Source organism: Cinclus cinclus, chromosome 6 (assembly GCF_963662255.1).
Source record: "Cinclus cinclus chromosome 6, bCinCin1.1, whole genome shotgun sequence".
Taxonomy (NCBI): domain Eukaryota; kingdom Metazoa; phylum Chordata; class Aves; order Passeriformes; family Cinclidae; genus Cinclus; species Cinclus cinclus.
Window position 1 is genome coordinate 891,459 of NC_085051.1, and position 144,179 is coordinate 1,035,637.

Here is a 144,179-nt window from a genome sequence, read left to right on the forward strand (position 1 = left end):
GCCTATTAGCAATGTCAGCCACTGTATGATATCATTACTGCTTAGAAGAGATTTGAACCCCTCAAAAGCTGGTGGAGCAGACCCAAAAAACTGTGTAAGGGGTTGGGACAAAATTTTCCCTGGTGTCATATCCTCACAGTATGTACCATTATTAAAGTAGCCCCAAAAACATACAGTTAGAGTGTGATAGCTCTGAATCCATGTGCCCACCTTCCAGAGGAAGTTAAAAATCCATGAATTTCTCACGTTATCAGCCCACAAAAGGAACTGGATAATAGTTACAGCAGCCTGAGTTATAGGACCCATGTTCAAGTAAGGGATTGCAAATGGGAGAGATAGAGCTGTGGCCACATGGAGCCCAAACCACGGTAAGCTGGACAACATGATGCCACCTAACACAAAACTGAGGTAACTCAAGAACTGTTATTCCTTTTTCACCCTTTTCTCTCAATGCCCTCGGGCCCCACGTTGGGTGGCCAAAATCTGTCTTGGTTTGAAGGACAGGTGTTTGCCAAGGAAAGCAGAAGCTTCCCTTTGGACTGAAAGAAAATGTGATTCTTCCGATTATTATAATTTTGGAATTAAGAGAACTCTCAGGCAAAGATATGGGGGTAGGAATAACAGTTCTTTACTAGTATATCTAACAAGACAAACAAGAACAACAACAGCTATGAAATTACCCACAACCAGAACAGTAACTCAGTCCCAGTGTTTTTTGGCTGCAGGCACCTTTTCCCTGAGCTGCAGTTCCCGGTGCTGGGGGCGGGCGGGTCCTGCAGAGCCGCAGGAGGGCTGGGGGTGATGGCAGAGCTGTCCCAGGGAGAGAGAGAGATGGAGAGAGAGCTCTCCGCTCACGGTGTGGGTCCCGGTGATCAGCAGAGTGCTGGATGGTGGTAGTTCACAGCGAGAAGACAGCCGGGCAGGGTCCGATGGTGGTTTCCCGACGCTGGGATGGAGGAGAGGCGGCGATCGTCCTTCTCGTCCGAACTCCGCGGGGGAAATGGGCCAAGGCCCAGCCTTTCGCTTCCTCTTCTGGCTGTTTGAATCTCGCGGGGCTTGCTTCTTCCCTCCCGTCCCCCCCCCTTGTCACCAGGGCCCAGTCAACAGGTATCTTAGCATGACAATGGGGAAAATTCCACAGAGGGAAAAGGGAAAGAAACCAACCCCCAAGAGCCACATGCTTTCACAATTAATCCCTGGCCCTATTACAACCCCTGGTGTCACAAGGGATCATTAGATTGTTAGCCTCCATTGGGTCACAATGGTTCCTTGCTTCTCTTAACCTCTGTGGTGTCACAATGCATCCCATGTCCATTTAGTCCACTTCATGTCACAATGAATTATTTGATTCTTGGCCTCCATGGTGGTATAATAGTTCATTGATTCTATTGGGCCCCATGGTGTCACAATTCATTCCTGGCCATTTTAGGCCCATTGGTGAAACAATGGACCATCAGATTATTAGCCTCCATTGGTTCACAATGTATCCTTGCTTCCCTTAGCCCCTGTGGTGTCACAATGCATCCATGCCCTTTTAGGCCACTTGGTGTTACAATGAATCATTTGATTCTAGGCCTCCTTGGTGTCATAATGTTTCCATGATTTATTGTGCCCCATGCTTTCACAATTCATCCCTGGCCCTTTTACAACCCCTGGTGTCACAAGGGATCATTAGATTGTTAGCCTGCATTGGGTCACAATGGTTCCTTGCTTCTCTTGGCCCCTGTGGCGTAACAACGTATCCCATGTGCTTTTAGGCCACTTCATGTCACAATGAATCATTTGATTCTTGGCCTCCATGGTGGCATAATAGATCCTTGCTTCTATTGGGCCCCATGCTTTCACAATTCATCCCTGGCCCGTTTACGATCCCTGGTGTCACAAGGTATCCTTAGATTATCAGCCTGCATTGGGTCACAATGGTTCCTTGCTTCTCTTAGCCCCTGTGGTGTCACAATGCATCCCATGCCCTTTTAGGCCACTTGGTGTCATAATGAATCATTTGATTGTTGGACTCCATGGTGTCATAATAGTTCTTTGCTTCTATGGAGTCCCATGCTTTCACAATTCATCCCTGGCCCTTTTGGGTCCCCTGGTGTCACAAGGGAACATTAGATTGTTAGCCTGCATTGGGTCACAGTGCTTTCTTGTTTCTCTTAACCTCTGTAGTGTCACAATGCATCCCATGCCCATTTAGGCCACTTGATGTCATAATAAATCATTTGATTCTTGGCCTCCATGGTGTCATAATATTTCCTTGTTTCTATTGGGCCCCATGGTGTCACAATTCATCCCGGGCCCTTTTAGGCCCATTGGTTTCACAATGGATCATTAGATTGATAGCCTCCACTGGGTCACAATGGTTCCTTGCTTCTCTTAACCTCTGTGGTGTTCACAATGCATCCCATGCCCTTTTAGGCCACTTGATGTCACCATGAATCATTTGTCCAGAGCCCACATTGCAGATGTCATTTTGGATGGCACATTTGTCACTAGGTTGGCATCCAGGTTTGGAGGAAGTGACAGCCTTGGTCTGGGAGATATCTTCAACCATCTGGAATTTTTGTAGCTAAAATCTCTGGAAGGGCCACAAGCTAGTTGGCTCTGAAAGGTGGCACTTTTGCACAGGAAAGCAAAGTCAAGTGCCCACTTTCCAGATGTCATTTTGGAGGGCTCGTTTGGCACTCAAATGGCAGTCAGGTTTGGAGGAAGGGGAAGCCTTGGTCTGGGAGAAATCCTCAACCATCTGGAATTTTTGTATGTAAAATCCCCGGACAGCCCACAGGCAAGATGGCTTTGAAAGATGGCACTTTTGCACAGGAAGGCAAAGTCCAGAGCCAATATGGCAGATGTCATTTTGGAGGGCATGTTTGGCACTCGGATGGCAGCCACATTTGAAGGAAGGGGCAGCTTTGGTCTGGGAGAATTCCTTGACCATCTGGATTTTATGTAGATAAAACCAATGGACAGAGCACAGGCAAGTTGGGTCTCATAGGTGGCATTTTCACCCAGGAAGGCAAAGTCAAGTGCCCACTTTGCAAATGTCATTTTGGAGGGCACTTTTGGCACTTGGATGGCAGCCAGGTTTGGAGGAAGGGGCAGCTTTGGTCTGGGAGGAATCCTCAACCATCTGGAATATTTGTAGGCAAAATCCGAGGAAGGGCCGCAGGAAGTTAGGTAAGTTGGCTTTGAAAGATGGCACTTTTGCACAGGAAGGCAAAGTCCAGAGCCAACATGGCAGATGTCATTTTGGAGGGCACGTTTGGCACTTGGATGGCAGCCAGTTTTGGAGGAAGGGGCAGCTTTGGTCTGGGAGGAATCCTTGACCATCTGGAACTTTTGTAGGCAAAATCCAAGGTAGGGCCGCAGGCAAGTTAGGTAAATTGCCTCTGATACGTGGCCCTGCTGCATAGTAAGGCAAAGTCAAGTGCCCACTTGGCAGATGTCATTTTGAAGGGCACATTTGGCACTTGGATGGTAGCCAAGTATGTAGGAAAGGGCAGCTTTGGTCTGGGAGAAATCCTCGACCATCTGGAATACTTTTCTGTAAAATCCCCGGACAGGTCGTAGACAAGTTGGCTCAAATATGTAGCACGTTTGCCCAGGAACCCAAAGTCCAGAGCCCCCTTTGCAGATGTCATTTTGGAGGGCATGTTTGGCACTCAGATTGCAGCCAGGTTTGGAGGAAGGGGCAGCTTTGGTCTGGGAGAAATCCTCGACCATCTGGAATTTCTGTGTGTAAAATCCCCGGTCAGGACACAGGCAAGTTGGCTTCGAAAGGTGACACTTTGGCCAGGAAGGCAAAGTCAAGTGCCCACTTTCCAGATGTCATTTTGTAGGGCACGTTTGGCACTCGGATGGCAGCCAGGTTTGGAGGAAGGGGCAACCTTGGTATGGGAGAAATACTCGACCATCTGGAATACTTTTAGGATAAATCCCTAGACACGGCACACACAAGTTGGCTCAAATATGTAGCACGTTTGCCCAGGAAGCCAAAGTGCAGAGCCTACTTTGCACGTGTCATTTTGGAGGGCATGTTTGGCACTCAGTTGGCAGCCAGGTTTCGAGGGGGGGGCAGCCTTGGTCTGGGAGAAATCCTTCACCATCTGGAATTTTTGTATGTAAAATCCCTGGACAGGCACAGACAAGTTGGCTCTGAAATGTGGCAATTTTGCCCAGGAAGCCAAAGTCAAGTGCCCACTTTCCAGATGTCATTTTGGAGGGCATTTTTGGCACTCGGATGGCAGCCAGGTTTGGAGGAAGGGGAAGCCTTGGTCTGGGAGAAATCCTCGACCATCTGGAATACTTTTCTGTAAAATCCCCGGACAGGTCGTAGACAAGTTGGCTCAAATATGTAGCACGTTTGCCCAGGAACCCAAAGTCCAGAGCCCCCTTTGCAGATGTCATTTTGGAGGGCATGTTTGGCACTCAGATTGCAGCCAGGTTTGGAGGAAGGGGCAGCTTTGGTCTGGGAGAAATCCTCGACCATCTGGAATTTCTGTGTGTAAAATCCCCGGTCAGGACACAGGCAAGTTGGCTTCGAAAGGTGACACTTTGGCCAGGAAGGCAAAGTCAAGTGCCCACTTTCCAGATGTCATTTTGTAGGGCACGTTTGGCACTCGGATGGCAGCCAGGTTTGGAGGAAGGGGAAGCCTTTGTCTGGGAGAAATCCTCAACCATCTGGAATTTTTGTAGGCAAAAGTCCAGGACCGGCCGCAGGGAAGTTAGGTAAGTTTGCTTTGAAAGATGGCACTTTTGCACAGGAAGGCAAAGTCCAGAGCCAACATGGCAGATGTCATTTTGGAGGGCACATTTGGCACTTGGATGGCAGCCATTTTTGCAGGAAAGGGCAGCTTTGGTCTGGGAGAAATCCTCAACCATCTGGAATTTTTGTGTGTATAATCCCCAGACAGGACACAGGCAAGTTGGGTCTCATAGGTGGCACTTTTGCCTAGTAAGCCAAAGTCAAGTGCCCAGTTTGCAGATGTCTTTTTGGAGGGCACTTTTGGCCCTCCGATGGCAGCCAGGTTTGGAGGAAGGGGCAGCCTTGTTCTGGGAGAAATCCTCAACCATCTGGAATTTTTGTAGGTGAAAGTCCAGGACCGGCCGCAGGGAAGTTAGGTAAGTTGGCTTTGAAAGGTGACACTTTGGCACAGCAAGACCAAGTCAAGTGCCCACTTTTCAGATGTCATTTTGGAGGGCACGTTTGTCACTCGGATGGCAGCCAGGTTTGGAGAAAGGGGCAGCTTTGGTCTGGGAGAAATCCTCGACCATCTGGAATTTTTGTGTGTAAAATCCCTGGCCGGGCCACAGGCAGGTTGGCTCTGTAAGGTTGCACCTTTGGTACAGGAAGCCAAAGTCAAGTGCCCACTTTGCAGATGTCATTTTGGAGGGCAGGTTTATGCCTGTGAAAATGAATGGCCTTTTCAGAAGAGCAGGTGTGAAGTGATTCACGACTGCAATACACGTAAGCAGAAGAACCAGATGAGGTGGTACTTGTTGGTCCTGCATGCACCTCATGCCTCTGCCTGCTGCCAACACTTGGTGCTGCTGCTCCACAGAGCCCATTTCAGTGTTTGTTGGGTTTGATTTTTGCGGTCAGTTCCCATAAACAACTCCCCTGCTTTACCGGACCCATCCCTGGGGTGTGGTCCCGGACTCACCCTTAGCCTGGAGGAATTCTCTGCTCCCCTGGAGAGGGGCTGAAGGCAGGGCTTATGAGAGCAGAGGGAAAACAACCAAACCGTGGGCACTGTGTCCTGGATGCATGCAGCACCACGTGTTTTCCACGTTCCCAGCCCTGATGAATGTAGACAAGAAAATGCCTGTTCCTTGACTTGTGCAGCTCTCCCCTGCACCTCCCCTGCTTCCCCTGCCCTTATCCCTGGCGTGCCAAGGTCCTGCATCTCCCTGGCTCTGCAGCTGCAGCCCACCCTGTCCTGCCTGTGGCTGAGAAAATATGGGCTGAGATTTTTTTTGGCAGCAATCCATTCATTTAATGAACACAAAGAGCATACAGTGCAGAGAGTCTTTAGGAAAGACATCCAAAGTAGGGACTGTGCTTTTCCTGTCGTTCTCCTTCCTGTTTTCACCTGGGCTGGAAGGATGGGCATGGCATGTATTTACCATATGAAAGTGATGTTGCTAAATTTGTCCAGAAGTTCTGATGATGATGATTATTCTTGTTCCTCATTTTCTGACAGAAAACATTCTCATTTTGCCTTTCCCACGTTGTTTCCAGGTGCTGCCCAGGAGGGACATCTGTGGACATCCTTAGACAGTGATTGCCTGGGAGGAAGGGGAGCCTTTGCACAGCTCACCTGCAGAGCTCAGGTGGATGGGACCGGATTGGTGTGGCCTGAGAAGGCCTGAACAGCTGTGTCTGTGTTCTGGAGTGCCTTGAAACCTTTCTCTGTCAGGTTTTGGAGGGGTTTCCCTTTGGGATTTCTTGTGTGAAAAAAGGGACACCCCGGGTGTCCCTTTATGCAAAGTCCAGGGGTAAAGGAGGATTGAGTAACTGACAAGTGGGGTCTGGCATGAAAATGGTTCTGTTAAAATGGAGCAAAGAATGCAATAAGAAAATCGAGCATCCCTTTACTGTCTGAAAGGGTTAGGAACAAAAATGCTGGAGAAGGGCACTTTTATATTTGAATTGGTGTCACCTGTCTTGGATCAAGCCCCACAGTGAGCAATCCAGAGCAGAAGTGTGAAAGCTGGGATCCTTTGACTTCTGCAGGGGACTTCATTTTCTTTTCTTCTTCTTCTCTTCCAAGACCAGAGAAATGGTTCTACTCCTCCCATCTTTGCCAAAAGCTGTGGTGTTTGAGGAGCCAGAGCCAAGAGGTTTCAGCACCAGGGGTCTGCACTGGAGGGCTCCTGGTCCTGCCTGCGCAGGGTTCACCTTTTCATCCCTGCTGGGATGAAGTGCCATGGGAATATGGGATCTGGGTGAAACTGCAGCTCTGCTGGTATCCAGGGACGCGAGGTCGGGGGAGTGCGTTTTCCTGTGGCTTTCCAGGTCAGCAGGAGCCAGAGGAAATGGGGTGCCAGAGCCATGTCCCATCAGGCCGTGTTTGCCTCTGAGGATTACTTCTCTGAGCTTATTTCCTCACAGTCAACCCAGACCTGTTTGATTATGAAAGGGAGCTGGCTCTCAGCTGGTAATTCAGTAACAGCACTGAGATTCTCAGATGGCATTTTAAGCCACAATCTCCCTTGCTTAAGAAGCATCTGGAGCACCTCCCTCCATATGTATAGCTGAGGTATTTTATTTCCAGTACAGACTTCTCAGTCATACAGTGCAATAGCATTTTTTTTCAGATTTATAGTCCCAGGAGTGAGACATTCATCATTTATTCCTTACACAAAGTACTCTTTCCCATCATATCAACTCTGATAGGCTCATGGTCAAGTCTAGAAAAGGTGCTTTTTTTCCTATTTATCATTAAAAAAAAAAAAGATTCTCTACAGCTGTCAAGTTTTATAAAGCACCTCTGAAAATAACCAGTACCTCCCTTTTGCTCTCCCACCTGTGTCACAGTACCTGTCCCCTTATAGACCAGCAGTCCATTCGGCCCTCTGAAATCAATGGTATCTCCAATCTTCATGTTATCTAGATACTGGGACATCTTCCCACCCTCTGGAAACTTGGGGTTCACATTTTTGTGGTAGACCTGTAAGAACAATCATTTACACATTATGAACCACTAACTTTCCTGCAGACAGTATCACAAACTGTGGAACACAGTCCTGAAGGCCTGACATTCAGCACCGAATCGAGGCAATTCTTTGTTCTCAATTATCTCTTGAGTCTTGCAACAGGAAGCAGACAAAATCAATAAAATGTGCTGTTGGACACATGTTCCTGTGCTCCCTGCAAACAGCCAGGAAAACAGGGATGGGTGGAAGGCAGATTATGTGCTGCTGCCCTTACTTCACTATCGCTTTATGTATGTCATCCCATTTCTGTAGCCGCTCCTTCTAAAAAAGGAAGCATTGCTGCATGTTTTCCTTCTAAAACTTTCCCACTCAGCCACACAACAGCTTTTTCAGCTTTCAAGGTACGTAAGAAGGATTAAGCAGTTCATTACCATTCACCACCCTTGCAACACGAACAGAGCATGCAAAAAAAAAAATAATAATAAAAAAGTCTAGACTTATGCCTAAGGACAAACTCTATCACAGAAAAGGATTAGGAGATCCAGAAGTCCTAGGATCCCCTAGCTTAAAGGATTTCCCTTGTTTGACTTGTTTTCTGCTTAGAGGTCTTGGCAGGAAGCATTAGCAGCACCATAGGCATCTAGAGGGAGAGAGATCAGTATTCATGCACTGCCAAATAAAAGATACTAGGGAAATTCCTGAAATATGGCCAGGGAGGTGGTTCTCTCCTCCCTCTACTCCTCCTCTGCCATCCCTCAGTGCCACACAGCAGATGCACAGGATACAACTTACTATTCAAGGGCAATGTGGAATGAGTTGTTTGCCATGTAGTCACCCTGTTTGAAAAAGATGAGATCCGAAGAAAATGAAATTTAATGACATTTGAATGAAAGACGATGAAATTTGATGACTAGATCAAAGCAAACCATCTCATTAAAATTAAATAGTTGCCCTCCTTCCAGTTAGCAACCTATCTATATTAAAGGAAGACAAAATTTACCTTTATAATTAAATCAACATATCCTTTTGTCTCATCACTGGAAATGGGGGTATAGGCTCGAATCACCAGACTCCCATCAATTTTTGCAGAAAGGTAAACATGCTGGCCTGGGGAGAAAGAATTATGTTTTTCTGATTTCAATCTGATTATGTTTTTCATCCCTGGAGGACAAGAGGGAAAGGCAGGTATTGTAACCTGCTACACATGCAATGACAGAGAAAATCCTTGCCATATAAATGTTCTATGAAACATTCAGTTTCTTCTCTTTTTTCAGCACACAGCAGGAATTTCCCAGGAGGTAATATAGTTTAAGGATCTTGTTCCTAAATTCTTAAGAATGAATATGGATAAACACAAGCATTGCAGAGCACATCTCAGTTGGTTTACCATTTGTCTAGCTAATTCCACTGCTCTTCCCCACACAAGCCAGAAAAGAGTTTGGAGAGAGACAAGCAGAGTGCAAGGACATGCCCACAGCATGGAATGGGGTGTCCCTGACATCTGGCATACAGCACAGGGAGCTGCCAAACAGTGAAGAACAAACAGAGCCACATCTGCAGATCAGACACAGAGGCTTTCCCCTGCACAGATTATCACTGATTCAAGGTCCAAGGTTCAGTGCTATCAGCATTCCAGAGTACAGGAAATAAGGCCAATCCTGGGCTGAAATTCATGCTACAGAACTCCAGAAAAAGTTGCATGGAAATGCGTGTAACTCAAAGGTAAGTGCATGCACAGAAAAGGGTCTGAATATTTCAGCATCTTCCCAGGCAGCAGAGTTGTCTCCTTTATCCACTACAAGTGTGACTGAACTTGCCAAAATCAGGAGGGCAACTGCCAATAGACTGAGTGGACCAGATGGAAGTAGAATGCAAGTAAGAAATATGAAAAAGCTTTGACAGACACCACTCTTGCTTATATCCCAACTGGAGACAAATTCCATCAGGCTCAGTCCAGTTTCACTGCTCCTTTCCTAACCTACACCATGCAACCGTGCAAAGCACGCACAAAAGATCAGAAATACAGCCCTCTGGGAAACCTGATAGTTCTCTCCAAGACAGCAGCATTCAGATGCAGCTTTTAATTCCTTGCTTTTCTGAGCCTTCAATTCACAGTCAGAAGTCCAAGAACTATGAGAAACCAGAAATATAAGTAATTAAGTGTTTACAGCACTTACCTACAGGTAATCCTAATACATGATTTGTTGAGGGTAGCCCGAATCTAAATTTCTTTGTATCGTGACTGATTTCCTAAAAAAAACAAAGTTAGAACAAGGTCAGCATCACCACTACTTTGAATTTCAAACTTTATTCAACACAATATGCTTTAGCAAGCCTGCTCTTTGTTAGCATGCAAGACAAATTCTGGGAAAGGACACAGAAAAGGCTTTGAAAAATTAAGTTGAAACAACCAGGAGTTTCAGAAAGCAGTTTTCTCCTCTTTACTTTCACAAGGAGTGTCCTGTGCTTGCCTGCACAACCCCTGCAGCATCTTTAAAAGATAAAATCAGGAAATTGTGTGCGCAGGGCCAGAAGAGCACATTGTTGTGGCCAAAGATCAGGGAACACAAGGCGTGCAGAAGCCCAGCGCTTGCTTCTCACCCAGGGTGCACCCAGGGCAGGAACCGTGGGAGAAACACGGCCAGCAGCACTTCAGCACGCGAAACATCAGGAAACGACAGTTCGCACAAACGCTTTCACACACCCTGCTCTACCCCGGGAGCATCACGGGGTGGCTGCGGGGTGACAGCCATCCTTGGAGGCCTCTGGGGTTTCGATCCCACTGCCAAGAGCCCCGCAGGCCAGCGGCCTCCCCGAAGCCCTAAGTCCCCAGAGCCCCGGGCACCTCCTTGTCCAGCAGCCGCAGCGGGTACTTGGCCAGCGGGTCCTGCAGGGTGACGAGGCCGCTCGGCCTCCGGGCCGGCCCTCGCAGCAGCAGCAGCAGCAGGGCGGACGCCGCGACCACGGCCACGGCGATGGCCATAGGCGCTCCCTGTGAAGAGAAGGAGAAGGGCACGGCGGCCCGTGAGGGCACGGCGACCCGTGAAGGCACGGCCCAGTCCCTTACCACAGCCCCAGTCCCTCACCGCAAACGCCTCCATGACGATCTTGCCGCCCGCAGCGCCCGCGCCCGCCTCACGCTTCCTCCTCAGGATCCTCCTCCTGACTCCTCCTCGGGATCCACCTCTGGGATCCTCCTCCCGGTCCCTCCTCCCGGCTCCTCCTCGGGATCCAGGGCTGGGATCATCTTCCCGGTTTCTCCTGGGCCGGGGCGCTTCGGGTGATCCTCGCTCCCACCTCAGCCCGGGCGGGTCAGGCTGCCCTGGGAGCCAAATTGTTGATTTGACAGAATCGATGGGGTTGGGAAATACCTCTGAGGTCACCGAGGCCAGCCTGTGACAGGACAGCGCACCTAGTCACCAGCCCGTGGCACTGAATTCCATGTCCAGCCTTTGCTTTCCTCCAGGGACAGGGTCCCCACCGCCTCCCTGGGCCCTGTGATTGTGGTAACTGCACCACTTAACTAGTGCCTTGTCTTTATTTTCTTCTGTCTTTGCTCAGAGTCAGGATTAAAAACACGAAGGAGACAAATTTTCTCATGTTCAGGTTTGGTTGCTTATTAAATCTTTAACTTAAAGTAAGATTTAAGTAAGAGAGTTCTGCAACGCTTTTAGCTACCAACTAAAAGTGAGCAAAATTGAGGCCCTGAATCTAGCTAGTTACAGGGGTTTTCAAAGCTGAACAGCCCAATACAGAACTAACACCTATATTATTTACACTTTCGACCCAATAACCAAACTCTTGTGACCTGCAGTGCAGCACTATCCAACCAGAAAATACTACCTGAAATTATGAAGAAGGAAGAAGACAAAGAGACAACACCTAAAATTCTTCATCTTGTCTCATACCTATATTATAAACCCTTCAAATTTAAAACCCTTCACCATGTGAAATTACACACTTCTGTTTAACTACATACCCATGAATTTTTAACTCCATCACTCAAATTTGGAAGCCTTCCCCAAGGCCTCAGGTCAAAACCAGTGTTCTCCAGGGACTCAGTGCCAGAAAGCACAGAAAGCTCAAAAATTCCACACTTCTGGGATCCAACACTGCCATGCTTAGCAATTCTTGCTGCAAAGAAAAAGAAGGGGAGCAAAGTCGAATTGGTCACTTCAGATGAAGAAGACAGTGTTTCTGTGCATGCAAGGCACGGCAAGGAACGGATTCCTAAATGAGGAGTAAATCTGCCCTTGTGCCACTTCTCGAAAAGTGCAAGGGAAACAAAGTGAGGGCAAAAGAAAACAGAGAGGATCTAATGAGAATGGGGTTGCCATGTCCTTTTGGGCAGACCTGCTAGTGGGAGGAGAGTCAGGAAAGACATGAAATGTGTTATCTCCACAGACAGAGGAGAAGAGAGAGAGCAGGACACCCTCAGGACACCATTCCAGAGCTAACCAGTGAGTGTCATAAGTGTTTGTCACACACACTGACTCAGAGCCAATTGTCCATCAAGCAGTGGAATTTATTAAGCAAGCGGTAACAAGCAAAAGCAGCGCTGGGCGGCCGGGAGTTAGCGCTCCACCAATGGCGCGCGCTTTCCTCTCTCAGTCCTTTGGGCTTTATACCCCTTGTTTCTGGTGTACGTGTCCCTTTTGCAATCGTGTCTGCGCTGGCACTGCCTGTTGCTAGGTGGTCGTACTTTGCCCTCCGGTGGTCGTTGGAATGAAGAAGACTCCTCTTCCTGGCAGACGTATCTTGACCTATGAACCTCTGCCTTATCAGTAGATCCTTTTTACACATTGAACAATGGATACTTAAGTATGGTTAACTAGCTCAGCTAAAACTAATCGAATCAAGACATTCTTGTGGGCTACAGGTGCATGACTTGTGCCCTCTCAAATCCGGTTCTATTTTCTGTTATTTTATTGAACTCCTGGTAGTCCTTTTATTTTAATGAACAATTCTTTTATTGTTTTTATTATACCAGGACAACCTACAGACACAGCTCCTCAACTAAAAATTAAATCAGAATACCGTTACGTGAATCCTGTTGAAAGTAAATTTTTAAATTATTTTTTTAGGTTTTTTTAAAATCAATATTTAATTTGCATCAGAAATTCCAGGCAAGCTGGGCTTGCTGTAGTGGCCGGAGAGAGAAGCAGTGGCAGCTGCTTGCCATGTGTGGCTTTTCCACCTTCGCTTCAGTCCCCTGGCACTCTAGGTAATCCCACACCACCCTTGCTTTTCCAAGTGCTTTGTTGAAGGGTTTCTGAATGCAGCAGGGAGATTTTCTGTACTTCCCATTTGTGCGGAGGGTCTGTTTAGGGAAATGTGTCTCACTGGATGGATTGAGAACTCTCCGTGCCAGGTGAATTGCAGTGAAGAAAGGGAAAAGAAACCAACAGCCTGGACTGAGATGCCACGCCACTGCCAAGCACAGGGGTTTTTGCTTGGTGTTGATTCTCCAGTCCTGTCTGCTCAGCTCTTGTTCTGAACTGCTCAGCCATAAATGTCAGCGCAGGAGGAGCAGAAAGTCCCACGGTTCCCGTGGATCATTTGTCTGCACTGACTTTGTGCTGCAGCCTGAGCCGTGCCCTAAATGTTGGGTTTGAATTACTGCTCGGGCTGGGGGGGGGGGGGCAGGGCTCGGCTCTGGGTCTTGTCGGTGTCCGCCGGGGGTTCCGAGCGGTGCCTCCTCTCCCTGGGCTGGCCGGGTGCGGATCACAGGACCGGCATCGGCATCGGGATCGCCGCGGGCAGCAGGAGCCGCCCTGGGACGGGCGCCAGGGCCGAGCCCGGCGCTGCCGTTCCTGCTCCGGCCGCAGCGGCCGTGGGACTCGGGCCGTGATCCCGCTGCGGCCGCAGGGAGCCGGGGCTCTGCCGGTAACCGTGCCCGGGAGAACGGCGGCGGAATCTCTTGATGCAGACGCCGGAGCGCGGCTGGAACCGGCCGGGGCACGGGGAACACCGTGCCACCCCGGCAACCCCAAGTCCCGCCGCTCCCAGTGTCCTCATGCCACAGGTGTGCGAAGCCCCCGGAGCCCCCAGAGGAGAGCAGCTCCTGGATCCCCCTTCCCCGTGTCCGCCCAGCCGTGGGGCTCCCACCGGCCGCACCCCTGTGGAACGAGAGGGGCTGGATCACCGTGGGTGGGAGGAGCTGCTCGGCGGGGGCCCGGCCCGGTTCCACTCGGGCTGCTTCTCCAACACCTGCTAGGTGAGATGCTCCCCCTCCCCCTTGCTTTGCAACTCAAAAAAAAAAAAAAAAGCTCCGTAATGATAAATCTTCCTTTATTAAAATTCAGCTGAGAATTTTCCTCTTTACTTCCAGATCGTGGGATATATTGAGGATATACTGGATTTGAGAGGCATCCTAAAATCTGACTCTCAAGTAAATAGGACAGTTCCTCCAGGTGAGTATTGCCAGGCCAAAACGATAGCAGCTGCTGAAGCTGGGGCTGCTTTTCTGGCCCAGAGCTGTACAGAGGCCTCGGTGTCTCCTGCTTGCTGCCAGCAACGTTCCTTGGTGTTTCTGTGTGTCCCAGCTGTCAGGGAACTCGGGGCAGGAGGAGGCCAGGAGGGACCTGAAAGGGAACCGGCACCTCTCGTCCTTGGGCTGTGCCTGCAGTGTCCTGCCTGTGCCAAGCACACACCCTGGGGAAGGGCACCGGGGCGCCCGGCCAGCGCCGGCACAGACGCGGCTCGAGGGCTGCCTGCGGATCCTGGGCCGGGGGCTGCTCTGAACAGGTACCTGGAGATGCTTCAGCCCAGACAGAGACCACTGACAGCCCAAAAGCACCACGAGGAACAGCTGACATTTCCTGGTGATGGCAGCACGGGCTGCTTGCAGAGGGGCTGGGACAGCAATTCCCAGTTCCGACCTCCCAGAGCTCCCACGCAGCTGCCGGGTGTGTCCTGGCCACGCCGAATCCCTTCCAGCCTGAGGCCATCATCCATGCAGCAGCATTAAAGCCAAGGCAATCTGCCCTCACAGATATCAGATCCCAAGCACTACCCTGCAGAGATGCCTTAAAATCCAAGATTTGGCTGGGGTGAAGTTTGTGGTGTTTTTTTTTTTTTTTTTTTTTTTTTTTTTTTTTTTTTTTTTTGGATGAAGGTGGGAGTTGTTGGGAGCTAGCTGGAAGTGCAGAAGGGATGGAAAGCTTTCTCACAGGTGGCTCCCACTGGAGGTGTGCTGAAGGCAGGGACGTGCGGCCTTTCCTGAGGGAAATGAACTTGTAGAGACCACTGCTGAGGCTCTGAAAGGAACTGAGATTCTGCAGGGAGAGATGTTCTCCCGTGGGCACAGGGGCTGCCTCGGCATGGGCTGGGAATGCTTCCGGCTTCTGCCTTCTCCTGCTTGAAAATCTCACCTGGAGCCTGAGCTCAAAGGGGGTCAAATCAGCCGAATTCCAGGCAACCCTGTCAAGTGCCCCCAAGGGACATGGGTGGGGTTGGGATGAGGGTTTTAAACAGGAAGTTCTTTGGCATACACACCTGTCCCTGTCCCGATGCTGCTGAGCTTCCTTGGAAGCTCTGCTGGTTTCCTGGCACAGCTGGTGTTCAAGCGGCAGCTCTGCCTGGGCATAGCCACACTCCATGAGGCACTGGGAGGTTATGGCAGTGGGAATTGAGCAGGGAATTTGGGGCTATGGGATCACTGTCAGCTTTGCTAGCTCCCATCAGTTAGCCCCAAATCTGGGCACTGCACAAAGAACAATGTTCATGCTCCCCCGTCAGCTCAAGCCCCTGGGCTGGGAAGTTTTGGGAGTCAAATGTATGGAATTATACAAGTCACAGCAACTGCCATCACCCACGGGGAGAATCCAAGTCCCAAACAATTCCTCTACAATCCACTCTGGGGGATAACAGCCTGTGCCTGCCAGGAGCTCTGACTCTGCTTTTCCTACCAGCTCCTGAGCAGTACCAGGGCCACCATGAGGGCTTCAAAATCCAGATAAACCCCAAATCTCACACAATGACTAATCCAAATAAAGAACTGCATTACTCAAAACTGTTATGAATTCTATGACAACACTGTAATGGACTGCCAGGAACCTCATTAATGCTCTTGTTTTCATCTTTTTTATATTTACAGAAGTTGCAAAATGAAAGAATAAAACTTATAAACAAGTCAGAGGACAAGCAGGGCTGCCTTTGGATTGCCCCTCACTTCTGCTCTCACTTTGTGCAAACACAACTTGCGCCAAGGACAGCGAACTCATTACTGCCTCATCTTCTCCCTCCAAAAGATCCCCTCCCTCTTTCCCTGCAGATGAACTCCGATCCACTCCTCACCTGCACTGGCTCATCCAAGTGTCCATTCTGTGACCCCAGCGAGGTCCCTTTGCCTTTCTCCTGCCCCTCTCCAGCCCCAGGCTGCTCCTCTGCTCGCTCTCTCCCGTGGGCCTCATTCTACACGGAGCCTCTCCTCCCTTCCTCGCCGGCTGCTGCCAGGGAAGGAGGACACGCAGAGTCCCGAGGGCTGAGCCCTCCCTGCTAGCCCTGGAGAGCCCTGGCTGCGCTCCCCAGGGCCCTCGGAGAAATTTCCCAGAGAAATTCTCTGCTGGGCTCCCTTCACCTCCCTCAGCAATCCCCTCAGAAATGCCTCCTCGCTCCCCTAGACATCCCCTCGGCATTTTCCTACACAAACACCTCTCGTGTCCCCTCTCAATGACCCTGGGCTTTGCGGCTAAATCCACGGCACGACCCGTGCCCGCTGCTCGTGCTTCACCCCACCACAAGCAAGAGCAAATGTTGGCTGGGCTTTCAGAACTGGAAATGACTTGCAAGCAAAAGGAATCACCTTCTTTCCTTCCTTCTCATGCTGGACTTGCCTCTGGGGATGCGTGCTGAGCTCTCACTGCAGGGGACTGTCAGGCCTGAATGGCTGGGAGTTCGTCCTCTTCTCCCTGGGCAAGCAGACATTGGCATTCATTACACCACAGAAATGCTTTCTGAAACTTTTCCCCTCTCCTGCCCTTGGCTGCTACATCTTCTCTCTCTGCCTTGGAATTGACAGCTGTTCCCTGATGTCATTTCCCCTGCCTGACTTCTGTGCAGCTCCAAGCTGGGACAAACTGGGATAACTTAAAGGGGGACAGAGGTGAGACTCTGAGCTGGATTTTTCTCAAATTTCTAATTACACCAAAACCTCCTCCAATTCCCCAGTGAGAAGAGCACAAACTCAAGCCATTCCGGGCTGGCAGTCGCTGAGGGAAATGTGACACAGTATCAATAAATAAGTAACCTTTCCTGGGAGCAGCCATCACCCCAGTCCTCCAGCCTCAGCAAGTTTCTGCAGTCAATGGACCCAATTTCTAAGGCTTAACCTAAATTTCCGTCAGCTCTTGTTAGAAAGATCCCGGACAATAAATCATACTACAGAATTTAAAAATTGCACAAAGAATAACAGACCCAGGCCAAACCCAACCACCCCCACCGCTGCTCCACCCCTCTCTTGGCAGAAACAGTCGTATCACTTAGAAATCCTCTCCTTTCCCTGCTACTCAGTCCTTCGCTGCCCATCCCCAGAGAGGATTTACTCCACCTTGTGTTCCCCACAGCACCTCTCTCCACAGCACAAATCCCACTTGGCACAGACACAGATGGAGCAGACCTAAGGCAACAGATCCAGCAGCAGCTGCGATTCCGAGCTCCCCGTTCCCTGGATCGCTCATCCAAGCACTCCTGGCAATCTCACCTCAGCCCGGACTCTCTTTCCTCAGAGGCAAACACAGCTTAGGTCTGCACCTCATTCCTCTAGCACCATAATTCTTACTGTCCACTGGTTATGAAAAATACCATAGTCACCCAAGAAACCTTTGCAAAGAAAAACTCCATGTTAAATTCTGAGAAAATACTGCAGTTACTGCTTTCAGGATGACAAAACAACTCTAAGGCTTACATTTCTTTCAAAATGCAATTACCTTTAAGTTCACCAGATATTCACAGGCAGCACAACAAATGCCAAAACCTTCTTGGGCACTGGTACCTCTGCCAAGCTCTTCCATAATGATGAGTGGCTTATCATTAGCATTTTGTATAATGTACGTTATCTAGAAAAATATTCAAAGGGTTATAACTCCTATAAATGTGTATTTTTAAAGAGGAATTTTTCATGTTATTCAGATGGAACATAATGCTGATTTTTTTTTTAAATAATCTCTTGAGATACAGCAATTTTACCTCTTCAGAGCTTTCAAACAGCTGTCAATTCTAAACAAGCCAAGACCCACACTACAGCACTCATCCACTGAACGTATCACTTACCCTCAGGATGGTATCAGCTCGTGAGAGGAAACTGAGAGAGCTTAGGCTCCCACAAATGATAATGTAAAGTCTAAGCAAACCCAAACATGTTGAAAGTACTGTCCAGCAAAGCACTGATTTTTACTCACGCTGGAACATATTTCTATCGAAGAGACGCCTGGTTTCCTGTGGTTTTGGATTTTTTTTCAAAGTACAGTCTTTCGGTGGAAATACACCAGTACAATTTCTATTAGTTTAACAGTAACAATGGGCCTTGGACCTGGATAACTGTATTGCATCCCTCTTTCATTTCCTTCATGAATCTTGATGCATTTGTTTCCATACCATCATCCATACCTATTCTGGCAAAAATCTGCTCTGCAATTCGAAAAGAACAAGACTCTGCTGGGACATAAGGACCTACAAAGCAAGTAAAATACAAGTTTGTCTCACCACTATGACATCTGCCTGAATACTGGGAACAAAAATTACTTTTCCTCTTGGCTTTTATGCACAGCAGAGAATGCATTTTACTTGATAAAGTCTTTATGTTCTACCATTAATTTATAGTAGGATAATTGAAGAAGCTTATCACTGGAACTTGTAAGACATCATATGCCTGAAGCTGTTTGTGCATCTGAAGGCACGCAGAAAAAACAATCAGCTCTAGGATTGTTTCACATTTCTGTGGCCACTGATTTACTAATCCCAAAAAACATTAAGTTTCCCAAAACCAAGATTATGTTGCCTTTATCAGACTTCAAAGCATGGTGATTTTACCCAACAGGAAAGAACAGGAACCTTTTGCCAAAAAGTTCACACCCTGCTTTATTCGCATTAAACTCACGTCTTTGGGAGTCATTCCTCAACAACTTACAGTTATCGGGGACTGAACCCACAGATGCACGATGGATACATTTTATTCTCCACTGCTAAGTAGCTTCCTTGTACAGAGCTGGGTCTTTGACTTGTGCTACCAGACTTCAAAGAAAAAAGTAATGAGGAATTCCTGAATATAGGAATGGGTCTGTTGGACTTTACAACTACTTGGTTTGCTTTTCTAACTTTAGTACTAGAACCTTGAAGTATTTGTTGCTACTTTTATTTGAAGTGGTTGATCATTTCTCTATTCATCGCACCTGTCTGGAAGCATGTTTCTCTATGTAATTTAGGGATGCTCAAGGTCACGTGTTCCTTTGGCATGACTCACACACGTGTCCATCTGACCAGCACGCTTACACGGGTGAGGACACTCACTACCAATGCAGCCTAAGGTGCTACACTGGGTTATGGTGCTCCAAAGAACTAGGGCATGCAACTCTGCTTCTCTGAAGGTAGGCTGGGAAGGCTTCAGGAGACACAAATGGGGCCCCAGAAGTTTCCAGGGGCAGATCAAAAACCTTACAGTTGCCTCTGTCAGCAACACAAGAGCTGGCAAATTACCTGTTAGCATTTTAGTTAGACATAATGTTACTCTGGAAGCTAAATCATTCAACTTGATAAATATATTTAACCAGAAAAAAAAAAAAACGTGCTGCAGAAGAGGATTAATCTCGTCCACTCTAACTCACCAGCCTGTGCCATCATTTGGCCGAGAGCAATCTGTTTCAGGCAGGTCGATTTTCCACTCACGTTCGGTCCTGTAGTAATGACAAAACTGTTGCCCTCTGTCAGGTACGTGTTGTCAGACACAGGTTTTTCCAGAGCTATCTTTTCAAGAATGGGATGCCATCCCTGCTTGATTGCTAAAGCATCGCTAAGTTCTGGAACGACTAAATGAGAAATAACGATGTAAAACACTGAGGAGTTAGTGTAGGAACCTTTACATTAATAAACGAGTATGTCTTGAAATAAAGTTGATTCTTCTGGAGCAGAACTCTTGGGAAGAATTACCAGTTGCTTTCAGGTACAGATTCTGATTGCCATGCAAGCCATCATGATTTATACTACAAAATATATGATTTGTGATACATATGATTTACACTACAAAAAAAAAAAAAAAACCAAAAACTAAAACTCTTTTTAGAAATTAATGTTCCATGGTTTTGTTCCCTAGTAAGTAGGGCTGGACTCCAGTAATAAAAATGCAAAGAGCTGAAGCATTTTTATAAAGGACAAGGGCCGTGGACCTCTGTTACTTCTACATTTGTACCCTGTATTTGCATGGTGAACAAGAAAGTAGCATTCCTTCTATTTTTGCTGTATCTTACCATCTTGATTATTTGGCAATGTACCATGCCTACAAAGATCCACCGGATGCTGTAACTATCTCTATGGATTTCTGTCAGAATACAGTCCAAACACACAATCCTGGACAAGTGGCAGTAATTCAAACCCAACATTTAGGGCACGGCTCAGGCTGCAGCACAAAGTCAGTGCAGACAAATGATCCACGGGAACCGTGGGACTTTCTGCTCCTCCTGCGCTGACATTTATGGCTGAGCAGTTCAGAACAAGAGCTGAGCAGACAGGACTGGAGAATCAACACCAAGCAAAAACCCCTGTGCTTGGCAGTGGCGTGGCATCTCAGTCCAGGCTGTTGGTTTCTTTTCCCTTTCTTCACTGCAATTCACCTGGCACGGAGAGTTCTCAATCCATCCAGTGAGACACATTTCCCTAAACAGACCCTCCGCACAAATGGGAAGTACAGAAAATCTCCCTGCTGCATTCAGAAACCCTTCAACAAAGCACTTGGAAAAGCAAGGGTGGTGTGGGATTACCTAGAGTGCCAGGGGACTGAAGCGAAGGTGGAAAAGCCACACATGGCAAGCAGCTGCCACTGCTTCTCTCTCCGGCCACTACAGCAAGCCCAGCTTGCCTGGAATTTCTGATGCAAATTAAATATTGATTTTAAAAAAACCTAAAAAAATAATTTAAAAATTTACTTTCAACAGGATTCACGTAACGGTATTCTGATTTAATTTTTAGTTGAGGAGCTGTGTCTGTAGGTTGTCCTGGTATAATAAAAACAATAAAAGAATTGTTCATTAAAATAAAAGGACTACCAGGAGTTCAATAAAATAACAGAAAATAGAACCGGATTTGAGAGGGCACAAGTCATGCACCTGTAGCCCACAAGAATGTCTTGATTCGATTAGTTTTAGCTGAGCTAGTTAACCATACTTAAGTATCCATTGTTCAATGTGTAAAAAGGATCTACTGATAAGGCAGAGGTTCATAGGTCAAGATACGTCTGCCAGGAAGAGGAGTCTCCTTCATTCCAACGACCACCGGAGGGCAAAGTACGACCACCTAGCAACAGGCAGTGCCAGCGCAGACACGATTGCAAAAGGGACACGTACACCAGAAACAAGGGGTATAAAGCCCAAAGGACTGAGAGAGGAAAGCGCGCGCCGTTGGTGGAGCGCTAACTCCCGGCCGCCCAGCGCTGCTTTTGCTTGTTACCGCTTGCTTAATAAATTCCACTGCTTGATGGACAATTGGCTCTGAGTCAGTGTGTGTGACAAACACTTATAACAAATTGGTGCCGTGACTCGGATAAGGGCAACCCGGTGGGAGACCTCCACCAGGGAGGCGCCCCCGTTTTTAGCGGCCTTGGTGCTGCGTCCACCCTCCTGGACCCTTACCGACGAACCCTAAATTGGTAACAAGCAAAGGAAAACCGGTAACCCCATAATCTTTGTGCACGAAGCCCCGGGCGAAGACGCAGGAAGCGTAAGTATATTTGGGAATCCGCTCGGTTGGGGTTGGGTATCCCAGGACATAGCAAATGAGACGCCCGGTGTGGGTGAAGCAAGTGCAGACCTCTGAGTAGTGCGGTTCCCAAATCCCGCGAGGGACTGGGCCACAAAAAGAGGGAAACCTGTGTGTGAGTGTTTGTTGGTGTTCTGGAAGATGGGACAGGGGAAAAGCAAGCCCTCTGATCCCATGGGTAAGGAGACCCCAGTAAAGCTCCCCCAGATAACCCCTGACAGTCCGTTAGGGATGATGATTAAATATTAGAATGATTATCCTTCTAGGAAAGGGAAGGATAAGGTCAAAATTATCCATTATTGTATGGAGGTGTGGGGAGGGAAACAGATCCGTGGAGATAATCTGTTTTGGCCAGTATTCGGAAGTTCCGAAGACTGGATTTGCCAGGCGATAAATATTTATGTAAACTCTAAAGAACCTTTTTGCCTGGAAAAAAAGCGAATATGCTGCCCTTTGGATAGTGGGAGAAACTAGGACTAGATTGTTTGCCCTAAACACTTGGGGAGGGAAAAAGAAATCTAAATGATCCGAGGAGGTCCCGACTGCTTCCCCCCCATCATACATATCTCCTCCTCTCCCAGTTCCCCCACCTCCCCAGGCACAAGTCCTAGGGTCAGATCATGAGGAAGAATCGGGGAACGAAAATTGGGGAACCACGAGTTAGGATCCGAAGATAACCGAAGGATCACTTGTAGCTAGTCTAGAAGGGATAGAAAAGTCCAACCCTGTATCCATTAAGAGAAGTGGGCCTGGGGATAATCCCTAATCCAAACGCTGGACAACAGGGACAGCCTGCCCAAATACCGGGCATAGACTATGTAAAAGTGCCCCTTAATTCTGGAGATGTTAGAGAATTCAAGAAGGAGATGGGACATTTGCTAGAAAATCCCCTTGGAGTGGTGGAAAGGGTTGATAAATTTCTGAGTCCCAATATATATACATGAGATAAAATGCAGTCTTATCATAGGAATTTTGTTCTCTTCTGAAGAAAGGAGAATGATCAGAACAGCAGAAATGAAGGTGTGGGACAGGGACCACCAGGGAGGTCCCCAAGCTGATGTGAAGTGGCCATTGCAACGCCCCAACTGGGATAAGCAAAATCCACAGCACTGAGCCCATATGGCAGATTTAAGAACTATCCTAGTCCAAGGAATCCAGGAATCTGTCCGTCAGGGACAAAATGTAAATAAAGCCTTCTGTAAAAGCCAAAAGAAGGATGAGGACCCTACTGAATGGATAGAGAGGCTCCGGAGGTCATTTCAACTATGTTCCGGGGTGAACCCCAATACTCCAGAAGATCAAGTGTTGTTAAAAACCTAATTTGTAGCAAAATCTTGGCCTGGCATCAGGAAAAACTTAAAAAAAAATAAAAATTGAAGATTGGCATGATCGTGGTTTAGACGAATTGTTGTGGGAAGCACAGAATGTGTATGTCTGGAGAGAGGAAGAAGGATATAAGAAGCAGGCTAGAGTAATGATGGCAGTAGCACGTGAGGGGCAACGGGTAACAACTAATCGATTCTCCTCGAAGGGGGGCCCTCCCAGAACCAGAAATGTGCCTAGAGAAAAGGCGGGTACCCAGGTGACTTGTTATTATTGTAGAAAGAGAGGGCATTTTTGGAGAGATTGTTGGAAAAGGATTGCGGATGAGAAAGAATTTAAGGAAGATTAGGGGGGTCAGGGGCTCTATTTGCTGGGGACCCAAGAAAGATCAGAGCCCCTGGTAAAACTGAAAGTAGGTCCCCAACAACAGGAAATTGAGTTTTTAATTGACACTGGAGCAGAAAGGTGAACAGTACAAAACCTCCCTTTAGGATGTAAAATATTAAAAAAAAAAATAAAAGAAAATTCCAAGTTGTGGGGGCGAAGGGAAAACCTTTTAGTGTACCTGTGATTAAAGATGTAGTTTGTGAAAGCAGTTTAAAATCAGGTTTAGGAACCTTCCTGTTGATACCTGAAGCAAATTACAGTCTTTTGGGAAGAGAAAGGTTTAATTAATTCCCAGGGAAAAGGATTAATTCATGAAAATTTAGTAAGGAAAATTTTACAAGCTCTAAAGTGGCCCACTGAAATAGCTGTGGTCCATGTAAAAGGGCACCAGACTGGAGTAAACAATCAAGTAAGGGGAAATAACCTAGTGAATCACGAGGCAAAGACCACAGCCCTCAGAGTATTAAAAGAAAAGGCCACAGGGGCTAAGAAAAATTGCCCCTTTTTAAAAAAAAAAAAAAATAAACTAGTTATCTTACATGCTTTGCTGGGAAAAATTCCAAAATAAATTTTAAAAAATGTGTCTGTTTAAACCCCAGTAAGACGCGTTGTTATTATCATGGGCCAATTCAAATACTCATATTCACTGAGAGGGAACAACAAAAATTGGATGAAATGGGGGTAGTGAAGAAGGGAAATAAACGAGAATTGCCAGACGGTCGCAAGGCTCTTCTAAAACCAGTAGCCCGAAGAATTTTAAAAGCCATTCACTCCAAAACTCACTGGGGTACACAAGCCTTGATAGATCAATTTGCTATTAAATATGTCTGTATTGGGATGTGTAACTTAGCCAAACAGGTCACACAACGATGTTTAACCTCTCAAAAGGTGAATAAGAAGCCATGGAGACAACGGGAAGCTGGGGGAAGGGAAGGGATTTAGCGTACAGACCTTTTTCACACATTCAAATTGACTTTACTGATTTGCCTAAGGTAGGGAGATACAAACATTTGTTAGTAATAATTGGTCATTTAACCCATTTTGTAAAAGCTTTTCCTATCTCTAGAGCAACTACACAAACAGTGGCGAAAATGTTGCTAGAAGATATCATCCCTCGATATGGGTTAATAGAGGTGATAGATTCGGACAGGGGGCCACATTTTACAACTAAAATTGCTAAGGAGATTCTTTCAGCCCTGGGGACAAAATGGAAGTATCACACTCCTTGGCACCCACAGAGTTCGGGGAAGGTAGAAAGAATAAATGGAGAAATAAAGAAACAACTAACCAAGCTGATGTATGAAACACAATTATCTTGGGTAAAATGTTTACCTTTAGCTTTGCTAAATATATGCACTCAACTCTGGACTGATATAGGGATTTCCCCCTTTGAAATACTTTACGGAATGCCGTATAATATGGATGCCCCAGCAGATCATCCCGAGATAAGTAATCAACAAATTAATCATTACACAATACAGCTGACACAAGCTCGTGATAAACTTAGAAAGGCTGGATTATTGGTACAAAGACCTCCTGTTGATTTAGCAATTCACAATATAAAAGTGGGTGATAAGGTTTTGGTTAAAACATGAAAAGAAAATACGTTAACTCCAACTTGGGAAGGTCCCTATGTTGTGTTACTCACTACAGAAACTGCCATCAGAACCGCAGAAAAAGGCTGGACTCATGCAAGCAGGATAAAAGGACCTCAACACCCCTCCTCCGAGGAACCCTGGAAAGTAACCAGCGCTCCAGGAGATCTTAGAGTCACCCTAAAACGGACTTAAATGAACACTGTAAAAGTAGTTCAGGTAAAATGAGACAGCGAAATTAAGTATAACTACTTGATAACTGGATATTTCAAGATACATTGCTCGAACAAGGATTGTGGTTGTTATCCATTTGTATGTTTTGTTTGTAAAATTTGCCAAGAACGGTGGTGGGTCCATTGTTGGAGAGGAAGTCCACCTAGCGGTGTTTGTAAGAATTGCTATCAACTAGAAAGGGAGCTTACTGAAAGGATTTTACGTGAAGGGGAAGAGAGTGGAATATTGCCCCAAGGATCTCGAATTTTGTGGAAGGTATTCACAAGGGGGGCTAGGCCAGAAAATTGTTGCTTCCATCCTAATGAACCAGTTCCTTTTATAGCTAAAATCATTAAGGGAAATTGTAGAAAAGCAGTACCTGGGGTCTGGTGTTCTTCACCGCAAGTGAAGGATAAGAACTGGGAATCCTATAAAAAGAGGCACCAAAAACGACATGGCCCTCCTGAAGAATATCCTTGCTGCCGAGAAGATGGTTCCCCTCGCGGCTCGAAGCAACCGAGTCGGCGAGCCAGGCAGAGGGATAAGAAAAGGTAGAGGAGAGAACTCACAGACTGGAACAATTCAGAAATGTTCTGAGAACTGCCTCAAGGATTTTAAATCCCAGAAATCACTCATAGACCCAGGTGAGGGGTGCAAAAATAAAAATTTCACATTAGGACACAAAGAAATTGGGAATAAAAATCCACCAGGACCATACCCTTCTTGGCAGGTTATGAAAATTTTAGCTGTAATATATATACAAATCAGCCAAGTAGACGCTTATGTGAACAAGCATCAACCTTTCAAATGGTCCCTAATTCAATAGAATGATCAACAGGTGTTACAATCAAAGATTATAACTGGACCCCAAGTTTTACCAGTCAGCTATGTGACCTAGTACTCATAAGCCCTTGTCTAAATAAGTTAGGATTCTATTTTTGTCCTAGTTCAAATCCCGGAAAATCGTATTGTAATTATCCTTCAGAATATTTTTTGTGCCTATTAGGGATGTAAAACAGTCGCTTATGGTTGGACACTGGGTGGCGGCCAAGATAAATTTATCAGTGTAGGATGGGGCCCTCGGGGATGTACTCCTCCAAATATGGATTGGAGCAGAGGAATTGTCTCAGCAGGGAACTGCAATCATCTTTTTTTATCAACAGAACGCAACCAGAGGATGCAGGATGGTTAACAGGTAAAGCCTGGGGAGTGAGGTATAGGGAGCCAGGGTGAGACCGAGGAGGATTAATACTAATAAAGAAAGAAATAGCCCCAAATGACCTGGTAGGTGTAGGTCCTAACCCAGTGGTAAAGGAGCCCCCGAAACTGAAGCCTGACATTGAATCAACAGATAATACCACTAACAATTCAGAGGATAACACTTTTTCCACTGGCCTCCCCACTGATACCCCACTTCCTAGTAGCCCTTTGTGGAATTTGCTTTCTGCAACTTTTAGTGTGCTCAACGTAACCCAGCCTAACCTAACTGAGCATTGTTGGCTATGCTTTAGCATTAAACCACCGTTTTACGAAGCTATTGGCGTAATTTAAAAAGCTAAAAGAATAAACGCAAGTAACCCCAATCAATGTAACTGGAAAGAACCTAGCAGGCCAGGGGTTACTCTGGCCTCGGTAACAGGAAAAGGCCGATGTGGATGCAGCAACTTTGTGGGGTGATGACTAGTGCCAAGAAAAGAGAAGACCCTGCCAAATGGTTAATACCTACAGAAAATGCAAAATGGATCTGCAGTGTAGGAGGACTAACACCATGTATCTCTCTGGACATCTGTAATGAAACATCAGACTATTGTGTACAAGTTGTGGTGTCCCCAAAATTATAATATCACCCAGAGGAATATGTATATCAAGCCCAAAACACCCCAGAATATTTGCAAAAAAAAAAAAAAAAAAAAAAAAAGAGCCCTTTACAGCCCTTACTGTGGCGACACTTATGTTGGTGGGTACTGCGAGAGCTGGTACAGGAATAGCTTCCCTAGTGAGACAAACAACAGAGTTTAATACATTAAGGATAGTTGTAGATGAAGATTTAGCTAGAATAGAACAATCAATCATGGCCTTAGAAAAATCTGTTCCATCTTTATCTGAGGTAGCATTACAAAACCGAAGGGGGCTAGATTTAATCTTCCTTCAGCAAGGAGGATTGTGCGCGGCACTTAAAGAAGAATGTTGCATTTATGCAGATCATACCGGGCTTGTTAGAGATACAATGGCTAAACTGAGAGAAGGGCTAGAGCAAAGAAGGCGAGAAAGAGAAGCTCAACAGTTCTGGTATGAAACTTAGTTCAACAGTTCTCCTTGGCTTACTACTCTGTTATCTACAGTTGCAGGTCCTTTGTTATTTCTGGTGTTTGGATTAACTTTCGGACCCTGTATCTTTAATAAGCTCATAGAAATTGTCAAAGGGCGATTAGAGGCTGCTCACCTGATGTTAATTAAAGCTAAATACGAACACATCTTAAATGATGAGGAGGTGGAAGAAGAACTTGCACTGAGCTATCAGGAATTAAAAAGATTTAATGAACAAATTATGAAAGAAGAAAAGGAGGGATTGTAATAAAAACAACATAAGAATTGTTCATTAAAATAAAAGGACTACCAGGAGTTCAATAAAATAACAGAAAATAGAACCGGATTTGAGAGGGCACAAGTCATGCACCCGTAGCCCACAAGAATGTCTCGATATGTTAGTTTTAGCTGAGCTAGTTAACCATACTTAAGTATCCATTGTTTAATGTGTAAAAAGGATCTACTGATAAGGCAGAGGTTCATAGGTCAAGATACGTCTGCCAGGAAGAGGAGTCTCCTTCATTCCAACGACCACCGGAGGGCAAAGTACGACCACCTAGCAACAGGCAGTGCCAGCGCAGACACGATTGCAAAAGGGACACGTACACCAGAAACAAGGGGTATAAAACCCAAAGGACTGAGAGAGGAAAGTGCGCGCCGTTGGTGGAGCGCTAACTCCCGGCCGCCCAGCGCTGCTTTTGCTTGTTACCGCTTGCTTAATAAATTCCACTGCTTGATGGACAATTGGCTCTGAGTCAGTGTGTGTGACAAACACTTATAACAAATTGGTGCTGTGACTCGGATAAGGGCAACCCGGTGGGAGACCTCCACCAGGGAGGCGCCCCCGTTTTTAGCGGCCTTGGTGCTGCGTCCACCCTCCTGGACCCTTACCGACGAACCCTAAATTGGTAACAAGCAAAGGAAAACCGGTAACCCCATAATCTTTGTGCACGAAGCCCCGGGCGAAGACGCAGGAAGCGTAAGTATATTTGGGAATCCGCTCGGTTGGGGTTGGGTATCCCAGGACATAGCAAATGAGACGCCCGGTGTGGGTGAAGCAAGTGCAGACCTCTGAGTAGTGCGGTTCCCAAATCCCGCGAGGGACTGGGCCACAAAAAGAGGGAAACCTGTGTGTGAGTGTTTGTTGGTGTTCTGGAAGATGGGACAGGGGAAAAGCAAGCCCTCTGATCCCATGGGTAAGGGGACCCCAGTAAAGCTCCCCCAGATAACCCCTGACAGTCCGTTAGGGATGATGATTAAATATTAGAATGATTATCCTTCTAGGAAAGGGAAGGATAAGGTCAAAATTATCCATTATTGTATGGAGGTGTGGGGAGGGAAACAGATCCGTGGAGATAATCTGTTTTGGCCAGTATTCGGAAGTTCCGAAGACTGGATTTGCCAGGCGATAAATATTTATGTAAACTCTAAAGAACCTTTTTGCCTGGAAAAAAAGCGAATATGCTGCCCTTTGGATAGTGGGAGAAACTAGGACTAGATTGTTTGCCCTAAACACTTGGGGAGGGAAAAAGAAATCTAAATGATCCGAGGAGGTCCCGACTGCTTCCCCCCCATCATACATATCTCCTCCTCTCCCAGTTCCCCCACCTCCCCAGGCACAAGTCCTAGGGTCAGATCATGAGGAAGAATCGGGGAACGAAAATTGGGGAACCACGAGTTAGGATCCGAAGATAACCGAAGGATCACTTGTAGCTAGTCTAGAAGGGATAGAAAAGTCCAACCCTGTATCCATTAAGAGAAGTGGGCCTGGGGATAATCCCTAATCCAAACGCTGGACAACAGGGACAGCCTGCCCAAATACCGGGCATAGACTATGTAAAAGTGCCCCTTAATTCTGGAGATGTTAGAGAATTCAAGAAGGAGATGGGACATTTGCTAGAAAATCCCCTTGGAGTGGTGGAAAGGGTTGATAAATTTCTGAGTCCCAATATATATACATGAGATAAAATGCAGTCTTATCATAGGAATTTTGTTCTCTTCTGAAGAAAGGAGAATGATCAGAACAGCAGAAATGAAGGTGTGGGACAGGGACCACCAGGGAGGTCCCCAAGCTGATGTGAAGTGGCCATTGCAACGCCCCAACTGGGATAAGCAAAATCCACAGCACTGAGCCCATATGGCAGATTTAAGAACTATCCTAGTCCAAGGAATCCAGGAATCTGTCCGTCAGGGACAAAATGTAAATAAAGCCTTCTGTAAAAGCCAAAAGAAGGATGAGGACCCTACTGAATGGATAGAGAGGCTCCGGAGGTCATTTCAACTATGTTCCGGGGTGAACCCCAATACTCCAGAAGATCAAGTGTTGTTAAAAACCTAATTTGTAGCAAAATCTTGGCCTGGCATCAGGAAAAACTTAAAAAAAAATAAAAATTGAAGATTGGCATGATCGTGGTTTAGACGAATTGTTGTGGGAAGCACAGAATGTGTATGTCTGGAGAGAGGAAGAAGGATATAAGAAGCAGGCTAGAGTAATGATGGCAGTAGCACGTGAGGGGCAACGGGTAACAACTAATCGATTCTCCTCGAAGGGGGGCCCTCCCAGAACCAGAAATGTGCCTAGAGAAAAGGCGGGTACCCAGGTGACTTGTTATTATTGTAGAAAGAGAGGGCATTTTTGGAGAGATTGTTGGAAAAGGATTGCGGATGAGAAAGAATTTAAGGAAGATTAGGGGGGTCAGGGGCTCTATTTGCTGGGGACCCAAGAAAGATCAGAGCCCCTGGTAAAACTGAAAGTAGGTCCCCAACAACAGGAAATTGAGTTTTTAATTGACACTGGAGCAGAAAGGTGAACAGTACAAAACCTCCCTTTAGGATGTAAAATATTAAAAAAAAAAATAAAAGAAAATTCCAAGTTGTGGGGGCGAAGGGAAAACCTTTTAGTGTACCTGTGATTAAAGATGTAGTTTGTGAAAGCAGTTTAAAATCAGGTTTAGGAACCTTCCTGTTGATACCTGAAGCAAATTACAGTCTTTTGGGAAGAGAAAGGTTTAATTAATTCCCAGGGAAAAGGATTAATTCATGAAAATTTAGTAAGGAAAATTTTACAAGCTCTAAAGTGGCCCACTGAAATAGCTGTGGTCCATGTAAAAGGGCACCAGACTGGAGTAAACAATCAAGTAAGGGGAAATAACCTAGTGAATCATGAGGCAAAGACCACAGCCCTCAGAGTATTAAAAGAAAAGGCCACAGGGGCTAAGAAAAATTGCCCCTTTTTAAAAAAAAAAAAAAAATAAACTAGTTATCTTACATGCTTTGCTGGGAAAAATTCCAAAATAAATTTTAAAAAATGTGTCTGTTTAAACCCCAGTAAGACGCGTTGTTATTATCATGGGCCAATTCAAATACTCATATTCACTGAGAGGGAACAACAAAAATTGGATGAAATGGGGGTAGTGAAGAAGGGAAATAAACGAGAATTGCCAGACGGTCGCAAGGCTCTTCTAAAACCAGTAGCCCGAAGAATTTTAAAAGCCATTCACTCCAAAACTCACTGGGGTACACAAGCCTTGATAGATCAATTTGCTATTAAATATGTCTGTATTGGGATGTGTAACTTAGCCAAACAGGTCACACAACGATGTTTAACCTCTCAAAAGGTGAATAAGAAGCCATGGAGACAACGGGAAGCTGGGGGAAGGGAAGGGATTTAGCGTACAGACCTTTTTCACACATTCAAATTGACTTTACTGATTTGCCTAAGGTAGGGAGATACAAACATTTGTTAGTAATAATTGGTCATTTAACCCATTTTGTAAAAGCTTTTCCTACCTCTAGAGCAACTACACAAACAGTGGCGAAAATGTTGCTAGAAGATATCATCCCTCGATATGGGTTAATAGAGGTGATAGATTCGGACAGGGGGCCACATTTTACAACTAAAATTGCTAAGGAGATTCTTTCAGCCCTGGGGACAAAATGGAAGTATCACACTCCTTGGCACCCACAGAGTTCGGGGAAGGTAGAAAGAATAAATGGAGAAATAAAGAAACAACTAACCAAGCTGATGTATGAAACACAATTATCTTGGGTAAAATGTTTACCTTTAGCTTTGCTAAATATATGCACTCAACTCTGGACTGATATAGGGATTTCCCCCTTTGAAATACTTTACGGAATGCCGTATAATATGGATGCCCCAGCAGATCATCCAGAGATAAGTAATCAACAAATTAATCATTACACAATACAGCTGACACAAGCTCGTGATAAACTTAGAAAGGCTGGATTATTGGTACAAAGACCTCCTGTTGATTTAGCAATTCACAATATAAAAGTGGGTGATAAGGTTTTGGTTAAAACATGAAAAGAAAATACGTTAACTCCAACTTGGGAAGGTCCCTATGTTGTGTTACTCACTACAGAAACTGCCATCAGAACCGCAGAAAAAGGCTGGACTCATGCAAGCAGGATAAAAGGACCTCAACACCCCTCCTCCGAGGAACCCTGGAAAGTAACCAGCGCTCCAGGAGATCTTAGAGTCACCCTAAAACGGACTTAAATGAACACTGTAAAAGTAGTTCAGGTAAAATGAGACAGCGAAATTAAGTATAACTACTTGATAACTGGATATTTCAAGATACATTGCTCGAACAAGGATTGTGGTTGTTATCCATTTGTATGTTTTGTTTGTAAAATTTGCCAAGAACGGTAGTGGGTCCATTGTTGGAGAGGAAGTCCACCTAGCGGTGTTTGTAAGAATTGCTATCAACTAGAAAGGGAGCTTACTGAAAGGATTTTACGTGAAGGGGAAGAGAGTGGAATATTGCCCCAAGGATCTCGAATTTTGTGGAAGGTATTCACAAGGGGGGCTAGGCCAGAAAATTGTTGCTTCCATCCTAATGAACCAGTTCCTTTTATAGCTAAAATCATTAAGGGAAATTGTAGAAAAGCAGTACCTGGGGTCTGGTGTTCTTCACCGCAAGTGAAGGATAAGAACTGGGAATCCTATAAAAAGAGGCACCAAAAACGACATGGCCCTCCTGAAGAATATCCTTGCTGCCGAGAAGATGGTTCCCCTCGCGGCTCGAAGCAACCGAGTCGGCGAGCCAGGCAGAGGGATAAGAAAAGGTAGAGGAGAGAACTCACAGACTGGAACAATTCAGAAATGTTCTGAGAACTGCCTCAAGGATTTTAAATCCCAGAAATCACTCATAGACCCAGGTGAGGGGTGCAAAAATAAAAATTTCACATTAGGACACAAAGAAATTGGGAATAAAAATCCACCAGGACCATACCCTTCTTGGCAGGTTATGAAAATTTTAGCTGTAATATATATACAAATCAGCCAAGTAGACGCTTATGTGAACAAGCATCAACCTTTCAAATGGTCCCTAATTCAATAGAATGATCAACAGGTGTTACAATCAAAGATTATAACTGGACCCCAAGTTTTACCAGTCAGCTATGTGACCTAGTACTCATAAGCCCTTGTCTAAATAAGTTAGGATTCTATTTTTGTCCTAGTTCAAATCCCGGAAAATCGTATTGTAATTATCCTTCAGAATATTTTTTGTGCCTATTAGGGATGTAAAACAGTCGCTTATGGTTGGACACTGGGTGGCGGCCAAGATAAATTTATCAGTGTAGGATGGGGCCCTCGGGGATGTACTCCTCCAAATATGGATTGGAGCAGAGGAATTGTCTCAGCAGGGAACTGCAATCATCTTTTTTTATCAACAGAACGCAACCAGAGGATGCAGGATGGTTAACAGGTAAAGCCTGGGGAGTGAGGTATAGGGAGCCAGGGTGAGACCGAGGAGGATTAATACTAATAAAGAAAGAAATAGCCCCAAATGACCTGGTAGGTGTAGGTCCTAACCCAGTGGTAAAGGAGCCCCCGAAACTGAAGCCTGACATTGAATCAACAGATAATACCACTAACAATTCAGAGGATAACACTTTTTCCACTGGCCTCCCCACTGATACCCCACTTCCTAGTAGCCCTTTGTGGAATTTGCTTTCTGCAACTTTTAGTGTGCTCAACGTAACCCAGCCTAACCTAACTGAGCATTGTTGGCTATGCTTTAGCATTAAACCACCGTTTTACGAAGCTATTGGCGTAATTTAAAAAGCTAAAAGAATAAACGCAAGTAACCCCAATCAATGTAACTGGAAAGAACCTAGCAGGCCAGGGGTTACTCTGGCCTCGGTAACAGGAAAAGGCCGATGTGGATGCAGCAACTTTGTGGGGTGATGACTAGTGCCAAGAAAAGAGAAGACCCTGCCAAATGGTTAATACCTACAGAAAATGCAAAATGGATCTGCAGTGTAGGAGGACTAACACCATGTATCTCTCTGGACATCTGTAATGAAACATCAGACTATTGTGTACAAGTTGTGGTGTCCCCAAAATTATAATATCACCCAGAGGAATATGTATATCAAGCCCAAAACACCCCAGAATATTTGCAAAAAAAAAAAAAAAAAAAAAAAAGAGCCCTTTACAGCCCTTACTGTGGCGACACTTATGTTGGTGGGTACTGCGAGAGCTGGTACAGGAATAGCTTCCCTAGTGAGACAAACAACAGAGTTTAATACATTAAGGATAGTTGTAGATGAAGATTTAGCTAGAATAGAACAATCAATCATGGCCTTAGAAAAATCTGTTCCATCTTTATCTGAGGTAGCATTACAAAACCGAAGGGGGCTAGATTTAATCTTCCTTCAGCAAGGAGGATTGTGCGCAGCACTTAAAGAAGAATGTTGCATTTATGCAGATCATACCGGGCTTGTTAGAGATACAATGGCTAAACTGAGAGAAGGGCTAGAGCAAAGAAGGCGAGAAAGAGAAGCTCAACAGTTCTGGTATGAAACTTAGTTCAACAGTTCTCCTTGGCTTACTACTCTGTTATCTACAGTTGCAGGTCCTTTGTTATTTCTGGTGTTTGGATTAACTTTCGGACCCTGTATCTTTAATAAGCTCATAGAAATTGTCAAAGGGCGATTAGAGGCTGCTCACCTGATGTTAATTAAAGCTAAATACGAACACATCTTAAATGATGAGGAGGTGGAAGAAGAACTTGCACTGAGCTATCAGGAATTAAAAAGATTTAATGAACAAATTATGAAAGAAGAAAAGGAGGGATTGTAATAAAAACAACATAAGAATTGTTCATTAAAATAAAAGGACTACCAGGAGTTCAATAAAATAACAGAAAATAGAACCGGATTTGAGAGGGCACAAGTCATGCACCCGTAGCCCACAAGAATGTCTCGATATGTTAGTTTTAGCTGAGCTAGTTAACCATACTTAAGTATCCATTGTTTAATGTGTAAAAAGGATCTACTGATAAGGCAGAGGTTCATAGGTCAAGATACGTCTGCCAGGAAGAGGAGTCTTCTTCATTCCAACGACCACCGGAGGGCAAAGTACGACCACCTAGCAACAGGCAGTGCCAGCGCAGACACGATTGCAAAAGGGACACGTACACCAGAAACAAGGGGTATAAAGCCCAAAGGACTGAGAGAGGAAAGCGCGCGCCGTTGGTGGAGCGCTAACTCCCGGCCGCCCAGCGCTGCTTTTGCTTGTTACCGCTTGCTTAATAAATTCCACTGCTTGATGGACAATTGGCTCGGAGTCAGTGTGTGTGACAAACACTTATGACACTCACTGGTTAGCTCTGGAATGGTGTCCTGAGGGTGTCCTGCTCTCTCTCTTCTCCTCTGTCTGTGGAGATAACACATTTCATGTCTTTCCTGACTCTCCTCCCACTAGCAGGTCTGCCCAAAAGGACATGGCAACCCCATTCTCATTGGATCCTCTCTGTTTTCTTTTGCCCTCACTTTGTTTCCCTTGCACTTTTCGAGAAGTGGCACAAGGGCAGATTTACTCCTCATTTAGGAATCCGTTCCTTGCCGTGCCTTGCATGCACAGAAACACTGTCTTCTTCATCTGAAGTGACCAATTCGACTTTGCTCCCCTTCTTTTTCTTTGCAGCAAGAATTGCTAAGCATGGCAGTGTTGGATCCCAGAAGTGTGGAATTTTTGAGCTTTCTGTGCTTTCTGGCACTGAGTCCCTGGAGAACACTGGTTTTGACCTGAGGCCTTGGGGAAGGCTTCCAAATTTGAGTGATGGAGTTAAAAATTCATGGGTATGTAGTTAAACAGAAGTGTGTAATTTCACATGGTGAAGGGTTTTAAATTTGAAGGGTTTATAATATAGGTATGAGACAAGATGAAGAATTTTAGGTGTTGTCTCTTTGTCTTCTTCCTTCTTCATAATTTCAGGTAGTATTTTCTGGTTGGATAGTGCTGCACTGCAGGTCACAAGAGTTTGGTTATTGGGTCGAAAGTGTAAATAATATAGGTGTTAGTTCTGTATTGGGCTGTTCAGCTTTGAAAACCCCTGTAACTAGCTAGATTCAGGGCCTCAATTTTGCTCACTTTTAGTTGGTAGCTAAAAGCGTTGCAGAACTCTCTTACTTAAATCTTACTTTAAGTTAAAGATTTAATAAGCAACCAAACCTGAACATGAGAAAATTTGTCTCCTTCGTGTTTTTAATCCTGACTCTGAGCAAAGACAGAAGAAAATAAAGACAAGGCACTAGTTAAGTGGTGCAGTTACCACAATCACAGGACCCAGGGAGGCGGTGGGGACCCTGTCCCTGGAGGAAAGCAAAGGCTGGACATGGAATTCAGTGCCACGGGCTGGTGACTAGGTGCGCTGTCCTGTCACAGGCTGGCCTCGGTGACCTCAGAGGTATTTCCCAACCCCATCGATTCTGTCAAATCAACAATTTGGCTCCCAGGGCAGCCTGACCCGCCCGGGCTGAGGTGGGAGCGAGGATCACCCGAAGCGCTCCGGCCCAGGAGAAACCGGGAAGATGATCCCAGCCCTGGATCCCGAGGAGGAGCCGGGAGGAGGGACCGGGAGGAGGATCCCAGAGGTGGATCCCGAGGAGGAGTCAGGAGGAGGATCCTGAGGAGGAAGCGTGAGGCGGGCGCGGGCGCTGCGGGCGGCAAGATCGTCATGGAGGCGTTTGCGGTGAGGGACTGGGGCTGTGGTAAGGGACTGGGCCGTGCCCTCACGGGCCGCCGTGCCCTTCTCCTTCTCTTCACAGGGAGCGCCTATGGCCATCGCCGTGGCCGTGGTCGCGGCGTCCGCCCTGCTGCTGCTGCTGCTGCGAGGGCCGGCCCGGAGGCCGAGCGGCCTCGTCACCCTGCAGGACCCGCTGGCCAAGTACCCGCTGCGGCTGCTGGACAAGGAGGTGCCCGGGGCTCTGGGGACTTAGGGCTTCGGGGAGGCCGCTGGCCTGCGGGGCTCTTGGCAGTGGGATCGAAACCCCAGAGGCCTCCAAGGATGGCTGTCACCCCGCAGCCACCCCGTGATGCTCCCGGGGTAGAGCAGGGTGTGTGAAAGCGTTTGTGCGAACTGTCGTTTCCTGATGTTTCGCGTGCTGAAGTGCTGCTGGCCGTGTTTCTCCCACGGTTCCTGCCCTGGGTGCACCCTGGGTGAGAAGCAAGCGCTGGGCTTCTGCACGCCTTGTGTTCCCTGATCTTTGGCCACAACAATGTGCTCTTCTGGCCCTGCGCACACAATTTCCTGATTTTATCTTTTAAAGATGCTGCAGGGGTTGTGCAGGCAAGCACAGGACACTCCTTGTGAAAGTAAAGAGGAGAAAACTGCTTTCTGAAACTCCTGGTTGTTTCAACTTAATTTTTCAAAGCCTTTTCTGTGTCCTTTCCCAGAATTTGTCTTGCATGCTAACAAAGAGCAGGCTTGCTAAAGCATATTGTGTTGAATAAAGTTTGAAATTCAAAGTAGTGGTGATGCTGACCTTGTTCTAACTTTGTTTTTTTTAGGAAATCAGTCACGATACAAAGAAATTTAGATTCGGGCTACCCTCAACAAATCATGTATTAGGATTACCTGTAGGTAAGTGCTGTAAACACTTAATTACTTATATTTCTGGTTTCTCATAGTTCTTGGACTTCTGACTGTGAATTGAAGGCTCAGAAAAGCAAGGAATTAAAAGCTGCATCTGAATGCTGCTGTCTTGGAGAGAACTATCAGGTTTCCCAGAGGGCTGTATTTCTGATCTTTTGTGCGTGCTTTGCACGGTTGCATGGTGTAGGTTAGGAAAGGAGCAGTGAAACTGGACTGAGCCTGATGGAATTTGTCTCCAGTTGGGATATAAGCAAGAGTGGTGTCTGTCAAAGCTTTTTCATATTTCTTACTTGCATTCTACTTCCATCTGGTCCACTCAGTCTATTGGCAGTTGCCCTCCTGATTTTGGCAAGTTCAGTCACACTTGTAGTGGATAAAGGAGACAACTCTGCTGCCTGGGAAGATGCTGAAATATTCAGACCCTTTTCTGTGCATGCACTTACCTTTGAGTTACACGCATTTCCATGCAACTTTTTCTGGAGTTCTGTAGCATGAATTTCAGCCCAGGATTGGCCTTATTTCCTGTACTCTGGAATGCTGATAGCACTGAACCTTGGACCTTGAATCAGTGATAATCTGTGCAGGGGAAAGCCTCTGTGTCTGATCTGCAGATGTGGCTCTGTTTGTTCTTCACTGTTTGGCAGCTCCCTGTGCTGTATGCCAGATGTCAGGGACACCCCATTCCATGCTGTGGGCATGTCCTTGCACTCTGCTTGTCTCTCTCCAAACTCTTTTCTGGCTTGTGTGGGGAAGAGCAGTGGAATTAGCTAGACAAATGGTAAACCAACTGAGATGTGCTCTGCAATGCTTGTGTTTATCCATATTCATTCTTAAGAATTTAGGAACAAGATCCTTAAACTATATTACCTCCTGGGAAATTCCTGCTGTGTGCTGAAAAAAGAGAAGAAACTGAATGTTTCATAGAACATTTATATGGCAAGGATTTTCTCTGTCATTGCATGTGTAGCAGGTTACAATACCTGCCTTTCCCTCTTGTCCTCCAGGGATGAAAAACATAATCAGATTGAAATCAGAAAAACATAATTCTTTCTCCCCAGGCCAGCATGTTTACCTTTCTGCAAAAATTGATGGGAGTCTGGTGATTCGAGCCTATACCCCCATTTCCAGTGATGAGACAAAAGGATATGTTGATTTAATTATAAAGGTAAATTTTGTCTTCCTTTAATATAGATAGGTTGCTAACTGGAAGGAGGGCAACTATTTAATTTTAATGAGATGGTTTGCTTTGATCTAGTCATCAAATTTCATCGTCTTTCATTCAAATGTCATTAAATTTCATTTTCTTCGGATCTCATCTTTTTCAAACAGGGTGACTACATGGCAAACAACTCATTCCACATTGCCCTTGAATAGTAAGTTGTATCCTGTGCATCTGCTGTGTGGCACTGAGGGATGGCAGAGGAGGAGTAGAGGGAGGAGAGAACCACCTCCCTGGCCATATTTCAGGAATTTCCCTAGTATCTTTTATTTGGCAGTGCATGAATACTGATCTCTCTCCCTCTAGATGCCTATGGTGCTGCTAATGCTTCCTGCCAAGACCTCTAAGCAGAAAACAAGTCAAACAAGGGAAATCCTTTAAGCTAGGGGATCCTAGGACTTCTGGATCTCCTAATCCTTTTCTGTGATAGAGTTTGTCCTTAGGCATAAGTCTAGACTTTTTTATTATTATTTTTTTTTTTGCATGCTCTGTTCGTGTTGCAAGGGTGGTGAATGGTAATGAACTGCTTAATCCTTCTTACGTACCTTGAAAGCTGAAAAAGCTGTTGTGTGGCTGAGTGGGAAAGTTTTAGAAGGAAAACATGCAGCAATGCTTCCTTTTTTAGAAGGAGCGGCTACAGAAATGGGATGACATACATAAAGCGATAGTGAAGTAAGGGCAGCAGCACATAATCTGCCTTCCACCCATCCCTGTTTTCCTGGCTGTTTGCAGGGAGCACAGGAACATGTGTCCAACAGCACATTTTATTGATTTTGTCTGCTTCCTGTTGCAAGACTCAAGAGATAATTGAGAACAAAGAATTGCCTCGATTCGGTGCTGAATGTCAGGCCTTCAGGACTGTGTTCCACAGTTTGTGATACTGTCTGCAGGAAAGTTAGTGGTTCATAATGTGTAAATGATTGTTCTTACAGGTCTACCACAAAAATGTGAACCCCAAGTTTCCAGAGGGTGGGAAGATGTCCCAGTATCTAGATAACATGAAGATTGGAGATACCATTGATTTCAGAGGGCCGAATGGACTGCTGGTCTATAAGGGGACAGGTACTGTGACACAGGTGGGAGAGCAAAAGGGAGGTACTGGTTATTTTCAGAGGTGCTTTATAAAACTTGACAGCTGTAGAGAATCTTTTTTTTTTTTAATGATAAATAGGAAAAAAAGCACCTTTTCTAGACTTGACCATGAGCCTATCAGAGTTGATATGATGGGAAAGAGTACTTTGTGTAAGGAATAAATGATGAATGTCTCACTCCTGGGACTATAAATCTGAAAAAAAATGCTAATGCACTGTATGACTGAGAAGTCTGTACTGGAAATAAAATACCTCAGCTATACATATGGAGGGAGGTGCTCCAGATGCTTCTTAAGCAAGGGAGATTGTGGCTTAAAATGCCATCTGAGAATCTCAGTGCTGTTACTGAATTACCAGCTGAGAGCCAGCTCCCTTTCATAATCAAACAGGTCTGGGTTGACTGTGAGGAAATAAGCTCAGAGAAGTAATCCTCTTGTGGGATACAAGTGAAAGATTTTGCACTGATCTCGACTGAGACGAGTTGTGCCCTGTAGTCTCACCTCAGAGTGGTCAATGCTTCTCTGGATGCTGACCTCCTGTGATCAGTAATCTCCAGAAGAATCTATCTCAGCAGGAGGGAGGAATTTTCAGAAGATTCATCTTTATTAATTGATCATCTGTAGTGTAATTCATTCCCATGGAATTTGTATCTGTGTTTGTTTGGAAGCCAATGTACCTAGAGATTTGGAATATTTCTTCTAGGTACTTTTCTTATCAAGCCTAATAAGAAGTCTGAAGCAGAGAAGAAGTTTGCAAAGCACCTTGGGATGATAGCTGGAGGAACAGGTAAAACTAATCCCACCATGTGGAGTGTCCAGAGAGTGAAAATGTCTTTATGGATATATGTGAGGACTGTCACTGTACTTTAGTAGAAGAGTACTTACACTTGCATTTCTTTTCCTTAATTTTTTTTTTCATGGTGGCAACACTGAGGCATTCCAGTGGTTTGAGCTCAGTCCTGGGGAGTAGCAGCCTGAGGGTTGAATACTAATTTACCCTGTGACCTCAGAGAAATGACTTCATTGGTGACAAAAAGTATTTTAAGAAAATGTCTTGAGGGTAAAATTATGTGATAGACAGTCCTGAAGAGAAAAGCCCTGCGTACAAGAATTGGTTTGATTTGGAACTGTTTTTCATAATAGAAGCCCCCAGTCTCTGCTGTCCATGTGGATTAGAAATTCAGAGGTGTGTAGCCCTGTGCAAACTGAGAAGACTGAAGGGAGGCAGCATTAATACTGAAACTGTAGCCATAGAAAGAAATACCCCCTTTATAACCATTTTGGTTTTTCACAGGAATAACTCCTATGTTGCAGCTGATCCGTCAGATCACAAATGATCCTAAGGACTCCACAAAATGTTACCTCCTTTTTGCTAATCAGGTGAGTATTCTGACCCTTCTGCTTGCTCTTCATAGCCCACTTGTTTTTGCTGGCCTCTGAACTTTTTAAACTGATGGCACACGTTTCATACTCTTTCACACTTAGGTGTCTCGTCATAGTTTCACTGAATTCCTACATTAGGGAATAAATACTGCCACCCAGATCCTGATCCCTCTGCTCATCTTTGTCCTTCACTGATTTCAAGGAAACAGGATTTGTTTCCACTAATCTGTTTGTGCAGTTAACCTTCACCATGCTGCTCCAGGGACATTTGTCAGGGCCAGGGGCAAATCCAGTTTATTGGGATTTTAGCCTGTATTAAAAAGTTGTTCTAATTGCCATCTTTAGGACTGTGTTTAGGTGGCTGCTAAGTCTCACAGTTTGTTGTTCATCATCTCAGTTTACAGATGCCTGTAATGCTAATAGCTATCATGGAAGGGGCTAAATACCAAATTACTTTCTTGATTTGCATAATTTTTATCATTGCATTTGTTGTGAATGGCAGATGAGCTCTTGTCAGAGGGCTCCTGGGATGGTTTAGAGCTGAGCAGCACTCTCATTTTGCAGACAGAAAATGATATGTTGCTGAGACATGAGCTAGAAGACATTGCCAAGAGGCATCCTGAGCAGTTTGTGCTGTGGTACACACTGGATAGACCTCCAAAAGGTAGGGACGCATGGAAATTCCTTTCCTCATCCCTGTGTAACAGTCAGAGCTTCACTCTTGCTCTAGGGGACATCAGAGTCAAGTGTTCTTGTCTTACACTTTGAAACTCCTCAGAAACAAACCTTACCACACACCCTGTTTTAAAAAGGGATCTAAGCTAGGTGGGCCTGAAAAAGTGGGAGGTTGTAATTAACTTCACTTGGGTCAGATGTTTTACTCAGTGCATCTTTTAATGTATTTCAGTTTTTGGGAATTTTCATCCAAAGTTCATCTCTGTTTTGGGCTAGCTCCCAAATCAGGTTATGTAAGCATGTTGTTGGCATTAAATTGTCTAATACCTGTAAATATTTGTTTGCAGGTATTTATATAAGTGTTATGTGCACATCTTTGTTTTGCAGCTGCTCCAGATTAGATTCTGGTGAAACAGAGCTGCCATGTGTATGAATTAAGGCATCATTTTCCTACTTGGCTCACTTCAAATGGCAGATGGCATTCAGTAATACTGCTGCTTGAAATGGTTTAGCATTTCTTTCCTGTTTTAATTTGTTTTCTCTTATCACTAAACTGCATGGCAGAGCTTTTGTTTTCACTGAACTTAGTCAACTCACCACACCATCTCAAGAATGAAAAAAAGTACCTCTCCCTGCCACTGGGTGACCCCTCTTCACTGAAAAAGATGATTTACTCTTCCTTTTTATTCCTACCTGCTCATTTCTTTTAAATGTTATAATTTGTTGTAAGACCTCCATGTTTCATTACCCAGCTCCTTGTTATCTACATGCCTGTTGCCCCTATGGAAGGGATTCACTAGGTTTGAGCTGAGTGAGAAATTTAACCCTCTCCTGGTTTGCAGTGGTGGTGCCATAACTTGATTCTTTGGCTACTTCATGAGGCTTGAAAAGGCTTCAGCCTTTTTAAAGAGATTCAAAGTAATAGAATTAATTTCTTTGTTGCAGACTGGAAGTACAGCTCTGGGTTTGTCACTGCAGACATGCTGAAAGCCCACCTGCCTCCCCCTGGTAGTGAGACCCTCATTCTCATGTGTGGGCCACCACCAATGATTCAGTTTGCCTGTCAGCCCAATCTGGACAAGCTTGGCTATCTCAAGAGCAGTACATTTGCTTATTGATGTCACCTGATACCTTTTCTGGAAGTACTGGATATTTTTCTACAGGAGCAGTTGATGTGCAACTGTGCAGCGTTTCTGTGTGTTTTTTAACCTCTTGATGTTAATTTCTGTGGTCTGTAACTTCATAATCACCTTGTGTGTTTTAACACAAAGAATTGAGAAATCATCTTGAATTGTGTGTGAGTTACTTAGTGTGACCTCTGAAATTAGTATAAAACATTATTTCTGAGGGGAAAAAATGAAGGTGAGAGGTCATCCACATGAATTTGTGTTAAATCATTCCGTAGTCAGCGAGAGAGAGGGGAACATTCAGAATTTATTCATAACAGTCAAAAAATAAGCATTTATACCAGTGTTATGCTAATTAGTATTTCTTACTACAAATATTTTAAAGAAGAATCAATTGTTTTGTGGATTGACTATTCACAGCCAGCTTAGCACAGCAACACACTGAGTTGTAAATACAGCATTGAAAGAAATGTGAAATACTGTGTTTGGAATATCCCAGGGCTGCTGGAGCAGCCAGTCCCATTTGCAGTGCTGTAACAAGTCTGTTGGCTAATTAAGTATTTGAAATGCAGGTGGTACCTGAGCTGGTCACTAGCACTGACTGCATTGCCAGCCTGGTACACTTAATACCTTTTACTAAACATTAAACAGCAGTAGTTTGCTGATGACTTACTTCTCTTTCTTCTGAATTCCCCTTTTTCACAGTTTGCAGTGATTGAAAATAATTTGCCTTGATTTTACCACTGTGGCCAATGAAATCATGTCTTTGTCTTCTTACACCTCACCATACAGTGCAGGGTGTGTCATGAGAGACTGGTGAAGTGAGATAGATCATCTGTAAAAAGCACCCCAGGTAGTTCTTAAAGAGCCATTGCTGCATCTGTGGCCAGTCCTGGAGCTTTCCTCTTGATTTGGGAGGGTTGTGGCTGGCAGTGACCTGCCCTCTGGCTATATTAGAACCTAAAGCAACACCTGCAGCCAGCAAGGAGCACACCAGCCCTGCACAGAGTATACTTTTCATTACAGTTAAGGAGATTTTTTTCTGACATTTCTCTGTTTACTAAGAGATCTTGTTAATTGCTCATTAACACAGGAGATGTAGGTGTAAACAGTTGCCACAAGTAATTGCTGCTGTAAAGGTGACAGCTTCACACTCAGCCCCTCAGAAAGTGTATCTCCCTCTGATGCAGTCCTGTCTAGCCCAGTACAGCAGCAACAGATTTATTTTGTCAGGTGCTTTAAAGAAATAAATTTTTGTTTTATTCTGGTATTTTCCTGGTAGTCTCAGAGTTACAATTTCCTGCTGCAGTTGTTTTTGCCCTAGGTAAAGATTTGTGAACATGGCAGCTTATCATCCTAATAAAAGCAAGGACTTGATGGACAGTTCCATTTTTCCCATCCTACAGTGCACTGACTTGGATAAAAAGAGGGCAGAACAGGTGCCAGTGAATGGAAGGAGAGATTGAAATCCTTCCTAGGGGCCAGTCTGGCAAGAGCACAGGAGTGGTGGGTGAGCCATTACTGCTGCTCTCACCAGCACCCAGCTGAATTCCAGATAGCTCTGGTTAGCCTCCATGGTATGGTTACATATTAATGATTCCTGCACTGCAAGTTAATTATAATTATAAAAAATTACAAAAGGTCTTCCATGTAACAGTATATCAACATAGCATGTAACAGGACACTGAATAAAAGGACATAACACTGCCAGTGTTGGCTTTCCAGACTGGGCATGAGTCCCACTCCTCTCCCAACACCTGTTTCCTACTGCTTGACGTGGGAAAATAGCACAAAGGTGGATACACTGACAACAGGAAGTGCTACGTGGGACATGGCGGAGGCAGAGAAGAAGTAAAACTTTCTTGCTCCAGGGCCCCCAGCTGCTCCTGGCTGCTCCTGCAGGCACGAGGTATGAGTGGTCTTGGTCATGCTGGAGCATCATCTCAAGTCTTCAAAGGTCGGTGTTAAAAACCTGCTGTTGTTCAGCATTTCATCCTGGCTCAGCAGTGTCTGAAAGAATAAGATTGGAAGAAATGAGGGTGTTTGGTGAGAGAGGGTGTTTGGTGAGAGCTCTGTGTTCCCAGAGACCCAACTGTAATGAGCTCAGGCTCACAAGGTGAGAGCCACACACCCACACACAATCCAAGGGAATTTCTTCAATTCCGCCTTAAATAGACTTTTGCTTGAAGAAATTCTTTTTTGTGTCTGGCATGCAACTCAACTGTATTTCATAATTCATTATGTCTTCCAGTCACTTATTTTTGATTTTAATAAACTAGCTTCTGTGGAATGAGGAAGCTAAAGTGAGGTGTTTTGTTTTGCACAGAGTTTTAGCTCCTGTAAATTTTCAAAAGTCTACCTCATTCCTGGCCACTGTGACTAAGGTGGTGGTTACCTGCAAAATCTTTGAAGAAGTGTTTTCATTTAAGGGGATGAACATCTGTCATTTTGTCAAAGAGACAGCAGCGTTCATGAAAACCTAGAGGCCTAAATAAAGTTTAGCAATTTAAAAGCAGGGGGTTTTGTTGACTGAATGTCCCCCAGGCTGTAAAGAGATTTAGTAAGAACAGAGGCCCTTTTTGAACTTGCTCTTCTTTACCAGCAGCAATGACCAACTTTCAGTGAGTTTTAGCAGACCACATTTGTGACTTTAGAACAAGAGAGGAATCAGTACGTACCGTGAGGTGGGTTATGCCTTGGGAAAGAGCCCCTATTTGCATTACTGTGCCTTCTGAGTGCTCCATCTGTAAAAGCAGTCACCAACTAGTTCAAATCAGACAGCATGTGCAATTTTATTCAATCTACATGCAGCTCTGGGAGTAATCTGGTGTGCCTGGACAAAAGAAGTTGGGGTAAGTTTAAAAGCTCCTTAACAAAAATGCCTACATGCTGCAAGGTATGTGAAAATGCATTTGATGATAAGAAGAGTGCATCCTGATTGAGAGACTGAGTCCATGAAATTGGCCTCTAATTCACAGAAAAAAAAACAAAAAAAGAAAAAGCTTAACTGATACAATCAACAAAAAGTAGTATTTTCCAAATCGTCTAACACGTATTTCTGGTAGGCTTCGTTCACGGGCAAGATGTTCTTGACACAGTCCCACCTCTTTTTACACAGAAATGTCCCCAGTTCTAGGGCATTGTGATTTCCTGTGTGGGCCACATGCTCAGAAGTCATGCTTAGTAGACAGACCATTCTCCTAGAGAAAAATCCAGTCTTTCTGTCATGCTTGAACAACTGCACAGCGCAAGTTCTTGGCTCAACGTGAATGCAATCCCTTACAACTCTTACTCAAGATGAGCAAGTGGACATCTACACTCACAGTCAGGGTTTGGTATTCTCCCTGCTTAGCAGCAGTACACTGGAAAGGACCACAGTGAGCCAATGAGCGCAAATGAGATGTTAGATGCACTAAACCATGCAAATGAAAAAATTACCTCCACAGTTAGTCTTTTCAGTGCTGTGACCATTCTCTTACCAGGCTTAAACTGTTTTTATGTCGGCCAGTTTACTCCAGCTGCCTCTGTGTGGCTCTTGTGTGTTGCCAAGGTTCACACAAGGCTCCAGGAGCACTCCGTTTTTCAGGGTTTACATCCCTTTACACAACAGCAAAGTTGAAAAAAATTTGATGGTTTTAGCCCTCATTTCTCTGTATGCTATCTAGATAGTTTCATTCACGAGTTCACCACTCCATTACAAAAGTGAATTAACTATTGGTTTATTAATAATTTGTTCATTGCTGATGCATTGTCTTCACATATATTGTCTAAGATGAACTACTCCCCACTGTACACCATGAAAGAAAAATTCAGCTGGATTTTCTGATTACTGTCTGTTAAAAAATACAATCCAGTTGTACTTTAATATAACTTGATAGCTTTGTACAAGTTTGTCCAAATGAATTTATTACATTAAAAACCACCCATAAAGATAATGAAAAAAAATATGCCATACTAAAATTATGGAAGCTAGAAGTACAAAAGTCTTGTGTTTGCTGCAACCATGCCCTTGACTGACAAAATACCTCGATCTTCAGAGTGTAAAGGTGTCGTAGTCCTGAAAAAGGGCTTGAGGATGGATGAGTTTATGAAGATGTTGATTAAAAAAAACCAAAACCAACCCAACACTTTTAGTCTGTAAGTCTTTCCAGTGTCCACAGGCAATACTTTTCTCAATGAGTTCATGTGGATGTAGCAAAGAGTTTGTTATAGGGGAACATTTGGTTATTTGCAGGCTTTGGAATGCATGGAGAGGATGAGATGAGCATGGCATCAGTCTGTCTGTCCCACCTGATCCAGTTCCCTGTCAGTGAAAGGACTAAGTCCTTTGTAGCTACCATAGTTTTTCGAGGTACCATTCGTAGCAGCTGGGCTTGTATCCATAGGACAAATGTAATCTGTTGATTCGTCAAACTTCTTTTTCCTTAAGTTTCCAAAATGTGAAAATCCAAGTTTCTTTGGCTAAAATAAGGAGTCAACACAGGTAATTTTGAGTAAGACAAGTAAGGCTGTTCTTCAAATGTTCAAAATCCTTCCCTTTTCATTTACTGCTATACCCTGGTCATTCAGGTACGTAGATTCTGAATTAACTACATTTGTTCTCAAATTGGAGTTACAGTGGATATTAAATGCATTTACATGATCTTCCTTCTAAGAAGAGACAGAAGAGATTGCATGCTTATTTTCAGGACCTGATTGAAACACATACATAGTAAAAAGTCTATAATGAAGGGAAATGTAACACTCCTAGAATTCACCTCTCCCCTGCCTTTGTTTGTCCCTTATTTTCTTTATCATTCAGAGCAGAGAAGTCTGACACTGACATCTCTCCTTTTTGGCAGCGGTACCTACCCGAACTTTGGCAGTGGTGGTCAGAGGTGTGTATGCTGCTGACTCCATGATTTCTCTTTTTTCTTGTTGTGCCTCTGGCCCAATTAACATGTTAAAATTGGTGGTGAGGTGGCGGCGCAGGAGGGTCTTTTGGGGTGGGATATTCAGGAGCATGGCCAGCGTGTCACCGTTGAAGCGAGGTTCCAGAATCTGGGAAAAAGGCAGGATGTTTGTTTTTTTAATAGAAATATTTCCAATAGTAAACTACTACAGTGCTTAGCAGAGGATTTCTCACATTTTTCACATTAGACCTTTTATAGCCTACTCATGATACTGGGTTTGAATGGGAAATACCTGAAAGGAGCCAAGAAACAATGCTGAGCATGATCAGGCAAATATGTGTTTATATTTATCATCAGACCATTCATTTGTTTGGGCTGAACAAATTTCCTTTGGGTATTTTCTGCTCTACTGAGGGTACAAACTTAATCTTAGTACAATTGCTACCACTGCATTTTTTTGCTAAAATTCTACAGCAGTAGAATAATGGTATTTCAGAACCCTGACATTACTGAGCTGCAAATAGTTCTGAATGTTTTGTATTAAAAAAATGTCATTCCTGACTGCTGTGATTTCAGGATGGTTATTTAGAGTGGCTCAGAGTTCTGGTAAATCACTCAAACACTCAGTGATGCCTTATTAAAAAGCAACTTTTGCATGCACAGTACATTTCAGGTTTCATTTTATGTGCTGCTGTCATACACTTGTGTACAGCTCTGCTTTGATTACAGAGTTTCAGCTGTTCCTTTTTTATTTTAGCTTTCCTTCATAAAATGAAGATGTGTGGATCAGATAAAGAGGCTCCTTAGAAGGCCTGATCACGTTGTCATATTGCAGAAGTTTTTGTTTCTTTCTGCTTGATGAACATGAGACAAAAGATGGTTTCTATTACAACCTGTCAATTTTTAATGGTGAAATGATAAGTTCTTACGATCAGGCCCCCGTGCACTCCGCTGCCTCGAAGATTGGGTGCATATTCTGCCAGATCCACTGATCTGAGCCATTCCATCACCCTGTGGTTGGACCACTGCACCACGTCAGAAGGAGAGATGTTGTTCTGTTGGAGGGACCACAAAAGGTGATGACACAACAACCTGCACTGTCTGAGTGTGCACAGCTTATAGTTCAGCTCACGTGAAAACAGCCTCTCTCCTCTTCCTCTTTGTTCTTCCCTGGCTGAGGGATTGTTTATCTTCAAGGCCTCTTTCAAGCAGCCTCTGATGAAATGGCAGACCTGGTCTAGTACTGATGGAACCCCACATATTGCATCAAGAAATGCAACAGCAGAGATTACAGATTACAGGGATAAAAAGGGAATGTTTTGACAGCAGGGTTATTGACAATGTTTAATGCTAAGACAAAACTATACTGATCAGGTAAGGCAAAAACAGATTTTAAAAATGAGGTCAGGCAGAGACAAATAATTCCAAATTATTCTCTTGGAGGATGAATTAATCTTTTTTCCACTATGCAAATAACTTCTGAAAAGAAATGCATGAGGTTCAACTAATAAGGGGCATAACTGCTGCTTTAGGTGCAAGTCCTTAGAAGCAATGATTCTGTTGTATCACTGTACACTGCTGGCTGTCTATCCCCTTTGGCTGGGACCAGATAATTAGTGCTTGTTTAAATTAATTTATTTCAACATCCTCTTACCTCCTCAACTGGCCTCCTGCGTAGACAGTGGGGGTTGAAGCCACTGACGTGCAGCACATGAATGGCACATTTAATACTCAGGTGATGCAGCTGACTGGTGACTTTGAGGAAGAGGAGGTCATTCTGTGAAGAAGAGAGCCTTTTAGGTGGCACAAAACACACACACACCAAAAAACATACTCTCCCCAAGAGGAAAGAGTTTAAATTTGATGTGTTGTTTTGTATAACAGTAGACTTTAAAGAAGGTTTGGGTTTTGTTAGGGTGGAGGTTTTGGGGGAGGGAGGGTTGGTTCTTCTGTTGGTTTGTTGGGGCTTTTTTTAACATTGCACCACAGCAAACCTGGCTAGAAAATGAAGGCGGGGTGTGGCCTGTTAAGGCAAATCCAGGCCTTCTTTATTCAGACTTGGGCAGGAGAATGGCTGTGTGTGGCTCATGGTGTGCTGTGGATGTGGTCAGAACTGTACAAATCTCTTAGTTTTCTGCTGTTACTCTGCTGTTGCTAACTTGGTGTGGAGAACAACAAGATCCAGAGGTTACATGTGAAACAGGCAATTTTACTTTTAATTGTGGTGTGCACCATGATATTGAAAGAAGGACTTTGCAGAAGTTAGCTCTAATATATGACTTATTTTATGGGCTTTAGGAAGAGGTTCCATGCACTAGGCAGCACAAAGGAGTTATTACTGGCACTGTTTCTGTCTTGCAAAAATTCTTTAACTGCTCACATTCAAAGAAATAAAAGTTTTTGCTTGTTCTGAAGTTAAAATAGGTAAAACTGAAAGAAAAGGACTGTACTTACCACAGTTAAGTACTGCAACATCCTCCCATCTACTCTGGATTCATGAAACTGGTCTTTGTACTGAGGTAAGCCAATGTCATCAAGCCACCCTGCAGGTGTGAGAGCAATAGGGAACTAAATCCAGACCAGTGAGAATGAAGCTCCCCCCCTCTTGCCTGGCCTGGCTTCATCCAGGTGGCTCATTCTGCTTGTTCCCCTTTCCTGAGGACAGCCTCCTGCCAGCAGCCTGAAAGCAATTCCCACCACCCAGCTTTTCCACACCAGCCCTGTGACATTTGACAACCAACACGTAATGGAGCACATCTCCTGCAGCATATTGCAGCTCTTCCTAGATGGAGCCCACCTATTTAATTCCCTGCTGTCTGACAGAGTTCCCCATGGAAGAGCATACCAGAAGATGCATGTTTGGATGTCAAGAACACAAAAATCCTCAATTCTTCTCTGGTGAAACTTAGTCCTTTTAAAAAGATGTTTGGTAGCTGCTTAAATGTGAATTAGGCTGTCCTTTTGTAGAGGTGGGAGAAATTCCTTCCCAAACAATCCTGTGAGAGTCCAAACACTTACGTGTCACCCAGATATGATCAAGTTGTGCAGACTTCTCATCTTGTTTTGCATTTATAGCTTTAATGGCCAAAACCAATTTCTTCCTGTGCAGTGGATGCTTTATTCCCATTTCCTGCAACAAAAACCATTAACAAAGAGTTTGTTCTGCCTCTGGCTCCTTTCCTCACATGATACAGCTACAGAAATTGATGCTGTGGATTCTAGAAAGGTAGAGCCTGGAATGGACAGAATCAGCAGGTGAGAGAAGCAGTGATTACCTTTTCCATGTCCTGAGGTGTGGCAGTTAAAAGCGTGTGGCCTGACATCACCCACTGCCTGGCAAAAATCACATACTGGCCCAGGCCAAAGTCCTCCAGCCAGTTACAAACTCTTTCAGTGCTCCACTGAGCAAATGGGGCATTGTGGTCACTGAAAAGCACAAGAAACATTGGGAAAATCTTAAAGGAAAGAATGAATGTCCATATTGGAAAGTTCATCATGTGCCAGAGGCAGCACGGCAGTAAATCTGTCAGTATGCTGTGTTCTGGGGTGTCCTGGGAATTGGGACCTGTGAACAGGTGCAGGGCAGATAAAAATTTCCCATTTTCTGTTTGAAAAGTGGGAAAAGGCAGTTGCTGAATCCTCATCATTATGCAGATAAAGAGATAATTATTCTCCTTGTTGTTTTATAAGGTGGAATTTTTGACACTCCACTCTTGCAGCTGGAGGAGTACAGGCAGGGGAGATTCTCAGGATGATTTTGCTACCAGAGAAATTCTTTCCAGCTGGTGTGCAATCCCACCAAAGTGCTTGGGCAAACTCCCCAAGAAGAGGGAGGGATGTTGGAACCCTGGAAACTGGGAATTCTGAACTTTCTGTGCTGTCAGGCACTGACCCCCAAAAGAGCACTGCTTTTAATCTGAATGAAGCCTTGGAGAAGGCTTGCAAAATTGAATGATAGAACTGGAATCACTGATGTGTATTTTGAATAGAGGTGTGTAGTATCACATGGTGAAGGGTTTGGAATTTGGGGTTTTAGAATACAGTAATAGGTATGGAGCAAGATGGAAGTTTTAGAGTGGAAGTTTTTCTTCTTCACCTTCTTCATGGGTCTAGGTAGGATCTTTAATTGCATAAAAAATGCCGCACTGTGGATCAAGAGTGTTTGGTCATTGAGTCAAAAGTAAAAATAATTTAAGTGTTAGTTTTTCATTAAACAATTAAGCCTAAAATAACCTTGTAACAAGAGAGATAGATCACCATTTCCTCATTTTTAGCTTGTCAACTAAAAGTGCTCTAGCACTCACTGTAACATAGATAAAAATTATAAACATCTGAGTCCAAACATGAAATCCCCTCTCTTGTACTTTCACTCCTGACTCTGACTTAAGAAAAAAAAAAAAAAAGAAGATAGAAAGCCATAGAGGGATTGGCTGTTGGGCACATTTAGCAGCGGCAGGCTGTGCCAGGGAGAGGAGGAGCCCTTACCTCTTGTGGCCTTTGGTGTCCTTGGATCGGGACAAACGAGGTCCAGCTGTTGCCCGGAGACCTCCCCTCCGGAACTCTGCCAGCCCCAGGTCGTCTGCAGGGAAGTTACCTGACTGAGTCCTTCGAATTCTTGCAAGACAAGAGTGCCACGACAGGGCTGTTAGCTGCTGACAGAGGATGTTTGTTGTGCCTGGAAACTACAGTGACAACTAACAGCTCTCCCTGGGAACTGCCAATGCCCAATTCTAGAGGCAGCTGAAGGATTTCTAGGAAATTCAGTCAGGACATAACTCTGGAGGGGAAAAAGAAGAGCTCCGCAGAGCAGCTGTAACACTTTGATACAATTACAAATCCAGACTTGGAAATGGCTGCTGTTGCTGAAGCAGATTAAATTTTTCTGTTTTCTGTTTTCTGTTCCTTCTGTTTTCCCTTATTTTTTACCCTGTGTCTTTTGTAATAAGCAACTTGATACGATTTAATTTTTCACGGCTAATAAAACTGCTGGCATGCTAAATTAATAGCATCAAGATGACAGCAGTGACTTATTTCTTTCACCAGCCTGACACTGTGAACACTCCCAACCATTTTTTCCACCCCTCTGTGTACATAAGGACACACCCCTGCAATCCCAGAGCTGCTTCTCTCCCCAAATTTTAGGTTATTCCTGCTGTAGATAATATATATAGATATTTATTATATATATAATAGGTAATAGGTAGATATATAATACATAGATATTCTTGCTATATATAGGTTTGGCTGGGAAATGGCTTTATTCTCAGCTGAAATGCTTTGACAATCAATTAAAAAAGAAAAAAGAAAAAAAAAAGAGAAAAAAGACCTTACTTTCCCCAGATTTTCTTGATCCCTTTTGGACTCTTTCTGTTTTCTGGAGACCATGGAGATTGAGGACCTGAATCTGTTCCCGAAGAGAGATGTGAAAGGTCATCCGAGACCACTGTACCATCCATGTTCTCTGTTTCTCCTGGGTTAAGAACAGTATTACAGTCACATTTTATAGCAATCATTGATAAAGTTCTTGTCTGGGAGGCTGATGTTCAAATGCAGGACATGATGCAAAAGTATGGATACCTTTAAAATTGTTCTTGTATTAAAAAAGAAACAACCCAAGAACAACATGCTCAGAAGGTAAAAAAGCAGCTGGACATCTGATACAAAAAAAAAAAAAAAAAAGCTAAAAAACAAGGAAAATAATAAAACATTGGGTGAAATAATTTTGTAATTTTCTCTTTTAGTCTTTTCTACTTCACTATGTTATTTGAATTCATTTAAGGTTTTCTTGCCTGCTCTTAATACCTCAACTCTTCCATCAAAATTAGTGGGAATTTTTCTAAATTCAATGAAAACAGAATGAAACCAGGGGTAAGTGTCATAAAAAGAAACCCTATGTGAATGCCACACACCAGGAGCTATTACTTCATTTCAGTACTGCATGTAAGGAGTTCTAGAGGGCCCAGATGGGATTAGTATTTGGTAGGGAGAGGGAGGGGGAGAGGAAAGAAACAAAGTAAGCGGCAAAAAGAGAGTTAAAAGTTGCATCTTGTTGGGGATACAGTACCTAGCACAGGTGCACTGACACTCCTGCCACGATCTTCAGTCATCCCAAGAAGCAGAAAGCCAGATGGAGAAGCAAAGAGGATACAAAACACCAGCAAAATAAAGTTACAGAATGGCAAAGTAGTTAAGCTAAGCATTAAAAGCAGAACCAAAAAGAAGAAGAAGCAGTTATGCTTGATGTGGAAGTGAATGTGAATTGATGTGCACGAGCCCCAAGAACTCTGATCAGATCATCTCAGACAGGTAGGGATGAAAATGGATCTGCTTGGGCTTTCCTTACTGTTCTTGGGAAGTTTTAGCTCTCTAAGCATAAAGACTACAGAGCTCTACAAAGTCTGCAGAGTATCTGAAATGAAGCAATGTCTAAGATTACATTCAATTGCTCTTAAATAAAGAATTGGAGGTGGAATGAGCTTACTGCATGTGCAAGAAACAAATCAACCTGCAGAAAAAAATTCTCTGGACTCAGTGTGTTTAAGAAGCTGTTGCCTGTTTCTAGAAAAAGAACACTTTCCTTTACAAGCTCACCCACCCTTGGATAATCCTACAGGTAAAGACACCACAGCATGGCTCATGCATTGCCCACAAAGTTGCCGTCACAGAAAAGCTCTTTCAAAACCCCTAAACAACCCCCAAATCCCTATTGGAACCTTGAAACTGCAGTGTGCTAGCAGCTTTAGGGACCAGAGCCCTTAAAATAAATCAACCCCCACAAGAGAAAATTAAAAAAAAAAAATCCACTGTAACTTTTAAAGTGCAGGAAGACTTCAGAATCACAAGGGATTCTCTTGTGCTCTAGCCCTTCAGTGTTAAAAAAAAATACCTGGTCCTGTGCTTCTCTGTTAACACCTCTTTGTCAATAAATCTGCACTTAAGGTGCCACTAAAAAGAAATTAATACAGACTCCCACAGGGCTGTGGTTGTGGAATAGAAATGGATTTGTAGTTACAAAATCCACTGATGTTTTTCTGCATATAGTAAAGGAAATTTTAAATTTTCACTAGTGGGTCCCCCACAGCTAAGCAACTAACAGTGCTGATAGAGGGATTTTTACCCAAAAGTTCATGTTTTCTGAAAGCTGTACTGCGAAGTTTCAAATGGTTTGTCGGGTGCAACAGGAAAAAAAAAAAAAAACAACCCTATAAATTAAAGTCATCCTTCACTCTTGCCAATAGCTGTGGGAATATTTCTGGATTTTTATCTCAAAAAAAAAAAAAAAAAAAGTAAAGCAGAAGGACATTGCCTTTGTGTACCATGTGGACACTGTTCTGGCACAGCAGATTCTGTCCCACACTATGTCCCAGCCCCTCAGACAGTGTGGATTTTCCCTCTGGGAGAGGCACAGGTACATACTGAGGCCTGGGATGCTGTTGTCGTCGTTGTCTCCTGTGCCACATCCAGCAGGGGAGCTGTGCATCCCCTGCTCTCCGTTCTGCAGGGCTCGGGCCAGCTTTCCAGGCAGCGTTTGGTACTTGCTGCCTTTCCCCACTGCCTTACTCTGCTGTTTTAAAGAGAGGGAAAGAGAAAGTAAATGCAAAATCAAACTGCTCCCAGCATCTGCAGTCTGGTACACAATGTTCTTAAAGCTGAGAAAAAAGGGATGGCTCAAAATGACTGCACTCCCTGCACGTTCCTGCTTGCAGATAACTCCATCTAAACCCATCCAGCAGCTGACAGTTTCCCAGCCAAGACACAGCCTTGCCTTCCTTCATCTGCTCCCCCCACTTCACCCACTCTGTATTGCTTTAAGATACATGTTAAATATTGCCTGGTTTTGCCATAAGAATTTTTCTAGCTGTCTCCCTTTCCTCCAGGACTCTGTCACTATTTAACTGTTTGATCTTTCAAGGTCAACTTTGTTTTTAATGTGTCTAGTTACTTCTCAGATAACTTTTTCTCCCATTTTCCACCAGACTTTCTCTGTTTCTGCCTCACAATTGTATCTCGCTGGAATTTAACCCAAAAGTATTTGCATGCCTCAAATTTCCTCAAACATGTTTCCCACCACCATTAATAACAGTTAAAGAATCAACACCTAACAAAGGTTAGGGTGCAGAAATGTAACTTTTGTAAGGACAAAAATCTCTTTGCACAGACAGAATTGTAAATGTGAAGTCTTTTTTTTTCTTTTTTTAAAAAGAAATAATTACAGCTAAATATAGTTGCCAGTTCTATTACAGAACCTAATTTTCCTCACATTCAAGTGATTTTTATTTGGGCACCTTGCTCCTTTTACAAGGGTAGATGAAATGTTCCCATAAATCTGATAGTTTCAAGCCTAAAAAGTTACTTTTCTAGGCAAAGCACAGAGATTCTTTGCCTACAGTTATGGAAATGGCTTGTAGGGATTTCTCCAACACTGAATCCAGATGAAAAGATGGCCAAGACAATGCTCTGGGTGAAAGTTACAGGACAGAAATGCTTTTTTTGGGACAAGCAAGGAACCTGCAGCTCCAGCTGACATTATCAGGGGGAATGGTGTACATCCAATATGTGCTTTGGAATAAGCTCACACTGGTAAATATCAGAATCATTTCAGGATCAGAATGAAGGTTTCATATGAGAACTTTGCACTGGAAATATGCAAAGAATATTTAGTATAGAGGAACGTACAGCATGCTCCTATTCAGTAAACCCATTCCAACAAAATTGTTTCAAACCATTGTGACAGGATGAAATATTAAAAATCAATGAGATAACTACTGCTTTATCTGTTCTTATTCCAAGGCCTAGAGGATTCTTTGGATACTACAACTGCAGGACAGATCGTTCAGTTCCTCAACTCCAGCTCCTTTTTGGCAATTGCAGGAGCACATCCTGACTTGTACCAAAAATATTAAGAGTAGAGAAATTGTGGCTTACATCAGCAGTGTGTATTCTGAGACTGACTGACCTCAGCTTCATGTAACAAACTTCTGGATAAAAAAAGTAAAAAAATCAAAAGATTTCCCTCTTTAATCTTTATCCTCTGTTTTGTTTGTCAACACTGGAACTATGCAAACATTTTGAAGAGAAAATGAATATAAAATGCAAATCAGCCATAACCATCACATCAATCACATCACATCACACCACATCACACCACATCACACCACACCACAGAATTGTTAGGGAAGGATGCAGTTAATATACCTCTTGTTCTACAACAGGCTGTGCTGGTTTTCCATCTACATACTATGGAGTTTCAGGGAGGGCAATTTCAAAGTTTTATGGAAAAAAGCAACAGACAAATGTTAGTATTAACAAACATACATTGGACATCAAATGTAGTCTTATTGCTGTGGAGGTGGTGCTTAATGGATGGACAATGTATTACAAGGACTGTTACCTCTTAATTTCATCTCCATCCAATATTTAATACTAATTGTCTCTGTTCATTCCCCACTCTACAAAATTCCTGTTTATGTTCTGTTGTGATCAAAGGAATTTTGCTGTTTCCAGGTTGCTGGGTGGTCCCTTTAGACTTACTTTGATCAGGGAGCATAAGAGCTGTTTAACAGACCAGTATGAGAATAACTGACATAACACACACAATCCTGCATGGATCCAGCCGAAAGCATAAAGAGCTCTGGTAGAAACCAAGTGATAAAAATTCCACCACAGTTAGGTCAGGGACACTGATGTGGTTTATTATTATTATTATTATTATTATTATTATTATTATTATTATTACTGGAAGAAATGTGAATTTGAGCTTTGAGCAAGGCAGAACAACTCCAGTATAAGTGTGTAGGTCCAGCCTTATCACAGCATATCACACAGACAAATTCAGATTTTTGATTTAAGACAAGAAAATAACTAAAAGCTTTGATGAGAAAAACCTTCATCACTTCTTCATAGAATGAAATTTTAGTTCTGATTTGTCACGTGTGTGTGTGACTACAATCAAACAAGTGCAGCACAAATTTCACACATTCTACTTGGCCACTATCATCTCCAGCAATTCAAGAAAAATATTAAAGAACAAATTTTAAAAATTTGAGAACTGGAGCAATCATATTACTGGTATCTGGTTAAAATGGCATCACTGGGTGTTGGTAACTTGGTATTAAGCCTAACTTGAGTACAGAAAAGGACAGCATTCTCACAAAGCAGAATTACAAAAGTGTAGAAAAATGTCAGTGTGCATAATGAAGAAATAAGGCCGTGGACCACAATGCAAGAAGACTTTGCAAATTGGGAAGTTTTATTCTGGAGTGGAATGAGAGCCTTTGTGGTGCTCCTGCTGCTTTAACTAACGCAGCATCACTGCCATCTTCAGGAATGCTTTTTGTATCAGAGAGCTAAGGGAAAACACAGCTGCAAAAACACAAACAAACAAAAAACCCAAAACAAAACAAAAACAAACAAAAAAACCCACATGTAATACCCAGTTCCAACATTTAGCTACTTTCAGGTTTAGCTGTCTTAATATTTTTGGTGATTTGAAAGTGAAAAAAAAATAAATTAAAACACCCATAAAGAAAGCAATACTGCAATTTAACAAAATGAGTCCTCATTATTTCTTGTATTTCATGTAAATGTTTTGGCTTTTCTCAGGGAAAAAAGAAACCTGAATTTGAAGGCGTGTCCACATGAATGTGTCAACCAGCTTGGAAATGGGGGTGGTTGGGGTAAGAACCTGAGGTGTTTTAGGGTTCTTTGCCCACACACAGAGTTAGTGGTAGTTAAAGTTACCACATCTATAACAAAAAGAATATTTATACTTGATCTTTGTCTTTTAGCTGTGACATTAAACACCAGGAGCTGTGATTACAAAGAAACCAACCTTTTCCAAGGACTCACTCTGCAAGTCTTCTAAACTACTTGACTTTTTTTTCTGTGGAACCCTTGAAAAGGGACAGGCAAAAAAAGCAGCAGTTAATACAACAAGGTTTGTTCGCATATCACCAGTATCTCATGCACAACAGCTGCAGAAGTCATGTAATATCTGCATAAAACATAGCTAAGAATTAAGAAGTTAGTTTATTTTATTATTTTTTTTTTTTAAGCCTGAAAATCATTGAGAACTGCAATAGATGAAGGCAGAAAGAGCAACAAGACATCCTCAGACCAGCAGGGAAAGGCAGCTTTATCCTGGTATCTGTAGATAATTTTAGAAGCTCTTAACAAGCACAGCAATAACTCTCTGTGAGCAATGTGCAGCATTTAGGGATTTTAGAAAGGAAAATTGTTCCATGTTTCAATGGAAGCTACTCATTCTTACCTGTCTGTGATGTCCAAAGATTCTTCCTGCTGAGAGGTTAAATTACTTGAAGGTACTGGAATACTTCTACTTTAAATAGAAATAAATTTTATGGTTTTAAGGACTGCAGTGCATGTATCTTCTGATATATAAAAATTCTGATTTATTCCTATAATTGAAACTTTAACCATCTAAGCATTGCGAACCTCCAGGACAAGCACAGCTTTCACAAGTGCCCAAAATTGCAGCAAAGCCAAGAACAGTCAAGACAACAGTTAAACAGTCTAAATAATACAATTTATCATCACCCACATGAAACACAAGGTCTTGCCTGATTTCCAAGGCTTTGTGTGGCACTGGAGGGAGCACAGCTGGTGACAATTCTCCTGCAGAGGCCTGGGTAAGATACAAGAATTTCAAACCTGCAGCCCTGGTGTCTGCTGCTGAATCTACTGTGCCCATAGCAAGAAATACAAAAATTCAGCCAGGGCTGAACCCTCACCTGCATTACTACAGAGAAACCAACAGCAAAAATAATTATTTACACAGCAGAACCTGCTCCTAGAACATCTGTACCTCTGTTTTCAGTAATTCTCCTTGGGAGTTATTCAAAAGATTCCACTTCCTTAAAGTTGCCTCAAGCTCCTCATCACTGCCACCGGAGACAGAAGAGCCTGAAAGCATCAGAGAGTAGAAGCAGGAAGGGAGAGAAACAGGCAAAGTTTGTTTTCTGCAGTATCAGCTCAATGATCCAGAGCATCCTGGCTTGTTCCTCGCTTCCTTTTATTTATTCACTTAATGAACATTCAGAGAGAGGTCGGCTCTCATTCCCTATTTTGCATGTTAAATACATTTACTCTCATTCTGTATTTTTGTATGTTAAACACAGTTTCCATTCTGCCATGCAAAGCCCAAAAATATTGCTGTTGCTTGTTAATGTGATGGGGTGCATGGAACAAAACTGTCCTTTCAGGTCAAGTCCCCCAGATTAAATTCAGTGCTGAAAATGATGGTGGCAACTTAAAATGAGATTGTCCTAAAACCCACTCCACTTCCTACAGTGTAAATGAGATTTGGGACAAAGATTTTGTTTTTTTTTCTTCCCCCCAGATGTTGAAGTTAAGCACACAGAACTGTGTGCAGCAAAGCAAGGTGGGTTTTCAGTTGTTCCTTCCAAAGAAAACTTGTCAGCTGTCAGGGTTCTGTTTAGTGGAAGGGAAATAAATGAGTTCTCCCTATCTAGTATCATTTTATGCTGTAAAATATGGCTGATGGTCACAGCAATCACCACATAAGCTTAAAATAAACCCAGGAATTTATTCACAAGACATTTTACCATGAGCTGCAATCATTATGTCCTTGACTCTCCTGTACTGGCTTAGTAGTAGTGTCAGCTCCTCTATCCGACGATCCTGTGACAAACATTAAATAAAATCAAATTACATTTAAAATCCTTCATTTTTAACTGCAGAAACACTGTACTACATCTCTGTGATTTTCATGAAAACAGGCTCAGTCTTTCACATGCCTTGTGAGGAATGTTATTTGCCTTTGTACACAATATTTGCTGGGCAACGTGAAATTACAGACGTAAGGAAAGCAGAGGAGTCTGATGTTACGGTTTATGTTCTCCAGAATTAATGTTGCCCTGTCTGGATTCCCTACTTGCTAAAGGAAGTTTATAGGGATGCATATTGTTGTCTGTGTGATGATATATGAGTGTGCCACCATCCAGGAAAATCCCATGGCTTGATTTATTACCACGAAAATTACAGCCTCCTGAAGAATGAATCCCCTTTCTTGTGTAGTCCTTAAAGAACGTGTGTTATTTGGAACATTCAAAACCATAATTTCATTCTTAACACGCAAAACAAAGATTATTTTCTCACCTTTTCCTCATTTGCAGCCAATAATGTCTCCATTCCTATCTTCAACCTCTGAACTTCTTGGTCTAAAAAGATTTTAAAATGTTGTAAGAGAAAAAAGACTCGCTATGTTTATTGTAAATAGATGTTTTTTGGTACTCTCCCTGCGTTCTTACTAATAACCAAAACCATGTCAGAGGTATGGCCAGTGTACTACTAAACTACATTTAATATAGATTTTTTCAGAAGCTGAACTCTTAAAAGCATTGCACAACACAAACATCCTGGTTTTGCTTACAAAAGACTACATAACACTATTTTAAATGATGGAAAAGAAAAGAAACATTGTAGCTCATTTTGCAAAAGATGAGTGTGAAGTGTGTTCGCTGTTATATACTTAAGGAAAAAATTTAAGGTAGGATTGAAAATATATTCCCTCTGAGAAGCAGTTAAAGTACATGTATGAACTTGGGAATGAAAAATAACAAACAAACAAACAAAAGGTTTGGTACAAGGAAGTCCTGAAAAATGTTATTTTCTTAAATGATTCAGCATGAATAACTTGGTTAAAATCTACGTTACGTGTGAATGGAGAATTTCCTCACACACAATTTAGTGACAGAGGTTATCCAGTAATGTTATACCAATTAAAAACACGTTCTTTGGAAATGTATGAGGTTGTTGATCATGTCCTAACTTTGCTGGACCAAATCTCTCATTTTCCTCTGCACAATAGACCCAGCGAGTATTCCTGACTAAACCAAGTGTGATGGAGACAGAACCTGAGAGTTTCTCTGTTGTAACATGCTTTGACATCAAAGCAGACACAGCTGCTCCCAAAAAAACATGAAAATAGGAATGAAAGCATGAAGGGAGAGAGGGGAAAGAAAATCAACATTGCCAAAGAGCATCTGTGAAAAAAGATTTTACAACTGAATGTCGAATGCTCAATGTCACAGCTAAACTATTTGAAAAATCTGTAATTAGTTTTTACTGCAGGGATTCTGGAAAGTGCACACCTTGCAGTGGGTAAGTTTTAAAACACGTAAATGAACCTCACAGGCATTTTCTCAAAGAAGAGACAGGACATGCAGAGGCAGAGTCAAATCAAAAACTAAAGCCAGCAGGCAGTGGGCAAGCAATTGGGAAACTTTTTAAAATATCACAGTCCCACTAATTTCTCTTTATAAATATTAGACTTCAAAAAGGACTGGTGTCAAGGTAGAGTTAAGCACACTAGACCAAATTTTACTTACAATGTTCATTAACATCATCAAGTGTGGGGACATTTATTCAGACTTTTTTTTTTCTTAAATTTAATATGGTGATTAAAAAAGTAAAAAAAGCCTAAATCCTCCCCTCCAAAAAGAAAGGCTTTCAGTTCCATCTTTCCCGAAATTAAATATTGGGGTTTACATATGTGCAAATAAAAGAGGGTAATTTGGGTTTTGTCTCTGTTAACCTTGACAACGTCCCTTTGAAGAGCAGCAGTTTGATTTGTGAAGCTCTGACCTTTATTTCTGCAGTGAAATTTTACTGAGCAGGGCAATGCCTGCTTGCTGCAAGCAGTGAAAGCAGTGCTTCGTGTGTGTTACAATTAGACAGCCAAATCCAAACAAACATGGAATTATTGCTGCAGAATGCATCTGAGTTAACAGTGGTGGGGAAGGAGCAGTGAGGTAAAGCCAGAAAGGGAATGGCAAGGCTTACGTTTTTCTTTTAGCCTTCTCCTATAAACTTCCTCTACGATGGTAAGTGGTGAGAGCCAAATAAAGTATGTAGAAAAAGCACATATTAGATCAATTCTGCAATTTCATTAGGATATGCATTCTAGCATACTACAAGTACATTGACATCATTTTTCAGCTATATTTGAGGAAACCACCTAATTTTTTATTTTTTTTTTTTCACGAGGATTATTACTGTTTCCACTCAAATACAGTCTAAGTGCTTTCCTTGAGTGTAGCCCATGGATTTTGTAGAGGGTTTGATTCTTCTGCCACTGGAATCAAGGATAATTCCACCACAGTTCCAGAAGCTGAAGGCTGCTGAGCTCTAGATGTACTGCCACACCGCATTCAATTTCCTTTAAAATACCATAAATTGTTTGGGAATCTCACAGAGAGCACACAGTTCTATTAGTAGAAGGGTTCCTCTACCAAGCACTGCTGTTAGACAAACTAATGTTCTGGTTAGACATGCAGCTCTCTACATGCACAAGCTCTGTAGCTGAGCGCGTTGAAGTCGCTTCCTTGGAGGGAAGCACAGGAGGTTTTTGGGGAGCCCTGGGAAGGAGGAAGCACAGCACATGGAAATAAATTCACATCCCAGCCAGGGCAGCCTTGGGAAGCCTCAGTTAACACCCACAGAAGCTGTCAGAGCAGCCAAGCTGATGCCCTGGGGCAAACTGCACACAAATATTCCTGCGTGGATGTGTCGGTGCTGCAGAGGAAAAGGTCCCTATTTCCAAATTCTCCTGGCAGGAGCCCCAGGGAGGGAATATTTCAGAGAACTGTGGCACCACTGGTGGAGACCAAAGGCTAAACAAACTGGCTTGTTTGCCATTGACCTGTGTCAACAGTGCAGGCTTAAAACAGAAACCAGAGGACCCGAAACCAGCCCAGGCTGGCAGAGACACTCAAAATCCATCTGGTGCATCTTTCCTGGGAGAGGGAGCCTGAACCAGACACAGCCATGAAGAAAGGAAATAATGACTCACTTTTAGGATGTTTGGACATTGAAACATTAGGCTTTGCTATTTCTATGAGCTTTTTTTCCCCTTAAAAAACAGAAACTGTCAAGATTTTTCAAGCAAGTTTTTCAAGGCACACCTGAAAAATAAATTCCCATTGAACTGCAGGGAGTCTTTACAGTTATAAATAAAACACCAACAGAAAAATTTCAGGGCCTAGAGGATACTTATTTCAGTTTGTGCTGCCTCTAGATTGGAATAGAATTTCACACATTAAAGGCCTCTACTCTATCACAGAATTAACTGATACCACTTATCCTCCCAAAATAAATTTTAAGTCAATTCTGTTATTTCTTTGTGTCCCTTTGCAATCCTGCTCCAAGCTGCTACCAAAGCAAAGTGAAAGGAGAGTTCTGAGTGCTTAATTTTGTTTCCCCTCCTCTTACCTCTTTCTGCCACCTCAGTGTATGAGGAGGTCCTGGAGAGCTGGCTTTGCAAACGTTCTATCTCTGCATCCTTGAGAGCCAGTTGCTCCTGCAGCTGGGCTATCTCAGCCTGAAAAAGAGCACAGCAAAGTCAGAATACCTTCCCCACCCATTCTCTGTGAGCCTTTCCCAGGAAAAAGAAGATAACTGAGTGTATTGAGGTCAGTTAAACCTGCTCAGAATGTTTCACAAACACTAGAAAAACCTGTTCATGCTTCCATTGCTATTAGAGAAGCTCATTTTCCCCCATTCAATAATCTCTTGGAGAAGGCAGACACAGAGAAATGTAATATTTTCCAGGGTTTATGTAGGTGAGGAAACTCTGGAAAGCTCTCAATGCTACAAAGTTGGTCATGTAATAATAATGACAGCTGTAGGGAACACAAACTTCGCATGAAGATCTCTGAAAGATATCAAAGGATTTTTAAACAGATAACAGTTATTTTCAATCCCAATTATAAAATCTCTAAATATTTTAAAATATTTGTAAATTATAAATAATCCTATACTAATAAGTTATACTTATTAGTTAACTGAGAATCTATTAATGCTGAGTCTTCTCAGCAAGATAACAAAACTGGTTTTCCTCAAAACAGCAAAAAAGGATAGAAGGAGAGCATGGCCTGGAAAACAATTACACACATGCAACAAAATACCATTGTTCATTTGCATTTACTGGAAATTTAGGGCTGCCACTAGATTTGGATAGAAAATCCCACATGAGAGATCTCAACAAGACAGAGGGAGAAGAATTCTGTGATTGTCCATCTTGAAATGCAGTGATTCTAATGTGGTTTTTGTGTTGATGAGAAAGTAAAATATGCTGTGAGAAGTTTGAGTCAGCAGTTTGAAAATATTTTCTTCAGAGGACTCAAAACCTCTGTGTGTCAACATTCTGCATTTCCCCTGCAAGAGCACACCAAGCCTCCCTGCAGATAAAGGCCAAAAAAGAGGGGGGAAAAAAGTAAGGAAAAAGTAAAGAGGACCAAAAAAAATAATAAATGCGACCACCTTCTCAAAATATTAAAATAAAGCAGAAAAGATGCAAAGCACCAAACAACATTATCCAAATGGGGAGAAACACAGATTAACTACTACACAAACTTATTTTCACCAGGAAGCAAGCGGTTGGATTGCAGGATAACGTCACCACTCTGCCCAAAATTCCACGTGGAATAGAAGAATCTGCCTTGCTGCATCTCTGAAGGGCTCCTGCACTTCCCACGGACTAATCTGCTTTTTATATCCAGCCGTGGATATATTCCAACTTCTCATCTAAGAAGCTGGAACAACAGGAAGACAAAAGCTTGCAGACCTCTTAATACCAGATCTGGATTTGCCTCCCCTGGTCTACTTGATCTCAGAGCTCTTTTAAAAGCTCTCTTTTCCCTTTATCTCTAATTCCTGTAATCTCTGATTATTTTTCTGCTTCCTCCCCCTTTCCTTGTACTTTCTTCCTTTCCAGCCCTGCATCTTCTCTCCCTCAGTGGGTTTTATGATTCTTCTTCTCTATTTTCCTTCTGCTCCTTCATTTTCCTTAATTTGTATCTGTCTTGGTTGCTGGCCACACACTGCTTGAGAAAATATTTTCTCAAAGGCTGTTCATCTCCACCATTTCAAAGAAAATATTTTAATGGATTGAAGAACTATTATCTAAATGAGAAAAAAGACATGACAGCAGCATTCTGTTATTCATCCAAGAATTCTCAGAAGAATGAAATGCTAATAGAAATAATATCTGTTCGTCATGTCTGGATCAGCATTAAATAAAAAATTCAGTTTAATAATTTGAAATGTTTCTCTGAGACTCAACCACAACTCAAGAGTCAGTCATTCATATCAACAGGGATTATTGCACAAATGGAAGGAGATGTGATTAGAGCACAAGAAGGAAAAATCATATGGTGCTTTTTAATCTGGTGGGAAAGGGTTAAAAATTCAAATGAATAATACCAGTGAGAATGCTCCTCAAGGAAAAAATTAAAATTATGGGGAAAATTATTAAGTGTTTCACATGTCAAATTTCTCCAGATTATGATCCAAGAGCTTTGCAGGATTTAAGGTCAATGGAAGTGTAAGTGATATACAGAAAGTCAAAGCAGGTGAGCTAATGGTGGATTTTGGGCTTAATGTCTATGAAAACAAATTCCATAGTAAGAAAACACCCAACAAATTTTGCATGTCTCCTCAGGCTGGAAAGTACATCCCACTTGGGCTTGTCACCTTTACACAAATCAAGGTCAGGAAGCCCTCAAAGATGCCATTCCTCTGGGCAGCTCTTTGCAAGTCAAAATGCCTTTTGTGGCTCCCTAAAATAAGAATTGCAGGAAGTACCAGGCTGAAAATTGTATGGAGGTTGCAAAAGGCACAAAGAAAGCTACAACACCTTCAAACCAAGATATTTATTCCAAAGATGGTTAGAGAAAATTTGACTTCACAGCTACCGTGCCACAAGGTAAATGCCAGAAAAGTAAATATTGATGGGAAGTGGAGCATATCCCTTCCCAGCTGATGGAAGCCTGTCAGAAAATGCCAAGGACTCTGCTTACTTTAGTTGCTTTCAATTTCCACTCGTACTGATTTCTTTCATTTTCCAGTTCTTCCACTTTAATTTTGAGGTGCCTGAGTTCCTGTAACAAACCCTGCAGAGGAAGAAGGAGATTAAAGGTAAAGTTTTTCTGGCAGATATTAATTTTTCACAGTCCTGAATTACAGACCATGCATGAACAACACAGTATCCAACACTGAACCACCACATTAAAAACTGTGACCTACTCTCAGCAGCTGTCCCGTAAATGTCCCTTCTCCCACTTTTTTGTATCTTGCTCATTCTAAAGGACAGTATTATTAAATCCTCAATGGAGCTCTGACACGACAAAATGTCTTAAAATGAACTGAGGAAGGGAAAATTTGCGGGAGTGACCCAATTTTATGTATATATTAAGCACCACACTAGCATCTTGGGTTACATTAAGATTTATTTGGAATGACTCCCAGATTTGACCCTCAGATTATTTCTCCAACCTACAGCTTGTAGTTCTGACAGTCCATTAAGCAGTTCTGCACAAAACCAAGCTCAGAAGCAACAGCATTCTTTTCAAAATAGGTCTAACACACAAAATAGTTATTTCTATAATGTAAAGCCTATGAGAGAAATTACTGAATAACTCCCTCACAATACAAGCAGATTACTTATGAGTTCTGGGCACACAAATTTTGAATGCCAAAGAGATGTGGCAACAACCTGATTTGAAATCAAACATTAAAATGTTTTTTTCCTAGGCATACTAGTATCATTCCACATTCAGTGAAATGAAGCCATTTTTGCAAAGTAGCTTTTGTTTTGCCACATGACACATTCTTGCTCAAATACAACCAGGATCTGTTTTGTAAATTCTGGTACCTGCCAACGTCAGGGAATAAACAAAATTGTGTTGGATTTGCTATTTTAAAAGTACAAGCAGATCATTTTTATTATGGCTCTTTTTATTGGAAAAATAAAAGGCACATGTCAGTCTTAGCTGATATTATTTTATTCCTGTGTTAAACTTCTGAGAGATCCAGGAGTGAATAATCTGTGTTCAGAGGAGCTGGGTTGGCATCACCATGAGGAAAAATAACAAACTACCAAACCATGCCAGCATGCTGCACATCAGACAAATCTCAACCCCCAGATCCAAAAAACCCACACCCCACCAGCACCACAAACTTCCAAATGAAATGGAAACTGTGAAAAATCTGAAAGGGGTGCTTGGGTATTACAGATTTCTCTGCTTTAGTAGGCAGCCATCAACGGTGACCAAATTTATCCCAGTAATTGGGGTGGAGAATCTGGGCTGGGATTTCCCCCCCCTGCCCTGGTCATTTTTTATGGCACTCTCATTCTTTGCTAATGAAAGCCACGAAGATTAATGCCAAAACATTCCCAAGGCAGCTGTGGTTAGTGGAATTTAGTTTGTGCAAGAGAGAGAAGAGGCAAAGCAGAGGCTTCTGCCAAGGGGTGCTTCTCATACTTCACACTGAGAGCAATTCTTCTGGCCCAGAGCCTCTACTGATCTTGCACCACTTTGGGGACCATTAGGGGTCAAGTCTGGTTTCCTATCTTGAGACTTTCTTTCCTGGATCCTACTGTTAATTTCTAGCTGCAGTCTACACATCTGCTCCTGTAGGTCACTGATCAGGTTCACTACTGACTGAAAAGGTGGGAGGAAAGGAGGAAAAAAAAAGACAAAAAATAGAAAAGTGAGAGAAAAACATGATGCAAAGAATATATTTCTACAGTTGCAGCACATGAAGCGCATCAGAGGCAAGCTTAAAAAAGACAGAGTATGTGTTTCCTTTCTGATAAAGCAGATGTGAATGAGTATAAACCTGGAATATTGCACAAAGCCACAGTTTACATGGAACAGAGTCTACATTCCAGACTAATTCATGAGTCTGATTCTGAAGTTAAGATCAGAAACTTTTTTTGGAAGGTTTTACAATTATGTGAGGGACATATTTTGGAACATATTTGAATATGCTGGCTCAGAGGTACACTTGCTGAAATGGGACTTGACTGCATTCATTTGAACTTCCAAATCATCCAGTAGGAAGAAACTGCCAAGTGCTCAGCTGGGGCCATGGCCTGCTCTTTCAAAATTTACACACAGAATTTACTAGCAAACTGATTCTGTTTTGCAGCACGGGGCAGAAATAACTCCAGAGCTCTCTGTCTGGGCAGGATGTTGATGTGGAGGAGGAGTGAAGGAACAGATGCAGGAGGATAACACAGAAGAAAAAGTAATTGTTTTAAAGTGCTCCAGTTTGCTGGTCAGCTTCTTGGATTTGTGGGTATCAGTGACACACACACACACACAAAAATCCTGCTTAGGAAGTAAATAAAAGTCAGGTATGACAATCTATATGACATTTCACCTGAATTCCCCAGCTCTATAGCAAATAGCACTGAGTGTATTTCCAGCTATCACAGGTTTGTAGTGCCTTTCTCTTAGATGTCATGTGCATTAATAACACAAGTTTTGTGGTTTCTCAATCTTCCCAAATAGAACAAATTTGAGGAGCTTAATCCATCTTCCAAATGAGAGAAAAATATTTCAGTGGACACAATAAAATAATTATTAAATAATTATTTAAAATACTAAATAATTATTTTTATTATTTTCTTCTCTAGAGTTGCCAACAATCCTCCTGTAACCTCAACTCTGCAGCAAAATCAGGAGTCTTAGAGCAAGGACAGGGCAGTAACAGCATCCACATTAAACATTCAGAAAGATTTACCTGACTCATTCAGAAGAATTTCACACATCTGAGAATATTCTAGCTCACTGTGCTTAAGATGAAATTCAGAAAAACCATTACAATACATTTTACTTAATACATATTATGCTCAGTCAGGATCACAGTGTCTGATACTCACCTTCCTTCACCCAACAAACTTTTAATGGACATAAACAAGGATTAGGTTTGTTTTTTTACCATCCTCTCCACAGTCAGGTGCCTCCCAGAGCAGTACCAGCAGGGGACTGGACCTGGCAGGAAAATTTATGAACACTAACCACAACACCTTGGTTCAGATGGGCCAGCACACCAGACTCCCCAGAGGGACTCAGTGGCTCACTGATCAGGTTTCTTTGGAATTGCAAGCAGCTTTGCACTAGATATTTAATTCAGAAGTTACAAGAGCCATAAAATACTTGCCAGCAGCTTGCAGCCAAACCCTCAGACTTCTTCCATGCCACAAAAGGAAGGAAGAGGACAGACAGAAAGTCTCTTTTGTCCATGTTCAGGTAGAGCAGCCATAAACCTTTTAACAATGCTGCTTCCTCATACCTTGCTACATTAAGAAAAACACATTTTCAAAATTTCTGAGGCTTCTCAGGTACAGAACCCCCTTAGGTGAGACTTCTGGAACCTTCACAGCATTACTGTGACAAAAGTAGGATGTTATTCCCCAGAAAAGGAATTAAAATTACAAAGCCAGGAGTGAGATAGCCCACATAAAAGCAACTATTCTCCCGGCCCCTCTGTAGTGTATATATAAATAATTGGCACTTTATATTTAGTACGTGCTTTTGAAGACCCAGAGACAAGTGGCATTCAGTGTGAAATCAATACCTTTGAGAGGAGCTTAGAGATGCTTGATAAACTCCTTGCTGCTCACTAAAACCAAACCTAAATGACAGCTGCACAAGATGAAGTGAAACAAATCTTGCACATTAAAAGTCGCTCATATTTAGAAGGATGCCTTAATTTGCTTTCTTTCCTCCCAGAACAACCAGAAGAATAATTCTATAGATAAATTCTATGTGTCTGGAAACAGCTTCTGGGAAATAAGCTGACACAAAATTAGAATAGAGAGAAAACATGGCTGAACTGCAATGTCACATTTAATTTTAAAGTTTTTTTAAACCTCATTATTATATTTAGAAATATCAAGGTCACCCATGAAGTATCATGAACAAGCTGTTTAAAATGGTTTACATGCTGGATGCCAAAACTAAGAGCAAACTACAGGTAGACTTTTAAAATTATTATTATTATTATTATTATTATTATTATTATTATTATTGCTTTTTTTTTTTTTGTAAAAGTGGTTTCTTCATCAGAAAGATGTAGTTGGGCAATGGAGGCGAAGAGTTCAGGAAAACAGAATATTACCAAGTTTAAGCAGCTGCAGTCCAATAACGTAAAGAACATTAATAAATTTCATTCTGATGTTTGAAATCATGTCTGTGTTGAAAAATTAATATAATTTACTGGAAAAGAGCAGAAATAGGGTCAAAGCATTAGAGTTCAACTCAGCATCCAATTTGATTGAAAGCAACTCCTGATAAATTTGATCAATGCTTATTCAGGGACATCTAAAATAAATACACAAGTAGCTCAACAAGCAAACCAAAACGCTTTTTGTTTCCCACAGCTTTCCTTGCAGCACCCATTTTCCTTGCTCTGCACACACCAAGGTTTGCAACTTTCAGCATGCCAGAAACCCAATCACACCCTGGGGTAGTTAATAATTCAGCACCCACTCAACACAGCAATTCCCAACTTTTCCATCAGGTTAGAATCCCTTTTTCCATCCTGGCAGGGACGTGTCCTATCACTTAGCAGTACCATGAAGGCAACCAGGCTGTTCAAGCTCAGCTTTTCCACCCCAGGGAGGCACACACCTCCATGCAGCAGCAGAATTTCACAGCTCACAGAACCAGAACCCCCAAGCACTCAGGAGCCCAGCCCATAAAAAATGCACCCAAAAATCTTCTCTGCTTTGCAGGAGCCAGGCTGGCTGTGCATGCCCTGCAGTAATTCAGGCATCCTCCCCGCTGTATTCCACACGTCATGGGGAGCACTGGGAGCACCATCTGCAGCCAGCAGGTGCTGCTCAGACCTGCTCAGATTTTCAGGTACCTTGGGAGTGCTCAGGCCCTCTGTACACAAGGCACTGGCAATTATGCCTGAAAGGGCACAAGAAGGGCCACAGGTGGAAAAAAACCCAGCAGCTGGTGCCTCTCTGGCTTGCAAGCTCTGCCAGAAATCACTCTCTTTATGTTATCTTTGAATCTCTAAAGAAAACTTCAGAGAATAAATAAGTTGAAAGCAAACACACCCTAAATGAGCAACGTCACTGCAGGCAAAGTACTCCTGCATAGTTACCTGCTATTCCACTAGCAGAGCTATGGAGAGCAACAGTTCCTAATACTGCCTGGATTTCAAATTATCATAAGTCAATACGGGGCAAAGTTTAGATTTTAATTTTTTTTTTTTCTTTCCAGTCAACAATGCATAAATCTCTAGACCCAGTAACCCTTCCTTTCCAGGCAGTCCTTTCCTGCCAGCTTAGCTGGTTCTCTTACAGAACAGGGCAACACATGGCAGTTTGTATGAATTTCTCTCTTCCAGGGTTGCTTTCCTTCCCAGCTCCCACCTGCTACTCATCACCCTGACATGGATGTTGCTCAGATTAACTCCCTGTTTCATACTCTCTTTCTTAACCACTACAGCAAAACTCAAAGCTCCTTTGATGTCCACAACTCTCCATATCTGAAAGGGACTACAGTTCCAGCCCATGATATTTTTTGCACTATTTATTATGTAGCCGCAAGGGGAAAGACACATTTGAGGCAAATGCACTCTCAAGTGCCACAAATACATTAAAATCCCCAATTTCAATGCCTGTGGCACCCCTGGCACTGAGCTGAGTCTTTTCTGCCACAAAATACAAGGGAAGAGCTCTGGTAAGCCTGGCACAGCCATGTCAGCCCAGCTGCCAGGGAAAGGAAAAGGTTAAGTGAACACCCATTGCAATAAATGCTTCTGGAAGGGACTTGGCCTTGATGAGAGCCAAACAGCAACTTCTGAAGTATAATGAGAGGGAGGAAAAGAAACCCCATCCCAAAAATGCATGAGCCCACTGCTCACTGAATTCACAGGATCAGTGATCAGATGGAAAATCCTGTTCCGTGCTGATTTCAGCCCAAAAGCTCAGGTGAGTGACAGCACACCATGGACATGGGATGGAAAAAAAAATTTAAAACGAGCTAATGAAAAAAACTCACCTCAGCTTTGTTCTGTTTCTCTTCATATTCACTCTGCTCCTTTTCCATGCCAACCAGCTTAATCTTCAGGTCTGAAACTTCAGCCATCAGATCCAATTTCTGAGTCTCGAGCGATGTGCGACTTAGCAGCTCCTGAAAGTAAAGCAGAATATTGCCCCCAGTTATTTATGTGAGTGCTGACAGACTGCCATGTGTTTCATTGGCAGGTCCATATCAAACCCTCACTTAGAGCCTCAGCGTGCTTCTCAAGTGCTGCACTTCTTTATTTTCATCTAAATGTTCTGTGTTAATCACCAAACCACTGTGTCCCACTCCTTATTTCAAGAAAATGTATGGCAAAGTTAATCCCTGGGCTAGACATGAAATCAAAAACAATACTCAGGTTGAACAGACACAAACCTACATAATGGCAAATTACAAAAGAGTTGGTGTCTTCCTAAACCACTCATCAGCCAAAGTCATGTTTTAGGATTACCTTGTAGACCTTCTTGTCACATGCCATCCAATAAAGGATGCATAGCAGAATGAGCACCTTAACTCAGGCTGAGTAGCAGAGGCAAGCAACACCTCTGCAGTTACACCAGGAAAGAACAACCTACACCCCCAAGTACCTGGTGGCTTCCGAAGACTGCACAGCATGGAGGGAACTGCTGTGAAAGAAATGTCCTAACTGGAGCCTAGAAGGCAATGTCTAAACTGAGGAACACTGGGAAGGAGAAACAACTAGTCAGGGCTTTTGCCTGTGTGTGCCCCAAGCTGGTTTTCCAGACTGCAGAGAAGACATGCTTTGGATGGACACACATCCATCACACCAGTGTGTTTGGAGAGCAGTCAACCTTCACACCTTCACTGAATCTTCCATTTTTCAGGAAAGCCAAGGCAAAAAACCATCCAAAATTTAACAGAGTGTATTACGTACATCAAATGCCTCTGTCACCCCCGTTTTCAAAAGGAAAAAAAAGAGTTTAAGCCTCACTGGAAAATTCACACTTAGTTTTCCAAGTGCCAAGTTGATTTTTAACAAAGAATGTAGGCTTCCAAATGCTTAAAAGATTTTGTGATAATTCATAAATCCCATTAGTGTGTTGATCATATGAATCATACAGGAATCACAGCAGACTGTGCTTTGAATTACATGGATTCATATGATTTAACTGGAGTTGCCATAGTTAATCTGGATCTACACTGATGTAATTGAGGGACCAGAAATCACCACGTCCATCACCCTTTTCTCATCCCTTCCTCTGCCCCAAACTGTATAGTAGCACATTGTAGACCATGGCTTGGAGAAACCACAAAGATTATTTCAAAAATTACAGAGTTAAAGTTTATTTCAAAATCTGCTCTGCATGTAAGTCATTTTAGTCTGGTGAGGAATATCGCACAAATTAAAAATAGTACTAAACTTGCATCTGTATTGCAACACCAATTATCTAAGCCACCCACTATTCCCAATGCCATGCCCATTCCTGCTGACATTGGCAATATTTGTGGATGCATGGGAAAATAAGGAGAAATGTAGACTCATGGTTTTGGCCTTTTTCTTTTTTTCTCTTCTCTGAATGAAACAAATCAAGCACTAATCAGGAAAAGATATTGCATTAACTTTCTTACTGAGAAACCCCAGGAGGCAGTCACTTAATGAAATAGCAGGAGGAGCTGCTTTCTACAGATGTGATTAAAAATTACAATTATAATTACAAATAACTCCTCTGTCTTCCAAAAAAACCACTATTTTGCAGGAGTTTGAGAGGCACATCCCAGTCCAGACTGGAACAGGCTCTGCACAGCAGTTAAGAAGCCAGATTGCTGAAGGTTAAGGCAGAGCTAAAAATGGGAGCTTTGATATGAAATAAGGCCACTGAACATCAGAAACAAGAGCAGGATGAGGCAACTCTGGCCCCATGGACAGACTCTATTCACTCTTGAGCTAAAACAATATTTAGAATTTTTTGGACCCTGACATGGTGCTCCATGATATTGAAGGAAGATTTCTTAATAAGGCAAGGAGCCACAGCATCCCTCTAGGGATTTTAAACAAAAGATCTATACTTTGAGTGCACCATCTAGCATTACTCTTTATTTTTCCTACAGACCCCTAAATTACCCTCAGTCATGCAGTGGAGAGCAATCCACACTCACTCCTCTCATCCCAAATTCAGGAGCTCTGTGTGAGCACGGAGGCACCACCTGGTCCAAGTGAGCACAAAGGCAGCTCTTTGGGTTAGTTTTCCTTTTAATCAGCTCAAACCAAACTTTGCCATTTGCTCTAAAGCTGGGGAGTCAGATATTCTCATCTGGAGCAAACTGGCGTAAACATCGTGACTTCAAATAGGCAGAACAGCTAACTAGCCCTGGTTTGTTTTCAATGGAGCTCCACTGATTTAAAACAGCTGATAATTCCTCTTGCATCCAGAGGACCCAACTTATGCTTTGAAAGCAAGTGCCGTTTGAAGTAAATGTCTCCTCTCCAAACAGGAACATCTGGAAGCAATTATTTTCATCTTCAAGCAGATGCTCACAGTGAACAGCTCATTAAGAATGTGAACCATTTTGTTACAGAGAAATTATAGTGTATTTCAGCGGTATGATGCAACTTGAATTCGGCCAGAATAAATACGCAATTGTAAGAAAAGAAAATACAAATTTATGTTTATGGTTTCAGAGCTCAAAGATAATATGAGACAGGCAAAATGGTAATTTAGGCTGTGGCAGCTTTAGGAGGATCTTAGCTGAAAAACAGAACAGATACAGAACGTATCCTAGGAAGTCCTTTTAGAAACAAGATACTGGTTTTTAGTTTTGAAATGTACTATATACGTTATACCATCTAAGTGGAATTTACCTTCCTAAAGTCTTTTTCTAAACTTAACTTTTAACTTTAGAAATTGAGGAGGCATGCAGAAGTGATGATGTACATGTATCAGACATATCAAAGAATAGCAAACTATTTCCAAAAACAACATGCTTTTTAAAACTCACACTGCCTATTTCTAAAGTACTTAATCAACTTTTCCAATATTCCCAATGTAGTTGCAGCACATGCTGTATATCTCACTCTCACATTTAGTTGTCTTGAAAACATGTAATTCTTATAAAACAGTTTATAAAATCTAACATGACAGAAAATAGGTTGAAAAGAGGACGCCACAATTTTCTAGGCTCTCAGCTACAGGCATAGAAAATTCCAGGATATTAAGCTCTCCACAAAACAGAAGAAACAGTCATGCCATACACTGATTGAAAAACCATAAGTGAGATTTTAGTCAAGTGAGGAGGGGAAAAAAAACCCCAAAGATCCCATTTTGCACTTGTGCACCGTACAAAATACAACATTTGAAAAATCCCTTACTTTTCACCCTTATTAAAAGCCTTAAGAGAGACAGACAAACCGAGTTACCTACCTGGGAAGCAAAATCCAGCCAGAAGCAGCCCTAATGAGGGCTGCACTTCTCAAGTGCTGTGTGTCAGCTGTGGCAGAAATAAGATATTTGCTTAGCTGGAAACACAGCTGAAAGCCATGTACGTGTGCAATCACCATGGCATGGTGCAAGGCAGGGAATTACAGCCCTCCAGTGCATCATTTGCCTATTTTATGGTTAAGGCAGGGAAAGGACAGAGCTTCCTATAGCCCTGCCAGCTTGGGCAGCCCTTGGAGCAGATTCCTGCCCACGTTAACTGCAGAGGAGCAAAGCACTGGAATGCTCACCTGGAGAGATAAAGCTTGCACAGCTTGAGAGCATGCTCTGAAAAAGCTTAGGGCTCAACCAGAGCAGCACAGAGCACGCTTCAAAATCTGAAACACTGAGCCAGCTGCTGGCAAGAAGCTCCTGCGTGCTATAAACAAGTGCTGAAATTCATCTAAGGTCAGATAACTCAGGCAAATGAAAGCTGGAGGAATGGTTTTTGCCAGCCAGCAGAGTTCCTGAGGAGCAAACATACACACCAGATTTATACCCTGCAACCAAGACAGGATTCTGGCTCCCCTGGGCAGGAGACAACTGCAAAATCAGAGCAGGTACACACTGTTGGATTCTAGCTCCTGCTCTGATTCAGCTCCCCCCTGCATTCTTTTAATCCACTTTTTAAAAAGGTTTCCCTCTGTCTGGCACACCTTCCTCAGGCCCTTGCACCCAGACAGAGGTGGGCCATAAATTGACAGGTTTACACCCAAACATTTCAGTTTTTATGTGTATTTTTTAGGACACAAAGAATCCTAAAACCAAGTCCTTCATACTTTTCAAGAGAATTCACTTCATTGAAGACACAATCTTGTTCACACAACAAAACTATCCAAAAAAAGTCCCCTAGATTGTGTCAGAAATAATTTGGAAGGCACAAAGATGTGGTCAGACCACATCTAGGATTTGATTCAGGAAAGATCCTGCTACCCAGACCAGAATTGTCCTTGGCAAAGCAAAGTGCTGTCCCTTATTCCAGAGAGCTTCCATGGAAATTGCAATCTGTTAAATAAATAAAGTGCAGCTCTGGAAGAGCAAAGAGATAACAAACTAGAATTCCTGATGATAATTACCTACAGATGCACGTAAAGGGACCATAGAGGTGAAATCTGTGTGTGCAGAAGGTTCATTTTTCAGATGGACGTGGCACAGCTCTCAAGTCTGACAGCACATATTCCACAGCACCCATGTGTTTACATTAGGCATGGCTGCTACTTCTGTTATGGGGCAGTTTAGGGCAGCTTAATAGAGCAAAAATTACTTCTGCTTTCCAGTTCTACAGCAGGTTGATAGGAGATTCCCCCAAGGCCCTCTCTCCTCTCAAAAAAACCCCACAAAAAACAACCAAAAACAAACATACAAAAAAAATCTTTCTTAGAATTTTCTGGAAGAAAAGCTTGTGTCATTTATTTAGTAATGGCACAAAGTAACTTAAAACAAAACACACACACACACACACACACACACACACACATCATTGCTCTCTAGAATTGGCTGTAACTTTACAATTTAAAGCAGTTGATATACTGGAAATGGACTGTCACAGCATAAATTGCTTTCCTAGGATAATTCTAGGAGGTTTTTTTTTTAATTTTACTTCCAGACATCTGCATTACAATGTGCTAAGGGGGGAAGCAGGTAGCTATTCACATAGGCCAACCTTTCCATCTCCTTCACACATTCAACAGCAGGACAGACACCCCAGTGGAAGGCAATTCCATGAGTTTAAATGTATGTCCTGCTCCCAGTCATGTTCCAGAAAGATTTCTGTTACCATTTACTGTGAAGGATGACCTTGTTTCTTGGCCCAAACCTGTATTATACTTCAGGACTGAATTAAAAGTTTTGCCATTGACTTTCACGAGTGTTGAAAAGGCCTGCTTAATTTTTTTTGAAGGAAGAAGACACAGACACCTTCAAGGCGGAAGAAATACTTTTCTTAATTACCATCTGTGGTGGGAAAAGTCCTTACAAAAGTAAAACATCGGGTTTGATGCCATAAGCATCACATTATAACTGTGCACACCAGAGCAGCTCTGTGTCTTACACACAGGATCCTCTCATTGCCCAAATGCTGCTGAGCTGAATTTTCCTTGGCAGTGCTCCCATGAACAGTGAGGTCAAAGCCCATCTCTCCATTACCCTTCTGCTACACCTCGACCTTTGCTGTGAGCTGTTTGACCCAGCCATCACACCAACAGCCTCTTCCTTCCAAAGTTAGTTTTCTGCAGTCATGGGGGAGAAGGTTTGCTGGGGGGGGGACAGCCCCAAACCAGCTGCAAAGGAGCGTGGTCAGGAGCAGGGAGGATGAAAGGACAACCAGATGCCCACCCGAAATGCTGAACAGCCACTTGGTGTTATCTGTGTAACTTGTATTTCAGTTGCTGTCTCAGAAGTGGTTCCGTGATTACTTCGTAGTGGGGCTCAAAACAACTGTGCATAAATCACCAGCCAGAAGGATTTTTTTTTGCCAGTAACCCCACCCTGCCAAAGAGGACAAGTCTCTGCTAGCACAGATTCAGCAAAAAATACTTTGCAGGGTAGCATTAGATATCCTTTCTGCTGTGGAACTTCCAGCTACCATCGTTAGGTTATCTCAAAGTTTTTGGGTTTTTTTGTTTTTTTTTTTTAATTGAAGCATTTTTTTTCACAGAAGTATTTATGAGTCACTCTTTTTATAGTTCTCAAAACTAAAAAGACAGGGCTTTATCTTTATTGCTCTGTTTTCCACTTAGAGGAAGCAGCTGACTTAAGTTAAGCAAAAATCAGTGGAGTTCAATAGATTGTAAATAAGAAAGCAGAACCAGAAAATAAACCTGAGTTTACACTACAACCCCTCCTAAGAGGGCAACAGAAGTCATTCTGAAAAGCAGACAGCAGCAGCAGGAGGAGAAGATCTGAACCCAACTCTCCCCAAAACCTGGCTGATCCATCTATTGAAGCCCCTGAGGCCACACTCACTCCACTTTTTACAAATCAGCTGTGGAAAAGTCCACTGGCCACAGATCTTACATGAATGTCATAATCACCACATGATCAGGCCATTCTCTTCTGCCCAAACTTCAACTCATCCCCCATGGTGGATGATCTTTTCAACAAAATGAATTGAGAAGAGGACCCTCAAAATAAATGATGTAAAATAGACTCCTGTGCTGAGACAATAAATGTACAACTTCTCTGACTGCTGAGAGATCCAACGTGGGCTTCCCATATCCCATGGTCTGCTGGGAGAAACAACATTACAGCTGCTCAAAGCTATCCCAAAATTTAGATTTAAGGCCCTTTTTTTAGACATATCTGGAGATTCTCTGGCTTCTTTAGCTTTGGAGCAGCACTTTGTGGATTATCACTTTAGGATCAGCTTTGTAAGCAATTTGTGTGCGTGCCTAACACCAGGCTGGCCCATGCAAATATTTTCACTGAAATGGCAATGCTCATGCAACATTATATTCCATTCTCAGAAGCCTCAGTGTTCTTGTAAAAAGGCTTTAAGTTCACAGTTTCCTCAGAAGATTATCTGGGCAAAAAAAAAAAATTAAGTCAGAGAAAGAATAAATAGTTCTAGCAGAAGCACAGAACAACTACCCAGCTTTATTTTGGAGCAGGGAGCTTCTGCACTCCATTGTGAATGCCTTCCTGGAGTCTGAACACTGGTTTTCACAACTTAAACAATCACTGCTCTTTGAGTTTCACTTCAGATCTCACTGGAAAACTGCATGCACTCACTGTTTGCATTCTTTAGACGCCCCCTTAGAATACAGCCTTTCCCAGCTGGAAGAATTTTGGACTGTGTGAGAGGGAAGGTTTTATCCAAGAACCTCTGAGACTTATAATTTAAAATGTTTAGGATACAATTTTATCTTATAGAAACTGCTGCTGTTTACATACATACACCCAAGGATCCTTACCATAATGTAAAGCTATGATCAGTTCATAAAAAGGCTTGTATCTCTCACATGGACTAAAATAGCAAATTTAAAACACAAAGTATTTGTGTGGGGAGAAGATCTAGGCTCATTGAGAGCAGCATCTATCCTAAACATTTCTGGCACAGATTTTTGAGGCTTATTTACAGTTTCAAATCTATTTTTGGTACCTATGTACTGCATTAACAGTGGATGATCTGTGTCTGTAACAGAAAACTGCAGAACAGAACAGAACAGAAAAAGGGAAAGAACTTTGGCATCAACAGACCTACAAGTTATGTAAGGTATTTAATTTATCATTTGTTCTGCTCCCTCAATATAGAACATCAAAGAGCAAAACTTAAATCACGTAGCCTGAAACTGTTGATTGAAAGAAAGAAAAAAATGTCTCTATCTACTAAATTTCTCATATCAAAATAAGGGGAAAGCTCTGAAGTTAAGCAAAAATGGTTATAGAACAGCACTTGATACAGTAATTAATTTCAAATTGCTGCCTGTTCAACTTCTAAGCCATAGGAAAACAGAAGGCATTTAAATAAAACTTCTTAATTCTTTAATTCTTCCATGCATTAGATACATTTAACCTGTCTAACCAGTTACTCAGCCATGTCCAAATAAGCACAGTTCAAATAAGACACAATAGTTTCATTTCACATGCTGCCACGTACAGCATTATGCAACCAGCCAGTAAAACTTTTCTGCAACAGGAAAACAAAGAAACATGTATTTGGAGGGAGGAGTGGAAGGGGGGGGGGGGGGGGGGAAGTGCAAAGCAGGAGAGAACAATAAAAGATGAATTTTTTTTTTCTCCCTGTTTTATCCTGGTGCCAAAGGTGACCACACATGCAGACAAGCTGACCATGTGTGCTCACCCCACTGCTGGAGAAGGCTGGGCAGGAAGCTCTGCAGTCCAGATTTTTACCTGTTGGAGCATTTCTTCTGTAGCATTCAGCTTCAACTGATGCCCCTCAAGACAGATTTCTAAGTCCCGGATTTTCTCTCCTTGAGCTTCCACCTGGTCTGTGAGAACACTCACCTGTAATTTGAGAGGAGAAGCACAGTGCTACTGAACTGACTGTAAATAAGTTTCAATTACCTTATGCATATAACATCCAAATGCACGTTTTGACAAGAACTTGCCTCCTAAAGCCCTCAATGCTTTAATATTCTGTGCACTGCAGCAACCTGCTCTACCAAGACAGAGTGTTTTGCAGCCTTACCTCTATTTTGCTCCAACCCCGCCCTCTCATCTCCCCTCCCCGGCAACTGCTTTGTTTTGATAGAAAAAAGAAAGGGCATTTCAAGAAGAGATGGAATGCTACCTATAGGTAAGCCTGGGTCCCTTCATGCAAAAGTCAGGAAAATTGGAAAGGAGCAAGCAAGAGCAGAGGACACTGGAAATATTTTGTGTGGTTTTGGAGCGTGCATTGCCATTCCGGGTTCTGCTGGCATTTCATTCCCTCAAACAGATAAGTAGGAAAATTGTTCATTCCCAACCCAACCAATTACTACTTAGCAAGAACAAAACTTTATTGATAGCTTACCTATCTAGAGCTATAAAGAAAGCAATGAGTAAAAGGCAAGTTTTAGCTGTGCCAGAGTTCTATTCCAACAAAAATTCCCAGGCTTTGGCAAGCCAAAACATGAAAGCAGAAGCAGGGAGATACAGACAATGAACCCCGGGAAAAGAAAAAATGAGCAATCCTGGTAAAGAGCTGTGGGAATAGTGGTACAGAGAAATGAGTGTGCAATAAAAACAGCCCAGCAGCTGAACCCAAATTTTGCAAAGTGGGAAAAAAATGCACCCAGGATAACATTAGAAAGATATGGGAAAAGAAGACCAGTGATATTTCTTATGTTAAGAAGAACATACGCACTGTATATTCTTTTTGACTCCTTAGTTATATAAAAGCCTTGATTGTTCTAGAAAAAAAGTTATTTAAATAAGCAAACAAAGGAGCCTACGGTGTTTAAACGCCACTTTGAAGGAAATGCATTAACAAAAACTTATACATGCTCTCACATCCAATCCTGCAACACCTTTATTAATAAACAAAATAAAAATGTACAGTATGTGGAAGTGAAATCTTAAGATATACCCACTAGGCAGCATGTCTAAAAACCCAGTGAACAATCAAGCTCGCTTCAGGGTAGCTGCAGAGGGAGAGATCTGTATTTCTTTTACCTGCAGACACAAAGCCAAACATGCCTAGGAAAAGGAATGGGAAAAGGAAAAGGAAAAGGAAAAAAAGAGGTCTATTTATAATTTTTTTCCCATTAAAGTATTTGACTGTAGCTTAGAGTGCAGCTGAACTCAGTATGAGAGGTGATAGGATGGAGTGGATGGAATCAAACGGCAGGGGTACACATCCAAACTGGGCAGAAGAACTCCCTGCAAGGAAATCTGCTGCTTGTCTACTTTGTTTTGCTCCCATCATGTGAGGGATGATATAAAAAAAAAAAAACCATGTGAGGTCAGAAGGCATGAAGAAACAAACTGAATTCTCTCCTTCAGCGTGAAGCAAGCTCCAGAGGAAGAAAACCAGTTTTATCTAGAGCATCAGGTTAGGTTTAAATACCACTGCAACCTGGAAGGAAAATTCTGGATGTTCAATGTGACCTGCAAAGGAATTTAGTGCAGGCTTAGCAGCTTTAGAAGCATGTCTTGGGTGTTCCAGCAGCTGGGCTGAGAGGCACATCAGCCTCTTGGAGCTCATGTTTTCCTCTCTGTCCAGGATCACATCTGCCAGACTCTTCAAGGAACCTGTAAGGCTGCACCCAGAACAAAATCCCAGTTCATGCTACGCTGGCAATTCCATCTTTGCCTTAGGAGTGCAACACCTGCAAGGCTCAGCCTGTAGGCAATGTATGTTCTGTAAAAGTGAGGGGTATCAAATACTTAGCTAAAAATTGAGTGCTAGAAAGGTTTGAGACTTTGAGGCAAGACTGGAGTGCTCCCAGCCTCATATTCCCTCCAGATTACAGCTATGGGCCAGTCACTGGTGCCATTCAGCATCAGCCACAAAACAGAGGAGCTCTGTTCCCACTCCTTTCTTATCTTCCTGCCAAAGGTCATGCCCAGCAGCATCCCTAGGGCCATGGGACCTCAGCTTGGGGTTTGCCTGTGCTCCTCACATTTGACTGCCTGGACAGAAGAACTGGTGTAAACCAGGTCCTGAGCCCAGCTCCACCCTGGCATCTTTGTTGCTGTTGATGTTCATCTGCCAGGCTGAGGTTTTAGTCCATCTTATTTGCAATGCTGTGCAGTGGGAAAGGAAAATGCACAAATATTGACTAAGCCTTTGGGCTTGAGGCGGGGGATGGAAGTGATGGGAGTAAAATGCAAGAGAGACATTTTCCAAATCTGGTTTTTTACTCTATTCCTTCTAAGACAGACTCTAGGCAGGTCCCCAGACATGTCATAAAACCCTGTTTTGTGCATTTGGCTGGCTGCATTCCTGGGTGCCTGTTTGTGGGGATGAAGAAGTAGTTACTGAAAATCTGCAGGACAAAAAGAGGGAAAGCACATCCTGAGCAGCAGCCTGGGACAGTCCCCAGGGATTTACCAGCACTGGTTGTGTTAGATCCACAAAAGCTGATGCACAGAAATGCACAGAAAATGGGGGACGCAAAGGAGACCCTCACAGGTGCAGCAGTTCCAGCCTCAGCTCTGCAGGGAACAGCTGGATTTGGCTCCCAAATGCCTCTCCACTCATGAACTGCTCATATGTTCAAGACATGAATGCACAGTGTGGAAAGTTGTTTGCTGTTACTCAGAGAATCAAGTTTTCAGCATTAACAACCACTTGATTAGTAAAAGATGAGCTAATAAATATCAGTTGCAAAGGGAATTTATAGTGCACATTTAAATTCTAACCAGAAGATTGTTTATCAGTCAGGTGTGTTTTTTCCTAATTTTGGTAATAGCAACTTAGTTTAACAGTAATGGGAAAAAATATAAAAATCCAACCAAGCCAAAGCTTGTCTCAAAACATTTATTTATTTAACAACAGCTGTGAGGCTTCTGCTCAGAACACAAGTGTGAGCAGAACATACAGGATAAGACATGTTTACAGAAACTTGTGACTGAAAGCAGGGAGAACACCTACCCAACACACTTGAGTTTTGTTGGATATAAATATATGTGCTTGCAATATGCATTTGAAAGCATGGAAGGAAAGGATATTCAAAGACCATTTAAATAATCTCCAGCTTCAGTTTTTAAAAAGCATGGAAGAGCAAAAATACACAGAAAATATTTAAGTTGTGCAACCCTTGTTTTCTCCAGGAGAACTTACGTGGGACACAGGATCTGTTTGAGAAAGGCTTGGTAAACTGAGAAGCAGGAAACCTGGTAGATCTTAAGCATGCACTTTACTGTCAAATTTTCTCTATCCCTGTCTCCCTCCCCCTTAAGCTTTTCGATGATGTGCACAATTTTGGTCCAGCATATAAACAGGAAAAATCCCAGTTCTATCTACCTGCCAATCTTCTGGTTCGTTAAAAATTGTGGCACACAGAACCTAGAATATTGGCATGAGCTAGCAAACCTAGAAAGAGAGCCACCACCCCAGAAGTGCCCTGGGACAGAATTATTTTTATTCCTTTTGTCATCCCCCCCACTTTTGCTGCTGTTCCACCCCTCTCCTTTCGTCTACCAGGCAACCCCACAATTTAAAGGGATTATACAGATTAAAAATTAATTCCTGGTTAAATATCAGTTACCTCTGGCAACCTACTAACATTTGTTTAACAGAAAATACTCTGCCACTTCAGCTTTTGTGCACTGAATATCAACTATACAGACAATATTCTTCTCTCTTTTGGACATACCTGCAGGATGAGAGACTCTTTATCACCTTCTAATCGTGCCAACCGTTCTTGATAAGTTTCATGATTGGATGTATGATGGTTCACCTGTGACTGGGAGGAAAAAAAGGTGCTGTGACATTTTTTCCGTTGAAGTTTCAGTTTAATAGGAGTTTTGTATATCAAACAGTTTTTACAAGACAAAAAAATACGAAAAAATGTGTGTATAGACCAGAACATTTTATTTCATGTGTGTTATGCCTGTAATTACTGTACATTAAAAACTAATGTACATTAGGAATGTACTTTTTACCTGTATTTTGAATACTCTCTCATTTACAGCATTCAGGAGTGGTAGATTTGGTATTTTCAAATAAGTGGTAAAACTGATATTTTCTAGAAAATTATAATTTCAATGGAAAATACCAATTTACCAAACCAAAACCCATTTAATTTGAAATATCTAGTCTCCACAGTCTTTTGCCAAAGTCAATGAATCTTGCATTTCCTTTCAAGTGGTAAAAATTGCTATAGGAGTATTATTCCTCAAAATTACTGAAAGAAAACTAGAAGTTTTTTTGTTAGCAATTAAAAATTTATTCAAATTATCAAATTCTTTTCAGGAACTACTCTAGTCACCCAATCACTTACGGATTTCTAAATGGCTCTAGGGAGCAAAACCTTCTAAACCATGGCCTGTCCTTATCTATTATGCCCCATTTCCTGTGAATTTTAATACTTTGTATAGAAACACCTCAAAAAAAAAAAAAACCTGCAGATTTATTTAAGTTTAGAAGAGCCTCCTAGGTTCATCCTGCACACTGAAACATTGTGGGAGTGGAGCTGTTTGCTCAGAGCATCGAAAGAAACCTGAGCCCCCAGAGGATGATTTCCCAGCTCCACTGCAGGCACTGCATTTCTGTCAGGGAACACAACACAGCCTGGCTTTTCAGCTAACACAGGAATCCCATGAGCTCCCTCCAACTGCAGCTGACTGCTCATTTACAGCTCCTTGCACAATGGCACCAACAGAATGATAATCCTCCTCCCCAACAGCCCTTTCTTTTTAGACTGAATGACTGTGAACAAGTCTTTAAAAAAAAATAATTAAGTATATTTATGGCTTCTTGAGCTATACTGAGGTCTATAGGCCCAAAGGTAAAACAGATGCTGAAAATAAACATGGTGCTAACTCAAATCAAGAAATCAACTTTTTATCCAATCAAAAGAGACTTTTCAATCCATAAAGTGCCGAACTGGATGTAAGTGTGGCAGTAGATACAAGTGTGGCACTTTTACAAGCTGAGAGAAACCAAGCACCCTTGTCTTTGATTATTTTGAAAGAAATTGATAGAATCACAATGAAAGATGTCTGAAGACATCATCTCGTTCACTGTTTGGTCCTAGGGCAGAATGATTATTTGCAATATTCTTGTTTTGTCTCCTTCTAAAGACCTCCAGAGATGGAATTCACAGTTTCTCCATCTACTTCTTACCTACCCATCATTAGAGCATTTTTCTTAATGCCTAATCTGGATCATCTCTTCAGCTTCATGGTTATCATACCACCATAAATTTAAAAATAGGTCCCGCTGTTCACTTCAGAGCTTTTTTACATATTTGAAAATTACCTCTACATCTCTAGTTAGCAGGTCCCTCTTCATGCTGTGAAAGAAGATATGAGTTTTTCTGTCTTTTTTCTCATAGGTTAATTTTTCAAGGTTTGTTTTGTTGCTTTCTTTTGGTTCTTCTTCACCAGCTATTTCCCAGCTTTAGAAATTTTGTGCCTAAGAGGAGACACAGGACTCCACTTGGAATTGGCTTGAGTGGTAAAACCTTTTCACATACTCTTGGGCTGTTTTTCTATTCATATTAAACATAAAATAAAATTAATATACTTTCAGGCTAGGACCCATAACTTCCAGATCCCTTTAAAATGCTTTTATTCAGCTGCCAGCCCATTCTTCATTCTGATTTTACTCTTTGTTTCTGCTCAGATCTATAACTTGGAGCAAGTGTGCACTGTCTTGCATTCTATTATTTATACTCTTTTCCTATGCATCTGGCTCTTATGTTTTAATCATGTCCTTTAGCATAGCTGCAAGGCTTTTAACTAGAATTATCTAAATTCAGTGACTTCTTTTGTCCCTGTTTAAGGGGTCAACAGGAACACTGAAAACAGAATGTGCAGGTGCTCACTCCACTCCTCACTTACCAGCATTCATCATCAAAAAGTGAACATGTTAACTCTACTCAAAATACACTTTCATCACAAGTTTTTGACCAGTTCATAATAAGTACAACTAAGGTCCAAGACCTCACAGAAATGGCTCTAAATATGCAGGTGTAAGGTCAGCCAGAAAGGCCTCAGATAAGCATAGGAAAGTACAGTAGACAGAAAAATTACCTGCTAAATAAAAGTGTCTGATTGACGTAGAGCAGTTGTTTGAGACTCATTAATTCTTTGTGGCATGAATAAAGACAAGATAAAATAGTGTAACATGAGCCAAGGCCATCTGTGGATGGCTGGAGTGCATTCTGCTCTTGTGAGAGTCAGGACTGAGAAGAAACTGAGCAAGATGTCACATGTACCAGCAGCAATTGAATACAGGACCCACAGCACAAAGGACATCAGACCACAGAGGGTTCCAGGTGCTCTAAAAACTCACAAACAATAAATAAACACTAGTCATGTGGCTATGCAGGTCTAAAAGACTGAATCCCCAGGATTTCCTATAAAGCTGTTATTTCAGAAGATCCAGCATTAAAGACTAAACGTTGTTGCCTGGGTTTGACAAATTATAAACCAAATATGGTAACTATGCCTCTTACAATGATGGAATGGGAGAGATACACAAAATAAGTAAAAAAGTTTGTGATAACACATGATAACAAAGTAGAAGGAAAGATATACTAAGGAAAGGTAGCTAAAAATATGCTGATGGCAGCACCACTGCAGATAAACAATTAACTGCATGCCATAAATACTTTGCCTACAGGAATCAGAATTCCTATGACTGGAAGAGAGGTTGAGTCCAAACAGCACCACCACCATTTTCACCATTAAATCATGCCCTCAAGTACCACATCAACACATTTTTTTTTTTTAACTCTTCCAGGGGTGGTGTCTCCACCATTTCTCTGGGCAGTGTTTTATGTGTTTTATGTTTTGTATGTTTTACAGCCCTTTCTGTGATGAAATTTTTCCTAACATCCAGTCTGAAGCTCTCATGGCACAACTCGGGTCATGTCCCTCATCCTGTGGCTGCTTCCTGGGAGAAGAGGCCGATTCTCCCCTGGCTGCCCCCTCCTGCCAGGCAGTTCCAGAGGGATGAGCTCTCTCTGCCCTGAGCCTGCTCTAGTCCAGGCTGAACGCCCCCAGCTCCCTCAGCTTCTCCTCACAGGGCTTTGACCTCCAGCCCCTCCCAGCTCTGTTCCCTCCTCTGGGCTCGCTCCAGCCCCTCCATGTCCTTCCTGAGCTGAGGGGCCCAGAGCTGGACACAGCACTGGAGACGTGACCCCAGCAGTGCCCAGCACAGGGGACAGGCACTGTCCTGCTCCTGCTGGCCACACCATGGCTGATACAGGCCAGGGGGTCACTGCCCACCTGGGCACACCTGGCTCATGTTCAGTAACTCCCAACCAACACCCCCAGGTCCTTTTCCCTGGCCCCTTCCCAGCCATTCTGTCCTCAGCCCCTAGGGCTCCATGGGGTTGTTGTGACCCAAGGACAGGATCCAGAACTTGGCCTTGTTAAACCTCACACCCCTGGGCTCAGCCCATCTCTCCAGCCTGCCCACACTCCTCCAGCCTGTCCACATCCCACTGCAGAGTTCCCCTCCTCCAGCAGATCAACACTCCCACCCAGCTTGGTGTTAGCTTTGCATTGCGGTGTGTGTACTTGACCCCCTCATCCAGACCATCAATACAGACCCCAAACAGGGCTGGGTCCAGATCATCAGTACAGACCCCAAACAGGGCTGGGTCCCACACTGATCCCTGGGAACACCACTGGGGACATTCCCCAGCTGGATGTGCTGTCAGGACTCCCAGCCAGGTTTTACCCACTCTTCAGAGTGCACCTGTCCAGCCCAGGGGAAGCCAGGAGCTGCAAAATGATTTCCTGGAGCACCTGTATTACAGTCTCCTTAGTGATTTTGGATAGAGTTTACTGCTCATCAGACAGCAAAAGATATGAACATAGAAAGTTTTCCTGGAGCAATTCCAAATTAGCTGTTACTCCCAGTTCCACAGAAACAAAAGAGAAAGACACTTTTCCTTTTTCTCCTTTTTTTTTTTTTTTTTGGTCAAAAAGCATTCATCACCTGCTTCAACGTCTTCTGTTTTTTATTTTCCAAATCTCTCTTTGGAACATGCTCACTGATTTAATATGAATATAATACTGGAATGCTGCTGGAAAGTTCCAAGTGTCTTAAGAATCACTTGCATGATCCAGTCATTCTTGGAGTCCTTTTCCAAGAAAAGGGCTTGAATTTTCCTTCTTATGTGACACACACACAAAATAAATCAGACTTTGGAGAACAATTCAATAGCTTTGATTTTAAATAGGGATAATCAGCAAAAGTATCAGAGGAAATGTTGGTCAGTTGATGTTCTCCTCGCGTGTGCCTTTTCAGCACCAAGAATTTCCAACACAGATAGTTTTATCCTAACCTCACCAACTTCTGAAGCTGGCCAGCAAGCTGTGACTCAGAAATTTGTCACAAGCCCCATGGGTCTCACCCTGTGCTGTGGAACAAGGAGGAGCTGGCAATGGAAACCTGGCAGTTTTAACGTGGTGATTTGTGAGCTTTTTCAACAAGTCTCCCTCCTCTGTGAGGAGACAGATTATGTCACAGCCCTCCTTAGCCACATGAACCACCTCCAGCTCCACTGATAATTGAGGTATTATCGTGGCCTGTGGCCACCGTAACACTTGTATTAATGGGGAAGATTAGGGACATGCTTGATGTATTGCCTTTTGCTGTAGTTTAGAAGCTGAAAACAAGGAGTTTGGCCAGCAGAGTCCAGCCAGTCAGCTTCACCACAAACTACCAAACCTCAGTATTGCATTCCCACAGGAGAAAATGTAGGCTGCAGACTCTTCCCAGCCTATTGGGTTGACAGTATTTAGAAGTGTATGGTCCTTGCACCTCTGCAGCACTCTTTTTGGTCACTGGGATTATGTTCTGAGTCACAAGGAGTTGTATTACGATGAGTGATGAAGGAACAGCTTACACTGTAAATATTTTTATTTGCCTCTGACTATGGATGCAGTACAAATTTAATCTCTTGGCGCAACAGTGCTGCCTCAGGTACACACCCATCCCAATATATGTGCATTCCCTCAGATGCCTGAGAGGAGGAGGAGGAGGAGGAGAAGGCTGGAACACGATTTCTGGATCTGTAATTCTTGCCTTTCATCTGAAGGCAATTAGTAAATCAACAGCAGGATTTTTTATTTGCCATTGTTACTGGTTGGTTAAATGAAAGTAGCAGTCACTTGAAAAAAAGCTGACAATGCATAGTCTGAAACTGAGAGCTAGATACATTTTGGTAGCCCTTAAACCAACGAATTTTAAACAAATATTCTTATTTTATCCAGATAATTTTTCTGAAAAGAATACTTTTTTCTTTTTCCTCCAGACAGTTACATGTCTTAAATGAAAATATCCTTACAGAAGTCATAAGATTCACCTTCAATATCTTGAGTTTAATGGCTACATTGTGGGTTTGATCACTCCACCTATGGCTGGAACAGGTTAAGAATCTCCTCCAGAAAAAAAAAAAAAAAAAAAGGAAGGCATAAAACCAATGCACATCAATTTCAGGCCAGCCACCAGCTCTGTGCTGCATGTTTGCAGTGAATATGAGTATTTATATTAATCATTTTGAGCTATACCTACATGTCTACATACCAAAATGAGGGTTGCACTGTTTTCATTTGGAATGGTGCCTTCCAATTAAGGGTGGGTGGAAAGATGATAAAAAAGCAACAGGACGACACAAAATTGTATGTGAGCCCTCTCCCAAATCCCTTGGGAGAACAAAAGAAGCTTTGTTAAAAATGAGACACTTTCAGGTAGGGGGTGTATCTCAGGTCCCTTCGTTTGCAGCAGAAACTTTTAACAGATCCACACTCAGGCCCTGTGAATGAACCCTGTATTAATTACCTGCAAAAGCACTTCCCCCAAAGTGCCCAGCACTGCTTTATGGCTGTGCTGCTGCCCAGGCTGTGAATTTAAAAGCACAGTGTTTATACACAGGGAATTCTACCTATCCTCCTTCCTTGGCTCTGTCCATCCCTCTGGCCATTCTTGGCCCAGCATAGCCACAGGTCATGTTGACACCAGTAAAATTCAACGGAAAGAGCTGAAGTGTGGTGTCAGATTATTTCAGTTTGAACTAAATAGTACTTTTCCCCCCTGCTGCTGTTGCAAGATGCCACTGTACACATTACATTACAATTACATTCTGCTTAAAACCAGACCTTCCACTCCAAGCATCTGAAAATAGCAGTTGCATCTGTTGTTTTGCCTGCCTGCATCTCATGATTTTTTTGTTCTGTTTTCTGCCCAAACCCAGTCCAAGCCACAGATACCACGCAAATCCAGCCTTGCCAACCCCTGCAGCATCAAAACCCATCTGGGTCTCTGAAGTGATTTCTGCTAATGATGAAATTTGAGCCAGCTCTGGCATACTTCACCAAGGCTTTATGGAGCTCTGCCGCAGCTATTCCCTGTTAAAATGCCATGTGTTACTCTGAAAGCAACTCGCAATTTTATTATCAGCCAAGGAGCAACAGTTTGTGATTGCAGGAACTGAAATCTTTATGGGCTGTAACAGCCAGTGCCAGATGTGAGACACTGGGCTTCTTGGACGGCAGAATCGACCAAGCAACTTACATTGTTTCAACTTTTTTGGTTTCTAAAAAAATCACTTGTCAAAGGAATTTGGGAGCAAACTACTGAAGTTCTCTTGGGATCAATGCAAGATCACTTTCAGTCCTCCTCCTTTCCCCCACATGTGCTCACCCCTTTAAAGATCTTGCAAGGAAATGGAGTATTGATATTCTCTTTTATGTACCTGACATAAAGGGAATTACGTGCAGCAGCAGCATTAATTCCTGCAAAATTCTGTGCTGCTTTTGAGCACCGTGTCCTTTCTGAGCACAGCCCACAAGCTGATAGCAGCAGACCTTATTAACCTTTTTGTTAGCAAGCCCATCTTTACAGAAATGAAATTTCTGGAAGCAGGAGTGGCAGACACGCTGTATCCATAACCTCATTTAAATAGCAAATTAATATGTGAGCTGAAGATACACTATTTTAAAGAGGTAATTAGCTTTAACTGCACAGAGCGCAGGTTAAACTAATAGTATAAAGTTACCAGCAGCTACTTCCTGCTGCCTCTTCATTATCCACTCACTTCCCATTTAATCCCCTCCACAGACACACTCCAGAAATGTGAAAGTTTCCAGAGTCTGATGCAAATACTTGGTAAATTAACTTCAGGATTCTCAAGCTCTTATTAATGACTGACACATCATTAATATTTTACACTTATTCAAGAAACTACCCAAAATAAACGTTCCTAATTGCATTTCACATGCAAATTGACAGATATTTTATGTTTATACAGCTAGTAAAAATTCAAGAGAGCATTTGCATATGTATTCATGTGTGCATACATGTAGACACGCAAGAATTTGCAGGAAAAGCACACACAGGCTAAAAACAGATTTTAAAAGAATAAGGAATGTGCTTCTTCCATGACACAATTAAATCCACATTCTAATTTTAAAAACAGGGATCTATTCTGAGGGGTCTAGTCACATCCCATTCATGGATTTTTCTAACAGTGAAAAATAAATACTCAGAACATAAAATCTAAAACCTGACAGAAACAAAGTGATTTTTTAAAGGTGATGAGAGAACTGTGCAAACCTTTTTTTTTTTTTTTTTAATTCCTTGCCTTAAAAAAAAAAAAGAGGAAGACATAAACAATCTCATGCAGTTAATCTCTGTCTGGACAGCTCATCAACAAAACTAACAAAATGAATAGTCAGCCCTGCCTTTTAAAAAAACCCCATCTTTTTAGCAGAGTAGCAGTCACAGAAGAAAACCAGCACCATTTTTACCCGAGACAAAGGCATCCCGAAAGGTCTCATGCAGTTACCCCGATGAAGAATGACTTAAGGGAAGAGCTGCTGCAGGAAACTTTTCCCTTTGGAGCACAGCATGGCAAAAAAGAGCCTCTCCTTTCTCGTGCTATGCCATGCAGGATTTGTTGCGTTGCACCGCAGCCCCCGGGAGGCACAAGCACTTGCCAGAATCTATTGCCATTTGCTTAGAGTTTGATCCTAGAGGTTCATTTTTAAAGACAAAGACAGCTGATTATCTCCCCCCTCCCTAAGCCTCCTCCTCCACCAAGGCACGTCTTTAATTCACTTCTCGTAAAGAAACTCACACCATTCAAAGTCTGAGGCACAGAACGAGGAACTTTCCCTTCGCGCAGCAGAGAATTCTCACTAAGGTTGTGCTAAATGTGCATTCAGAAAGAGAAAACAAAGCCCAGCAAATCACTCACCCTATTTAGCCACGTGAAGTGCTTGTAAATATCAATCTCACCATCCATGCTTCGGGCCCATCTCAGCAGTCACATTCCCAGGGTTAAAAGAAACTTTTGGAAGCGAATGCTCTGCTTTGTTCTACAGGATGTAGCTGTGATTTCTTCCCCTTTCAACCCTCAGCTTCTGAAATCTTCAATGCCTGGTCATATTTTAAGTTGAATCCTCTTCCCCTGTGCCACAGTCTTATCCCAAAGGCCTCTCACAGATGTGTATGTAACACGGAACCGTATAAACTTCAGGCTCCCCCCCAAACATCTGGCTTTTCTAAATAGCAGACTGGTTAGAACAAGAACAACGCAACCCTAAAAACATTAAAAAGATAACTTGCTGAATGATCTTTAAAAAAGGATCTTTCAAGAACAGCATAAATCTGCAGGAACTGTTCCCCTTTAATGCTGAATAACAAGCTAAAAATTATTAAGCTGTCACTGAGAAACTATTCTCAAGTAATGCTTTCTCTGGCTTTCTGTTTCAAGAGTGGCTGGAACTCATTACCAAAGACCCCCTATTTCCTGTCTCTGTTCTACTCTCTGTTTATTGTAACACTACTCAGCCTTCTCAATTTATTTCAGGCTCAGACTAAACCTAAAAATAAGCTCTGCTCTTTGAATTCCTTGCCTGTCCTCTCAAAAGACATTATAAAAGGGGAGGAATTCAAGGATGATCCTGTAAATAAGATAATGATCCCATAAATACTGATGTTGCCAAAGAGGAGATTTTCCAGCCCAGCAGAAGATGATGATACCCTTCTAAGATATTTGCCTGCTCCCGCTGAAGCTGAAATCTCACAGCTTGGCAGTTTTTCAAACTTGCAACACCAAGCTAAATGCATGTGCAACACAACGCTCTGGCAAGAGGGGAATTTCAAGTGTTGCCTGCTATTGCGGTGTCCTCTAGTGCCTCCACACAGCAGTTATCCATAACTTCTAATATTCCCAAGAAACTCTAGTTTCTACCCCTAGTTCTAGGTGGTTTTGACCTTAAACCAGGCAGCTGATGGTTACACACACCAGGACAGCTGCTTGGGCAATGCCTCTGCAGACCCAAAGGCAGCTGCCCCCATGGAATCCTTGTGACCATCTCAGAACATTTGCTTATCTCCTCACAGCCTTCAGAGCCTACAGGCAGACTGAGCCCTGGGCTTAGGCAGCAGTAAACCAGCAGTTAGGAAGAGCTAGTGTCAAAGCTGCCCCTGGTATTAATGTTATACACAAATGACTCAAAGTCTGAAGCTGCATAAAGCCTTTCCTACAGGCACCTACCCACATTCCAGACTGGGAAGTCACATATACATGACAAAATTTCTTCAGGGGGACGTGGCTTTTTAATATCTCCACTATTCTTGGTCCTTTTGACCTGATGGAGCTCTTCTGAGACCCTCCCGCAACACAAAGTAAGAGGGAAGGATATAAACCTAGACTTTCAGTTCCCTTCATGTATTTGTTATCTGTCCTTACTTAAAGTCACATAACAAGAAGAACGTGACAATTTTTAGCAAGTCAGTGCTACAAGTCTTCTAAAGGTGCTGGGATAGCAGTAAACGTGATGAGAAAAGAACTGTCTATTTCCAAAAGCAGTGCTGCAAGTCAGATCTGTCTTGGGCTGCCCTGAGCATAGAACATACTTATTTTATGCTGTCTGAAAGTGGATGAGAACAGTTATTTCTTGAACAGCTCATAATATCTGGAAAAAATCTTAATACACCATCAAGAGTGCATTTAAAAAACCCACAACTCAATAGAATATGTTTCCCTGTGCATGACAGTCTCTGTCAGGGCTGACAAGCTGGAGACTGGATAGGGGCTGTCTTGACATTAAACATGAACACCCAAAATGAATGCCCAAGTATAAAGCATTTTTTCCCCCCCAAAAAACTTGTTATCTAATTGTGGAGATTAGCAGATACATCAAACTTTATCTCACAACATTGCATATCCCACAGAACCACCATTATGGTGCCTTAGGTTCCACATTTCATTCATTTCAAAACACTGGCTCTGAGACTCCCATTTCAGTCTTATTTAGGGAAGAAAGAAATACCTGTCTCAAAACACTCCACCACACTTGATCAGCTAATGATTGTGGTTTTAATTTAAAAAACTACAGAAAAACTGTGTTGCTAAACTTCCCAGTGCCCTGGTGTAGCATCTGCATTTAGGATAGTATCGATTTTTCCTTTTAAAAGCATTAAAAATGACAACATACCTTACCTCTGCCTTGTCAACTTGCGCTGGATTTCACAAAAAGGCATCTTGATTTCTGTTAGTCTTTCTTCCTGATTAAGGGGTGAGTGTCTGAATTTTCTGCATCTTATCAGCCAGAATGTTGACAGCATACATTCCAGACAGTCACATGCTCACTGGGAGCCTGTCACCTGCACACTGAACTTTACATCCTGCTTGAGCTTTGGCCTGAACCTTTCAGGAACCAGCTGAATGCAAAGCAGTCGCCCCAGATTTACTTAGAATGCGTTTCCATTTCACTGCGAAAGCAGGGAGGCTTCTCTGGGCAGCGTGAAAATAAGGAAAATGTGTTGCAATCTCAGGATTGCTTCATCTGGTTACCACTGTGTTTTTTCTTATTTTCAGGAAATACATGTATTTTGTGAAATTCACTGAGCACCAGTTTCTGGTTCAGGGGAGAGCTAAAAAACAAAGCAGCAAAAGCTTCTTTGCCCCCATAGGAAAAAGAACCCCACTTCCACTGCAGAACCACCACCCTCAAAGTGTTACCCCAGAGAGAGACTGATCCAGCTTTTGCTCTCTTGCCCCCATCAAACTGTTTTCTCCAGTGCCTTCCCCCCCAACAAAGGAACACAAACATTATGGCAGTACAAATGCAGTGTAGGGCAGTAAAATATTTCAAGTCAGCAAAGTTTATGTGCTCTGTAAGCTCCATTAGGGTTTATTTGCCAGTTCCATACTTCCATAGAGAACTGCTGACTACTGCCAGGCTTGATTGAACTAAAAACTCCATTTGCAGAACACCAAAGGTGCCAGCCCAAGAACTTCTGTGCTGATACATAACCAACAAAACCCACTAAGCCAAGTGAGCCACTACTTTCAGTCAGCGTGTTAAATACTTCAAACAAGGCTTGAAGTCTCTTTTAAAATAGTAAACAAACATGCTGCAAGAGCTTTGAAACTGAAAGCAGCAATGCTTTAAATGATCAGCTGCACTTCTCTTGTCCCTCCATTCCAGACTGTGAAGGGGAAAGAAAACATCCAGGAATCCTCTTAGAACAGTGGAGGGAAAGGCACTGTCTGGTGTTTTTCCTCTTCTACCAAGACTGGGCTAAGAAGAAGTACAGAGCTGTTTGCTATCCACCACTTTTCCCCCCTCTTTCTCCCACCCAGCTAGGGGCCCTGTGGACACACACAAAAAAATAATTATGTTCATTAGCATTGTTTCCTCTCTTTTACTTATTTGTGATAAAATACAGGTTTTGGTGCAGCACAACTGCAAATGGTCAATCTGGTTCTTCTGTTGCCTCTGAAGCTCCTGGGAAATTAAAGGCCAAAGGAATAGGAGGAATCAGAGCCACCCTCCAAGTTTTCCTTTTCATCAATACTGTTCTTGTTTCAAATCCCATCAGCCCCTGGAAACACTAAAAGAACTTACACCTGCTCTCTTAGGCCAAGAAATGAAGTGTCCAGGTTTGCATCCTCCCAGTCTCATCAGGGGAGCCCAGTGAGGGTGGACATGCTACAGAAATTTACTCATTGCCAAGAATTATTCTCAACTTTGCCTACATCTCTTCCTCCTTTTCTTTTCCCTTTTTTTTTTTTTCCTCCCCAATCCTAGTGCCTGGGATGCTTTGGAAACAAAGGGATTACGATCGCATTTTAAAAGGGAAAATGTTTTCAGCATGCCAATTCACACATGTCATTCTCATGGTGCACAAAAATGTGAGAGCTTCGGAGTGAAAAAAGAGAGAGAAAATATGGGAATATTGTGTATAAAGAAACTCAGGCTATTTGTGCATAATCATGCATTTTGTTCATGGCAAAAATGGCTTCAGGAATCCATATTCCAGCAAGAAAATTTGTCTTAGAATCTTAATTGCAACTGACTGATAATGCCTATGTGACAGAGAAAGAAATTCTTGGAACAAAATTTTAAAAATACACTGCATTCTCTAGATAAGCGTGTTTGCTTTGCTTGTTATAATTTTAAAAAATAAACAATATCCTGGGAAACAGACAAGAAATAACATTTTGCAGATGCACAAACAATCTTTTCCCAGCATAAGATGCACTCAGCCCTAAATTGTTGATTAAAATGAAGAGTCAGTTTTGGAATTAAACAGACTTGGGTGTCCGCAGGTGTTGGAACTCAGAAACCTGGGAGTTTTGAACTTTCTGGGTTTTCTAACACTAATCCCCAAGGAAACACTTCTTTTGACTAAAGGCTTTGGAGAAAGCTTCCAAATTAAAGTAATAAAATTAAAATCACTAGTGTGTAGTTAGAATAGAAGTGTATAATTTCACATGGGGAAAGGTTTTGAATTTAGAGTTTAGGAATACAGTAATAAATATAGGACAAAACAGACATTCCTAAGTGTTGTCTCTTTCTTCCTTCTTGTTCCTTCTTCTTCATACTTTCAAGAAGTAGTTTTTGGCTAAATAATTAGTTCTACAGTGCGAATCACAAGTGTTTAATTATTGAGTCAAAAGTATAAATAAGTGTTAACTTTCAAATAAACTATTCAACTTTAAAAAACCTTGTAACTAGCTAAATTCATCTCCATTTTACTCGCTTTTAACTAGTAACTAGAAGTATTACAAAACTCCCTCTAGTGTAAATAAAATTTAATAAACAACTAAGCCCAAACACAAAAAAATACTTTGTCTAGCCCAGTTCTGCAAGAACTCTGTGGCTTTTTTTTTTTTTGCATGAAACTTATTTAGAAGAGAACGTAAAAAAAAATGTTCTGTTTTCACATAAAATCTAGAAAATATTTTCTAATTAACAGACCATCAACATCACTGTGAACACTTCCCCCAGTTATATGCAGAGTACCCTGATACTCTGATATAAAGAAAATAATTAAAGATACTTATTGTCATCCTACCGCACAACACATTACAATAAATCAGGTTTAGTTTCCTGCCTCAAATGCTTCAAAGCACTGCTGAAACTACTAAACCTGCAATAAATCAATATGAGAGACATTTGAAACAGGATATTCACCAAATATTTGCTTTCACACCAGTAACATTACCAGGTAGCAGTTTGCCTCTCCTCACTCTGAGGCATGTCAGATTATTCTCTTCTAAATTCGAGAATAGAAAATATAGTAAAAAACAAACAAACAAAAAACAAACCCAAATAGAATAAGCTTCAGATACACCTTTACAAGTCCTTATTTCTGATGAGGAATATACCAATATTATTTTCTTCTTTTTTTTTTTCTTAAGCTTTTCATTACTGAGGAAAATTAGGCCCATTGTTTCCAACTTCTGGGAAAGAATATGCCAACATGTTCAGACAATATATCCAAAATAAGTGGGGTTTTTCCCTCATTTTTGAATGATCACAAAAGCTTAAAAAATATTTAGTTTTGTGATATTGGCATGCTAATCCAAAAGAGAATGAAATAACTTTGTTGTGGATACAATATTTCTATGTTTGTCATAATTTTTAAGATTTAGCAAATTTCAGTAGGTCAGCCTATCCATCCAATTTCTGTGAAATGTGAGTAGGGGTTATATAGAGAAATACGTAAAGTTACAGCCTTCTATTATTCAAGTAATGCCTCCAAGTCAATACAGGGACCTTTTAAAACTAATTTTTTTTCTCCAGTTTCTCTGCATAACCTCTACACCTTTTCTGTCAGCATCATTATTTAAGGAAACAATTCTCTCTTACCAATCTCTCTGTTAGTTACTTTATGGAAAATGTTCTCCAAGGCTTCCTGGAGGTCCACTTGAAAAACTCATTTATGCACTAATGTTTGCTAAACGAATACAGTGTATAACATTTAAATCAGTGAAAAGTAATGCAGCTGGAGAGTCTAGTGAGGGGTCAGAAGGTGAGACGGAAAAGGGACTCCAGGCACGGCATCAGACACAGAAGGGAAGATCAACTAATGGGATATTCAGCCACTCAGGGCAAAGGAAGGCACTGGAGCCAAGAGCTGAACAAGACTTGCACAGAGAGAACTAAATAAACCATCTTTTTGAAGGATAGCATTCAATTTCTCTACAAGATCAAGGCTTCCTACAGTGTTCCATGACAGCACCAAAGTGTGGAGAGGCCACGTAGATGAGGATTGCAAACTTCATATATGTCAGTGGAGGACCTTGAAACCTGGGAAAACGTCCACGAAATCCAGGCCCTGCTGTTACAGCAGGAATGTCACCTGTCCTCCATGAGTACTCCAAGCCTCAGGCCATAACTCAATTCTGTTTAAGCATTTCTGGTCACTGCAGTGCAAGGTGGCTCTGCTAAACATCACTGACTATTACAAGCGTGAAAAAAAATGACATTTTCAGAAAGAGATCTAAACCCGTCCTATCCACTGCAAAACTGCTTTAGACTTCTATTAGTTGTTCAGGTAGAGGAGGCTCTCCTCCTTCTGAGAGCTGCTACAGTGAGCAGTCACAGTCAGAGGGGATGGGCTTGGCTCCCAAGCAAAGCAAGCACAGAGCACTGGAAAAATAGAAAAGTTCCATATTTAGAAAAGCTCTGTAGCCCAGCAGTTCCACTGTCTCCACAGCATTCTCTAGTATTCATAAATGGCTGAACACATGAAGGGCACCTCTCTGCTGGCTCTGTAACACTTGGGGAGCTCAGAGGGGTTCAGATTTTCCAGTTCAGACCATCCTTGCATCATCAATTCACCGAAAAGGAGCTGGAGCACCTTGGAAAACTGGGATATTCAGCTTTCAACCTAGAGTCCTTGTCAGAAAACAGAACCCATCTAACATTTCAAGCTGGCAAAAATAAACATGAATGCCTGTGGAATGGCAGCTTCTCCATGCTGTCCCAAGCAGGCTCTGCTGCTCCCTTTCCAATCCAACATGTGCTAATATCCCCTGACAGTGGGGAGATCCTGCTATAAATATCTCCACCAGCAGCTGAGTCCCACAGTCACATCCACCAGCAGATGAATGCACTGGCTTTAGCTGGTGCTGCTCAGAATACATTCCCTTCCCACTCAGCTGTTGCTGAATAAATGCTATTGATGCTTTTGTAAAAGAGTGTTTTCAGGCACATGGAAGTGCCCTGAACTCAGCCATTTTCTGCCTCTCTTCTGGACCCTGTGAAATGAATCTTGGACAAAAGTGGACTAGAGAGGCCAGCGATGAGGTTTCAGCAGAGTACTTTGACACATGCTTAAAATAAAACTTTGAAGTGACTTCAAAACTCCACAAGCTCCACCAAGTCAGAATTCTGAACCAGGCTTTGCTGCTTTCATTCAAGCCTTGTGAAAGATACTGGGGAAAAATATTACTTGATTTTTAACCCCCAGTGGAAATAATCTCTTTTGAACATTAATTACGAGCAAATAGCAACCAAGACTGTAAGGAATTTGTCCTTTTTTGCTGCTAAAAACTCTCTGGTTTTACCACTAAAGAACATATCTTCAAAAGAAACAAAAGCACAGCACACAAGACAAATCACATTCTATTAAAAATTGCCTCTACCACATGTTCCCCTGCTATTTCTTCTGCTCTTCTATCCCTTCCCTCAAATTGAGAATATTTTGAAAGATTTTCAGATTCAAGCTTCCAAAAAACTTTTGAATAATAAGGAAAATACTAATGAGTTTTCAAGAATTGGCATTTTAAGGCTCATTATATAAAGCTACATGATAGAGTGGCTTGCTTTAAATATAGATGTTCCCCTAGGAAGAAGATCATGTTTTGCTATCCAGAAAATGAGGCTTAAGTTTCCATTATAAGCACACAAGTGTTCCTCTTTATTCAAAAATGGATTCTATAAAGGTGGATAGAATAAAACCCAGAATGAGCAGTGTGGAAATTCATTTAGAATTATGAAACTGTAACTAAATACATTCTCTTGTAGAATCACTAAGCCAAATTGCCACTGCAGCAGTTAATTTTTAATGCTGAAATTACTATCTGCTTTGTGATAGGTCATGTGGTCACTGGCAATACTGAAATATTTAACAAGAAACATTGAAACTACCCACAAATTTGTTTTGTATGAACTCTCCCAGATAATCTCAGGGTCTTCCTGTTATTTTTAAGGCCAAAGAGTTTACAGTCATAAGGCCATTTAAAACAGTTCTTTTTGAGGCAAAAGCTTTTAATATAATTCTAACGTATCAAAAAGTCTATATTTAATAATTTTTTCTTCTGTTTTGGGTTTGTCAAACGATTTGTGCAGTTGCAACAACTATAAAATCCTTGTTCTGTGTGACACAGAATATTTCTAATTTCAGTGCTAACTTTGACAAACCTGTTTCATCTGTCTCAAAGCAGGGACAGCAGAGTTACTGTGTCCAGTTATTCTGTAAACTCAGGAACCTGAATTGTTCATAGAGCCCAGACCACAGAACCAACCAACCAAAAAAAAAAAAAAAGGCCTTTTCCAAAAGAACACCTTTAGTTCAACAGATGCTGGGCCATGATCTTACAGGAAACCCCAAATCACCAATGGCTCCATAAGAAAAAGGAATCAAGCAGCTGCTCTCAAAGGACTTAATAGGGGAGGTAATATCAGGTATGAAACATGATGATTCAAGTTTTCCTATTCTAGCCATATCTAAATTCCCCCACATCTTTGCCATCATTCACACCTAGAGCAGATGGGACAAAGAATATCAAAGTTACCACTGGTTAAAAAAAAAATAAATTAATCAGAAACATCACTGGGTGATATTTCATGCCTGATAAATCCCAGGGTTTGGTGCTATGGGTCTGGAGGAAGGTGAGACCAGCTCACCAGCTTCTACAATCACCACAAAAACTTCCAGACTCAGCAGGGATAAACCCACGGACCTCGAAGCTGATAAAGGCTCAACTCCACAGCCTTTATTTATTTATTTGAAGGTGCAGTTCAGCACATTAAGTGGCAATTCTCAAAGCTGCAAATCGAGTTATGAGGCCAAGGGACAACTTTCTGCAGAGCTTATTTTCCCCACGCGGGTACAGCTGATGTCTGGATTCTGGATGTTCCTCCAACAAAACCAGGAGGAAGAGGATGCAGCCACTTTCTCCTCTGAGCTGCTATCCCAAATCCTGCTGCGTGGCAAACCCAGAGAAGGGACACCCACCCTGGGCCTCCGAGAGCTCTCAGGGCTGCAGGAGGTGATGGAGATTGCTAATGCAGAGGGAGCACTCCAGGAGCACACAATCACTGGGACTTCTACCCTGGAGTTTGCTTAAAGCCAAATGCTGGCAGCCAAAAGCTGCTGCTCGATGCTATCCAGCAGGAATGAGGCTCCAGCCTTCCTTGTGACTTCCCTTTCTGTGGTTTCCCAGCGAAGCAACACAGGGAAGTGGCAAAAAACACATTTAGATTATTTCCATTAGGCACGTTGTTTGTATTCTTGATTAACTGTGGCAGCTGAAATGATTTTTAATATAACTTTCAACCACACACTGAAGTGAAGGAGAAAATACTCATACTGTTGTAAGAAAGAAGCATGTTCATCACCTTTTAGAAGCATGAAATGGCTTTTTGTATCTTTAGTTTCTAATGCGTGCCTAACCAGGATAAGTTTTGGGTACTTTTGGTGGCCTTTTCAGTAAAATGTTAGAAACAAAGTAATTTCTGTAGTCTCTGAAGATATTCAGAGACATGCTAGAGCAGCTCTCCAGCTTCAAAGGAAGGTGCACGGACCCCAAAAATAAACAGATGTGGAATTCACCCACAAAAGAAAATCCCTCTCCATTTATAGCTGCTATTTAACCTGTAACAGCCCAAAACAACAAAATCTCCAAGGAATCAGTTCACCATCCACTGTCACATTTCAAACATTTCACATACAACATTTGCTGCAATTCAGTTATTGCTACTGATATCCAACAATGTTCTATGAAACACTTCAGCTGTATAAAAGAACTGAAATATGCTCCAAGTCTCTGTCTCAGTTATTAGCCTACACTTCAGACAGAGTGCTTAGAAGAGATACTTTGGAGCACATTCCACTGGGGAGCCTGCATCCTCTGAGTGGGGTTTTGTTAAAGACACGCCAGCATTTCATAGAGGAATGATCACTAAATGGCTTTTGGGGCTTCCAGTGTGAATGGATTCACTGAGATGCAGAGCTCTCCTATTCTTTAGAGATTACCTCAGCTGTCCTGGCATACGACACATATTAAGTGTCATGTTTCATAGCTCTGGGCTGGAATGAAGGAAATTTCAGTATGGGACACAACTGTGAAATCATATTCCGCTTCATTCAAATGAGCTGAATTTTATCAGATTTCTTCCACAGAAATTATTTGCATGCTTGCAAATTATTTGCATTTTAATAAATGTAAGAAAGATCTTCAAATACATAAGATTACTATCCCTTTCCAAATAACAGTCACAGCAATTATGCACTACCCTCCCTTGATGCAGAGCAGGGCAAAATATTTTAAAACCAGTCATCTCTACATGCAGCACTAGAGATACTGCAAGCCACCATCTTCCCTGTTTTCTTGGTTCTGAATGCAGACTGGCCAATTGGTTTATCAAATGAATGCTGCTTTTGATACAGGTCCAATTTTACTGCGAACAACTCTGAAAATTTGTCTTTTATGCACTAAACTAATCTCTTAGCTATTTCTGCTGAGGCAAGCATTTGGCAAGAGCTGGCCTAAGGGTACCTAAATCTAAAACTTAACACTGCAAATCCAAATTAAACACTGCCTACACTTTTAGATTTCAAAACTGGTACCAAATTCTCGTTCCTTTTTCTCATGTGGGCCCAAACAGGAATTTCCAGCCACAGACCTGCACTCAGTGGAGGATGCCAAGGAGCCAGCAGCTGACAAGTTCAAACAAAAGCAGCCACCCTTCCAACAACGTTGGGTTACAGCCAGCACACAGCAGAAAACAAGCACCAAACCACAGGCTACAGGCATAGTTACATAAAAGTCACATGCACTGACAAAGCCAGGAGGAAAAAAACCCCAAAACCCATTAATCTAGGAAGCTTTCTGAAGCTGGAGAAGCCACAGGTAGGTTTTACTCATAAGGAACCCACCAGTCCCTGGCAGTGGCAGCTTTGGGGAGGGGGAAATTGTGTTTCTCTTCCTTTGAGCTCTGCCCCAGCGTCTGCAGAACCTCAGTCTTTTCCAGTGTGGTCAGATGCTTGTTCCCTGTCTATCCCAGCAGGAATGTCTCCCCTTCAGAACCAAGGGCTTCCCTGCATTTACTCCACCCCACTGCCTGGTGCTCAGGATGCTTTGGACATTTCTAATAGTGATAGCAAAGGAAATGCAGCAAGGGAAAGGAAAGGGGGATCACCCAGTCTGGATCTGTCCCTTCAACACTATTCTAAAATGACAGTTTAAAAGTCAGAAGTTGCGTAAATCGTTATCAATTTGTTATCTCCATCAAAGAGTGAATAAAGCAAATCAAATTTAAAAAAAAAAATAAAAAAAGCACAAAAAGGCAATTTGTTTTGTACTTAATTTTTACTATCTCTTCTCTCCCCAAAGGATAAAACAAGGTCTTTTATCAACTTCTACTCCTATATCTGCATTGCTTTAGAAATTAGCAAATAAAGCAGTGGTATCCTCAGCTATTACTGCTCACCACCCCCTGCAGTTCTCTAAGTATGCAGATTTCAGTCATTATAAAATAATTTTTTAGAACAGTTAATAGCATACTAATTATATCTTATTGCAACTCCTGTGTTATATAAAATTATATATTGTATATATTATACATGTTATATATTACATACAATATACATTTACATATGATATATTTTATATAAAATATATTTTATAAAATATATATTATACATAATTATATTTATACATAAATTAAATATATATTTATATACTAAATACATAATATATTACTATATATTATTATATATATTATCGATTTTATATATTATATTATATTATATTATATTACATTACATTATATATTATTTTGTATTGTAATATAATGATATAGTTAATATTAATTATATGTAAGAAATTATATTATAAAATTCTGTTAATTATATAATTATAATATTATAATTTATATTTCAGTTATTATAAAACCAATATGAAAATACTTGTCCCAACCCTGTTTGCAGACAAAATGGAAAAGCTCAAACAGGAACTCACCAGGTTCTCCTCAAACCACTCCCTCAAACACACTGCTGTGGCCCCTGGGATTTGGTTCCGAAGTGCTTCTTTCTCCTGAGGGTCCTCCAGCATCTCCAGGGCCATCTTCAGATCCTCCAGGAGGTGCAAAATCTGGAATGTGCCCAGGTACACCGAGGGAGCTGGTGACACGATGTCATAACCACCATTAGCATACTCTGTGGCTGATTTTGTGCCTAAAACCAACAAGAAGAGGAGAGACCACAATATCATATCATTGCTTTGTAGGTGGAAAATTAATAAGTATTGTACACTACAATATATGGATTTTAGAATGACAGGTCTCACTCTAGGCTGAAAACTTTCATTTTAGGCTTAACAACACCTGAATTAGTCTCTAGAAAAATAATGAAATCTGGAGAATTAAATGCAAGGGGTGAGTGGACATGTCAAAAAGGGAATGTTGACCTAGATCACATTTGCAATGTCCAAATTACAAACCCCAAAGTTTATCCCAAATCACCTGTAATTTTCCACAATTACCATGAGATGTCACTAACTTCTCAGCTACACCACTGAAAGTTCCCACAGCCAAGCAATGCAAGAATGACTGATGCAGCTCTGACAAGAAACTGGGATCGAAACACATCATGGTACCAAATCTAGAAAAATATAAATGACCACGAGCATGTTTATAAGTCCCCCACTGAGAACAACACCACAAAAGCCAGCAATAGGAATGGCAAATGAAACTTTTCTAGCTCTGTAAATTACAAAAAGCTCTCTAAATTGCGCTGCCTCCAGTACTCCAACACCAGTATTTTTTTCTCAACAATAGGCACGAATAACCCGTAGCTCACTTACAGAAGAATTATAAGTAGGACAAATTTTAGTATCTCCAAAACTTCTTGTCTTAGTACCCTGTGTGTTTCAATGAGATGCACACTAAAATAAGTTCTCTTCTCCCAGTCCTGAATTTCAGACCTTGATTTCATTTAATATGCCTTCGTGTCCTTAAGAACCAGTCAGGTAGAAAACTTTTATTTGTTCTACTTTTAAACGTTTTCATCTGCAATTCACTGCCTCATGTACATAATAGATTGCACACATGTCTTCATTCATGCTGTCTCTGGCATAAACCATCACAGTTTGTCTTCCTATTTGACTTAATGGGAGAATTGTTTTTAGGTTTCTGATCATTCTCATTGCACTGGCTCCATGCAGCATTTAGCATTCACTAGAAGATTACATAACTGATGTGCACAAGGGGATTTTAATGATCTCCTTGCTATTATTTTTTTTTTACTCCTCTGTTTAACATAGTTTACATGTTAGCAACAAAAGGAGAAAAAATCTTTGCAGGGCGTTCGAAAATGGTCTGCTAAGTTTATTTTTCCCATGGGCAGATGTATCAAATGTGATGTACAAATGTATCAGGAATCCAGGTTTTCTTCTTGAATGCACACTACCTCACATTAATCAGTGTTAGTTTGCCTGCTGTGGTCATTTATCTGCCATCACCTGGGCATTGCAAACTCTGCTTGAAGCCAGTGCTTCATTTTACACCTAGCCTGATACACATCTCATGAAGACACCAACACTGTAGCTCCTAGGACACAGAAATACCTTCTGCACTTAAAGTAGCTTTTCACCAGACTGCTAATTGATCATTTAATGCTAATATTATCCCCCATGTCAACCAGTGTTTGAATAAAGACAATACTTGGTTTCTCATTTAGTGAATGTTTCATTTTACTCACAGCTTTTGGGAAAATTAAAATAATTTTAGATAGGTTTTCTCCAAAAACTCTTTAAATGACCCCAAGTAGTCTTTGATGTCTTTGCAAAAAATTGTGTGGCTTGAATTCTACCATACAATCGATGTGGAGAAGGTTTTTTTTTCACTGTTTTAAATTATGAAAAGCCCTCCCTAGAAATTTTGGAAGGCTCTGTAGTAGCATTTTTTTTTTTTATTTTGCTAAAGCAACAGTCATTTTCACTACTGGAACATTTCATATTACCTTAATCTCCCCCTGCTTGAGCCTGCTGACTTCCACTGGTTATGAGTTTATTTTAATACCTCAAGTGCAAGATCTCATCTTAATTTCTGGCTAAAACCATTTCCAAGACAAAGTTTCTTCAATATCCGGTGCCCCAAAGGCTGCCACACGAGACAACCTCACTCTGTAAATCAACCTTGGCTTCCTGAATTACTTCCTTTTCAGGGGAGGATCAACTGACTGCTTTGCAGGACTTGTGTTCTCTGACCACTAAATGATATTTTCTTATGTATTTCTATGCTCTCAGCTACTCAGGCCATACTGTTTCTGTATCACCTAATGCAGATTAATAATAGCAGAAATATTATATGATACTAATATAGACATTTATAGTAATATACTAAAAATAGCAGATTTCCAAATTGTGTAAGGGCCACTTGGCTCAGATAACCAATGACCTCTTTTTCATTCAGCCAGTGGCTTATTCCTTAATTCTGAGATGCACACAACAAACTGATACATGACATTGACTTCCTAATACTTCTTCAGACATTGATTCCTTGGTTATTGTGCCATTTCTCACTCTTTTGGAAAGCTCCATGCCAATATTTTCTTTTTGCTCAGCAAGCACTTTTCACTCCAGAAAATCAGACAGGATTCAAAGCTTTTTCATAATCAGCTCTGCTGGCTACCCCTTCAATGAGCTGGCAATTTAAAATTATTATGGAATGGGAAAAACCCAAAAGGAGCATTCTGTTGTTATATCTTTATGAATATTTTTCACTTACATACAAGAGAGAAACACCAAACAAAATTCCACACAATCCAAACAAAATCGCATCAACTTACAGGCCCACAATGAATATTGCAGGTGCAGAAAAAAAAGTCAAGCTAAATATAATTTAAAGCAATTGTTCAGTTCATTGAACTAGGTAGATAGTTCATATAGTCAAATATACAAGGACATGAACTGTACCACTGTAACTTCCTCCAGGACAGTATTGGCAACATCTTTGTTCACCATCCAGGTGATTCACTGTGTATCACCTCTTGCCTCAATCCTTGCATTATCATGACTACAACATTCCTGGCAACATCAACTTTCCACAGAAAACAATCCCAGGTTATGTAGGAAAATTCAGTGCTGAAAATCCAGTGAAAATTCAGTGGTGATATTCACACATTTCATCACGTCTTTATTTGATTTGTCTCTACCAAAACACCAGGGAAAACAACATTTACATACACACGGACTGTCACCTTTAAGAAACTAATTCTGTAATAAAATTTCAGAAGTGCTGAAACACAGGCAGAGCCAGCCAGGTGTTCTGTGATTTCTTGAGACTGGGCAAGCACCATGTGCATCCTTAAGTTATCCCAGGCTCTCCAGCTGACAGCTAAAACTGGCAGAGTTCCAAGCATCCTCACATTTTGCACAATTCTAGATTTCCTTAAAACTGGTTTGCTATGGATTGTTAACGTGGCACCTTTTATTCTCCTGGCTGCAAGGGCAAAATGGAGAACTCCTTGGAATGCAACAAATAATGAACTTTGCGCTAGATACAGAAATGCAGAAATACAGAGCCCAAGTCAGCATTTCAATTCAGAAAACTTCCTGATTTAGTGCTAAGATTCAAATGAAACACAGGCTTGCTTCTCTTATTTGCTTTCCCTGTAGTTTCATGCTAAGTAGGCTTGCACTGCTCACCAGAATGACAAGAGCACACCCTGGAAAACAGAAGTGTGGAGGAGTAAATAATTGTATTTCTTTGCATTGCTTTAAACTTTGACACCATCATGCTGCAAAGTATGTGAAATTTTAGCACCAGACAGAAAGAATTTGGATGTTCTTGTAGATTAATGGGAATAAAAAGAAAGAGATACCACACAACATTATTTGTTACCAGCATTCTCTACCATTAACAGCTCTTTATATGTGCATAGCTTTACTGCAGATAACTGAAGAGCGGGAAAATGCAGTTCAAACACCAGAATTTTTTTCAACACTCAGGAAAAATGAGTGCAGTTTTGAACTCTTGCAAAAGTATTTTTTTTTTCTTAAGCAAGTCACAGTTCTACTGTACCTCACTTCTTTTTCCAGGGGTAAACAGGACACGGGGAAATCTTTTGTCGTGATGTTTATATAATACCCAACACCATGGTTTCCTAGTGTACTGCTGGAACACCATTATTCATCATGAATGTTCACTTTGGAAGAGCAGGAAGGAAGGAAAGAAAAAGAAAGAAAGGGAGAAAAAGTATTAGAACTAAGGCATTCCAAGTAGCTCACTCCTGGCCTCCCCAAATAGGCAGTGAGTGAAGGAGGTTAAAGGCAGCTGCACATTATATGTAGGCAGAAAGAATAAAATAAGTAATAAAACAAGCAAAACAACTTTTAAGTTACACATTTCTTACACCCTGACCGTGCAAGTACATTCTTCTCTCAGAGCTCCTTGCAATTAGCAGAGTGGCTTCAAAGAAACATTCCTTTTGGGCAAATACATAACCTATTCAGAAAATAGCACTGCCAGTAGATTGCAAAAATAAGTTACTAAGCATAAGTAAAGAAAAAGGCAAAAGCCTTGCCAGTTTGAAAACCCCCTCTCCTCAGCCTGTGTTGAATGCATTCATCCACCACACAGCTTCCATCTCTCCTAGAAGCAGATATTTTGTCTGATCTCTCATTTTCCCTTGCATCTTAACTTCTGATCCCCTTCATTCATTCTTTTCAACTCAATATTTTCACAATCAAAGTGGCTGAGTTAAAAAAAAAAAAAAAATCCAGGCAATGCCCAACTCAACCATCAGAGGTTAAAAAGAGATTTCCTAAGACTGCTGGCTCCTTTAGGTCAGAAACCAGAAAAACAAAACAACAAAAACTCTACAGGAAACACAAAAAGCTACTTCTGTGCTGGGTAAAGATGACTTTCTATACAGCTGAGGTATTCAGGAGTACCAATTCTGACATCTGACCAACAGTGGTTTGAATAAAGTAAACACATTTCCTCTGGCCTTTCAGTCAATCAGTACACTGCTAGAGAACACGTTTTTACCTGGATTTTTACCCAGTGAGCATATAGGTTGTCCAAGTTCTTCCTCTCTCCAAGACTACAAAGTGCAATTTTCTTTGAAGCCCAGTTGTATTTTCTCACGAAGAGAGCCTTGAAAATGTGAATTTATGTAAACTAGCAGTAAGGGCTGGACAGGACATATTTCAGCCTCCTGGCTGCTGAGCCTCCTGCAGAATGAGCGAGGAGGGAGCTCACAGAACCCTTTCTCCTCACACTGCAGTGCAGAATACATAGCAAACTGTGTGTTTTGAATCACAGCTCGTATTAACTTCTCCTCAAATCTCTGCTTTTACATCTTTAACTACAGGGGGAAAAAAGCAACTATTAAGCTGGATTAGCAGGAAGCCCTAGGAAAAAATTTCCAAGCCTAGAAACACTAATGACCATATTCAGATGAGAGCTTCAAGATTTTCACCTGAGCTCTCCCCACAATCACACCTGGAATCTTTGAGACAATTTCCAAGAACTGCCTATAATTTCTTATGCAAAGTATAGGTGTAATTACTCAGGCTTCTTTCCTACATGTTTCTAGACGCTGAGCTGTGATGTGCAGCACTTTTAGGGACTACACAAACAGCTACAAAAAAAACCAAAAAAACAAAAAAGTCTCTCCTATCCAGAAACACAAGCTAAGCAGCCTGGTGAAAAAAAGGAGAATGGATTAGGAGCTGTGAGTCTCCACTGCACAGGAAGAGCAGGACCAACCCATTCATTAAAGAATAAAAAATACTTGCAAGTATTTTCTCTCTCTCTTTTTTCTTTTTTTTTAATTACACATAAAAAAAGAAGTGCATTTAGAGCCGGTGAAACCAGCAGTCTAAGTAAAACAGTGTTTTTAGCACAAAATCTATAACTGTAATAAGCAGTAGTAAGAGCATTCAGTTTGTGAGGAAATGAAGGAAACTTGTTTAATTAAGATTACACTACTTTCATTTTCAAAAAGACTCTCAAAACAATTTCATTAGCTTAAAGTAAGAGGGGGACAAGATACGATTTTGAACTTAGTGATATCAAAGTCCTTTAAATTTAAATCTTAGCAATCTGTTCACTGGCCTGTTACACAACTGACTCACTCATGTACTGAAAAACAGATCACTTCATAGAAACTACAAAAGGACCTTTGTGCCTCAGATTTTCAGACCCGTGGGGTTTTGGCCATCATGGCTTAACTGCCTTTCTTTGCCACATGCTGCATCTGCAGTTATTCATGCTTCAGTTTCTTTCCAGTCCTTCCTCAAAACAGCACGAACAGCCATGCTGCGTGGAGCTTATTGGGTATAAATGCAATGCATTACTGCAGTTTGGTAAGCTGGTGCAGCTGTCTAGGACACGACAGCATTTTTGCTGTTTTGTACTAAAAAACCAAAACTCCATCTCTTATCAGAAACAAAGAATTTAAAGTAGCATATTTAAACTTTAAGTATTTTTCCATTTTGAAATAGTCTTAACTCCCATTTTCAAGAAAGCTTCTAACTTTGTTGTTTTGCTGGAGCAGCAGAAGCATTTGCAAGGGAAGTCAAAGACCAAACAGATCTGTAGATCAGTTTGACTTGGACCTTCAAAGGACCACTTTGCCTTACAGCAAACAGTTTAAAATACCTGATTTTTTGGGGGTTTTTTTTTGGTGATTAAGTATTTATAGGAAAGATGCTTTCAGTGGTTTCAGCTCTGTGATTTCTGCCCTGTTCACAGAGGGAATCCATTGTTCCTGCAGACACGACAGTGAGTCTCCCCTCTCCATCCTGTGCTCGGAGTCCCGTGATTTTTGAGAAAGTGAGAATGGGAAGCGTGTCTGGGGACAGCTGTAGTGACCTCTGGCAAGGTTAAGCACTCAAAATTGAGGAAATTCCAAAAGTCAGGTTGCACTGGCAACCCTGGGAAGGGATCAGCAGCCAGTGCTGCCCATGCACAGATCTGCATGCAAGTGCCCCGATTTTCACATGCTTTTAAAACACAGACCACAGATGCACCTGGACACTTCTGCAAGGTTTTAACCTGAAGGTTGCAGCACATGTAAAAGCCTTAATAAACAGCTGGTTATAAGCAACAAATGGCTGAAATGGTTATTAAAGTGTGTACATTTGTTCTAGGAGTTGTTAGCAAAATTAAAAGCAAGGCCACAGAGAGCTGACATGAAAAATGCTGAATTGAGTAAATAGGGAAACAATGAAACTACCCTATTTTTAAACGTTTAAACTATTTCTAATTGCTATAAATCAGATATTGTTGATATCTCAGCTTTTCTGAAGTCAAGTGTCTGGAGATAAATGTCAGCACTTTAAAGAAATTCTAAGTGTTATAAAATAAAGCCCCACAACTATAAACTATAAATGTTGTGTTAAGCTTTTGTATTTCCTCCTTTAATATCCTGGATGTTTAGAGGTCTTACACAATTTTTTATCTTTTGCTTCCCCCCCAAAGCCCTCATCATTCTTGACACATAATTTTCTGGAACTGTTACGACAGGAAATTATGCATTCCTCTATCAAAGACCTCATTTTAAGCAATTTTCCATGTAATTTCCTTTTTCATATCTCTATTGCTATAAGATCTATGCACCAACACACTGTAGTTAATGGTTAAAAAAGCCACAATATTGTAACTTCACAAATGCTCACAAATTGCTGAATGCATAGAAGTAATAAGATGAACAAGTGCTCTAGATATAATATTTCTTTTGTTCAGAAAAAAGCCTTAATCACTGATTGAAAAATAACAGAAAATAAAAAGGAAATGCACTAATGATAACTGAAGCATAGCCTTTTAACAATTGCAATTTATTTAGAAAACGCAAGAAAACCACTGCAGCTGTTGTTGTCCACTTACTGTGATCTACAATGAAGGAAATTGCTTAGCATTTAAATAGTTCTGTTTTGCTCATCATTATTTTAACTGCAGTCAGTTCAGCGCTCTGAAGTGAAATTCTATAAAGATTCCTATTACAATTATAAAAAGTTATACAAATATAAAATCCAGACTTTAAATTTGAAAGTATTGTGAGCCTTGAATTGGATTTAAGTGATAAAAATGCAAAACCTCCTGGAAGTGTACAAACTGAAAAGAAAAAGAAGCAGCTATTTTCCAGCCATTCTGCACAGTCCCAACTGTGCCCACCAGCTGCATGGACTTCAAATGAGACCCACCAGCACCTCCCCAGCACACACAAAACTAGGATTAAGTGCTCTCTGTCTGCTCTGGACAATTTCAATCCCTGCTGAAGCAGAACAGGGGTGTCCATCCTCTTCAGACCAAGTGCTGTGAGGCTGGATGAATCCTGTGATGATATGTGGCTCTTTGGGGTGGAGGATGAGGTCACTAGGCAATACTGTGGGGTTTTTTTATTTATCTAGGGGCTCAGTGAAAACTTTATTCCACAGAACCTGAAGTCCATCCAAAGGAGCTCAAGTGAGTGTCAGCATTCATTTTTTGTTTGGAATCCAAGTTCTGATCATTTATTACAGGTGATTTAATTATCGCCACAAACAGGTCTTCTTTCAAATTCTGGCTGGTAAATCCCACGAGGAAAAGATATTACATTTGAACTAAAAGCCTGTTTATTTCTTAAGTACAATTCCCTCTGAAGGTCCCTTTTCCAGCAAGGCTGTGGGAAGTGGTTGGGTTTCTAATACAGCAACCAAAGCCATGAACTGAGCCCCAACATTCTGCCAGCTCAGGAGAAGGGAATTCAAACATGAATAGTCTTTGGACAACTCCTTGCCCAACTTTTTAATTACATTTACTTTTTAATCTTCCTGTGCTAAATACTGAAATATTAGTACAGACCCATGTGATAACATGTTTAACTTTCTCATTATTTTCCAGTGGGCAATAATTGCAGGAGCTCTGGTTAAAAGGAAACTCAGTAATTACACTGGTGACTTGGTGAATTTGAAGAGAACTCTATAGATGCAGCAAACTATATTGTGGTGAGTAGACCTTACAATTAATGGTCACTAATTGCAAAGAGAAATAATGATTTACAAATTGATGATGGAAAGAAGCAGTTTTATATAAAATAATTGTAAAATAAAAACGGTATTAATTTGTTACAATACATTGCCAAGAAAAATAACCAAAACCTACAGTCCTATAAAGAAATGCATTTTAATAAATGGGTACAATCTGGATAAAAGAAGTAATGACTTGGTTAAAGATCAGAAGGAAGCAATGCCAAAGTCATGCACCTTAAACAAAGAATGAGCAGATGGATGTGATAGATGGTGTTTCTTTAGAGGAAGTCTCTGTTTGGAGTGCAGGTCACTCCAGCTAATGGACAAGTGATGTGCATTGACAATCACATTAGCCCTTTTTGCTATTTTAGTTAAATAAGGCTAATCATTCAGCGTGCCTAATTTATATAGCTACGAGGGTGGGTTATCAGTGCAGCTGTACCGAGGCATAAGAGACTTGGGAACACTGACCTATCTGTCAAATTGGATCAGGCCCAGGGAAATTCAATTTGTTAATCTTGCCTCACAGCCCTCCTCTCCTGCAGTCTGAGCACTAATAGGTTTTGTGCTGCATGGAGAGTGAGCACAGGCTGCAGTGGGACTTCTTGGCTGGATTAATGAGAATTGTGCATGAGAGAAGTCACCTCCTGGAGCAAGGGATAGGACCTCTAGAATTGGAAAGTGCAAATCTGTAAATGCTTGCAATATATATATATATATATATATATATATATATAGGTACTATTTCATATACTATGTATTGTAATTATATATTTTTTGTAATATTTTTATATATTTGTAATATTGTAATATATATTTGCACATACCCAGTTCTTACCCTAAAGGACAAGGCCCCAATCCAGTATTTCAATGATAATAAAGCAAACAAAAGAAGTGAGGGCTGATTACAGAGAGAGGATCCTGGTTTTGTATGTTGTATATATACATTCATACTCAAGCTTCACAAGTTAAGCAATGACAGATATACATCTCTGGACTTCTCTAAAATGGAATTAATGCTAATTTTGTGCCTAAAGACAAAGTTTCTGAGGCCAAAAGAAGCATGGGGGTCTCCTAGTACTCACTCAGGCCTCATTGCAAAAGAAAACATCTTTTATATCAGCTCCCTAAGTTTACATTAGTCATGAAGTTTAACCTTTGAACAATTGATTTTTTGCTGTTTCCTGTCAACTCCAAGAGCAGCTACATTTGTACAGATGATTTTTCCCATATTTGAAGAAATCTCAGTCCTGGTTTGTTTCAGTACAGTCTTACAGACATCTTTTGAAAAGTGTTTTCCACCTTATTTTCTCTCTCACCGTACAGGACGAGAGACCATTCCTGTTTTCCAGTCCCTGCCTTCTGCATACAGAAGTTTACTGGATTGAATTAGGGAGAATCAAACTTGAATAATCATTCCGTCCCTCAGTTTCAGACAAATTGGGATAATAACTGTATCCAAGTATAGACTCCAGCAGATCTACTTGGTCCTTCAGTCATGCCAGAATATTCAAGAAATAGTTCTGGAACACACAGAACATTGGCTAGAGAAGAATGACAGCAGACTTAACCTATCTTAAAAAGGTTTATCTACTCCTACAAAGGAAAGTAATAAATAAAGGTATAAGTTAACAACCTTTCCAAACAATGGAGTTTTTCCTAAATAAAGGAATAAATCAGGTAAATCATAAGACATCATAAATGCCTGACTCCTTTTAGTTTGGAGCTTGGTCACCAGCACAGAGCAGCTGTGATAAGCTGATTTCCAGTGAAGAGTTTTCCAACATTTGCTTTGCTTCTCTGCATTACTTCTGTACACCACCAGGACAGCCAAGGGATGGGGGTAGAAGTGATGTCATTTGAAAGCCTGGAAAAAGTTAACTCTATTTTTTATTTATCAAGATTAAACCCTGAAATGGTATGGCACAAACAATCTGAAAAAGGAGCAGGGAAAAGAATGCTAAACCAACCAATCAACCAACAAAAAATGAAAGCTGTCTTCTGGCCTCAATTACTTTTTCTGGCATGAACCTTAGGAAAAAAATGCTATTTAATAATTTATGCCACATATAACACATATTATGAGGCTATCTTTCCATACCATGAAAAAGAACCCAACATTAAACACATATTGTCATAACCAGGACTCGCCTCACAACTGATAGCTCCTGGGGATAAAAAAAAAAAAAAAAAGTCTAATCGGAAAATCAGTTTAAATAGAGTGACTCTTTTTTCCTCTTTTTTTATTCTCTTGCTTTTTCTGAAGGGTGGAACCATCCGTGCACCCATGATATTCCCAGTGTGTGCAGAGCTGTGCATAAATCACCAGAGAAGAGAGACACTGAGCTCCACTTGTGTGCAGGTCATTTCTGAGCACAGGTTCCAGAGCATCCCAAGGCTTGCAGTGGCTAAAAAGTATTATAGTTTCCTAGTTTATGAATTATGGTCTGGGACTTGCTTTTCTTAGTCTCTCCTTATGCATCTGAGGGAAGTTCAATGCTTCCCTATCTATGTGTTTTGTTAGGTGTAAAAAAAAAAAATAAAATACCAGTTATCTTCCACTGGTTAAAATCTTGTTTGAACAAGGTTTTGCATTCAGGACAAGGAGATATATATGTGATTCTTCCCATTTGCCTAGAATTATTTTCCATCAGTGTGAACAGTAATTTCAATTATATCTATCCTGTATTCATGCTTTCAATTCTGTGTGTCTCAGCAGTCTGTTAGAATTTTCACATTTAGAATAAAGTGAAGACTCATATGAGGATGCAAAAAAGAAAAATAAAAAAAAACAAACCAAACCAAATCAGACCCTAATGATTGTTTAAACTAAAAAGCCTGGATAATGACCAAGCCTGATGGTGACATTTAAAGCCCCATATCAGTCTCTGGACAGAAAGCTTTTCCAGAAGAGCAGGAAGAAGACCAAGGAGAAGCACAACTGCAGCAACAAGAGACTGATGTCACTGTCTTCATCACCAGGGAAGAAGGCTCAGCTTGGGTGTCACTATTTAGATTTATAAAGCTTCAGTGAATTCTTTCCCACTGTGCACAAATGAGATCATGGCCCTACCCTGACACTCCTTTAAGGAGCTCCTGCTGCACACTGTGTGAGCACAACCCCCAAGGCATAATAGAATTATGTGTATTTTTATGTAACACACCCATTTTTCTACATCTGTATGTGCATGTGTTTGATGTCATTATGTATCATCCAGCTAACCAGAAGACTTGGTGAAAACTTTTTTTAGAGAGACATAGAAATAAAAAACTGATATATGAAATACAGAATGCATTACCACATGGCTGAGGATGTGTTTAAGTAACCATAGAGCATTAAAGTAAAGTAAATCTCTCTTACTTCAATATTCACCTGTCTGAGGGGAAATTATAGGATTGTTTTTACTTCTTTTATTTTACTTTCTCCACATAGCTATTGAACCAGAGTGTTAATAGTGCAAACTACATGTCAGAGAACTCGATAAATTGAGAGAAATTATTAAAAAGTAAACCAGACATGGTTAAATCTCAAGATAGTATGGTGTAAAATAAAGCATTTTTGTAATACCTGCAATGATGTCATCCATTTGCTCCAAAGCTGCTTCCAGCATATGACTGGCATCAGAAGCCATTATCTGGGATTTCTTCAGATCTTTACTCCCTCTACTGAAAAGACAGAATAAGCCATATGTATTACACAAAATAGCCCGATGGCAAAATATATTTTACTGTCACATTACACATTAGACCATACAAAAAATGCTACAGCTTAGTAATGCAGCCTATTGATACAAAAATACAGCCTAGTAACGAGAAAATTAAAGAAACTCTTCCTGTTCTTGATAGATGACCTGTGAGCTCTGATTCATTTCTGGGAAGAGATTTTACTAAAGCAGTCAAATGCAAATTAAAAACAAAACAAAACAGAACAAACAACAACAACAAAAATAAAACAAAAAAACCCCAAAGAATTTGAAATACTGAAAGACTAAGATTCTCCTGCTCCTTAGCAATGGTTTCCTAGATTCAAAGTTCAGTGTAATTCAGCCTTTTCCTCTGGAAAAAAAAGAGGATCGACTAAGGCTCAATGAAGGATTGAAGACAAGGGGCAGAACATGTCTAGTCTATAAGCAGAAATCTGCAGAAACTCAGTTTTTTGACTGTTGCCTTAAAAGTAAAGACAATTCTGGAACAGCTTTCAATCCTCCCTTCTACATCCCCATTCAATCCTTCCACGACACTGAAAATCCAATTTCTTCCTGTTCAAATAACCAAAGTGTCCCAGGTATGAGTTCTCTAAGGTTACTGCTGGTACTTTAAAACAGGACTAAATATATTCTTGTAACCACCTGACATTAGGGATAAAAATAAAAAAAAGAAAAAAAAAAGAAAAATCTTCCAGAATGAGTCTCTACTTGCGAGCTAGTGTTGCTGGACTCCAAGTCAAGCAGCAGCTGCTGCTGCCAACAGATGACATTTCAAAGGGGAGAATAATTTCTGCAGTACATTTCCTTGCCAGTGAGAAAATCCCCTTTGGAATAAGGCCCCTTTTGCACATCACTTCATGGCTGAAGCACGAGGGCAGTGCCCAACCAGCGAGGGAACAGGGATGGCTCCTGTGCATGTGATCCCCAGGGCTCAGAGCCCACAAAGGTCACAGGATTTTCATTTCTTTTCCATGAAGGCTGCAATTCAGTCCTTTTGGCATTCATCCTTGCTTTGCAGCGGGTTGCAAGAGCTGTGATTTGAAACTGCTCAGTTTTAGCAGCTATCAGGAAAGACACCAGTCTGACAGTGGATGGAAATGCCCTTAAGCAACTCAGGTTGTGGATAAGTGTAAAGGCAATGGGCCTGGGTTTGTGGGGCCTGTTATTCCAGTGTTACTGAAGTGGCACTAATATGTGTTTATCATGGGATTACTTGGGCTAAGAATTCAAGCAGTTCAAACTGAGACGAATATTACAATGAAAATTTGTACCATCAAAGGAAAATTATTTTCTTCTCTTGGAAACTAAGAATCCTAAGACATGGGCTTTTCTCCATGGTGCTGGTGACACATACATGAAGAAAGCTAATTTACTAAGAACCTCTGTGTTATCATCATCCTGTGTTGATTCCAGTTAATTTAAATAACCCCAGGATCCAGAGAGACAGATGCAGGAATGAGTCAGAAACTGCAACATTCCGGTTTGAACTCTGCCATTTATAGCTTGTCACAGTGGGTAAGCCACAATTTAACTGCAGATCACATTGATCTGAAGAGCAGTGTGAGAATGCCTCATCTTTGGTGTCACCCAGGGCTAAGATTAACGTAAATGAATGGGTGGTTTTGGTCCCTTGCTTTTGTTTTGTCAAAAATAATCTTTTAAGTACGAGCAGTGCTAAATTTAACCAAAGTACTTGACACCCAAATATTTCATTCGATGGCACTGGTAATAAGATAAATTGTGCTCAAAATAATCTGTAAAGTCATGAAGTCATCTGATATAAATTCAGAATTCCAGAATGCTTTCCTTCACAAGTGAACTTCCCAGATATGCCCCTTGATCCTCTTGCTTCCGTCTGTTGGTTTTCTGGGAGATTTCCACCTTCTGTTGCCACATCCCAAGCCACCAAAGACCTCTCAGCTGCCGTGATCCTCCTGCCTTGCAGTATTTCCTCCAGTTCAAAGCAGCCACACCACAGGGGGATAATCACCTCGGTGTCAGGAAATCCACCTACAGCAAGAGGGGCACCAGGCTCCCCAGTGCCACCAGCCCCCAGGGATGCATGGCCACGAGCTGTGCTGGGAAATCAGGGCAGCAGTAGCACATTTTAATCTTCTTTTTTTTCTCTGACAGAGTCGGGATTAAAAGCTTGAGACATAGAAATTTGCGTTTGGACTCAGATATTTATTAATTTTTATCTATGTTACAGTGAGGGCTACAGCACTTCTAGCTAACAACCTAAAAATGAAGATATATCTCTCACTCTACAAGGCCTTTTAAGGCCAAATTGTCCAGTTAAGAAAAGCCACCTAAATTATTTTTACTTTTAATCCAATAACCGAACACCCGTGACCCACAATGCAGAATTTTCTATCTGATTACAAAAGCACCACCTAAACCCATGAAGAAGGTGGAAAAGAAAGAAACCTCAGCCCTAAAGCCTTCATCTTGCTCCATATATATTATTATATTTGAAAACCTTAAATTCTAAATTTTCCGCCATGTGATATTGCACACTTCTATTCAAGATACACACCCATAATCCCAGTTCTATCATTCCATTTTGGAATCTTTCTCCACAGCCTCAGGTCAAAAGCAGTGCTCTCCTGGGGGTCAGTGCCCATCAGCACAGAAAGTCTAAAATTCTGTTTCCAGAGTTCCAACACAGCAGATTTCTGGCTCAGAGTTAGGAGGCAGAAAAAGAGTGAAAAATGCTAAATATAGCACAGAGTTTCTATTTCTAGGCTGCTCTCCATGCTTTTATTTGTGATGAAAGTAGGAACAGCACACAGCTGCTCAAACAAGAAATGCCTGACTACATTTCTTGCTAACATCTGATACAGCATTTCATCATTTGTAGTGACAAAGGCGCAGAAAATGCTGATATGCTGCATTACAAACTTGAAAATTCACTGATGGAAAAACGTCCCATCAAAGCTTTGGCAAAACCCAGTAAGTTTTGCTGAAATACTCCACCAGAAGTAAATCTTCTATCTCCTTCCCACCTCCACAGTCAGCCTGTTTTATCACCTGTACCCACAGTGTATTTGCTGCTTAACTGCATTAAGCTATAGCAAAACCTGCTGATCAAACAAGGATTTATTAATAAAGCAATGTTCTTCGCTCCAGAGAGATAATGTAATATTACTTGCTTGACATCTTTTTCTAGACAAACCTGTTGCTTGTGCTCCAGGCAAGTCTCACTTTCCCAGACACTCCCTTCTTAGAGTTTGGCTGTCCTGAGCAGTATTATGAAAAGAGCTTTTTAGACCTCCTGGCGTTTCAGCTACCATTTCTGATCAAATTCTACAGAAATATCTTCAAAGGTGAAATCTTTTAAAAATATTATTAAATAACAAGATGCTTGTAGCAGTCCCTCAAATAGGATCCATCTATTTTCTGGCATTTTAATTACAGATCTTTTTTACATTTTTCATTCCTGAATGGCATCAGCAGATGTAGAACACTACGACTTATTTACTTATGTAAATATATACACATAAAAAAACCCCACAGAAGTTTCTTCAGCTTTGGTAAGAACTGAACAAAAGCTACCTCTCACAGTACAGTACAAGCTTCAGTATTAGTAAATTCTAACCTTCAGGATTTATTAGATTAATTCCTATGCCAGCAAAATACAAGAACCAGCCTACTCACCTTTTCAGGTCTCTAGGAGGAAAATAATTTACTTTTTTGTCTGATTGTTAAAAACTCCCTGCTATTAATAGCCAAAGTTTTACTGTTAAGCAGACATAAGTCTGAATTATTATCATCCCTTCTAAGGCACATGCTCATAGTAATTTAGAGCCCAGCCCACAGACATATTGCAAACCCTGTTTGTTAAAATTGCCCAAGTGATGAGACCTTCCAGGAAGTGCAGACAAAGCAAACTGGTCTGAATTCCTGAAATTTATTTTGCTAAGCTAGTATTACACTACAAGTCTGTCTAATCTAAGATTTGCATTTCAAATAAAATGAAAAAATCTCTGGTAGAATTATTGTGCTCAGAGCCAATATCCCTTGCAAATTTCTTAACCTACATCCTCTATGTAAAACTACAACTTACCGTGTCCAAAAGGAACATAATATTTAACAGACATATTCACTGTGAGCAAGATGTCCTTTAGAATTATGAAAAGCCTTAATTAAATTTGAATCTTTCATGGCTGGCTTGAATTCTAGCAAGAATATGAACAATATGAATTTAGGCAATCAGATGTTTTCCCAAGGCTCCTCATAATAATGAGGTTACCAACCTTATCAACTACAAGGGGTGCAGTTTTTGACAGAAACTCCAGAAATCCAGATCTTGTCCGTGGCCTATGAATTCCTCTTACATTTAGCAGAAACATGTTATCATTAACTGTCACCATTTTTTTTCACCCTAGGATGAATAAACACATGTTTGTAAACCGTTTAAACACTCAGATTTGAGCATTACATTGCTTTGTACTTAATGGCATGAGGAAGTATCAAGTGCCTTGGAGAAGTCTCAGAAGTCCTTCAAGCTTTCCGTCAGCTGCAAGGTAACTCCTGCCCTGGAATGCAGAAGTGTGCCCAACTTCCACCCTCTCTCTTTCCCACCTTTCTTTCCCCCCAGCCACACTCTGTAGCATCCAGACAGGAGCACAGCCACTGATTCATCCCTCCGGCCCATGGCAGCACCAGTTACAGAAGTTACAAATTCATATTTGGATCCTCGCCCTTAGAACCTGCTGTGACTCTCTAATTAAGATAACCCTTAGTCCTAACTACCAATCCAGGGAACAGAATCATTTCTGATGGTCACTAGAATCCTACTTACAGGACTCTCCAGGGCTCTCCAGCCAGAAATCCTATTTATCTGACAGCTGAGAGAGCTGGGGTGGCTCAGCCTGGAGCAGAGAAGGCTCCAGGGAGATCCTCCAGCAGTTTTCCAGTGCCTAAAAGGGTTACAAGACTGCTGGAGAGGGACTTCTCACATGGGCAGTAGTGACAGGAAAAGGGTAAGAGTCTTAAGCTGAAGGAAGGTAGGTTTACATGCAACATCAGGAAGAAATTCTTTCCTGTGAGGGTGGTGAGGTCCTGGCACAGGGTGCCCAGAGCAGCTGTGGCTGCTCCTGGATCCCTGGAAGTGCCCAAGGCCAGGCTAGATGGGGCTGGGAGCAGCCTGGTCTGGTGGAAGGCATCCCTGCCCGTGGCAGAAGGGGGGAACCAGAAGACTTTTGTGGTCCTTTCCAACCCTAACCATTCTATGGATCTAACTTAAATCTCATTTATTTCTTAATACAGACAGTGCTTGCTCTATTTCCCCTTCATATGCTTCACTGGGCCAGGCAGAAAGGTAAAAAACTACTTCTTCCATTGATTACCCATTCTGTAATAAGTAAAATCAAGGCTATTTCAGAGGGTTTTTTAAAGAATAGCTAGAATAGGAAAGAAAAAAGTTTATTTTCAGCTGGCAAGTTAAAGTGCCCGCAAAAAGGCGGAATGTGCAGTACTAAAGAGAAATATAGATCAGCCAGACTTCAACAGAGAGCTGATAGCAAATTACTTCAGGTAGATGACAGAACTACTAAAGTCTCTATTGAACATGTTGCTTGGGGTCCTTACATGAGGGGACAGTCTCAAGTGAAGCACAGCACCCTGGCACTGTAAAACCACTGTAAAACCAGATTTGTGATGAGTCAGAGCAACAAGCACAAAGCAACAATGCTTTTAAACATAATATACTGAATAATTTGATTTAAAGTATGAAGGGAACAGAACACAGTTCAACTTACTGCATTATTGAAGTGGCAAAGTCAAAGTCAAACATCTCTTTTCAAAAATAAACCCATTAAGTTCGCGAATACAAGTCTGAATTTCAGTTTTTAGGGGAACAGAGGGTGAAGGAAAAAGGAAAGACTCCTTTAAAAAACGCTAGATCTGACTGATACTTGATGCTTAGAACACAGATCACCTCATAGCAACTCCTCCACAGGCCTGATGGATATTGAGTTACAGTTCCTACTTGTACCCTAACCAAATTTCCTGACTCATGTTTGCACAAAGTCTCATCCTTACTTATAGGAGCTGATACTGACAGAATGGCATGTGCAAAGTGAGCTCTCTTCAGCTCCTCTCTCTAACACTTCCAGCAGCTGCAGGAAGCCCTTCATTCCTCAGTGTTGCTTTAAACTTCGTCCAGAAAAGCTTAAAAAAGACATTCATCATTTAATTTCCTGTTGTTATCAGATGCAGGAAGTTTTCTGTGTTATACACACTATAAAGGAAAAGTGTTATAGCTTCTGATTTTGCAAATCTTAAAACCAAAATTGCATTAGTTGTTACCGCGCTAAGTCAAAAAATTATTTTAATAAAAATTAATTTCATTATTTTAGTTTGCTTCTCTGTCACCTAACTAGTTCCAGCTGCTAACTAGTTAAAAGTTAATAAAATAAAAGCAACACAAAGAATAAATAGTTTAGATATAAGCTTCAGCTGAACAAAACACTACCTGATAAAATACACAAGAAGAAAGTTTCTGTGCCAAAATATGAACATTTCTCCTCTTAAAACAAAAGTCAGATTTGGTACTGCAGTTCACATCTAGTTCAGAGAGTTCTACAACTAAGGAAAATTAGATCCTCAAAAATTCAACATTTAAAATAAACTCTGTTTTTTTGTTAATTTTCCTTCCAATCTCACTGACCTCAAGGTCACAGCTTCAAATTTGCTTCCATGAAGGTCAACATTTCAATGAGATCTTTGAAGTTACTTAAATCCAGTTCCAGTACCTGAGAAACTGCTCAGACCACACCCTCCCCCCCACCCCCAGGTCCTGAAAGTAAATTCATGCTCTGGTAAATTGAAAGGTGAGGAGTTATAGTAAAAGTAAACACAGAATTCATGTCCAAATTAACTCTGCCCTAGAGTAAAGCAGAGGACAAACCCTTGAAAGCAGTGGAGACAGATTAGGTAGATATGATAAGCAAAATTTTCAAAGCTAGCCTCTATAAAACCCATAAAAATTTAGGCAAACAGTGCTAACACAGGGCCAGGAGATCTTGTGCCTCAAAGAAATGCATGGAGGTACAATTTTCAAGTCTCCTCCATTTCTTCAGTTGCTCAATGTACAAAGAGGATCATTGTAAAAATCAGCTGCCTTGCCAACAAAGAGCAAACACTCCTCAGGCAGCTGGCAGAGTGGAATTCTGATTTTTAGAAATTCTGCACTTCTGATTTTTAGAAAAACGCCCCTGAAGAATCACATGATGACACAGGTGAAGGCGTGGATGTTCCCATGCAGAGCAGAAGGCAGGAATCTGTACAAAACAACTCCCTTTGGAGGCTCAGAAGAGTGGAGAGCACTAAATGCTCCTTAACACGGGCAGACACTGGAACAGGGGAGCATCAGTGGAGGGATTGGCACCAGTGGATCTGGGGTACCCAAGGGTTTTCTGCTGCAGAACCTCAGAACAAAGGGCAGGGTGGATGACTTAGAAAACTGATTCCCTGCAACCCAAAGAGGCAATTCTCATCCACGAGATATCTAAGGTAAAAAACCCGAGGTCTGGGTCAGACTGCACAGAGAAACAATTCAGCATGGCCACAGGGAAGAAAAACATTCCTTATTAATACTTATTATTACAAAACTATCCACTCTTGGGTTACTCTGATTACAAAGCTCTGTCCTGAATTTCCCTCAGCTTTACAAATGTGGCATGAAGGCTCTTGTGAAGTCTAAACTCAGCTTTAGATGTAAAGGCTAAAAATGTGTATTAAAAAATCAACTTTTTGACTTTGCAAAATTAATCTCCTTGAGTATTGTTCCCCCTTTGAAACATTCTGTGCAGCAATTTATAAATAAAGGGAATATCACTAGGCTGGTTGAATATTCCCAACCTGCATCTGTGGGTACAAATATGCTGAATTCCTGCTAACAGGAACTGACAGTATCAAGCACTTCTGTATAAATTAAAGCTTCTGTAGCTATTTTGAGGAAAGTGTCTGTGGGAAACAAAGAAAAGAAAAACATACTTCTGCTAGAAACAGCAAATTCAACAAAATTGAATCCTCTTGGATTAAAGCCACTAAAGTGGGAACAGCAAATGGATCGCTGTGAAAAACACCATATTCCACACTACTCAGCATATCAACAAAAATATAAATTTTAACAGCTGTGCCAGTTCAATGCCTATGCTTATAAACAAAACATTCCTATATAGATTGCTTCCTGAAGATAATTGAAAATATCTTTGGGGGAAAATGGCCACCTTCAAGTTTTTCCTCTTTCTCTGCCTCAAGAACAGGTACCGCTGTTGTCCCCAAATAAGTTATTTCACCTGGTGTGCAAGAGACCAACCCACACACAGAGCAGAGCTGCAGCAGTTGCTGAGTTGGCTTTGCTACTTTCTTCCTTATCTTGGGAATTCTGCCCAAAGTGCCTGTGGCCTGTAAATTCTGCATTTTTTGGGCCCACTATCCGTGGTACATCCTTCTCCTCAAGCTTTATTAAGTTCCCCCTAATCTGAGATCATTGGTCATGTCAAACCCTAAACTTTAACAAGACAATTCTGTGGACAAGTAACTCATCATTCCAACACCCGGACATCATAACCAAGAGGCAAAAAAATTCTTCAGGGCAAGTAAGACCTTGCTTTTAAATGACACCTTTTGTTGGTTTTGCTCCTCTATTTTTCAGAATGTGGGACATCTTACTCCCTGCAGAACTAAGAACACTAAGAAAGTATCTGTATCTAACCCTGTGCCCACAGCTGGATTTTAAATCCCAGCCTCCTATGATAATTGCTTTCCGTACTTAATGGAGTAAAACAATTTTCTAATTTTGAAAAAAAGGCATTATACAGATAGGTAATGCTGCAAGACAGACAGAAGAGTAACTGGACATCCAAGAGCAGCATTTAATGCTTTTAAAAATCACAGAGGTGAGAGAAACATAAAACATCCCCCAGCTGAAGAAACATTATTATAGGTGACAAGAAGAACCCTTCATCCTTGTTTCTCCAGTGAATCCTACAAGAAAAGTGAATACCCAGATGCCTAGAGACAGATTAGGCATGCAATGACATCAGAAGCTGACTTTAGAGGGAAGCAGAGCAGCCCACAATGAATGTGTGACAAGGTCTAGGGGCCTCCTCAATGCCCTGTTTGATGGAGGAGCTGTATTTGCTCACAGAAACACATATTTACCTAGGGAAGGCTCCTCAGGGATTCACCTCCCTGAAAACCCAGTGGAGTGCTCAGCTCTTGCACTTCACACTCATCTGTGTGCACTGTTACTGGTCTGACTCTATCACCACAAATAAAACAAGTTAATAATGAGCTGACAATTAAAATAAAGGTAATTGTATGTCCAATTTTGAATATCTGGGGAAAGTGTTTTTTAGGCTTAAAAAGAGTTCTGAGGTGCTCACTGTGCTGCTTCCACCAAGTGGATACTCCTGAGGCACAGGATACAAAAGAAAACCCAAAATTCTCCTGTCGTATACGGCACCTTTTAGCATCAACTATGAGAGGTGTTCTCAAGTTCTCACCATCCACAAAGCCCATCATGCAGTGTCTGCCATCCATTTCAAGGTATTTATTCTAAGTTCTGTACAAATGTGAAACAAATACGCTTCCATGTCAAATCATTTTATCAAGGATCAGCCAAATCAATGAAATTTCTCCTTTGTATAGGAAGGACACACACACACACACATATATATATATATATATATATATATATGTATGTACACACACAGAGAAAGGAGATGTATATATCCACATAATATGGGGGACTAAAAAAGAGATAGGAGAAAAGAAAGCCCCAGTCCCATGCATCAGGATGCCTTTTTGGATTTGCAAAACTCTGAAAGTATGTGCCATTTCCAGATAGAGACTAATTGCTCAGTAAAACTTTCAAGCCTCCACTTACGAGTCTCTAAAGTTTCCATATTCCAGTTCAGTCATTTTGGCTCACAGGTTTGCTAAGACACCCGATTCAGAAAGCTTTTGGAAGTTTTGCAAATCAGCTGAATCCAAGGACTGAACCTAGGAATGGACCTATTCATAAACTCAAGAGTTCTTCTGGGTTTTATGTACATACCTACAGCTGAAGGTCATGATGCTGTCAGCATATTACATCACTGGGGTATCTGAAAGGATGCCTTTTGTTCTCTGAATTCCCATTACTTTTAGAGCATGAAAAATCCACAAGTTAACCCATTATAATGAACATACACAGGATTTCTCTAGATCCCTTTCCAGATAAGTATTTTGGTAAGTATTTAACTACTTGAACACAAACAATGGCACAAAAGGATTTGCCAAAAAAATAGAACTTTTAACTAAAATCCTACTATGTGTTACTTCCAGTCTCATGAAGAACTCTTCCACGTGGTTGAAATAAATAGAAAAATTACAAATGCTAGAGTATAACTGTAGCCAAAACAATATATTCTTATAAAGTTAGTAAAATTTTACAGCCTCTAAAATAAATGCACTAGGCACCTTTGTAGGGACATAGCAGAAAATTAGAAAAATAATTCTTACATTACTTTAGAGGACCTAAGTGTGACCACAGCAAGGCCAGAACTGTCAAAACCAGGAATGACACCTGGGGGTATGCTGGCTGTCAGGCTGTTATATATTTTTACAAACAGAATATTTCATGTTAAGACTCAGGGCAGCTTTTTAGAACTATTTGAAAGGTCCTGCTACTCATATTTGATCTGTGAATACACCTATGGAGTTTCCTGAGGTGATAATCATGTATTTTAATGCTTGGTAACAATCCTTTTATTTGACCTGTTTATTAATACAGCCACTAAATGAAATTATTTCAGGCTAATGACTTGCAAAGTCCTTTAATCCCTAACAGCTAGCAGCTGATTTGCCTGCATGAAAAGTTTCTCAGAAGTGTCTTGCATTTGGGGCCACTTACATGAAAATCAAAATCAAATCTAGACAAAAGACTAAAGTACTGAAATGACCATCGGCTGGGTAACATTATCTTTTCCTTCTGTTTCAGGAGAGAAAAGGGAATCAGAATTCACTATCAGTTCCTTCAGTTTATTTAATTTTCCAGAAAATGGATCAAAGCCCGCTTCCATGTCAGTAATTGTGGCATCTTTGTACTCTTCTACTCAATTTGCAAGGAAAATTTGATTTGCTAATATATAAGAGAGATTCAGACCCCTTTGTTTCAGTTGTTTTCAAGCCTCCAAGTGGAAATATTAATTTTCATTAATTCCAAAATAATCTAGTCCTGTCCATTCCTATTTGAAAAGAAGGATATGGTCATATTGGCAAACACTAAGTTACAGTTCTGTTGTGAAGAAGTTTTGTCCCCTCTATTAGTATTTATTGATAAGGAGTAGTTTTGCTTTGCTAGTGTTTATTGATAAGGGATAGCTTTGTTTCAAGATCATGCTGTAAACATGTACGTGTAACAGTTCTGTTTGCTTATTAGTTAAGAAAAGAAAATAAAGTATATTTACAGTGAAATTATATTCAAGAACATTCTGCCTGGCAAACTGGGCATTCTGCCTAGAATGGCACTTTTATCAGTCTCTACTAATTTGGAAGCTCTTCTTCTAAGTACCCAAATCTGGGTTTCCAGAGGAAGTGAGCAGCTGCTACTCCCATTTGCAATTAGTCCGGGATAATCAGAAGCTTTGATTAAATAAAAACTACAAATGGCTGGCAGATCCCAGCTAAAATTTGGAGTATGAATTCCTTTTATAACAAACCATTTACTCTGAACACAAACTCCTCTCCCCATGCTAAAAACCAGTTTTCTAAAAATCTGCCTTTTGCCAGTTGAATGAGAACCAGCTGCACTTCACAATCTGCAGAGGAAACTGAAGATGCTCCCAAGTTTCCTAATTAAATTGGAGAAGGCAATCAAGGAAAAACAGATTTGGACCACAATTCTTGAAACAGTTTACTAATCCTTAGCCTGATTTACAATTATTATGAAATGTTGCACTCACTGGGTATGGTATGAGTGAGCAACTATTGAGGGTTACTCAGTATTTTTCACAAGAGAGCAGCACTGTGCTCTGCAAAGCAGAGCAGAACAGAACTTCTTGCACAAAATCTGTTAGAACAACTTCCCTTTCTTCTAGTGACAAAGGTTCTAACATGATTTTCTTTTTATATGTGCAAAATCTTCTAGAGCAGACTGAACATTGTACTTTACAGTTTCATGTAAAATTTCTACTTCACATGCATTCAGCTTTCTAAATTGAAAAATGTTTTAATTCAAGAAATATTTAACTAACCATTTATAATGCCTGTGACTGAAGGGTTCAGGTTTAATATAATCTGTACTAATACTAAAATATTTTGTACATATACTTCTATTTATTGTACACATACTTTTATTTTATTTACAGAAGAATACTTCCAGAAAAAATATTGACTTCACTAATTTTGCTTTTTCTTTTCTTCACATGTAATGAACACACTCTTTAAAAGAATATCCTTAAATATATTAAAAAAATCCATATCTTACTTTCCTAAGTGGCTTGTGCTTGTTTCCTATCTATCCACATAAAACAGATTATCTCCTCGAAGTCTTTGATAGAGATTTTTATTTTTTTGTCTGGAATGAAACATCAAAATTCTTCTGTTTGGGATCTGACTAGATTATGTTCATTAATTTATGCCCATCCCAGAAGCATACTTATAAATCTTACTGTAATGCCATTAGAATAAGATGTTCTGATTATTAAAGTAAGATTTATTAAAGCAGATGCTGCCATTTGCACTGTAGAGGAATAAAAATATGATTCATTATGTTCAAAAGACACTTGGCAAATATCTTCCCCTGTCCAGATGAGATTTCTGAAGTAAAGTTTGGACTGAAAATAGTGCAAATAGGAAATAAAATTACTTTTTTTTTCTTTTGTATGAGCAATACATACAGGAGAAAGGAGGCAATCCCAGCCAAGTCAGCTCTGAGTGCAGAGACCAACCAGACTTGTTTTCAGAAGAGGATAAGGTAAAGCAGGAGTTCCCATACTGTAAGTGTAGGAAACCCAGATTAGAATGCAACATCTTAGATTTATCTTCACTAATTACATTAACTGCGCACAATCTGCTGATCTTACAGAGCATGAAGACCTGAACTGCAGTGAATCACTCCTGTAAATATTCATACACTTGGTGTTGCTCTAATGAAAACAATGCTCACAGTCAGCCTTGGACAAGAAGACTTGTAACAGAGGCATCCTTTGGACCAGTCTGTTTCTTGACTTTGGGCATTCAGTCTGATTTTACCCCTCCAATCTAACACAGGGTTTCATTGAAGGAGAATCAGCTGATCTGTTTTCTCCAAATTCACATCTGCTTCAGGGAAGCACCATCAATTTACCACCGCGTCCTTGGGTGATAGGCCAAAGGTTTCCCATACAGTCACACTTGCAATTTTTCAGAAGTCGGATCCATTGTTTATCATTCCTTGAATGACACATCCTACCTGGTCATATCAGGTTTCTTATCAGGTTTCTTTTTTACACCTCTATAAAGTGCTCTATTTGAACCTGTATTCAATGCTCAACTTTTACCCTGAGTTACTTCAGATTTAACCTGGAAAATTTGACTAAACAGAGAAACACAATATATTTTACATATCACATACACAGAGCTGAGAAAACCACTAATGATTCTCCATTTGTTTGTTGGTGATCTGAGAGAGAAATGATGCCCTATCTTAAGCATTTGAAGATAGTAAATTTTCTTTTTTGATCAGTATGAAAACATACAGCTCTTTCCCCTCAGCAGGGTTCAGTCACAGGTTTTGCAGAAACAGTAGTAAACCACACAATAGCCATAAAATCTTGCTTTACAGGTTATCAAATGAGAGTTTATAATTCAGGTTGTGCTTAAAGTCCTCTAAGCTATCACACTGGAACTTGGCAGATGCACATTATGAACACAAATTGACTTAGACTGCCAACAGTGCCATCAGGATTTACTTTTTATGTTTGTTTCAGAAAGAAACTATCCTTGTAATTTAACTGCTTTGTTCTCTGGATCAATGAATTGCCAGATAAGAGGAAAGTGAGCTATTGAGAAATGGTTTTATAGCAAATAAACATGTGAAGAGGGAAACAAGAGAGATGACTATAATGTTACAAGGTCAGAGAGACTTGAAATAAAAAATGTCATACTGAAACATATAGGCAGAGGCATCTAACTACAAGAAAAAAAAACTTTATTTTTTTACTTAGCGTGCATCTGTGTAAAAGAAGAACTAAAACATTGTAAAAGTGTGACAGGAAGAAATTCAACCTGCCACAGGTTACCAAAGATATCACCTCAGAGCTTAGACAAAGTTAAAGAACAGACTGAGCAAAGGTGGGACTCTCAGTTTCTTCAGCTTCAAAGCAACAGCTGAGTTGAGAGCACTGAATAGACAAAAGCAAACTGGGAAAATTTAAATAACTTAATTTACTGCTGAAACTTTCCAATTCTCAGGGTGTTGACTGAAGCAAAGTTATTTCATACATGTCTACAGAACTCTGGGAAGTGTCCCTCCAGGGACATCCACTGCTGCTAAACCCTCTTCAGTAGCTGATGAGATTTTCAAGGTTATGTCTAAAGAGATTGAAGTAATCTCTGAGGATGAGATGGCAAACAGGAATGATAAACATCTCCAGAGACTGGAATGATGCCACTTCACTGATAGAAAAGTGACTTCTGACTGTCCTAATCTACTGTCCTAAACAATGTCATCTTCTGCTGCATTGCTATTTCCACACCATTGGGTATTTCTGGAAAACACAGAAAAGCTTTCTTTGTGCAGCACATTCAGTGGTTTTGCACCTATACTGAGTGATCATTATCATAAAACGCATTTCCTTATTCATCATTCTCTGCTTTGGCAATCTAAATCATCACATTATAGACTTGTGAAGCAAGGAGCAGGTTTCATCCTATTGCTGTAAAAGTCTTTTCTGGGGAAGGGAGCAGGAGGAAGGTGGATTTTTTTGCTCATATGCAGAGCCCTATGGAGACCCTGCTCTACCTGTGTGAGCACAGCTTTTTGCTGATCTTACCAGGTCAAGGCTGCCTGAGCTCAGACAAATCCTTAGCTGTAGGGGAAATGAACTGAGTTCCTGGTCTGCCTCTGAGCAGCCTAGTAAGAGTGAAAGCAGTGTCGGGGGATGAGTGACTCGTGGGTTTTGTGGGAGTTTGTTCGTTTAGAGGAGAGAGATCAGAAAGAGGAAAACAGGAAACAAGTTGAGTAAATGAGGGCTGGAACATGGAATAACTAAGTGGCTCACTGTCTGTCTGTTCTTTTTCATTTCCTCATCTTTTGCACTCATAGGCATTGTCCCTCTGCCTTTCCTGCCTGTTTGAGGGCTCTATCAGTGTGTTGAGGGAAGGTGATTATTAAGGTCTCCATTCCACTCTTGTCCTTCTTGTTCTCTTCCCATCCTCCATTTGAACACTCTGCCACATGGAGCCAAACTTTGCTGCCCCCGAGCATGCATGGTCTGTCTGGAGAAACCCTGACTCAGCGTAACAAGCACAACAGAAAATGGGAGAATGGGTTCAAGAACCCAAAAAGACTCCTGTGGTCTGTGCCTACACCAAAACATTCTCCCTCTGTTTACACACACACCCACCCTGATCACTTTTCCACACTACTGGGACCACATGAAGAAAAATGAAGTGAGGTCAGACACAGGATGAGCGAGGGGAAGATTAGCCCTTATTATCTCATTCCTTCCCTACCTCCTTCCTGTCTTCCCTCTTGTGGGAAGAGGCTTCTCCTCTTGTGGATGGGGCTGCTGGAGTAAAATCAGGATGGTAGCAGCAGTGCCCTCTGCCACCATGCCCCCAAGTCCTCTGCTTCCTGGGATGGGAGATGAAAGCAGCCAGGGACCTGGAATCAGGGAACATTGCTCCCAGCCCAATTCCTACCACGTTCCAGTCATACAGATCAGCCAGTTTCTGCCCCCTCCCTTTAATTTGGACTTCCCATAGGGCAGAGTCCCAGATGTGTGACAGATAAGCTGCTGTGTGTTTCATCAAGACGCTTGATTGCTACCTGGCTTAGGTAAATAAAGCATTTAAGTTTTCAAAAGTGATGCTAACATTAACTCAGAAGAGTTACAGGCAAGTCATGTGTCTCCATAACAGAATAAAACTTCAGCAGTCAGTGGTGAGACCAGTCCTGAGCTGTCCCTCAGCTTAAGACTCATTACTGGGGACTTGAAATTATTTTATATATTATTATTACTACATATTATTTTTTCATATTCTGGTACCAAGCTATACCTGTCCTCAAGACAAAGCTAAGGTTCTTTGGAGTTCTCCCTCTGGTTTAACTTACACTGGGTTTCCTTCAGTTCCTTTACGATTGTTCTCAACTGGAATCACGAGCGAGTGGATGGAAAACCCGTGTCATTTAAAAAACAACAACCTGTATATGCTTATGTTTGTCCCAGTTTGGCCTTTCACTTTCCTGGTGTACTGAGTTTTACTCCAAGTATTTCTCCATTAGAAAGATGGAGAGAAGCATAAAGATTAATTGGTTTTGAAACAAGTTCATATGGCAGATGCCAGTAAAAATCAGGCAAAGTCAATAAATAAACGTGGAAAGCTGGAATTTTGCTCTCTGCTCGCCCACCTGCTCTTTCCGCATTTCCATACAAGTTTCAGAACGAAGCCCTTCATGCGCTTGTTCACATACTCCTTTTTTTTTACAAAAACAAGACAACCCCAGAAAAGTGCACCTCCTTGATTCCCCTCCTTCCACAACCTTAAAATCAAAAACCTGAAATTGCAAACGACCTTTCTTCGGCCGTGGAAATACAAAGTGTGGTAAATGCAAATCTTCAGAAGCACACATCGCACTCCTCCCACGCACAGCCAGACCCGCAGCTGCTGACCTGCCAAATGGACACTGCATCTTCTTCTGCCCCGCGCCAGGCTGAGCAAGGGACGATGCACCAAGGAGGGCGGCTCCTTATCCTTCTTGCAAATGTCAGGGGGAGATATTTTTTGTCACAGCAGCGCAATACCGATGGGATTGGGGATCCCCGTGGCATCCCCTTACCTCCCTTGGCATCCCCTTACCTCCCTTGTCTCTGTACTGCTCGAACGGCCAGCTTCGTTTCCAGCTGCTTCACCCTGAACATCCTTTAGACAATCTTCACGACACCCCGCTTTTTTATAGCTGGTCGTCGGAGCCCGGGGAGGGGAGGAAGGGGGATCCCACCTTGGAGAGCTGGGTGCAGCTGTGCGTCACCACTGACAGCACTTGCCGAACCCCCCGCCCTGGACCATTCATTTCCCCACCCGCCAGCCGAGCCGGACTTTCGGAGCTTTGCCCGCCGCGAGAAGAAGCGTTCCCCTCCCAGGAGCCGCGCGTTTAAAAGCGCTGCTGCGGGCGGGATGGAGCGGGGACGAGGAGAGGTAGCAGCCACAGCGCCGGGAGCGAGCGGCCCCCTGGAACACCGCTGACCTGATCCTCCTGGTCCTGGTCCTGGTCCTGGTCCTGGTCCTGGTCCTCCTGGTCCTGGTCCTCCTGGTCCTGGTCCTCCTGGTCCTGGTCCTCCTGGTCTTGATCCTCCTGGTCCTGATCCTCCTGGTCGTGCTCGTGCCCGCCGGGACGGCGCTACGCCCCGGAGCGGCCGCAGCCGGACCCTCCCGCGCAGCCCGGTCTTGTTCCTGTTCCGATCCCGATCCCGATCCCGATCCCGATCCCGATCCCGGGTCCCGTTCCCGATCCCCGGTCCCGTTCCCGATCCCCGCTGCCGGTGCCGGTGCCGCCCCCAAACGATGACGGCGCCCGGCGCTCCGGCCCCCCCCCCCCCCGCGCGGGCAGGTGCTCCAGGGAATTCCTGCGCTCAGGGAATTCTCTGCGCAGCATTTCCCCGCCTCGCTGTTGCTGGGATTAAACTATACCGTTTTGATAATTTTGTTTTTTTTTTTCCTTGCACGCCGGGGTTTTTCCAGCTCAACACAGGCATCGTAGTAATGACGGAAAAAAAACGCCAGCCACTCCAAAGGTTTAAAAAATCAGGTGTTTCTCTATTTAAAGCACTTCTTAACTACTTCGGTTCTCTTGATAATATAGCAGCATAAGTCGTTTATATTGTTACAACTATTTCATAACACCCCCCTGTGGACTCCTCTGTTCATGACTGAAGAAAATCTCCCGTGCAGGAAGGCTCCAAGTACACAAACATTGAACAAAAAACACACTCACGAAGTGTAGCTTTTCTACTGCCCCTGGAGATTCCAGGATACCCTGGAGATTTTACTTGTAGGAATATGAAAAGTTCTGCGGGTTTTTGTCCTTGGGAGTTCCCTGGTCACTTGGGACTTTTGCCTGGCCGAGCAAAAATCTGCTAAAGGGTTTGTGCTGACCAAAGGGGTCACCTGTGCTGTGCTGGCTCAGCTCCTTCACAGCGGGCTGGGTGCTTCTGAGGATGTCAGTTTTCTATGGAGCTGGCTAAACAAAAGCAATTACTTGGCAGAAAGTGAGATAAAGAGATTCCAGACATGAATACAATACTATTTTCACTCTTTGTGGAGTGGTTGTATTTCAACCACCACAGTTTCCTCCTGGGATGATGATGTCTTTCACCTAAATAGTTTAAGCATGTCTAATACACATGCTGTTTTAATCTAATTTTGTTGCTTTAACACTTCTCCTCAGTTTTAGAATCTCTCTTCACCTAGAATAACCTTCCAGTGTATTTGGAGTGTTAAAAGTTGTTCCCTGTTACTGGCTGAGCCACTCTCTGACCTTGGGAAGAATTCTGTATTATTTCAGTTTTGCTTTAAACTCACACGTAACACCAGGGCTACGAATCACACACCAGATATTCCAGATAAAGGATTGAACCTCACGTACAGAGCAGACATGCCCAAGGTGGGAGAGAGAGAAAATGGGAAGTGGAGTAGAACGCCTTTGAAACATCTCTGAACATGCTAAAGAAGAATTTAAACTGGCAAGAATCCACGGGCTGTATGTTAATTCTGCTTTTGGATGTTTCCTGTCTTTTCCCTCCACTTTGGGGTAGTCCTTTCAAATAGGTCAGGTAGGGGAGCAGAGAAAATGACACTGGTTGATAACATTTGCATCTTTCATAATAACAATACCAAAAATTATTGGGCAGCACTGCTTGTTGAATATTGCTAAGCCATTTGGGAAAGAGCCAGTGGAATTTAGAACAATCTGGGGAAAATTCAGTTGAAAACAACCCAGCTCACTGGAGGTCTAGGACTGGTGTCTTGGCAACTTCCCACACGATGGAAGCAGGACCTGGGACCTCATTTACCCCACAATGCAGGGTTGTCTCCTCCTGTCCCGGCTATTCCTGACCTGGAATTGCCAAGCCCCTGCTGGTACCTGCTGTTCTCCAGCATTTTCCTGGAGCAGCAGAGTCAGGCAGTGCCTGGGAAGGCGAGTGTGGCCTTGCCCCAGTGCTGTGCAGGGGAAGGGCCTGGAATGGGGAGGCTCTGCAATTACTGCTACTCCCTTGGGAAGGACAGGCAGGAGCAGAGGGAGGCTGAGCACAGAGCACAAGCCCCTGTCTGTTCATGGGTCGTGATTTCACAGCTCCGTTTCCTTACTGTTGGACATAATGCTGCTGCACCACCAGAAAGCAGAGAGAATCTTAATTCTGGGCTCCCTTCAGCTTGTTGGTCCTGTCTATCCTGTTTAATATCAGTGTAATAAGAGAGTTAATTCTGCACCTCTGTCGGTGTAGTGGGTTCCCTCAGCTGTGCTGGCCTCTTGGCTAATTATCATTCCAGAAGTGCCCCCTTCAATGAGAGTGGTTTGTCTTTGCTGCAGTGGTGCAGACCAATGGCTGTCACAAAGCTGGCATTGTGTTAAGCCTTGGCCTCTCTCATGTAACAATCGGGTTTATTCAGGGAGAGCAGAATCATCCTTCTCGGAAAAGACCTACGAGAAAAAAAAAAGTTAGGAGCCCCAAAGCAGAGCACTGCTGGACATGGCTTTACCAACCATCTTCATTTGTCCCATCTCATAAAACAGACTTATCTGTGAGATCCCACACCTGAGATCCCACAGTTTATCCTAATGAGATTTAATCATCAGGGTTCATTTTTATGTTGTTAAAATTTACAGAGCAGACTTATTGAATAAGTTTCTCTTCCTCAGGGTCACAGTCACATTATGGGTCACTTTGACAATGCTGAGTTTCAGTTCAGGCTTAGGCTGATGCACCCAGTCGTTCTTTCCTTGTGCTGCTTGCCCTGCTACTGGGTTGTGCAGGAAAGTGGCAAAATGGATCATAGTCCCTGAAGGGCAAGGGCCAAAACAGACTCTGAGATGAAGGCTCTAAATGGCTGTGCTCCCTGGATAGAAACTCGTGGTTCTAAAGCAGGAGAAAAAAAAAAATAAAATAATCTTTTGATGCATCACTTTCCAGCATGTTCCAAATTGTTGTTAGATTTGCTGAAAGGTTTTTATAAAGCTGTAATTTTCCTGTTTATAAAGGAGAGTAAATTGGTTGCAGCTAAAGTAGTCTAAATTCAGTCCCAACGACTCAGATACTTTAGTATGAACTTGCTCAAGAATCCTCACATGATCTCAGGTCCTTCTTAATGAAATCTTTACTCCCAGGCTACAACAAAGGTTAGTCACAGTCTGGTTTCACTGCTTCCCCCAAATCACAGTCCTCACAGACTGCAGGCTGTGAAACACCAGCATTAAAACAACAAATAAACACTGTGATGCAGGACTGTGAAAGCTGCAGTACTGTGTAATCTCTTGGTTTTGGAAAAAAAGTGACCCATTGAAATGCTCAGGGATTTCCTTTCACGTAAATGGGGACAAATCCCAGGAAATAAAGTGTTGGAGAATCCTTCCCCATGGACTCCATGAAGTTAATCCATTATGTCTCTCTAGAAAGTGCAGCCTGCTTTATCTTTAGCAGACATGTGTGGCCAGTGACCTTACCAGTTTCCTCTGGCACAACCTTCTCTTACCCTTTGAAATTTTTATTTTTAAAAGTGGTTGAGGCATGCCTTCTGGTTTATTTAATCTGGTGGAGTTAATTTGAAGCATTCAAGTTGACAGTTTGAGTAAAAGTCTTTTTGCCCCTACATAAAAGTAGAAATTCTGCTTTTAGAAAATAGAATATTGAGATTTTGCAGGATAGGTACAGCTACTTGATAGGAAAACAGAACTTTTTTTTTTTTTTCTGTCATAATTTAGCTGAACACATGATATAGAGGTCTTCTTACTAGGACAGATATTATACACTTTAAAAAAAAAAATCCTTAATATGTAGATAGTTTTCCCAGAGAGAACTATACTTGTTGAGCAGTTTGGGGTTTCCCCCCAACCCCAGTCTTATTTTATTCCAGAAGATTTTTATTTCCAGAAGCTTTGATATGTGCAGTCCTTAAAAAAAGCCTTTCAGGAGCATATTGTGCCTTTCATTCAGCATTTAAAAAACAACATTTAAACGAGCCATAAATGCTGGAACTGGAACTGCACCCGAGACAGGTGGAATTATCCAAATATAGGTGGAAGTATCCGAATTTAGGTGGTGCTGCTGCAAGGACCTGGCGCCATCTCGTGTTCAGCCTTTACATCACTCGCGAGTCACCCTGAGAGTTTTTGGGATGGACTTTTTGGGATGGAGTTTTGGGGTTGGAGTTTTTGGGATGGAGAGTTCATTCTTGGCTCCCTCAGGTAAACACAGCCTGCCCACGTTGAGGCATTTTATAAATTCTGGGGTTAGCAAAATCAGGAGCTGACAGGGGGCAGCTGCAGTCTGTTCAGGCAGGCACAGCTGTTTACAACATCTGCATTTGCTCTCACCACCAGGCAGCTCGGGAGATAGTTTATAATATAAATTTGTGTACAGAGCACATGTTAGCTGGTGCTCCATCTCCTTCCATGAGGTGATGTCAAGTCGTGGGATTTGTTTCAGTCACATCATTTGGGGAATCTAAAAGATGCCTAAATTTGCTATAAGAAAAAAAAAAAAAACAAAAAAACCAAAAAAAAGACAAAACAAACCATGCTAGAAAGTCCTGTGAGCTACATAAGGTGTTATTAAGCTGTTTCCTGACCGAAAAATATCTATTGTCATATTCTCTCTTCAGTAAGTCTCCCAATAAGTTTTTTGCTCGTTTGGTTGGTTTTGGTTTTTTAAAAGGTGTTTCTTATTCAAAAAAAAAAAAAAAAAACACACACGAAATCCTGTACAACCTTCAAACACCAGGAGAGGCCATAACAGCAGACAAGCTCGGAGTTCAGCTTGCCTGCAAGGACACAAGCTGGCTTACTGGTGTGCTGTCTTTCCTGACGTGTCCCTGCTCAGCTCCGTGTGACAGGGCAGTGGTGCCTCTCCCCCAGCCTTTTTTCTCATGTCCAGCTGCAGCAACACATGAACTCAGAGCGTTTCCGAGTTTTTGGGTTTTTTTCTTTTTATTTTTGGTTTTGGGGCAGCTCTGGCCGGTGCCCTTTGGTGCTGCGGTGGAACAAAACACCCCGTGCTGGCTTAGCTGCAGGATTGAGCATCGGGCTGGGACTTGTCCCAGCTCTCAGGCAGGCAAGATTAGCCTGAGCCCCTTTCATCTAACTCTGACCTGAGCCAGAGCACACAAGGTCAGCTCCTGGGAGCTCAGCTGACACGCAGCAGCTCGCTCACATGCCTGAGCTCTGCAGAGCAAGGTGAAGGTCTTCGGGCATGGCCACGTGTTTAGAAAGATGCTGGAGTGTGAAAAACCCATATAAACCCATAACAATGGCAACAAAAATGCGTGATCGCAGTATCGCTACATAATCGTTATTATGTAGAAGAATAAGTATATATACGCATAATATTATATATCTAATATTTGTATATGTTATGTGTATGTATTTATACATATATATGTATTATGTATGTATGCACATATAAATGCATATTTTATATATATATATTATTCACACAAGCATTAATTGGACTCTGTGATGTTTCAGTAATGAACCAGACTAGTTCAAAAGGCAAGTCAAACACCCCAAGGTTGAATATCTTTCTCTGGGAAGCAGAAACTAAATGGGCAAGTGTCACAGACAGGTAGAGAAATTATTAAAAAAGGGCCTCATAAAATCAGGCCTGCTCTGAATTAAAACTAACCTGTCACTTCTTCTAAGTGCAGCTTGCAGAGGTAACCTTGGAAATGAGAGTTAATTAACACAAAAATCTTGTTGTGTTTCTTGGTGAGGAAAGCAAGTCTGCATCTGGGTGAACAATGGATCTGTCCCATGAGAATCAGTGAAGAAAATAAGAAAATAATTCAAGAATAGAGAGATTTGATGGACAAGTAAAATACCCTTTACTAACCAATGGAGTAATTGGCAAGAAAGTTATTAACCAATTAAAGTTACATACGAGGTCTGTAAAAACTGTATAAAATTGAATTATGTGAATAAAGAATTGGCTTTTCTGCATGAAGAAACTAAGTTATTACTGCAACAGGCAAGCAGGTATCCTGATGGTAACTGTTCTTCTTTTGTATCTGAGTTGTTATATACTGTTTTTGAATATACCATCTTAAATACAGCATGGAAAGGAAGTGCAAGAAACATTGCCTGTCATAGACATCTGTGCTCCACTCAGAGTATCTGAGTGTCCTTACAATGATCCTTAAAACCCTGAGCCAAAAATAAAAAAAAAAAAAAGAAAAGAAAGAAAAAAGAAAAGAAATGCAGGCATTTCCTTCTCATGCACAGATAACATGGTGCCTATATTTAAGAACAAGTTTAAGAGTTGTAGAAATTAATATCCAATTTCAAGCCATTACTTGAATTTTAATTTCAATGCTCAGCTCTGCTTCACCAGTGTTTCACCTCCAGGGAGTGATTCTGTCCCATTCTAATTAATTATAATGACAATAATTAATAATAATAATTAATTAAGACACAGCTCTGAACTGTGTCTCTGTTATGGCATTTGTTTGTTTGGTTTTTTCTTTAAGGGAGAACTCTTCCATTATGTGAGTCATGGGCTACAAACGAAGGACTGTGTTAGAGCCTTTAGAGAAGGTGGCCAAAGTGGGATTTTTGTGTCAAATTGCTCATGTTGGTTTCCTGGTCAGCTCTGCTCTGCTGTTTTCTGCCAAGATGTGACTTCACAGGAGGGTGAAAGGTGTTTTCTGTGGAGAAGAAAGAGTGCTTCATAACTGAGTCTCTGCTGACCCGCACACTAAGGGTCAGACTGAGAGCAATCATTAAGGTCTGACACAGAAAAAAATCCCAGTGAAAAGCCCAAGGACAGGAAAAGCAGCAGCTCCCTCCCTGCCTCCAGTGCTGCTCTTGGACCCAGCAGCTGATAACCAGCCTGGGAGTGCCCTGGAAATCGTCACTAATTGACCCTGACTGCCAAAGCAGTGGGAACTCCTGGATTTACATGCTCCTCGGGGACTTGTGACCTGGTTTTGCACCATGCAGCTTTCCTGTCAAAGAACCCTGCTAGACCCTCTGAAATCTGAATTTCAGCTAGTCTCCCATTTCCTTTGTTCCTCTGCCTACCCTCAGAGATAAACTTGGTGTTTTTCTGAGACTTGATATAGCACCTGTTTTGTTTATGCAAAAGATTGCAGGTTTTCAGCAGTTCTTCACTCTTAGAGTTTTTAATTTATTTTTATTTTTATTTTTATTTTTATTTTTATTTTTATTTTTATTTTTATTTTAGTTTTTATTTTTATTTTCGTTTTTTAATTTTAATTTTAATTTTTATATTTTATTTTTATTTTTGTATTTTTATTCTTATTTTCATTTTTATTTTTAAGTCTTAAGAGTCACTTCCCTCTGCCCTGCCTTTGAGCTCTAAACATGTTTTACAGTTGACTGCCCATATCCTGGTCACTACACTTTCATTACCTTTTAGAAGTAATCAGGAAAATATCTCCTGGTATATTTTTGCTTTCTTAAAATCTGCTAGCTCAGAAACTGGACCACAGTTTGGGGGTAGAAGCTGTACAGCCTTCATGCACATTTTACCACCTTGGGGCTGGAGCTCATGGGGAACCAAGTTAACTCCAGCACAAACTCTCTTAGAAAGGTGATCAGCTTGTTCTCAGTGCCACAGATGCAGGAGTTCTGATTTACTGAGAAAACCTCTGTGTCACTGCCAATGACCTCTGGATCCTCTCGTGATTTCATGCTGATGGCAGCTATATAAACCTCCAAATAAACTTGTCTCTGTTTGAAAAGCAAAACTTTGCTTCTGTGCTTTGCCATGCTTTCTGTTAGCTCAAACAAAAACACAACTGATCATAGAAAAAGGTGTTTATGAGCACTGTAAATGTTGACATTTGGGCAGACAGCATGTTTTTTAGGTAATTTGCAGTTTAATTTTCTTTACACTAATCCAATCTTAAATTCAAGAGGTATTTCTTAGTGCACTATTATAATGCATTATTTTATCCTTTGTAGCTCCTTAATGTATTGTCTATGACTTGTAATATTAAATAGTAAGGGGGTTCGGTCTCCAAAAAAGTCCTCTCTGAACAGGAAATAATGATGGTCAGTCATCTTTATTGTGGTTCTGATATTTGTTTCAGTAGAAGTGCTCTGCTCTTGATATGGAACTAGATTTTTTGCATATTTATAATCACCATTATTTTCTTCTTAGTATGAATTTATGTCCAGCTAGAAGAAGTACCTCAGTATCAAAATCTTGATGCTATGAGAACAGCTGCATTTGTGCCATAACCATAGATTTAGACAGTGGCTTTCTGATCCAGGTCTGAACTGTGGCTCATGGATTCAACCTTAGAAGCATTTCATTTTTTGCTATTGAAAATTATTTTCTTTTCCTGCTGTTAAGATCTTA

At 41.7% G+C, this 144,179-nt stretch overlaps 3 protein-coding genes across 3 annotated transcripts; 1 reads left to right on the plus strand and 2 right to left on the minus strand.

The window, feature by feature from the left end:
- Window positions 1-5,991: 5,991 nt before the first annotated feature.
- Window positions 5,992-10,760, minus strand: LOC134044935 (NADH-cytochrome b5 reductase 2-like). Its single transcript, XM_062494459.1, has 6 exons — window positions 10,746-10,760; window positions 10,505-10,651; window positions 9,837-9,909; window positions 8,660-8,766; window positions 7,544-7,673; window positions 5,992-6,092 (listed from the first exon to the last, which is right to left on the minus strand). The coding sequence occupies exons 1-6, from the start codon at window positions 10,758-10,760 to the stop codon at window positions 5,992-5,994; spliced, it is 573 nt and encodes a 190-aa protein (XP_062350443.1).
- A 25,679-nt stretch (window positions 10,761-36,439) lies between these two features.
- Window positions 36,440-42,842, plus strand: LOC134045174 (NADH-cytochrome b5 reductase 2). Its single transcript, XM_062494805.1, has 9 exons — window positions 36,440-36,454; window positions 36,531-36,677; window positions 37,273-37,345; window positions 38,416-38,522; window positions 39,509-39,638; window positions 40,370-40,453; window positions 40,961-41,046; window positions 41,614-41,713; window positions 42,670-42,842. Exons 1-9 carry the CDS (start codon window positions 36,440-36,442, stop codon window positions 42,840-42,842), a joined length of 915 nt encoding a protein of 304 aa, XP_062350789.1.
- A 1,947-nt stretch (window positions 42,843-44,789) lies between these two features.
- On the minus strand, window positions 44,790-119,309 carry PPFIBP2 (PPFIA binding protein 2). The gene is made up of 29 exons (XM_062495951.1): window positions 118,242-119,309; window positions 105,674-105,888; window positions 84,812-84,901; window positions 80,901-81,014; window positions 72,592-72,723; window positions 68,047-68,226; window positions 66,583-66,675; window positions 63,995-64,103; window positions 62,567-62,599; window positions 60,881-60,942; window positions 60,328-60,403; window positions 59,568-59,665; window positions 59,323-59,387; window positions 59,013-59,081; window positions 58,575-58,635; window positions 56,939-56,980; window positions 55,160-55,307; window positions 53,808-53,840; window positions 53,075-53,213; window positions 52,229-52,357; window positions 51,019-51,169; window positions 50,762-50,873; window positions 50,198-50,286; window positions 49,398-49,520; window positions 48,673-48,798; window positions 47,703-47,891; window positions 47,142-47,312; window positions 45,530-45,595; window positions 44,790-44,861 (listed from the first exon to the last, which is right to left on the minus strand). Exons 1-29 carry the CDS (start codon window positions 118,303-118,305, stop codon window positions 44,790-44,792), a joined length of 3,051 nt encoding a protein of 1,016 aa, XP_062351935.1. The 5' UTR covers window positions 118,306-119,309.
- Window positions 119,310-144,179: the final 24,870 nt, after the last annotated feature.

Coding starts and splice junctions, on each gene's coding strand:
- LOC134044935 (XM_062494459.1), bottom strand. Junction 9,910..10,504: donor TGCGGCTGCTGGACAAGGAG/GTGCCCGGGGCT, acceptor TGTTTTTTTTAG/GAAATCAGTCACGATACAAA. Junction 7,674..8,659: donor ATGTTGATTTAATTATAAAG/GTAAATTTTGTC, acceptor TTGTTCTTACAG/GTCTACCACAAAAATGTGAA.
- LOC134045174 (XM_062494805.1), top strand. Junction 36,678..37,272: donor TGCGGCTGCTGGACAAGGAG/GTGCCCGGGGCT, acceptor TGTTTTTTTTAG/GAAATCAGTCACGATACAAA. Junction 41,047..41,613: donor ACCTCCTTTTTGCTAATCAG/GTGAGTATTCTG, acceptor CTCATTTTGCAG/ACAGAAAATGATATGTTGCT.
- PPFIBP2 (XM_062495951.1), bottom strand. CDS start 118,305: ATGGCTTCTGATGCCAGTCATATGCTGGAAGCAGCTTTGGAGCAAATG. Junction 105,889..118,241: donor AATGGATGACATCATTGCAG/GTATTACAAAAA, acceptor TGTTGGTTTTAG/GCACAAAATCAGCCACAGAG. Junction 47,313..47,702: donor CCACCACTGCCAAAGTTCGG/GTAGGTACCGCT, acceptor TCCTTATTTTAG/CCAAAGAAACTTGGATTTTC.